Source organism: Grampus griseus, assembly GCF_964374135.1.
Source record: "Grampus griseus genome assembly, chromosome: 20".
In the NCBI taxonomy this organism is placed as follows: Eukaryota; Metazoa; Chordata; class Mammalia; order Artiodactyla; family Delphinidae; genus Grampus; species Grampus griseus.
The window spans coordinates 17,223,375-17,362,125 of record NC_139014.1 but is presented as its reverse complement, the minus strand read 5'-3'; the positions used below and the strand labels follow the sequence as shown (position 1 = coordinate 17,362,125).

At 52.9% G+C, this 138,751-nt stretch overlaps 6 protein-coding genes across 13 annotated transcripts; 4 read left to right on the top strand and 2 right to left on the bottom strand.

Moving 5' to 3' along the window:
• Window positions 1–20,764: 20,764 nt before the first annotated feature.
• On the bottom strand, window positions 20,765–37,423 carry DCAKD (dephospho-CoA kinase domain containing). Its single transcript, XM_082680117.1, has 5 exons — window positions 37,309–37,423; window positions 28,144–28,336; window positions 27,576–27,779; window positions 24,217–24,304; window positions 20,765–21,196 (listed from the first exon to the last, which is right to left on the bottom strand). Exons 2-5 carry the CDS (start codon window positions 28,253–28,255, stop codon window positions 20,905–20,907), a joined length of 696 nt encoding a protein of 231 aa, XP_082536243.1. The 5' UTR covers window positions 28,256–28,336; window positions 37,309–37,423; the 3' UTR covers window positions 20,765–20,904.
• A 4,442-nt stretch (window positions 37,424–41,865) lies between these two features.
• On the top strand, window positions 41,866–75,550 carry NMT1 (N-myristoyltransferase 1). Its single transcript, XM_082680085.1, has 12 exons — window positions 41,866–42,006; window positions 53,565–53,673; window positions 56,136–56,280; window positions 62,181–62,299; window positions 62,861–62,952; window positions 63,856–63,972; window positions 64,773–64,943; window positions 65,965–66,073; window positions 69,356–69,526; window positions 70,125–70,292; window positions 71,302–71,439; window positions 72,185–75,550. The coding sequence occupies exons 1-12, from the start codon at window positions 41,876–41,878 to the stop codon at window positions 72,203–72,205; spliced, it is 1,491 nt and encodes a 496-aa protein (XP_082536211.1). The 5' UTR covers window positions 41,866–41,875; the 3' UTR covers window positions 72,206–75,550.
• A 2,543-nt stretch (window positions 75,551–78,093) lies between these two features.
• On the bottom strand, window positions 78,094–96,471 carry PLCD3 (phospholipase C delta 3; the record flags this gene model as incomplete). The annotated part of the gene is made up of 15 exons (XM_082680122.1): window positions 78,094–78,305; window positions 78,448–78,597; window positions 78,688–78,823; window positions 78,977–79,143; window positions 79,771–79,887; window positions 80,729–80,879; window positions 81,022–81,165; window positions 82,293–82,445; window positions 83,279–83,423; window positions 83,595–83,796; window positions 84,263–84,491; window positions 85,477–85,606; window positions 85,942–86,170; window positions 86,269–86,430; window positions 96,321–96,471. The coding sequence occupies 15 exons, from the start codon at window positions 96,469–96,471 to the stop codon at window positions 78,217–78,219; spliced, it is 2,355 nt and encodes a 784-aa protein (XP_082536248.1). The 3' UTR covers window positions 78,094–78,216.
• Window positions 96,472–98,169: 1,698 nt separating this feature from the next.
• On the top strand, window positions 98,170–104,438 carry ACBD4 (acyl-CoA binding domain containing 4). 7 transcript variants are annotated; one of them, XM_082680103.1, is made up of 10 exons: window positions 98,170–98,248; window positions 98,643–98,772; window positions 99,030–99,150; window positions 99,222–99,306; window positions 99,587–99,707; window positions 99,930–100,016; window positions 100,338–100,408; window positions 100,502–100,577; window positions 101,297–101,436; window positions 103,828–104,438. In XM_082680103.1, the coding sequence occupies exons 2-10, from the start codon at window positions 98,685–98,687 to the stop codon at window positions 103,933–103,935; spliced, it is 897 nt and encodes a 298-aa protein (XP_082536229.1). In that variant the 5' UTR covers window positions 98,170–98,248; window positions 98,643–98,684; the 3' UTR covers window positions 103,936–104,438. The 7 variants fall into 7 exon arrangements, with proteins under 7 accessions (XP_082536229.1, XP_082536228.1, XP_082536227.1 ...); XM_082680102.1 differs by having other exon boundaries at window positions 100,499–100,577; XM_082680101.1 differs by having other exon boundaries at window positions 99,207–99,306.
• A 4,057-nt stretch (window positions 104,439–108,495) lies between these two features.
• Window positions 108,496–110,620, top strand: HEXIM1 (HEXIM P-TEFb complex subunit 1). Its single transcript, XM_082680097.1, has one exon. It carries the CDS (start codon window positions 109,192–109,194, stop codon window positions 110,233–110,235), a length of 1,044 nt encoding a protein of 347 aa, XP_082536223.1. The 5' UTR covers window positions 108,496–109,191; the 3' UTR covers window positions 110,236–110,620.
• A 7,152-nt stretch (window positions 110,621–117,772) lies between these two features.
• HEXIM2 (HEXIM P-TEFb complex subunit 2) lies at window positions 117,773–122,218 on the top strand. Of its 2 annotated transcripts, none has more exons than XM_082680116.1 (3): window positions 117,773–117,855; window positions 118,667–118,778; window positions 121,226–122,218. In XM_082680116.1, the coding sequence occupies exon 3, from the start codon at window positions 121,304–121,306 to the stop codon at window positions 122,012–122,014; it is 711 nt and encodes a 236-aa protein (XP_082536242.1). In that variant the 5' UTR covers window positions 117,773–117,855; window positions 118,667–118,778; window positions 121,226–121,303; the 3' UTR covers window positions 122,015–122,218. The 2 variants fall into 2 exon arrangements, with proteins under 2 accessions (XP_082536242.1, XP_082536241.1); XM_082680115.1 differs by having other exon boundaries at window positions 117,798–117,945.
• The last annotated feature ends 16,533 nt before the right edge of the window (window positions 122,219–138,751 follow it).

Sequence of the window (138,751 nt, the reverse complement as noted above, 5' to 3'; positions counted from 1 at the left end):
ATTGCACAGGACATGGATTTCCAGAGGGTTGATGGAAAGGGCACTCCAGGAAGAGGGAACCGCCTGTGCAGACATGGAGGGGAAGGTGGGGGCCTGGGGGGAACATGGAACCAGCTCTGAGACGCCTCGAGTGCAGGCGAAACAGAAGGGGGTGATTGGGGGACATCCTGAATACTCTTTCAAGGCATGAATGTTATTTTTTCTCTCTCTCTCTTTCTTCCTTCCTTCCTTCCTTCCTTCCTTCCTTCCTTCCTTCCTCTCTCTCTTTCTTTCTTCCTTTCAGCTGCACCATGCAGCTTGTGGCCCAATCAGGGACAGAACGTGGGCCATGGCAGTGAAAGCCTGGAATCCTAACCATTAGGCCGCCAGGGAACTCCCTGAATGTTATTTTCTGATCCCCAAGTCAGAGCATTTGGTGTGACTGGCTGCGTGTGCTTAAGCAAGGTCTGACGAGGCAGCATGTTTGAAATACGGGTCATTTTGGAAAAACAGGCATTTTGGGCTGTGGAATGCTTTTTTTCACTCTTTTTCCAGGTGCAGGTCATACCAGTTAGATTCTGGGGCCTATCTTCCAGGACCCTGCATCCCCAGGGGCAGACAGAAGTGGAGGTACCACTCCGCCAGGAACACAGTCAAGGTCCTGGTACCTCCGAGGCACGGGGGTCCGGGGGTCCTGCCTCCTGGCTTGGCCCGCCTACCCTAGGTCGAGCTGCCCTTTCCACTTCTCTAGTTAAAACCCAATCCCATTCCTGCTGGTGCCAGGGCTCCCCCTAAACAGGACAGAAATCAATTTGTAGATCTCCTCCTGCCGGCCCCCAAACCCAGCCGGTCCTGACCAAGTTCAGCCCTGCCCCTCTCTTTGGTCAGATGGACTGGCGCTGTGCCCAGCCACATGGAGCCTGGCAACTGGTGGGGGGATGGGGATGGGGTGGGAGATGGGAGTGGCTCACTGTCTGGAGGCCCCCGAGGGAGTCAGAGCTGATTGCCTACCTGAGTAAACTCCTGAGAATCTAGAGGAAATAAGGACAAAGCAAAGCATCGGCCAGCCCGGGAATCTGTATTTTTAACCCCCTCCAAGGGATTCAGATGGGGCTGGTCCAGGTATTGCTGGGAAGTTAACAGCATTGGCCGTTGTCACTCTCCCTTCCACCTGCTAGCTGTGTGGCCTCGCTGACCTTCTCTGTGTCTCAGCGTCCTCATCTGTAAAATGAGGTCAATAATAGCTCCAGCCTCCTAGGGTTATCCAGAGGATTAACAGAGAAAATGCAGGCACAGGGCTTAACTCAAAGCCCAGCACTTAACAGGCGTTCAGTAAATGATTGATGATCACAGCAAGCAAGTCTGAGGGCTCCGAGCACCAGCACACTGGCCTTCCTTGGGGATCCCTGAGTGGGTAAGCCTGGTACCTGCCCCGGAGCAGAGTACCCATGCCCCCTCCCACCACACTGAAGGCCCACTCCCAGTCCCTGGGTGGTGGGTGGGAGAGGGAGTGTGCAGAGGTGGACTTGACCTCTAGCTATGGAAAGAAAAACAACTTTGACTCCCCTGGGGGTTCCTGACCCACTAAGCAGGGCGCTGCTTTAGGAAGCTTTAAAGATGTTTCCTATTGAAGGGGTTAGGGAGGGGACCCAACGGGAGACTAGACACTCGCAGGTGGTCAGTTCCTAAGGTTACAGAGAAAGCCACGGGGAGCCTGGGATGTGGGGCTGGGGGAGGGGCAGTAAAGCAGAGGAAAGCTGGACGCTTCCTTCCTGTGGAGGCAGGTAATCAATTCTCGAACCACAGCCCTTTCTCTTGCTCAGAGGGGCCCGGGGTACCCACTACTCAGCTGCCATTACCTCGAGAGACACAGGATATGATAGTTACAGGTGCAGATTTTAGCTCAGCTCACCTGGTTTCTTTTTTCAACTTTATGGAAGCATCATTTACGTACAATAAAATGCCCACATTTGAAGTGTTCAATGTGATGAGCTTTGACAAATGTATGTGCACATATAACCACCACTGCAATCAGGATATAGAACATTTTCATCATCCCCGAAAGCTCCCTCGTGCCCCTTCCCAGCTGATCCGCACCCTCCCTCCGGCCCCAGGCAACTACTGATCTGCTTCCTGTCACAATAGATTAGATTTGTGTTTCCTAGAGTTTCATATAAATGGAATTACGTAATATGTGCTCCTGGTAGCTGGCCGCTTTTCACTTTTCATAATGTCCATGAGATTCATCCATGTTGTTTTGCCTGTAGTTTATAGCTTTTTATTGCTGAATACCATCCCACTGTACAAATATGTGACAATTTGGCCACTTGTTGATGGACATTAGTGTTGTTTCCAGGTTCGGGCTGTTGTGAATTAAGCTGCTCTGAACTTGTGTGTACAAGTCTGTGTGTGAACAGATGTTTTGTTTCTTGGGTAAATAGCTAAGAGTGGAATGACTGGGTCCTACAGTAATTGCATGTTTCACCTTTTAAGAAACGGATCCACTGTTTGCTTAAGTAGTTGGACCGTCATACATTTCTACTCTTGGGAGTTCCAGTCACTCTACAACCTCACCAACATGTAGCACGGTTAGTCTTCTAATGGGTGTGTAGTGGTATTTGTTGCGGTTTTAATTTGCATTTCCGTGATGATGAGTGAGGTTGAACATCTTTTTCATGTGCATATTGGCCATTCTGTATCTTCTTTTTTTTTTCTTTTTGCGGTACGCGGGCCTCTCACTGTTGTGGCCTCTCCCGTTGCGGAGCACAGGCTCCAGACACGCAGGCTCAGCGGCCATGGCTCACGGGCCCAGCCGCTCCGTGGTATCTGGGATCTTCCCGGACCGGGGCACGAACCCGTGTCCCCTGCATCGGCAGGCAGACTCTCAACCACTGTGCCACCAGGGAAGCCCTGTATCTTCTTTTAACCATTTAAAAATTAGATTGTTTGTGGGGAATTCCCTGGCGGTCCAGTGGTTAGGACCGGGTGCTTTCACTCGCGGGGCCCGGGTTCCATCCCTGCTTGGGGAACTGAGATCCTGTGTGCCTCGTGGCACGGCCAAAAAGAAAAAAAAAAAAATTAGATAGTTTGTCTTCTTATTATTGAGTTGTGAGCATTCTCCGGATACGTGTCCTTTGTCAGATACATGTATTGCAAATATTTTCTCCCAAGCTGTGACTTGCCTGATTATTTTCTTAGCTGTCTACATCTTGATTCTGCTAGTTCCATGTGTGCAATATTGAGCAAGTAACTTAATCTTTCTGACCCTTCGTTTTCTCATCAGTAAAATGGGGATAACAGGATGTATGGTACAGACGTGTTGTGACATTTATCTCAGTTCATGTGTGCGTAGTGCCAGAACCCAGAGGAGGTCCTCGGCTCCTCGTGGCTTTACTGATGGCCTCTCCTTCACCTCTCCTGGATCTGGCCCCGATGGGACGATCTCTTTTCTGTCCATCTGACTCCTGAAGATGCCCCTGGCAGCCAAGGCAGGGGTGGGATGAGGGCAGGATGATTTGTGTCATCAACCTGTGTGAAGCTGGGCCTCCATCCATCCTGGTTGTTGCCCAGATACATAGAGTTGGGGTCCACAGGGCTCTGGGCCCAGGGGTCCACCATCCTGGAGCTTCAGAGAGAGGGAAAATGTCTCTGGGAACCCACAGCTCCTACCCATAATTGCTCGTGCACATCCCCAATCCCTTAGTCACCGAATCCACGTGCACGCATGCATGCAACCCCATTGCACTCCATCTGATACCTGCACCGACTCAGACACACCAAGAGTGAAAGGCAGTGATCGCCTACTCCCAGCTCCCACCGCCACTGGTCGGCAGTGGAGGGCTCACTGGCCAGACCATGTATAATTCACAGGTTTGGCTCAAAATAGTTCTATTCGGGCCCAGCCTCTTGGCTGGGAGGGTAGGAGTGGCAGGGGTGGAGACAATGACGTGGGGGAAGAGTCTGCTCCTGCTCTGGGTGCCTGGGCAGCCTGTAGGGCTACCTTCCCAAGTTGAGGGGGCCCCTTTTCTCCCTTCCCCGTTCGCATCCCCAAATCCTCCAACCTGGGGAGACAGGGTCCCCTGAGGGCCAGCGGAGAGCTGCACTGCCCATGTCGGGTCATCACACCTGCTGGGGCCTGGAGTCCCCACCTGCCTGTCTCCAGCCCCCGACACTTCCCCAGGGCCCGCGGTGACAGGGACGCTGCTTAGTTCTTAGGCATCTTTGTCCCAGGTCTCCTGTCTTCACTGCACCAATCAATCCGTTGATAAGTCCACAAATATTTACTGAGCCCTCAAGTAGGCAAGGCTGGGCCTAGGACATTGGAGGCACACGTGCTGTGCACAGAGAGGCTCACCACTTGCTGAGAAGGTAGGACATTCGCAGAAAGAACAAGGACCGGCCAGGCAGGGACAGGCCACCAGGGGCAGGGACAGGGACTACAGGAAGGTGACCAGCTGAAGGCCGTCATGACTTGAAGCAGGCCTCCTGGATGAAGGGTCAGATTCGGGGAGATGGTTCGAGCTGGATGAGGGGACTAGAAGGTACAAGGCTGCTTGGAAGGTAATAAGAAGACTGGCGGATGGAACCGGGGTCATGTGAGGACGTCATGGGACTGGCCTGGTGTGTCCTTCACCCTTCCATAGCTCAGCGAGGACAGGGACCACACCATACACAATCCCGTGGAATTTGTGCCCAAGGTCCTGTCACATGTAACCACTTTGCTTGGAGTCAGCCTACTTGGGTTCAAATCCTGACATGGCTACTTTACTGCTCCATGACCTTGGGCAAGTGGCATAACTGTGCTTGTTTCCTCACCTGCGACATGGGGGTAATAACAGTCCCTACCTCTTGGCCTTGCTGAAGAGAGAAATCAGAGACGCACAGATGGCGCTCAGCCTAGCGGCCATCCCCACTCTTTCATCTACCGTGATTTCCCCACCTGTGCAGAGAGACAGCGGTACAGAGTGCCTCCAGGACCCAGAGAGCTGACCAGGAGAGGGCGCTACTGCCCAAGGGTAAAGAGGTAGTGCTGCCAGATAGAAAGCAAGAGGGCTTCCTGGCAGAGGAGGCCTTTGTGCTATGATTTGATTAGAGGCGCCTGACTCCAGAAAACCTCTAGGCAAAGGGGACACGTGGGCCCAGTGCTCTGGGGGCCACTTTCTCCGTGGGACACGACACTCCCCATGGTGCCGTGGGAGGTCTATGGGGCTTCGCTTTCGCTTTGCTGTGTTTTCTCCCTGAAGAAAGTCAGTGTGTACTTTGGCCCTAGGTTCCGGAGGGCTCTCTCTCTCCTCCGCACATAGGTCTCCATCCATCTCTTGGGACCTCTGGCTCCGTCTCTCCATCACTCTCTGCCTCTGCCTCTCTGAGTCTCGCTAATTTTGTCTTTCCTCCTGTCTCCCCCTCCCTCCCTCCCTTGTTCCAAGTCTCTCTCAGGTTCTGATTCCATCTTCCCTACCTCTCCTCTGCTCTCCCGTCTCTCCAGGGACTCCCCCCAAACTCCACACTCTTTTCCTGGAACTGGAGGCAGCTGGGGAGTGGGGAGGGGGGGTGCCTGCCTCCGAGGGGTCCACCCCAGGGCCGGCTATATCGATTAGGGCTTTCTTCAGGGGGAGGGAGACATCAGTGAGTCCGCGACAAGACTCGCCAGCGCTGCTAATATTAGCCCAGGAAGGCAGCTCACTGATGGATTAGGAGAAATTAAGAATTCAGATTCTGTAATTTGAATTGAAGGCCGCTGCTTGCTGACAGCTCATACTTCCCCAGAAATTAATGAGTGAAGGAGGGACGGCAGTGCCGATTTTCCTCTTTGACGATATAATTTTCCCCTGTGATCTGCGCCTCTGAAACCCCATCCCTAAGCAGGCACTCTCCAGGAAGGTGGGGTCCTGTTTGTCTCAGATCCTATTCCCAAATCCTCTTGCATCCCAGAAGTTCCCTGGAACCGGCCCCCTAATTCCCGACAGAGCCCTGGGCTTCTGCCTGCTGGTGTTCTCAGCGAGGGGCCAGCCCAGGGAATGCCAGAAGGACAGGCTGTGAGGCACAGGCAGACCTTGCTTCCTGTCCCTCCTGACCGTGTGCGCTGCCGGCCAGGATCCTAGCCTGTACAATGGAGATCATACGTGCACCCCACCCCAGGGGGTGTTGTGAGGCACAAGATGCGAACAGGAACACGAAGGTTACCTTCTTTCCCTCCCTGCCTCTTCTCCCTGTGCATCTCAGCTGTGTGGTTCTTCAGAAAGCCCGCCAACCTCCCCACGGCCAAACCGGGCCCAGACCCGTTTCCTGCGGGAAGTCCACCTGGCTTCGCCCTATTGAGACTGATGGCTTCTAAGTGCTTGAGGCCTTCTTTCTTCACCGTCTTTTCTGTGAAGTCTCAAAGTTTCAGGTTATTCTGGGAAGGGGTGTGTCCTGTCTCCCAGAAGGTTGTCAGCTTCCCCCTGACAGAACTGGTCCCGTGCCCGGCACCCAGTAGGCGCTTAACAACTGGTGTATGAGTTTAACCAGCGCTTTCTATTCCCTTTGCACCTGCCTCACTGTCCCTCCACCCATGCCCACCAAGTGCCCGGTAAACCCTTGGTGATGACCGGCAGATGTTGAGGTCCACCAGGGCCCGGCCAGTCCTCCCTGCAGGCCCAGTGTCCACGTCTTGGGGGCGAGGTGTGTGTGTGGGGCACATTCACTCCTGCTGCGAGTAGCTCCCCAGAGCACAGTCTCCAAAATGGCAGCTTGTAAGCAATTTTTAAAAAGTGATGGACTTCCCTGGTGGCGCAGTGGTTAAGAATCCGCCTGCCAAGGCAGGGGACACGGGTTCGAGCCCTGGTCCAGGAAGATCCCACATGCCGCGGAGCAACTAAGCCTGTGCGCCACAACTACTGAGGCTGCGCTCTAGAGCCCGTGAGCCACAACAACTGAGCCCTGTGCTACAACTCTGAATCCCGCATGCCTAGAGCCCACGCTCCGCAACAAGAGAAGCCACTGCAATGAGAAGCCCGCGCACTGCAACGAAGAGTAGCCCCCGCTCGCCGCAACTAGATAAAGCCTGCGTGCAGCAACAAAGACCCGATGCAGCCAAAAATAAATAAAATAAATTTATTAAAAAAAAAAGTGATGACATGGTGTTTGTTAAGGTAACAGGTAAGTCTTTAGAGGGAGTCCTGAGAAAGCCAGGCCTCGAGACACACGGAGATGGAGTCCGAGGTGGACCATCCCTTGTCCCTCCTCCAGACCCCTCAACCTCTGGGGCACACCCGCCCCTGCCCTTCTGCCCCAACTCCAGGCTTAGTCTCCCCACCTGGCACCTGGCTGAGCGCTGGCTCAGGGATGAGGCGGAACCTCCTCAGCTGCCAGGCAGAAGGGCCCTGCAAGGCTTGGAGCCCACACGTCTCCACGGAACCGGCCACCGAGGATCTAGGGTTGGACTTCCCCAGCCTCACAGAGGACACGCAGGGAATGAGCTGAAACGGCTTCCTTCAGAGCTGGGAGGGACCTTAGGAGTCACCTAGGACCAACTCTCTCTTTGACAGCTGGGGAAACTGAGGCTCAGAAAGTCTCGACTATCTAATAGGGAGAAAACTGGCTGAGTGATCCCTGGAGCAGGTAATCCCAAATCCCTCTAGAAGGCTCTGCTGGGTTCTGGAAAAGCAGACGTTCTTCCCAATTCTGCTTCCTCAGGGCTAAACTTGTTTGAGCAAAAGTTTACCCCTGGGTGGGCTGGAGCTGAAGGCAGAGAAAGGAGATTGGCAGAAAAGCAGTTTTCCAAGTGACTGACGGGGTGCTCTGGGCAGGAAACACGGCTGCTGGATCCTGTCTGCTCCCCCAACCTGCTTGCCTGGGAAATGCCCCTTACCAGCACCACCACCAACGTTTTCTTTCCTGCCGAGGCTAACCCTGGATGCAGCCTGAACGTCAGGGAGAGGGTGAGGGTCTGGGGAGTGGCTGGGAAGCATGTACCACCATGCAAAGTTCCGGGGCCGGCAGGCGCCGCCTGACACTCCGAGGCTGCTGCCACTCCCGCGCCTGCCCTCGCATGGACCCTCCGGTGCCCAAATCGCCTTTTCCCAGATCCAATTCAAACGTTGTTTGGAGCAAGGTTGAAATAATCACATAATCATTTTCTCCTGTGAAGTTACTGGCTGAAGCCCGATTTGAAAGCTGATCTGGTAATTGAACCTGAGGAGTGGCAATAGCAGAGGCGCTGGGGTGGGAGGGGCTCTTCCTGGGGATCAGACCACCCCTCCCACTGCAGCAGTAGGGGCATCACGAACCCCACTCCTGTTGCCCGTCACCATCTCACTCACTTCCTCTGGTCACAATGTCTCTTGAGGTCGCAGGGCTCCCAGCCCACATCAGGAGGACAGCAGGTCCAGAGATTATGTCATCAGACTTTCTCAGTTCACAGGCCTAAATGGGGAGGCCAACGTCTACCAAGGGGTCCAACAAAGCTAGGACTCCAACCAGGTCTTACTCTCCAGCTAGCGCTCTGTCTCCACTCTAGTTTCCTGTCTCCCCTGAAGGAGCCCCAATACCCCAGAGCTACACTCTCCCCACCCTCTCCTGCCCTGCCCACCCCCATCTTGCATGAGTCCCTGGGTCAGTCCCACCATATTCTCCCTGCAGAGGGGAGGGGAAGGCCTTACCTGCTCGCTCTCTGGTCTAATGGACCATGCACACAGCTGATTCCCTGCGCACCCACAGCTGAAACGCCCACACTGGGCTGCCTTGCCCTGTCCCTCCCAGCACGAGGCTGAGGCCGGGGATCAGAATATCTGCCACTTGTCGCGGTTCATTCATTTCTTCCTTCTTTCCTTCCTTCTCTGAATGTTCATTTGTTCTTGCTGCACGTGAAACCCTGAACAGGATGCGGGGATGATCAAGGATTGACACGGCAGCAACTGCCCTCATGGCCCAAGGGCAGATATGAACAAATTAACAACTATAACACGATAGGAGGGCCCTTACCTGCAGCTGGAGAGATGGGGCGGGGCGGGGGCGGGGCTTCCTGGACGAAGAGCCCGCTAAGCCGAGGCGTCAAAGCTGAGAGGAGTGTTTTCCCGAGATGGACGCAATGGCCGGGACACAAGCAAAGAAAACAGGTGTCACCTTGGGCAAGCTGAGGTCTCAGTTTCCTCATTTCTAGAATGGACTCCTTGCTCTGCCTCTCAGGATTCTGGACGTACTTTGTGAGATGGAAAATTCCATTCCACTGATTATTGTCGTTAATGGAGGGCACTGGTCCCCCAGCGCAGACGAGGGGATAGAGTCTGGGGGAGGTGTGAATCAATGGTCAGGGCTGGTGGGAGAGGACGGCGGGGCAGGGAACTGGAATTCAGGACTTGCTCCGGGGAGCCCTTGTGGTTATTTGGTATCGGGAGTCAGCTGAGCGGGGGCAGGGAAGAAAGTGCCTTGACCGCGTGGCTGGGAGTTGGGGTGGGAGAAACCTCGGAGTTGGCGGCTGCTGGGAGGGCTAAGCCTGGCTCCTATGGTCAGGGTCCAGCTTCCACAAGACTAGTACCTGCTGGGCCTCGGGCACTCCAGGCCCAGGGAGTCAAAGTGAGACTCTGGGCGGGGCGGGGTGGGGGGAGGGGAGGGTGATGTCTAGTCCCCTTCCTGCACCTCTCAGCCAATCAATACCTGCCCTGCTTCCCTGCCTTCGGCAGGGTTGGTGCTAGCTGTGTCATTCTGGAACTGACTGGCTGGCCCGGAGAGCCCACAGAACGCCCCTCCCCCATGAGGGCTCAGGAGGAGACCTAGCCCTGGGCAAGGTTTGTGCTTCCCTTATCAGTGGCACCAACCACTGAGCTTCCTGCCCCCTGGGCCCTCCTAAGCCCATGCCTGTGGCCCCCCCGCGCCCTTCCTGGCACGGCTGGCCTCCCGGTCAGCAGCTGCAGGGGTGAGTCACAGATCTCATTAGAGCTTAATTAATCAATTGAGTTAATCAGACAGCTGAGATGCACTGTGGTTGCAGATGGGAGCGGGAGAGAAAGAGCCAGAGCATGAAGGGCCGGGTCAGGCGAGCTGGACTGGCAGGGCCGGGGCTGGCAGCGGAGCCTGGCGGGTGGCGCTGGCCAAGTCCGCACCTGAGTCCCAGGGAAGGAGGATCAATGGGCTCAGCAAAGGCCCAGGATGGGCCGCTCTGAAACGTGCCATTTGCTGGGTGCCAGAGACAGCACCTGGGGAAAGAGAAAGCAGGACTCTTTCACCCCAGCTTCCTCTCTCATTTTTTATCTTGTCACGTGTGTCTCTGAAAGCTTTGAAATCCTTATTTGAATGGAATGGGAAAAGGAAAGAAAGAAAAACAGAAAGACAAAAAAGGTAGGTCCTCACATTCCCAGAGATCCCAGTCTGATGAGGGAGGCCAGATGTCTCCTGGGAACACAGACAGAGATCAGGACTCAGAGATAGAGAGACACACGTCTCTCCAGTCGAGCCACTCAGGCTCTGGACATCTGGACTTGGGGGGATGGGGAGGGGCCAGAGGGATCAGAGCCAAGGGCTGGCAGGAGTCCAGGAAGAATATTGGGAGGGGAGCATCTGAGCAGAGTTTACACTGTGATTTGCAAAATGATGTTTCATCTATTTTTTCTCACATCTGACCTTGGTATTACCTGGTGCTGGGGGAAGGTGAGCAGGACGGGAAGGGTGGTGGTGGGAGACGGATTCAGAGAGGATTCACAGACACCCCCTCCCCTTAGGCCCTGCCTGCCAGGGGCTTACAGTTTCCACTGGGCGACAAGCTAAGTGCCGTCTCTGGTGACCCAGAGTCTGAGGCCGTGAGAGATAAGGGTTCAGGGCCTGGGCCATGCAAGGGACTGTGGGAGACGGACTAGAGGAAGGCAGGCACTTCTGATGAGGTTGAGGAAGGCTTCACAGAGGAGGCAGCATGTGAGCCAGGTCCTGCAGGCCTTGGAATTCCAATAAGTAGGAGGGGGTGTGGAGAGGAAGGGTGTCGCAGGAGGAGAAAATGGCCGGGGCAAAGGCAAGGAGAGTGGACTGAGTGCAGCAGGTTAGCTGACCCCACAAGCTGGGCTGAAGACAAGGCTCCTGCTTGTGGCGGGAAGAGAGGGCTCTATGCTAGGGGGGCTCTTTGAATGCCAAACCCAGGGGTCCACAGTTGAATTTGGTAGGCACTGGGAATCACTGCCAGTCTCTAACTGGAAAGAATGGGCTTACAGCATTTTTTGGAGACAGTATGTCTGTGGGGGCAGCCCTGTGCGGGATGGAACCAAGATGGAAGAGACCTGAAACAGGAAGAGAGAAAGTGTGTGGGGGGGGGGGGGAGGGGCTATGTGTGTACATGTGTGTACGTGTGGTCATGTATATACATATTTGCATGTATATGTGAGTGTGTGTGTGTGTCTAGAGCAGTGGTTCTTACTCTTAGGAGTCATAGATCTCTTTAAGCCTTGACGAAAGCTTAGACCCTTAGCTTAGAAAAATGCACGGACTCAAAATTTTGACTTCAGTGATGGGGACAGGAGGCGTGTTCACGGATCTCCTGAAGCCCATTTGCTGGACCTCCTAGGGTTCAGATCACCTTAAAATCCCAACTCTCCTGTTTCGTTGCAGAGTCTGCAAAAAGCTGTAACTGAAGGCTCACCACGGTCTTGGTCCTGGGCAGCCTGGAGCCTCTCCCCATATCCTTCCTCTGGCAAGACAATTCTGCAGCCAGGACAGGGAGGACCAGTGGGTAATAGGGGCTTCGGGGCCACTTGGGCACAGGATCAGCCAGCCCGGGTGTGAGAGCTCCAGGCTGCCGGGTGCCCTTCCCTGGTTCCCAGCATCAGCAAAAAATGTCTGGCTAGACCCAGGAGAGCTGCCTCCCTGCCAGCACTGAACGCCCTTTGAGTTGCCCTGAAGTAGCCCTGTTCACTCCTTTTCACAAATCCTAGTGCTGAGAGCAGCTGAGAAGCGGGACCCAGGTGTCCTGGCCCCCAAGAAGGGAGCTCCAGCAAAGCTGTTTCTGGGTTTGCTGTGTCACTCCTGGGGAATCACACCCTTCCTGGGCCTCTGCTCCTGCCCTCTTCCTGCGGCGGAAGCCAGCCTCCCCCAGGAGTAGGGTGGCCCCAGCAGACCCTGAGAACACACCCAGCAAAAGCCACCCAGGATGGGACGACCTTGGAAGGGGCTCCCCTGCCCTCCCTCCTCATTTTCTCTTTCCGTCGCCCATGCTCACGGCTTCGGAAGCATACATTCTTTGTGTAAGAAGCCTTTCTACCCCTGTTGAAATGGTGTTGATCATGATCATGCCCTTTTGATCGACAGTGGAGCTCAGAGAGGGTCTGTGCCTCAGATCCCACAGCCAGGAAGCAAAAGCTCCAGGAATGAAAAGAGTGTCCAAGTCCAGCTGGCAGGCTCTTCCCTCCACACCAGGCTGCTCCAAGGCCTGGGGGATGCCAGGGGGGGATGCCCCGCCCCACCTCCCTAGGCCACTCACTCCTCCCAGCCCCCACTGAAGCCACTCTCCCCTCCCCATGCTCTGGAAAGCTCCTGCTAGAAACATCCCCCTGACAACTGCATTAAGACTAATACCCCTTGGGACTTCCCTGGTGGCGCAGTGGTTAAGAATCCTCCTGCCAATGCAGGGGACACGGGTTCAATCCCTGGTCTGGGAAGATCCCACATGCCTAGGAGCAACTAAGCCCCGTGCGCCACAACTACTGAGCCTTCAAGCCACAACTACTGAAGCCCGCGCACCTGGAGCCCGTGTTCCACAATGAGAAGCCCGCGCACCGCAACAAAGAGTAGCCCCCACTCGCTGCAACTAGAGAAAGCCCACGTGCAGCAACGAAGACCCAATGCAGCCAAAAAATAAAAATAAAAAGTCTAATGCCTCTTGGTCCTCCACTGAAGCCAGAGTCTGACATTAGACTCTGGCCTATGATTCCCCCATCAAAGCTGGTGCATTTGCCCTGTCGTTAACAGTGGGCTCCTTTGTACCTGCTGCCACTCACATAAGCGCTCCAGCACATGAGAAGCAATGGCCACGCCTCCTGGGACGCACCCACTGTCCCTCCCACTCGCGATCTTCCCCTTGCCCTCCCCACCTGGCTTCCACCCCTTCTGCCACCTCCTTGGAGATGAGCATATTCAATGAGGCTCTGCTGGGGGAACTGTTTCTTTAATTTACGCCCCCCGCCCCACGTCTGTCCCTGGAATGTGATAAAAATACCCAGCATTGATTTTTTTCTTCCCCTTCTGCCGGGGATAATGTTTACCCAGGTGTCAATCAGGAGAAGAATTTGGCTTCCTAATTTCTCTTCTCCTCCCTGGGGGCCGTGCGTCTCCCAGCCTCACATGGACACTGAGCTGGAATCAAGGTTACTAATAATCCCCCAGCACACACAGACACCGAGAGCACATATATTAAAGTCACATATTGATTTATGTTTTCGGGTCCCTCTGCCTTGCTGCCCAGCCTCAGCCTTTCTCTCTGCCAAGGAGAAAAAAGAATTACACAGCTCTATTTATCGCCAAGATGTTTAGTGCAAAGAGCACTGTGTCCGAAGGTAATTCCCACCCCACACCCTCTTTGGGGGTCTTTTTAAAAAATAGTGTGGCATTGCCTATCCATAAGCATTTACCTTTTGTTGTTCATTCTTTAACTTTTCCCTGAAGGAAGCAGTGAGACATTTGAGGTAGACTGTCAGATGGACTTCCTGACGTGACAAATGATGGCTGCCACCGCCACGGAGGTGGTAGGGTTGTCTTGCCAGCGGAGATAATCTTGTGGCAGGTGTGCGAAATGGATGGGTAGGATGTGTGTGGACAGTGGGGCAATGGATTCAGTAACTTCTAGAAGTCACCCACCAGTCCAAAAGGCACCTTGTGATTAGTGGCTCACAAGTTATGGTCCCATTTAACAGCTGGGAAATTCAATAAGGTGAGGAGTGAGTTTACTTCCCAAGGCTTCAGGCTTGCCTTCCATCTGGACCCTGAGTTTGATGGGAAAAAACTTTCCTCCAGGCATGGGTGACTCCTGCCCTGAGGTGACTCCTGCCCTGGGGGCATAAGTCTCTGGCTGGGGGGAGGTGGAGGCGGGAAGGAGGACAGACAGTCTGGAGATTCTGATTCTTTAATGTGAGATGGGGTAAGGAAGGGCTCTCAGAGCCCTAAGCCTGGCAACCAGAGCCTCCCGCCACACCTCCCCTCCCACCCAGAGTGCGAGTCGCTCCTTTTGGTGGGGCAGCCATTTAAAAATGCCAAACTGGGCTTCCCTGGTGGCGCAGTGGTTGAGAGTCTGCCTGCCGATGCAGGGGACACGGGTTCGTGCCCCAGTCCGGGAAGATCCTACGTGTCGCGGAGCGGCTGGGCCCGTGAGCCATGGCCGCTGAGCCTGCGCATCCGGAGCCTGTGCTCCGCAATGGGAGAGGTCACAACAGTGAGAGGCCCGCGTAACCGGGGAAAAAAAAAAAAAAAAAAAAAGCCAAACCATTTGACTCCAGTTCCCCCAAGGAAGCTCTTGGAATGGAAGCAGTGCTGAGCGTGGGAACTCACATGGACTCAGCACCACTCTGTCCATGTCTGTCGGCGAGTTTCCTTCCCTCTCATATAAATACATCATCTCCTTTATTCTTCACAAATACTCTGGGAGGGAGAGGGTGTCAGCCCCATTTTACACATTGGAAAATGGAGGTTAAAGAATTTGCGCAGGGTCACAGAGCAGGGAAAAGGCAAGCCTCGACTACAGCCCAATTCCTGATTCCTCCACTGAGCTCACCTGGGCCCCTGCCATGGGCGCAGCCTCCTGATAGCCACTGGTGACCTTCAGATCCCTCCAGCCTCCTTCCCCGGCCCAGCCTTGAGGGCATGGCTCACCTCCAGGCCCAGCTGACTCTCCATCCTTGGTACTGGAGAAGCAGTTCCTCTTCTGATTGTGCCCAGATGTACCTAGGCTGGAGGTCAAAATATTCCGTGATGGAGGCTGACCCAGGTGCCCCCTCCCGCCCGGCTTCTGCCAGGGACTCTGGGGGGCTGGCTGCCCCCTGCCTTCCCTTTGCTGGTCTCCAGGATCTTGGCTGAAGTGCTTACAAACCCAGTGTCCCTCATTTCATTCTGGAAGTTATTTTACCCCTCTCGCAGGGCTGAGAAGTAAAGCCACGATATGCCAGCCCAGGGCAGGGCAGGGTCCCTCTGCCGTGTTAACCCCATAACCCTGCAACGTGAATGTTGAGCCCCATAGTACAGATGGGGAAACCGAGGCTCAGGGAGCATAAGCAACTTCTCCTAGGTCATCCAGAGGATAAGTGGAGATACTAGGGTTGGGTCAAGTCCACGTGACCCGAAGTCCTTGCTCTGGAGCTCCCTCTTTATCTCACTGCTCCTCCCGGGCTGTCCCCATCTGACAGGCTGGATGACGGCCGGGGCGGGCGTGTGGGGGGTAGACAGCACAGGGCGCGGCGGGAGTCAGCAACGAGGACCCTCCCAGGGAACTTTTCCCATTGAAAGTCTGTTCCCCTCGCGGCCACGGGTGATGTAGGGCTGGAGCTGATGAGAAGTGTGCGGCGGAATGGAGGCGGGCGGCGCGGGCGGCCGGGGCTGGGGCAACGCATTGAAATTCCGCGGGGCGCGGGGGGCGGCGCAGGCCCTGACACGGGTCGGGTAATTGATCTGGAGGTGCCAATTTGCAGCAACTAAATATTTGGTTTCTGCCTCTGCCCGCTTCGCACTCTGCTCAAACTTCAATTAAAAGCGAAAAGCGAGGGGGTGGGGGGCTGCACGCCCGGGTCTTCGCGGCCCGATCAATGGCGCGGAGCCTGCGGGCTGCGGAGAGCGGCGCGCCGGCCGCGGGGCACCGTGGACGAGGGCGGGCCGGGCGCCCTCTTCCGTATCGCCGAGCACCGGGCAGCGGGCCGCCCGCGAGAGGCAGCGCCCGAGGGAGGGCCCGCGAAAGCGGCTCCACCAGCCTGGAGCCGCGGCTAGGTCTCAGCCTCGCAGAGCCGAAGCCGCCCGCTTTGTGCTAAACAGGGCCAGGCCTGACAGCCCCATTGCGGACGTCCAAGCCTGTGTCCTCGGGCAGGGATCCCGGGGAAGGAGGGGCCCCGGGTCGCTGACCCCCTCTCCCCATGCACCCACCACTTTGAGGCCGACCTTGGCAGTCAAGAGCATTTGCTCAGCCTCTTTCCTGAGAGCCGCTGGGTGCCTGGGGGCACTGGGCGCAGAGGTCTGTCTCCTCTCTGGTGTCTGCCCACCTGTGTACCCTTGGGTTGGCCAAAGCGCCAGGGGTAAATCCAACCCAAGCCCCTCCAAGGGTGGGGGTCTGAAGGAGACAGGGCAAGATGCTGAGAAATTGGGGAGGGGTCCTGGGGAGGTGGCTACAGCCTGGAGCAGGGAAAGGGATCACTGGGTCACAGCTGCTTCATATCGGGGTTCCAGATAAACACAGTACCCTGTTAAAATTGCTGTATTGTTAATTAAACAGGTGTAATCAGCAAAAAAAAAAAAAAAAAAAGAAAAAAAGAAAAAAAATCCCCTGCATTAGCAGGTGAATTCTTAACCACTGCGTCACCAGGGAAGTCACTGTGTGCAGTTAGTCCCTGTGGAAATTCCTGTCTGTCAAGGATCTTTCACTACTTTGGGGGAGAGACTCCAGCACTGGTAAAGGGAGCTAATCATTGGTGCTGGGAAGCAGGGGGACCTCAGGGTCTGTTGGGTGGGGCAGCCTGGAAGTAGTTAAGGCAGTTCTGGTAAAGATATGATGAGGCTTGTGGATGAGGGTGGGGGTGACAAACAGGCATCCAGGTCAGAATGGAAGGTGGGGGTAGATTCAGATGGATGGAAAGTGAGGGAGTGGGGATTGGGATCTTTTCATCTGAGTGAAGGTTTCTTAAGGGCCAGAGCTGGGAAGTAAGGCAGAGGGGCTGGGAAGGTAAGTGAGGAAGCCCTTGTCCCCTCCCACATATCTGTGCCCCACCTTCTGGGGTGGAAGGATGCTACCAGACTTACCCCTTCACCAAGTGAGGCTGCTGCTGGAGCACGCAGCTGCAGGCTGCAGCCCCTTTCCTCCCCTCCTCCTCTTTAAGCCCCTTCTCCCTGTCCCCCCAGGATTCCCTTGGTCTGCGGCTGGGTGTGGAAGCAGGGTCCTGCCCGTGTGGGCCCCAGCTTCCAGGTACTCAGATGGCCCTGCAGGATCCTCTGGACCAGGGAGGCCTGGGTACCAACCCCATTCCCAAACACAGGGCTCTGGGGGAGGTTGGTCTCACCATCCCCCCTTTCCACCCCCTTCTACTCCAAGCAGAGGCCTCACCTCCTGGGCCCTCCTCATCAGCCATCAGTCCCATTCTCTCTCTTTGTGGCTTGGGCCATGTTTGAGGATGAGGAAGAACCCCTGCTGGGCCACCACCAGAAACCTCCCCATCTACCCCTGCTCTCCCACCCCAGGCCCTCCCTGGGGCTGCAGCAGGCCCCACGAAAAGCCAGAGCCCCTTCCCAGCCTGCAAGCTGGGTGCTTGCTCCCTCACATTCCCTCCCTCCCTCCCTCCCTCCCTCCCTCTCCCTGGGCCCTGAGCTGTGGAGAAGAATGATTTCCTGTAATTGGCCAGCAATCCGGCTGCCCGACTTGTTCTATCGACATGCTGGTTAGCTGGAAATTGTATTGGAATCTGAGCGATGGGGAGGGGAAGGTGGGGAGCAAAGGGAGGAGGCTCTTTGGGCCCCAGCTGGGTGCAGCCTCAGCTCTGCGGGTGGGACAGAGGAGCCACCAGCCACATCTCCCCTTCCCAGGGAAGGAGCAGGAGAGCAGCCCACAGAGCCTCAGCATCTCCTGCACTTTGCTCCTTTTCATCTGCCGTCTCTGGGGTCTCCCCTGGCCACCCCCTGTGGCCCCGAGGCCTCGGGTCATCACTGCCACCCTACTGCCTCTCCTGCTCCTGGGACTGGTTCCTCCTGACCTGGAGTGCCTTTGTGACAGCAGCCCTGGCTGTCCCTCTCCCATCCAATTTCTAGCCATGGTGGCCTGTTATGGAGTGTCCCAAACCTTCCCCTGCCCCTCCCTTCACCCTCCCAAGGACAGAGAGAGACTGAACATCTGAAGAAGAGTTGACAATAACTCCTAGCTAAAGACCAGAGGCGTCATTAATGGGGACAGTGCAGGTAGTGGGAGGGGCATTGTACTGGGAGTCCAGAGCGTGGGATTATGCCTATTGGTTACTTGGGCCCCCGCGGCTCAACCTCTGAGGCTCCTGCACGCCTTCTCAGAGTTGAGGGACTTCAAGGAGATAGCTGCGGGATGTGCTTTGGAATCTGTAAGGCTCTGCTAAGTACCCTATGGCCAGCCTGGGCCTGGGGATGGGGATGGTTTTAGGGGCCCGCCTGTCCCCTTCATCCCCCCCGCCGCCGGGAGGCCGGTACGCCTGCAGCCCTCGCTGGCGTCTTTACTGCTCCGCGCCGGGGCGGTGAGGCCCAGAGTGGGTGAACGGAGGGCAGGGCCCGAGCGCGCGGTTGCACGGTGGGAGGCCTGGGGAGCGTGCCGGTCGCCCTCGTACGGGATGGAATGGGGACACATCCGTCCGCCCGGCGGCGCCAGCAAAGAGGACGCAGCGAGCCGCACGGCTTGTTAATTAGCGCCCGGGCCGGGGCCTAGCGCCCGCGCCTCCGCGGCTGGCGGGGGGATCTGACGCCGCCGCGGCACCGTAGGAGAGGCGGAAACGCCACCGGGAGAAAGTTAGTAACCGCTCGGCGAGCACCTGCCGCCGAGGCCCGACCCCAACCTGGGTGGGTGCTGCCACCTGCCGGCCGGAGGGGAGACCGCCCGGCCGGTCGCGGGGCCGGGGCTCCCGGGGTCCTGGCTCCTGCTGTATCCAAGGGGCTCCCGAGCGACCTAGACATGAAGCGACGCCCCAGGGGAAGTAGGATTCTTGTAAGGCCGTCTTGGGCCACCAAGCCTGGGAAAGGGAGGCCGTGGGGAGGGAGGCAAGAGGAGGTGAGTGGGAGCTGTAGGAGGACCTGGGCAAGGGGAGGACGGGATGGCATTTTCTCCACACCTTAACAGGCTGGCCATCCTCTGACATTCTGGCATCCAACTCAGTAGACTAGGTCCGGGAGGAAAATAACTCTGGAACTCTATAGTTTGCAAAGGGCTTTCGCTGTTCTCTGACATAAGCATCATGAAGTCAAGAGGTCACGTAAGTAGGAGACAAAGCCCAGTGGGCCAGAGCGATGCCAGGTCTGCTGCCCCTTCCAGGCAGGCCCAGGGACACAGCAGGCAGAGCTCTGAAGCCTGGCTCTGACACGAATAAGATCATCCCTCTGGGCCTGGAATCAGAATAATCCATGCTATGTTACCTCCGGGTGTCACACATCCAGCAGCAGCTGGCATGCCACGCCTTCAGGAAGCACCGTCTTCTCAGTGACCAGGGTCACAGGGCACTGGGAGGAGTCCGTACCTGTCCTCCCTTACCCGCTCTTGCCAGGTCTCAAACCGGAGAAGCGGCTGCCCTCTGCCATTCTCATCCTGCCCTGGCCCTCACCCCACAGCCTGACACCACCTTACCAGCCCTTTGCCCCTCACGGGTTTGCAGTGAGTTAATGAGCTGCTCTGAAGTATGAGCAGCTCTGGGAAAGGGGGCACTGAGTATGGCCACCACAGCAATCGCATTTGTCACACTCATTTCTGGTCTTAATAGGCTGCTGGCCGCAGGATCAACACATCAGCAGGTCTGCCGGCTCTGGCAAGGGGAAGCTGATGTCTACATTGGTCTAATTGGGTTGGGGAAGGAAGATGGAGTATGTGGGTGTGAGGCTGCCCCAGCACCTCCACCCACCTCCCACACAGGTACATCTGGACCTGGCTGGAATCCTCCTGGGGCCCCAGAAGAAGTCAGAAGGCAACTGTACCTTCTGGGCCCAGGGAAGTGAGGAGCACAGGTCTTAGTGTGGGAGGAGGCCAAGTCTAACCCCAATGGTACCAGCCAAGTCTGGGAACCTCGGTCAGTCGGTGATGCTGGGGGAACAATGGCAGCACAGGGCATTTCAGATCAACACACTTTATTCAGCACCAATGGCAAGTCAGGCTCTGCACCAGGAACACGGATGAATAAGACACAGTTCCTGCCCTCAAAGGGCTTACAGTCTAGTAGGAGAGACTAACCAGTTTTTGGCTGATTATTATACTGTGGATTCAGGTAAAATGTGGGGCAGGGGGTATCCCAGAGCACCTAACCCAGCCTGGGGCTTCAGACGGTACCTGAGCTGGAAGGTAGCCAGTTGTAGGGGAAAAAAAAGGTTTTCCAGATTGAGGAGCAGCAAGGTGAAGGCAAAGAGGCCAGAAACAGCCTGGTGCACCGCGTGCAGCCTAGCAAGAGCTCAGGGAGGTAGAGTGGTAGGAGGCGGGGAGCAGGGTGCGGAGAGTGCTAGGGAAATGCCACGGTGGGACAGTGGGTCATCCCAGAAGAGGCCTGGCCTCTGCCTCACTACAGCATCACGACAAGGGGATTGTTACTGCCTCCTGGCCAAGGGCCAAGGGCTTCAATCTACAGGGGAATCCTGCTTGAAGGCAGCCCTTGGTTTAAACTGATTTTCCATGGTCCACACAGGGGGTTTTGGCCGTGACGGGGCACGTGCTAGGAAAGGGTTCAAGCCCAGGGACCCTCCCAGCTTTAAACACTGGTGACAGCCACTGCAGGTGCTCCTCACCCCCGCCCACAAGAAAGTTACAAGAGTCTACCACTGTTGCTTCCACAGCCCGTGATGGTCACTGTTCCAGAGGGAGGGGCGCTGGGGGAGGTGGGAAGGAGCATCTGCTGACAGAGGGCTGCTTCTCTGCCTTGGACAGGATGTGCTCCGAGGAAGGGTCGGCCCAGTGCAGGGCTCCAGCCCAGATCCAGAGTGTGTGTGCTGAGGGGTTGGGAGGAAACCGGATGCATTCATTACCTGGTTTCAGCCTCTGAGGAGATGGAGACCCAGGAATTCCTGCCTTGCAGGGTCCCGCTAGGGGGAAGGCAGGAGGTAGTGGGTGAGCAGGTAGAGGAGACTGGCGATGCCGGCCAGCCCCGTGAGGACCCCGAGCCGCAGTGGCAGGTACTCCAGGGAGCGCTCCAGCTCGGCGTGCAGGAGGACCACCTGGCGTTTGGTGACGCCCCACTCGCCCGAGTTGTCTAGAACGTGGCGGGCCATGCGGGCCTTGTCCTTCAGGGGCAGCTGGGCCTTGATCCGGGCCTCTGCGTCATCACGGTTCAGGTTGTTCCGCTGCATCAGCCGGGCCAGCTGCGTGTCTCGGTCACTAGGGACCGGGCAGAAGGGCTGCTCAGACATCCCAGGTCCCGGCCTCCCTCCCAATGGTGCGTGACGGGGGTGGACAGCCCTGGAAGCTCCTGGGCTCCCCCACCACACCCCACTCTTTGTGAGCACCCTGGTAGCACTGTGGGCTACCTGAGCCCCTCCCCCCACCACACCCCACTCTTTGTGAGCACCCTAGTAGCACTGTGGGCTACCTGAGCCCCTTAGTGTGAATGTGGAGGGAAAAGGGGCAGCTGCTGTTTCCTGCCACCAGGCCCGAGACTCCCAGTTTTAAGATGGGAGGATTTGATCGCCTGGAATCGGCTACATCCTGCATCCCTGGATGGATGAACTTTACTGAAAGACCTGTGTCTGCAAACTAAGCACTTCCTTCAGCTCCCCTGGGGGCCTGGCCCTGCGGCATCAAAAGCAGCTTCCCGGTCCACCACAAAGAGCCCTCTCCTTGTCTCCCCACACCTAGTCCTGCACATTCAGAGCAAAAGGACTGGGCTGAGACGGTGGCCACTGGGCTTGATGCCACCGATGAAGTGGGATGCACAGAGCCCAAGAGGAGCAAGGACTTGAGAACTGGGTCCCCTCGGTCCTTGGGACAGGACTGAGCACTGCACAGTAAGCCAGGCAACGCCCAGTCTCCCAACGCCACAGGAAATACAAAGGATGCCTCGCGCGCGCTCTGATGTTACCGCCTGGGTCCTTCCTCGGCAGACGCCCTGTCCTGCTTTTGGCTACACAGGAACTGCCCAGCTGTCCTCTGGAATGGGGTCATCTCTGTGAATGCCTAAGCCCTCAATAGGAACAAGGCGGGAAAGGGCCGCAGCAGCTGGTTTCTGCCATCTGGGGTCTCTCTGCTTTGCCACTAGGCCTGAATTTTCCCAGTTATAAGATGGGAGGATTTGATGACTACAGTTCAGTCCCCTCCTACTTGTGGCCTAGACCCAAGGGCCTCCTGGGATGTGAAGACAGGCTTTCCAAGGACAGACATAACTGAACACTAGCCAATCCCAACGCCATTCAGAACTGAACGTGGCAGGAAGTCATTTCTGGCTGACTGATCAGGGAAGACCCTGCAGAAGGATGGCATTTGCACTAGCCTTGGAAAGTAGGTAGGACTGCTGATTATTTCCTTTGTTAGGAGGACAGCATACTGTCAAGGTCATGGGGCCAATCCCTGCCTGGCTAAGAACAAGGACTATAGCCAACCCTAGTCAGGGACACTGCAGATCTGTGGCTGGGAAGGTCTGGGTGAGAGAATGGAGATGGCCTGGGGCCACCAGTGAGCGCACACCCTTCAGACGGTGAGGCCGTGACCGGGGGCCTCCTGGGGTGTGAAGGCAGAACTCTCTGACAGCCCTTCCTGGAGCTCAGGGATAGTCCCAGATGGTTAAAAGACTGACGTTGTTTGTGGTAAGGGAACTTTTGCCCAAACATTTATCCCACAATTGGCAAGCTCCTTGAAAAAGTGAATAATCACATTTTGGTATAATCACACTTTGGTAAACGCCCATATTATTTCAAATGCCAATTAAAGGAGTCCATGAGGGGGTCCTTATTTTTGTAAAGCGTGGATCCCTTTTATGAAAAGCAAATAATCACTCATTCATCTCTTGGGCATCTCTCAAGAGCCATACAACCACATGTGGTAAAAGTGGGGCATGTATGGTACCCGAGACCCTGGGAAAGGCTGCTCTGGCTGGTGAGTGGGGCTGGAGGATCTCCTGGGGAGCAGGCAGAATCTACAAAGCTGCAATTATGTGCCAGGAGCCACAGCTATCTCTGCTCTTAGCAAAAGGAAAGCATAGGATGAGGAAGGTGGCAGGGAAAGCGTGGAGTCACCTGGTGACTGCAGACGCAACCAGCCCGTCTTGTTTACTCACCTACACTCTAATAAGACTTTTTTTTTTGAATCCCTTGGTACAAAGTTTCAATTGTATTAAAATTCCAAGGCAAAGAGAACTCTGTCCTCCTGGAGTTGGCTTGGCCTCAGTTGACAGTACTTCACAAACAGAGAACAAAGAACCCAGAGAGGCTGCAGGATTACAGGGCGAGACACGGGCCAGTGGGGGAGCGAAGAGGATGCCTGAGTCCCTGCACCAGGCTCAGCAGATTCAGGCTGCCTTTAAATGCCAACCCACAGCGGGGCGCTGGGGCAGAGGGCAGGGTGATGCTTAGGGCACTGAGCGCTCCAGGCCCCGCCTCCAGTGTGCTCGGAGACTCCCCCACCATTAGTCTCTTGAGAGCAACCCTGTGCCCAAAGTACCTGCAGAGCCAAGTGTCCACCTCTGTGTCTGCTGTACTTATGGGTGGCATCCAGGAAGTTTCTGGAAGGCAGACACACCCTGAAGCCTCATCTGCACTCTCACTCCGCTGGGACTACGACTCATTTTCTCTGACAGCTTGATCCTCCTCTGTTTGCCAAACCTGGATTCTGGTTTGCTTCATGTCCTGGGGGACATGAACAAAGCTCCTTCCTTAGCTGGGTTCTGACAACTCCTTCTCGGCAACTTTCTTTTCATAGATTTTGCCGATGGGTGACCCTGGACAAATTCTGTAACTCCCTGCCTTGAGTTTTCTATAACTCAGAAATATCAACTCCTGTCCTGACTACCTTATGTTGAGAGGTAAACTGAGGGAAGTAATAAATGTTTGGAAAGTTGAGAAGTGCTGCAGGAGGGAAAAGGGAACCAATGAATAAGAACACGGTCGCCCAGGGGAGGGCCCGGCATCTGGGCTGAAGTGCCTCCAAGAGCCAGCAGGGGGAGCCCTTCCCAAGCACTAGAGAGACCTGGGGACCATCACTCCCCCACATCTACTCCCAGGCACATCTGGGTCAGGCACAGAGGTCAGTTTCTACAGGCTCTGGGCCCTGCTCCCCCAAACCTCTGGGCCTCCTGGCCACCCTGTGGGGAAAGGGCAAAATGCAGGGGGCCATTTTGCAGGTACACGCCTTCCCCCAGGGGTCCTCCTTTCCAGCCTCGGTCAGGCCAGGCCGTGCCACACACTCACCAGTATACCACCACCGTGTGCTTCATGTACTTGAGCAGCTTCTTGGTCTCAAACAGCAGGGGGATATCCAGAATCACGTAGCGGTATCCTGGGGGGAGGCCAGGAAACCCACAAGTTCAATTCTGCAAGCACACACAGGACTATGTGCTCAGTGTGGGAACAGAGTCCAAGCCACCGCCCCCTACCATCAGGAGCTGCCCGGCAGAGGGGGAGACCTTCCGAGGAGAGGCATAACCCGAATGCTAGCCAGTTCCAACGCCATTCAGAACACAAAGCTGCAGAAAGTCATTTTGGGGTGGATGATCCAAGAAGACCTTACAGAAGGGATGGCATCTGTATTGGCCTTGAAAAGCGGGTAGGACTTCTGATACTTGAAACTGAGCAGGTGGAGGTGAGGGTTCCGGGAAGGGGAAGAGCTCTGGCGGAAGTGGAGGCCTCGAGCAGAGTGAGGCGAAGCTGACAAGGTGGTCGGGGCAGTCACAAAGGGCTGAGTTCACTTGATCTTCAACCCAAAGAGTTGTTATTTCTGAACAGGGAGATGACACAGCCAGAGCTGTAGGAGACTGGAGAGAGTTTCCAGGAATAAGTGGGCCTATTCTGCCCTACTTCACCCACTTTTCCTCAAAAAAAGAGAAAAAAAAATGATAGGTTCTCCACCAGGAGCCAGGTCCTGCACGGCGCTCTCTGCCAACTCTCCACGAGAAACTCCCATGGGGTGGTGGCCGCAGCAGCCCCAGAGGGAAAGAGGCTGCTTCTCGGCGTCAGAGGCCGCCTCCAGCCAAGGATTACAGGTACGACTCTGGGGGGTGGGAGCGGTTATGACTCATACTACAGAAGTAACTCCCGTGGGGTAAAAGGCACCGACTAGCCCTCCCACTGCAAGCCAAGGCCGGCCAAGTGGGTGCAACCTCACCCACTGTGTGCGGGCATGTCCCTGGGCTACTCGCCCAGGAACACCTGGGGCTCCTAGTTCTCTTTAGGCAAGTGACCGCTGTGTAAGTGTGGAAGAGCTGGCAGGGATCCAGGAGCAGTGAGAAGCGTGTGTGTGTGTGTGTGTGTGTGTGTGTGTGTGTGTGTGTGTGTGTGTGTGTGTGTGTGTGTGTGTGTGTGTGTGTGTGTGTGTGTCATGAGATGGGCTCAGATGACACGCCTTGGTTTGTCGCCACCACTGTCTCCCTTTGGGCCCCTTACCAAACCTCACCTGTGTGAATGAGTGAACAGATGGCCCGCTTCACAGGAAGACGGTAAGGATTACATGAGCAAATGCCTGTAAACCCCTCAGCAGCCCCTCACCCAGACCCTCACTCACTGCTCCACAGATGATGGCTGGCTGTTATTACTACAGCTCCCTGGAGGAAGGAGGCTGGCAGTGCTGGCTCCCCAACTCCTGTCCAGCCCAGAACAGGGGCCGAGACCAGGTCCTCACTGGGCCTCTTACCTCCCTTTTCTGCTCCACTCCCGTCCCTTCCTCTCCCTGCACTGTCCTTTCTCCTCGGCCCCTCTCGGGAGCTCGCAGACAGCTCTATGCTTCGCTGGCAAAGGGCTATTCAGCTGTCACATCCCTCCTGCTTGATAAGCTCTGCAAACCACCCTGACTCTATTAAGACATCCGTCTGCCTACGCGGAGACCTCCCAACAGCTGGTGATCTTATCTGACGTTTGATTATACCAACTCTGACAGTTGTATTTGTTATACTCATCAGGGGAAAACTGGGACTGTGGAAGCCACAGCTGTCGTCCCCATTTTTCACCTTATCGAGCTGAAAAGAGCTTTCTGGCTTTTATTTAAGTGGTGGTGGCTGGGGAGAGGGGAAGTTGGGTGGATGACACAGCGGGAGAACTTTGGAGCGGGTGACATTATCCGATGCTTAATTTCAGAAGGGGAGAGCCACTGCTGCCTCAAAGCCCTGCAGATAGATGTACTCGCGCCTGGCCTGGGAGCGAACGCGAAAGGGCAGGAATGAAAGGCAGAAGGTCTCGCTCCCGGCGGGGGTGGGCAGTCACGGGAGGGGTCTTGGCACAGATACAAGAGGCAGGACAAAGGTAGCAAGAGTCCTGAGACTGCCCTTGAGGGAGGAGGGAGGAGGCCTGTGGCAAGGTACTGAGATGGGGAGCAAAAGCTGGTCCAGCAGGGAGGATGCTGGGAGCCAGCTCCTGCCTGGCCAGAGCTGGGGGGCGGGGAAGGGAGGGTCAACATGAAGGATGTCTGTCAAGTCATCCCTTTCCTTCTGGAGGGAGGTACTGGCCAGAGGGGACAGCAGTGGGGAGAGGGTCCCCACTCTGTACATGAGAACTTGACGCATGGGAGAATTTGGCCATGATCACAGTGCAAAAGCCCGAAGAAAAGCAAGATGCCTCCCCCATACCCTCCAGGAAGCAAAGTCTCAGCCTCGTGACTGACGGGAGACAATCAGCCAGGCCTTCAACCCGGAGCCTGGGCTGGAGGCTCCAGGGCCCAGCGGCTGACAGGCCGCTCTGTAGGGGCCCTGGGCCAGCCTCTCGCCTGATCCTAAACCATTGCTCTCAGCTCTCCCCCTTCTCCTGGGGACTGACCCCATCCTGGACAGTAAAGATCAGGTCACCCCTGCCCAACGCCATCCTGAAGAACCGTGCTTGGACTGTAGCGTACGGCTTGGGAAAGGCTGCCACAGACCCCTGCTTTTCAAACACTCTCCCCTTCCTTCAGTCCTGTTGCATCACTTGGCCATCCCTGAGCACGCCAGGCTAGCTCTCTCCACTGAGGCCCAGCCCCCAAGGATCATCCTCCACTTAGAACCCACCCCCGCCGGCCCTGGCCATCCCGGAGCCTCCCCACCTTACACTCTGCAAACTTACTTTCCCAGGCGGCTCAACCAGCACCAAAGCTGACTGACTACGGTTTACATTGTCGTGGTGTTTGACAGTCACAGCGTAGACTTTTAGTCTCCCTAAGAACTTGCCCGGGTTGGCATTATTAGCCTTACTATGCAGAGGAGGAAACAGGCGCGGGGGCGGGGGTGCACTCCACAGTCACACCGCTGGAAACCGTGAGGGCCAGGACTTAAACTCAGGTCTTATGACTCCATTATTCGCCAGCTACTATGACTCCCACCCTATTAGAAAAATCAGCTTCCTGGGGTTCATGGCTCAAAAGCCTCAAGTGTCTCTTCTCATTAAACTGTCAGCCCCCTTAAGAGCTGAGGGACATCACTTCTCTCTGGGGCTGGTACAGGGCTGCACGGAGGACGCCAACGAGCAGAGTGAACTCAACAGCCTGGATGATAACCAGCTCCTCCCCCCGCTCCCACCCCCACCCCCGCCAACCTTTCTGCAGGGGAGAAAGGCCTGGGCCCCACCCCGTCCCAGGCCCCGGGTCTTACCCCGGAGGAAGAACTTGAAGGTCTCCTTCATCATTTCCTTGCAGATCTCGGGGTGGGTGATGGAGTTGAGCAGGTGCCGCCGGTCGGGCTGGTTAAAGATCAGGTCCCCCAGGACCTTTCGATCGATGTCGCCATTCTCCAGCAAGACCTCAGTGCCGAAGGCCTCCACGATACGCCGGTGGGCAGGGTACCCTGGCTGGACGACTGTGGCATGAAGAGGAGGCTGGGTCACTCGCTGGAGCCTCCAGCCCAGCCAGGGGACTCTGAGCAACCAGAGGCAAAATGATGGCGGAACCCAGGGGTTCTTCTTTCAGTTGCAGCAAAAACAAGATGAGGGGAGGGAAAGCAGAGAGGAGAGCAGAGTGCACAGAATCCCTGGTGTTGGTCATAGGGTGAGGGGAGCTGGAGGGAAGAGTGGGAGTGGGGCAGTAGGGGGCAGGAGACCAGGGCTGATGGGAAGGCCCCCCCCCTCCTCTGAGGGCTTGAAGAGCCTTATAAAAAGGTGAGGCCTCATGGAAGGAAGGGAGCCCAGGGCATCTGCTGTGTACAACCCGCCCCCCCAACTCACCATGCCGGGCAATGACGTCCACATCAATCACCGCACAACCCAGCTGCTGGAACACCTGGATCACCGAGCTCTTGCCTGAGGCAATGCCCCCTGTCAGGCCCACCAGGAACATCTTCCTAGGAAAGAGGGAGGTCACCGGAGGCCAAGCTCCCCGGTTGAGATGGTCCCGCACAGGAAAGCTGGAAGGACCTGCCTGTGGCACAGAGCAGGCCTAGTCAGTGTGGAGCCAAATGGCTGGGGGACAGCAAGGCAAAGGCGGGGGAGCAAGACACAGCTGGCCAGGCAGAGCCTCCCCTGAGCTCGGGAGGCTCAGGGTCCACCCGAGACAGAAAACTCTTTCAGGAGAGGCCTCCGGTGCTTTTAAAGACACTCATGAAGAAGGCAAACTAACACTATAAATTTAGCAATCAAAACGCTGAGCAGGCAGAGCAAGGTCGGGTGCTATTAAGCAAAGAGAGCTTTCTGGAGGCTGCCGTACCCCACTGCAGGCAAGCTCCCATAGGAAAGGGACACCTGTCCCTCTGGGGTGAACCCAAGGCGCTCTCCAGATGGCCCCAGCCTCCGCTTTCTAGTCTGGGACACTGAGGCTCACGGGGAGGAAATGGCCTGCCTGCCACACCCTAGCACCGGCACCGGGAGGCCTGGTGACTGGTGTACACTGAGAGTAATAATCCCTCCTTCTCATCTAAGAAGCAGCCCAGGTGGGGAGCTCAGCGAGAGGCAGTGGCTGAGTGGCCACTAAGCCTGAGGTTTAGAGAAGTGTGGATCATGCCAAGAAGGAACGAGGGAAGGAAAACAGGCTTGGTGGGGAGGTAGCCTTCAGCCTGGCGTGGTGATCTGCGGTTCTCAGACTGAGCAGTTGCAGTACAGCACAGAGGCTAGGAGCACAGACCCTTCAAATCCAGTTGCTCCACCTGCATGCTGTGCAACCCGGGGCAAGTCACTTGCCTCTCTCAACCTCAGTTTTCTTCATCCATAAAATGGGGGTAAAATGCAGATGACAGAACCTGCCTCCTAAGGCTGTTGTGCAGACTGACCGAGAAAACACATCTACAGCCCTTGGTGCACTGCCACTGACGTGGTAAATGCCCTGGAAAGGAGGTGAGGGTGCTGGTGCAGGACGGATGCTCTGAGTCAGTCATACTGCAAGGCATGGAAAGAAAAAAAAGACTTTCATGAAGTCAGGTCCCCATTCCTGCAGCCTCAGACGATCTCACAGTAGATTTTAAGCCGTGTTGCATTTTCAGTAAACATGGTTACCATGTCCTGGACTCTGTTCCCAAACTGGGAGAAATTAAATCAAAGGCCAGGTCTCTCCCATCCTTCCTTCAGCATCAAAGGAAGGATGTCCAGGACCCTGAAACCTGTCCTAGGACTTTTTTTTTTTTGGTTAAACAGCAGATTTACTGTCCTAATTACAGTTTGCTTGAGCTTATACTGAAATGAGTCTGCTTCCCCTGAGGACACACTAAACGACAGGGGGAGGCAGCCGCTCGGGTGTGGGCTGAGTGGGTGGGTGGCTTGGGGCAGCAGGGGACCAACCTAGATGTTTAAATCTGCCCGCGCTCATTCTCACCCAGGGAAGCCAGCGAGGAGAGAGGAAAATATCCACCAGAATCATCATCCACATGGAGAGATCTAACTAAATTATTAAACCGTTTACAAGGCATTTCTCTACAATCTCTCTGAGACTGGAGTTGCCCCCAGGTAGGTCTCCCTCCAGCTTACATAAGAGGAATTAAGGACAGGGTTCACTTGCGGGGGAAAAAAAAAATTCATCCACTCAGCTGAAGCTTTTTAAACTTTTTTTAATTAAAAAATTAAAAAAATTTTTTTTGGCTGGGCCGCACGACTTGTGGGATCTTAGTTCCCTGACCAGGGATTGAACCTAGGCCCTCAGCAGTGAGATCGTGGAGTCTTATCCACTGGACCACCAGGGAATTCCTTATTTATTTATTTTTGGTGAAGTTTTGAAATGGGATATTTAGCACCAGCGTTTTAAATCCAAACTCTGTCCTGTTGTCCCTAAAGCACTGGGTCCTCTTCTGCGGAAGACCCATCTTGAAAACAGGCCGCAGCTGAGGGAAGGGGCAAGGGCTGGTTCTCCACAAGGCCCTGACCCCTCATCGATGAAAGCAAGCCACTGTCACCTGGTCACCCAGGTTTGCCGAGTTGGGTAAGGGGGCCTGTAAGACCATGTGGCCGAACAGACCTCACCTCCTTCCTGTACACAGGACCAGGATCCGCCTCGAGACCTACTGAGTCAGATCTTGGTGTTGGGGGCTGGAGGTACCCAGGCAGTTCTGCTGTGCAACAGGGCTTGGGATGGACTCTTTGTTTACGATGGTAAAGACTGAGGACCAGAGAAGAAGGGACTTGCCCAGGACCACAACTAAAAGCAGAGCCTGGATGGAATTCAGGGCTCCTAACTCCAAGTCTAGACCCCTGCCTTAATGTACCCCGGGAATGGAAACTTAATTTACATTTAGATTAAGACAAAATAAGGATGGCACATCCGTCTGTAGGCAAATCAATTTGGGGCCAAAGAAAAATTATTTCTTGATGATCACACTGGTGTTTTCCCTCTGCAGAATAGGGGGCCGGATCTTATGGACAACCACCAGGGCACAGAGATAAATTCCAGGCTCAATTCTGCCCCAGCCTCCTTGGGTAACCCAGTGAAGAGCTTCCCTTCTTGGGGCCCTGGATGACCATCTGTAGAAACAGACGAACAGCTGCTTGGCCTCTGCCAGGAAGGCCGAGGGGATGGAGGAGCACATGCCCAGGGAAGCTGTGGGCCCCTGGCTTAAAGGGGCTGGACAAATAACAGCTGTTCCCATTTGACAAGCCCCTCCATAGCTCACTCCTTCATGAACCGCTGAACGAGTTCCTCTGGGCTTTGCAGCAACCAAAGGAAAACACAGGTCTTGCCCCACAGGAAAATTCTGAGAGACAGACAGTAACAAATGGAACCAACCAATAACAGAGCACTGACAGGTGAGCGAGAGCGATCACGTGGTACTCACCCTGGGCCTGGGGAGGGTGGGGGATGGGTCTGCCCAAGAGGCGCACTGACCGAGAGCCCACTGTCCCCTTAAGGCTCAGCAAGGAGGTAACGAAGGTTTAGGTTCCCAGCTGCCTCAAAGTCAGGCACCCAGATCCACGCAGACCTGTCCCGTAGCTCCTCTGCAGGCACCTACCAGAAGAGTGACCACCTTTGATATCCTCTTCTTGATCTGGCTCAAAAACCATCAAAAAGCTCACGATAAGTGTGGCGGTGCTGAGTGGGGGAGGGCATCAAGAGTGACGGGGGTCATTGTTTTAAACGAGGGACCAAAGCAGTCACTCTGAGTGAGGACCTGAAAGCAGCGAGGAAGCAGGCCACCTCTCTCGGTGCAGCCTCGTCCACCCCCCAAACCCAAATCAGGCCTCTGACATCTCTCACCACTTCATTTCCTCTCCTTCCCTTGTGCCCACTGTGCTTTGTACTTTTGTGTGACTACGTGTTAGATAAAATAAGCTCCACAAGGTCACAAGCTGTGTCTAGTTTGGACCCTTCTGTCTCTAGCATCTAGCCCGGTGTCTAGTGACTGTCAGTCGCTCACCAGGTGAGTGATATTGGTCACGTTATTTAAGCTTTCTTTGACTTAGTTTCTTCACCTGTAAAATGGAGCTAAGGACACCTACTCTGGGTTGCCATGAAGAGTAAATGTGTTAATACGTGCAAAGCACTTAGAACAGTACTTAGCACACAAGGAACCCTCAACCAATGTTCCCTTCTTGTTCTGACAGTGTTCGATAACTATGCGTAGAATGAATGACTGAATGACTCCAGAAGCAGGAAAGGGAATGGGAAATACTTGGGGGTCACATTCTCCCCTCAGTGGCAAAGGGGAGGTTCCCAGCCTGCTCCTCTTTCCATAAGAACATGCTGCTCACTGCCAGTAAATCCCTCCAGGAGAAAAGTACAAACGAACAAAACACCCAATGGGTTCAAGCAGAATAAGGAACTGAGGGACTTCCCTGGTGCTCCAGTGATTAAGAATCTGCCTTCCAGTGCAGGGGATGTGGGTTTGATCCCTGGTCAGGGAACTAAGATCCCACATGGCACGCCACAACTAGAGAGAAGCCTGCGTGCTGCAACTAAGACCCGATGCAGCCAAAAATAAATAAATAAATAAATAAATAATGTGGGTTTTTTAACAAAAAAGAATAAGGAACTGATATGTGAATGGACACACTTTCTTTCCTCCCTCGGGAGAGCTCGGGACTTGGGTTGGAGGCGAGTTCCCTTGTTTTGCATCTCCCAGTCAACAGCCCCACACCGGCCTGCCCAGCCAGGGCCCGCTCCCTCATGAACTTCCAGCCTCTTTCCTCCTCCTTCTGCAGCCTCTCAGGATTTCACCCTGGGCATGTCTGACCAGCCACACGCTTCTCCTCTGAATTGCTTTCCAAAGGGGATGTATCCACGTTGCTCCAATGATCAATATAATCATTCATGAAAACGAGTTGTTCCCTGCCTTGGGACCCAATTATTTTCTTGTGGAAGCAGTGGTTGCAAAAATATATTGTTTTCCAATTAACTGATAAGTGCTATTTTTATCTACAGTTTCCTGGCTCCTGATCTTTCATTATCGGTGAGAGGCTGCTGTTCAAACCTGGGTCCAAGTTCTCTTCTCTTCATCTTCTGGGCCTATTAAGTCACCACCTCCTTCTCCAGGCTGCCAATGACCTGGAGGGAGGCCCCAGAGCAGGTGCTGGCGGTCAGCCTCCCTCTCCCTCGGCCCTCACCAACACCAAGGGAAGGGAGGGAGGGAGGGAGGGAGGGAGCAGGTCTTTCTTCTACAGCCCTCTCCAGGCACACACCATCACTCCAGGGAGCTTTCATGGGTGGACAGGGAGGTCGTTTGGACTGGACTACAACACTGGTGTTGATGCAGAAAAAAGGATCACGGGGAATGCCAAATCTCAGGGTCTGTGAACGCAGCCACGTGGCCTAGGGCAATTTACTTCAGAGCTGTGGGCTTCTATTTCCTTGCATATAAAACGGGATTAATAATGACTACTCACGGGGGTTTCGTCAGGACTGAATGAGGTACCATATGCCCCCATCACCTCATCTTCCCCAACTCAACGTGTGACACGTCGGTGACTGCTGTCTACTCCCTTTCCCTGAAGGGCACCTCCGTCCTTTCAGCTGCTCAGGCCAAAACCCTCGGCACCCTCCTGGCTCCTCTCTCACAATCTTCATCCAACTTACCCGCGCCCCCTGCCAGCTCTACCTTCCAGCTTCACCACCTAGACAGACACGCCCGCCACCCCCCCACAGCCCCGCCAACCCCACCCACCGTCTTGCTCCTGGATTACTGCAGCAGCCTCCCAGTGATCTGCTGCCACCTTTGCTCCCCGACAGTCTGTTCGTCATAACAGCAGCTAGTGTGGTTGGATAGTGTCATCCCTCTGCCAAAACCCTCCAAGGTCCCCGTCTCACTTCAAGCCCAGTCCTTAGAGTCCCGTAGGGGCCTCCTGACAGACACAGCTCCATTCTCTCCAGGCACCCACCACTCCCCCCCTTGAATGAGACCCTCCAGCCACCCTGACTGCCTTGCTGCTCCTTGACCGTGCTGAGCACTCCCACCTCGGGCCTGTGGACACGCTGTTCCCTCCACACACAAGGTCCTTTCCCCCAAGGGTCTCACGGCTCACCCCCTTCTCCGCTCAGTTGTCACCCTATCAGAGACTGCCCTGAACATGTAAAATAGCGCCGTTTCCCTCGTGTTTCACTTTTCTTCACTGCACTTATCACCCCTCAAATATTATGTCTATGTGATTATTTATTGTAATCTTCCTCTCTCCCTAGAATCTGAGCACTATTGAATTCAAGGTGCTTAAAACAGGGCCCGACGAGCAGCAGGGCCTCAGACAATATCGGCTGAATACTGTACCTAAAGCTCACAGCAAAATGTCCAGCTCTTGGGTCAGCAGGAACTCAACAGTAACTATTTTAAAATAAGAACATGTCTGTTCCAGAAAACGTACTGTGACCATCACAAAACCTCTTCCACATCACTTCCCACCCTCACATTCCTGGGCTGAGATATCTTGGGCTCACAAATGAGGAAACCGAGGCAAGGAGTGCCTAGGAAGCTGAGTGTCCCAGCAGGCAGGGACTGGAGTGTAAGAGCTGCCATCCACCGTCTGAGCTGCTCCCTGTGTGCCTGGACGTCGTGGATCCCATCTGATCAGCACCATGACCCAAAGAAGTCAGTTCTTACTTATTCCCATTCTAAAGGTGAGGAAATGGAAGGTAAAAGAAGTTAGGTATTTGCCCACCGTAGTTCCAAGTGGTCTTCGTACTGGAGGAGGCACGAAGATTTTCCAAGGGACACAAAAACATGGTTTAAGAGGAATAAATTTCAACTCAGTTTGCCAAGTGTCTCCCTATGAGAACAGATCACACTTGGAACATGCTGCGGGCTATCTTTTCCCAGGTTCCCAGAAAGGTGTAACTACCCACCCATGCCAAATTTTACTAAGGTGCATTGTTCCACGGTGCAAAATACCCCTGGCACCCCAAAGGGGTAATTCAAAATATAAGTATTCATGCCAAGAATGTGATTGTTTATAGTGACCACGTAACAAATTCTCCTGCTGAGTCCGGTGCTTTCTAAACCTTTGCCTTCAGTAAAGTTAAAGGAGGACCTAAAAGAACTGTCAGCTGACAAGTCATTAGTAATTGACATCACGGTGATTTTTTGGCCCATAACTCAAAAGATGTTCAAAGAGTTGAGTATTACTGCCACAACGAAATGTCTTCAACTCCTCTGTATTTATTTACAAGAACCAACTTTTTCAATGCTTACGGGCATGAGAGAAAAAAAAGCTCTGCTCTTTCTAGCAAATATACATGGATACGTATATGAATTTTTTAAAAAGTTCCATTTGGCTTATTAAGAGAAGCATTTTAAATAAAACTTATGTTTAACAATGATCAAAACTAGTTGTTGTGGTCAATTGGGTATTTTACAATTTTTGAACTCAATCCAAAAGAAAATGTTTAATATTATGACAATACAATTTTCAAGTGTTTTAATTTTTGTACGTATTTTTGTTGCAGAGAAGTAGGACAACAAACCAAAGACTTCGAGCATAAAATCGATTTTACTAGAAAAAAATTCTGTGGAGGAAATATAGTGGAAATACGAGTTCAAGGAGGAAAAAGGAACAATGTAAAATTTCAACCGTTAAATAAAAATTGGTGGAATTCCCTGGTGGCGCAGTGGTTAAGAATCTGCCTGACAATGCAAGGGACACAGGTTCAAGCCCTGGCCCAGGAAGATCCCACATGCCGCGGAGCAACTAAGCCCCGTGTGCCACAACTACTGAGCCTGCTCTCTAGAGCCTGCGAGCCACAACTACTGAGCCCACGTGCCACAACTACTGAAGCCTGCGCGCCTAGAGCCCGTGCTCCGCAACAAGAGAAGCCATGACAATGAGAAGCCCACGAACCGCAACGAAGAGTAGCCCTGGCTCACGACAACTAGAGAAAGCCCGCGCACAGCAACAAAGACCTAACACAGCCAAAAATAAATAAATAAATTAATTTAAAAAAAAAAAAGAATCCACCTACCCATGCAGGGGACACGGGTTCAAGCCCTGGTCCCTGGTCCGGGAAGATCCCACATGCCGCGGAGCAAGCTCGTGCGCCACAACTACTGAGCCCAAGCGCCACAACTACTGAGGCTGAGCTCTAGAGCCCATGAGCCACAACTACTGAAGTGCGCGCACCACGATGAGAAGCCCGCGCACTGCAATGAAGAGTACCCCCCCTCTCGCCACAACTAGAGAAAGCCCCCCGTGCAGCAACGAAGAGCCAACGCAGCCAAAAGTAAATAAATAAATAAGTAAATTTATATATTAAAAAAAACCCTATATATAAAAAAAAACTGGTTCATGTATTCTTTTCAAAGGATGAGGGAAATCAAATCACTGCAGATTTAAGTGCCTAATGTAACAGTTTTATTTTTTAAATGTCCATATTTACAATTAACCAAAAATCATATCCTTTGAAACTTTCAGAGAAAAATTTTTGCAATCTAAAAATGGGAGAGTGGGTAGTTTTCAAAACAAAGCTAAGCTCACTGCTACTGCTGGCCTGCCTTCAGCCCTAAAGGCACAGGTACTAAGTGAGGTTCTGAACCCTTTAACCAGATTACCCAGGAGGACACATTCAGACCTTGCTCGAAAGACAGAAGAGGATCTGGTGGGAATTTAGGGCTCGAAGGAAGAACCACTCCAACTGGCCTGTCCACTTTCTATCATCAACCAGATCTCTAGCATTTCATCGTGTCCCCAGGCCTGTCTGCACCCTGCCAAATCCATCTGATTCATTTAGGCAAAATCTGCACAGCTGGCCCCCAAAGAAACCATATGTAAAGGCTTCCACTTCCTCAACTTTAAAACTAGGACTTAACGTCAAAGTTCATTCGGGTGACAATTTCTGCATAACTGGGAGAGAAACATCTTTGAAATCTTCGTAAACAAACTCAGCTCCAGAGGCGCCAAAGCCTCCGTTTGCGAAGCTGGGAGGCGGAGAAAAGCAGGGGGTCAGGCTGCCCTCTTCATCAATGCATAAGTGGGAACTCCATGCCTCCAATTCTTCACATGAGCAGAGTCGGAAAGGTACCCAAGATCACACAACTATAAGTGGCAGACGCTGGCTTCAAAAATCAAAGTTATATCTGACCACAAAGGTCTGAAGTGCAGTAGCTTTGGACTGAACCAGAGTTTGAATTCAATTTCCACCGCCTTCTAGCTGTAAACCTTCCTTGGTTTCCACAGCTGTAAAACAGGGAAAACATCACCTTACTTAGTAGGGCTGCTGTCAAGGCAATGAGCCATGGAGGTAAAATAGTATGTGCTCAATAAACTGTAACCAAGGCTTGAAAGAAAGGCGCGTACTCTACGCTACACCACGCAGCACAACTGGTGCGCCCAGAGCCCGGCACCAGGACACAATACCTCCGGGGTGGACCCAGCTCTCCGGGGTGGCCTGATCGCCCAAGAGAGCAATGCAACCCCGGGAGCCGCCGCCGGGAGCCGCCGCCCGGCCCGCCCCTCCCCGGGCCCGGCAGCTCCCACTTGCCCGTGCGGCGCTCTACGTACCCGGGGCCTCTGACCCGGCCTCGGAAGCCGCGTTTCGCCCAGTCCCACAGACGTTCACTGGGTGGCTCCCGGAGGGCAGACGAGGCCTCAGGAGCGCGCGCACGCGGACCGGACGTCCGGCCAGCGGAAGGGGGCGGGACCGGGGAGGCGGGGCGGGACCGGGGACAGGAAAATCGGGAAAACGCGCAGCCCTAGAGCGCTGGGCCGCTGGGGACAGCAGGGTTACTCCTCTCTCCGAGCCAAAGCCTTTCCAAGCTGGGGGAGAAAATCCGGAGAGTCCTAGCTTCGAATTCAGGACTGGCCATCACTAGCTGTGCAGCCTCTAAGCACATTGTACCTGCCAGATCTTAAGAGCACTCTGTAGGCATTAATTATCTCATTGAATCCTCACAGTCCTTGAGGCAGATACCGTCATCCCCATTTTACACAAAAGGAAACTGACATTTAAAGGTTAATCCGTTTGCCCTCTCTTAAAATGTACGTTGGCCGCAGAGCTCATTATGTCCATACAAGCCTAGTAAGTCACTTTACCTCTCACTCTCTCTCCTCAATCAAAGTGCAAATAATCGCTACTGTGCTGCTTGTTGAAAGAATTGGAAATACATAAAAGCATCTAATGGTGCCTCACATATAGTAGGTGGTCCTTAATTAACTCCTACTCTACCTCCTTTCCCTCTCCCTTAACTGTACTTCTGCTTTCCGCTTCCTTTAAGGTAGGAATCTTGTCTATCTTCACCACTAGTATCCTCAGTGCCTAGAACAGTGCCCATCATAGTAGGGATCCAATACACTGAAGGATGAAGTAATCCAACATCTTTCTCTGATCCCTCCAGTCCCTGAAACCTTTCTCCTTGATATCAACAGCACTGGCTGACATCACCCAATAAATAGGATTGCATCTCATGATCAAAGGGACCATTTGGTCCAAACACCTGTCTAGATCATCTCTGCTACCTCTACTTGCACATGTCCAGAGTCAGCAAACTCACTGTCTTTCGAGACACCTTCATGCTATCTTTGAAGTCCAGTCCTGGCAGTTAGAAAGTTTTTCCTTAGGTAATATCTCTCCTAATTCTAATCCATGGGGTCATACTAAAACATTTCTAATTCCTATTCCATAGCGCCAGATCAAATGGCCCAGTTCCCTTCCTGGACCAAACAACTTTCAGATAACCTCGATTTGTGGTTCTCCACCTTTTCCCTACTCCTGACACATCAGAGGGGTACTCAGACTCCCATCAGTAACCATGGCTGGCCATGGCAGTGATAGGAATAGGAAGATGCCTGCCTCTCCCCCAAGGTATAAAGCTCTTCCTGGGGTACATTGTTAGGAAACCCCTGCAAGATGATCCTGCTTTTCCCGGATTCTGCCTTACAGTATTGTGAGCTACTGATGTACAAGTGGGGGCTCTGTTTTCTAAGTAAGCATCCTTGTGGTCCAATCTGCCAACAGCAGATGCCTCTCTGCTCTGGGATGATCTGGGAAGAAAGGCTGAAGGGCTGCTGCAGGGGCTTCAACCCAAGAACCTCCTCTGAACTGAAGCTCCACCTTTGCAGTTTTTTTTTTTTTTTTGGCGGTACGCGGTCTCTCACTGTTGTGGCCTCTCCCGTTGCGGAGCACAGGCTCCAGACGCGCAGGCTCAGCAGCCATGGCTCAAGGGCCTAGCTGCTCCGCGGCATGTGGGATCTTCCCGGACTGGGGCACGAACCCACGTCCCCTGCATCGGCAGGCGGACTCTCAACCACTGTGCCACCAGGGGAGCCCCCAACTTCGCAGTTTTGAGGTGTTGCCATCAAGGGCTTTTTTGGCTCAAACACATATCCTCTGTTATTCGGGATGGCAATAATAAACTTTGAGCTGGCTCTGGCTGCTTACACAATCTCACTTCATCCTGACAATGACCTGCATCTCAGTCACCCCTGTGTCCTTAGCATCTAGCGTAGTGGCTGGACTACAGAGTTGCATCAAGTTGTGTTTGGTGAACAACCTTATGAGTCCAATAGAGATGACTCCTTTGACTCCTGGGTCTTTGACTCGCTTCTTAAAACTAAACTTACTTTCCATATGTTTATTTTAAATAAATATTAATATGCAATTAAATTTATACCATCCCTCACAAATATCATTAATATTTATCCTTTATTAAACAGCTTAAGAAAACTTTCCCAGCTGGGAGATAAAGTCCAAACTCTGAAGATAAGCCTGAAACTTAAGGCCTTCTGTAACCTGGCCCCTGATCACCTCTCCAGACATATGTCTCACCATATGTCTCACCATATGTTCCCCCCCTGGGAAAGGCAAAGGAGGAAGGCAATTTAGTTACTACACCAGACTTTGTGTTAAAACACCAGGTTCAAGTCCAAACTCATCCTAGGTAGCAGTGAAACTTTGGACAAATCATTGCACTTCTTGTTTTCTGACTGTAAAACAGGAATAAAACCAGCCCTGCTGGGGCTTCCCTGGTGGTGCAGTGGTTAAGAATCCACCTGCCAATGCAGGGGACGGGTTCGAGACCTGGTCCAGGAAGATCCCACATGCCACGGAGCACCTAAGCCCGTGCGCCAAAACTACTGAGTCTGCACTCTAGAGCCCTTTTGGTCACAACAGTCACATTGCCTGCCTACCTCCCAGAAAGGCTCTCCACTGAGCAAAAACTGCTCAGTTTGCAGTGAAATACAATGCAGAGTGTCTTACTTAAGCTTCGAATTGCAAGAATGGCAGGGGCCACAGACACCAGCACCATCATCCTCTACAATCACTCTTCATCAGTCATGTTTCATTAGCCTTTGTTTAACCTCTACGAATCTGTGGGAAAAGAAAATATAGGGCTGGGAATTAGAATAACAGAAGTGGGTTCTGACCCAAGGTCTGCAACTAGGTATCACTGTGATTTTTTTGTTTTTTGCAAGCACGATTTTCTTCAAGTTTCCTTCACAAAGTCGCATGAGGTATAATAGGTGAAACACTTAGAAAAGTTAAATCCATCTGACACATGTAAGGCTTTATTATTATCTCTGACCTCCTCCCTTTGCCTTCACTGCATATAAGGCATCGCAGCAGTCTTGGCCCTGGAGAGATGAGTGTGGGTAACAGCTCTCAGCCTGAGTGGGTGTCTTTGCCTCCCAAAGTTAAATATAAATGATTGGGGGCTATCTGCTGCTTTGGATCATATTTACTTCTGCTCTTGCCACTGATATAAAAACCAAAAGTTAACTATATTTAGCTGTTTTATTTGTTTTGTTTCCCTGAGTCAGATGGGAACTATTTCTTCCTACTCTATTCCTCTTCCCACGTTGAGAGTTTCCCAAAGGCAAAGATTATTTCCCTTTTTGGCCATTGGAGCTCTCTGATGATAAGAATTTGTCCTTCCCTCACCACCCACCATAACCCAACCTGAATGGGAAATCTCTAGGAATGCGACCCTTGTCTCTGGGCTTTGCTTCAAGAATCAGGTGCGATTATTCAGTCACAGGAGTGAGACCCAAGGGAGTGGACCACTCAGTCAAGGGTAAAAATAGCTTAAGATGTCAAAATTACCTTCTAATAACTGATTTCCTTGGGTAGATGTATCAGACAATGGGACTTTTGTGGTGGTGAAAAATTCAGAGGGCCTAAGATCCATATTTGTACACTGATTTTGCCACTTATTAGCTATGTGATTGTGCAATTTACCAACCAATCTGGGCCACATTTCTTGTCTGTGAATAACGGGAACAGTGCCCACATTCTAGGCTTGTTGACAGGATTAAATGAGATGTACTAAAAGCCTTACCACAGAGCCTGGCATGTAAATGCTCATTAAGATTAATTGTGAAGGGTTGCTGCGGAGAATGAAAGGGACTGTGGGTGTGGAAGAGCTTAAGTATCTTCCGGCCAATTAAGCAGCAAGGCCTGACAGAGCAGTCAGATGTCCTTGCTGAGGATCACTGTTCCGCACATCACAATTCACCGCCTCTCAAGAGGCCTCGAGCTACCAACGACCAGGGGCTGCCCAGAGTCCCGAGTGAGGAAACGCGACCAGGAGCCAACCTGGCTTCTTGCAGTAAGGGCTCTTCAAGAAGGCCCTATGCATTTGGGCTCCCAGTGCGGCACTGCCGCGGGCTTCAAGGCCTCTTACTTACCCGGGAATGGTAACAGTCCTTAACGGCAGCCAATAACGGCTCACCTGCGGCCCAGACACTAGCAAGGGCGGGATGAGGTCAAACCTTGGATTTTGGAGCCCACGCCCCAAACCCTAGACCTGCATTGAACTACAATTCCCAGCATGCCACGCGGCCGCCCGGGTGGCAGAGCGTGGGCCTCGCCAACCTTGGGCCGTTCTTTCTTCCCGCGCGGCCGAACTCCCAGAACTTCCGGGTAGTGCTGTCTTCCCACCCACGACAGCCTCCCCTCTTGATTTCTGGGTATTGTAGTCCATCTTGTTCCGGTTTCCTGGGAATGACCCTCTCCTAGCTACGGATACCTTCGCCACAAAAACTACAAAACCCAGAGTGTCGCGCGAGTTCCCCTCGTCCAATAGGAACCCCCCATGTAGTGAGGCGCGGAGGCCGGCTCTCGCAACTCAAGATGGCGGACGAGAGTGATACAGCAGTGAAGCCGCCGGTACCTCCGCTGCCGCAGATGATGGAAGGGAACGGAAACGGCCATGAGCATTGCAGCGATTGCGAGAACGAGGAGGACAACAGCTACAACCGGGGGTAACAAGATCCTCGGAGTCCAATTCCTATCCAGTCCCCCACAACCTGGGTCTCTGGGGTGCGGGGAAGTCATCGGGAGCTTAGTGTATCCCCACCCCCACCTTCTTATTGGCTGAGACATTGGAATCCTGCCTGGCGATTCGTTGCTGTCTTTGTCATTTATCAGGGGTGGGTGGTTAGTATATTAAGACCCAGAGACATTCAATACTTTTATTATATAAAAGTTCTTCTGTGTAATGTTCCACTCGTGTGGCTCAGGCGCGTCCGAGGAAAAGAGCATGTTGGACGATGGTCTTCAGTGGCACAACACAGGTCAATCTAACAGTGCAGTTCGAAAGGAACGTTTCTTATAAGGTGTGTGAACAACGTGATTAGCAGTAAACGAATAATAAAACGTTTCACTGCAGTTCACCTTCAATGAGGAAATTCATCAGGCTATACCAACCATAATTATGTTGTAAAATATCACTACTAGAGAATCCCAGGATATAAACTCACCTTATAAACCCTGCGTAATTACTGTATGATAATGTTTGGATGTATACCGTGTCTGTTCCTCCAAATAATCCATAAGTTTCCTGAACAGCACATAATTAGGTCTTCCAGTATCTTTGCTCTGTTAACTTTGCGAAGTAGCCTGGCGCTTCTAGAAATTGAGTGATGGTGCTTCCTTGGACAGTGTTTGGAAGTGGGTTTAATACTGCATCTCCTGTACTTGAGGGTCTTGCCTACTGGTAACCGTTCCTCGGGTAGAATAAATGCATCAGGCGTTTGAGTGTTGAGCTTTCAAATCAGTGTTCAGTCTTGCAAGCCACACCCTATCATTTCTCTTTCTCCATATTGTTAACAGTGGCTGGCGCTGACGCTTGCTCTCCCTGTCTATATTTACATATGTGTTTTCTAACCGAAAGTCATGAGAGGCTGTTTTGGATGTATAACTTTGGCTGAGTCTTTGGTAGTCTGATTTTCATAGCCATCCTGTCGTTTGCTGTATCGGTTGGTGGTAGTTCTGGAGGAAAAAGTAGAAGGTTGAGACCTTTGGATAAACTTTAAAGAGAAATTCTGCTACCTTAAGGCAGCGGGAGAACAAAGGATTATTTAAGTGGTTTATAAGTGGCTTGTGATGAAATCTTAGGTTAAAAGATCTAGCTTTATGTTCTTCAATCAGCTTTAAAAACCACAAGAAGAATGTAGGGGAAAAGGAAGCTTATCAAATTTGGTTTTTATAGGACTGTGTTCTTTTGCACACAGATCTCATGTAATGAACGCCTTGTTTGGAAGTGTGAGATTCCTGAGAAAGGAAGAGCTGAGAAAGAGGAAGTAGGAACAGGAAGGAGGGAAAGTGCAGCCCTTCTGAGTAGAGATTCCAGTCATGTGAGAGTTCTTGAATTTGAAATTCGTTTCAGAAGTGAAAGTATGGCTTCATCTTTGCTGTGTGTGTAGTTGCTTTTAGTTTTCAATGCTAAACTGTCGCCTTAACCAGTGTCTGTAGCTCGTTAATTGGTTTATAGTCTATGAATCACTTTGCAAGACTGTTTGACGGAAAGTTCTGTGTTTTATTTAAAGTACAACAAAGTGGTAACCTAAAAAAAAACCTTTGGAGGTGTGTTGTTGTTGTACATGGTTATGGTCTGGGTGAACAAATTCAGTTTTTTAGCAACCCGAATCTAGATATCTGTATAAATAAGTTTGGAGGTGGCAGGTGAAAAACAGAGGACCCAGCCTGGAGGACAGGGTCTAGTTCTGACACTTAGAATCTGGGATGGAGTCAACATTTTTCCATCAGTTGTCAGAGGAGACAGTTTTGGGAAGAAGCTGTGTGGTATGATGGGAAAAGCATAGACTTTGGAATCATTCAAACCTGAGTTCAAAGCCTGGTTCTGACACTTAATAGTCCTGTGACCTTGGGAAAGTTAGTTAGCCTCCAGTTGTAAAGATTAAATGACATAATATCTGAAGCAGCCTTCCCCTTTCCTTTTATTCTTCAAATCTTCCCTGTTCTCCTTCCCCCAGCTTGCCCCCCCATCACATACTATATTTTTTTTGTAGCTTTTATCATGACAGTAGTTAAATAACATTCATGTCCAGTCCATGTTTTACCTACTGTGAGGTCTCAGCACAGGGATCCTGTCTTTGAGATGCCTGGCAGTTAGTGGGTGTTAATGAGTGTTTGCTGGATGAATGAATGACAAATGTTGAAGTTCGTAGCCCAGTGTTACTGGAGCTTCATTTCTCCTCACTGAGGGGAAGGAAGGATGTCATATTTTCTTACACGTACACTTCCTTTTCGCAAATAAGTCTCGTAAGCCTTACTACAGTTTTAGTGAAATAATCCACAGATATCAAGGATCCTTCAATTTTTCGTGGTAGTTTTCCACTGTTTTTTGGCTTCTTGAAATTTTTCTTGCCTTTACTTAATATTAGTTTAAATGTTTTCAAAAGTGATAAAAGAATTGAAGGGGAATATCTCCTTTTCATGCTAACAGTTCTAAAAGACAGTATGCAATAAAAGTTAATGATAGTTCAAACTAACCCTGGTTCTCTTGGGCCTTTCAGGATGGGCTCAGTGCTTTACACTAATGAAGTGAAATGCGTTCATGTACTGGAATAATAGGAAATACAGTTCTGCTAGTTCTTACATCCCTTCTTTGTGTAGAAGTTTAGTTCTTGATTTTTTTAGTCATGTGTTTCTTCCATAATTAAATATTTGGTGAGTATAAATTTTATGTATACATATAAGCATACATGTGCACATGTGTACACATATAGTATATAGGTGTGTGTGTGTGTATGTATCTGCCTGCAGTTTTTCTATCTGCTATTTTTTTTTTAAATCCACTCAACAGAGGAAAGAAAGAGGGGTAGCGTTCCACCCCTCCCCCCTCCCCAGTAACTTGCCTGGCATAAGTTACCGTGAGCAATTGAGTGGAGAGTCAGACTAAGATCATCTTTATGCTGTATCTCCCTGCAGGTCATGATTCACCTATGGGTTTAATTTGCTTGTTTGGTTTTTCCCCTTTTTAAAATTAAAAAAAAATTTTTTTTTTATTGGAGTATAATTGCTTTAAGTGTTGTGTTAGTTTCTGCTTCTTGTTTGTTTTTAGTGAGAAACTTATCGCTAAAGAATAAATCTTATCAGCTGGCAGTAGATTTTAATTGTGCGATAACAAACAAGTAAAGTTTATCTGGGTGTTTTGGAAAGGGAAAACTTTTAGACTATTTTGTTTGTAGGATTCGTTCCTAGAATTTATTCTGCAGTGTCATCGATAGCACTGAGATGCTGGGAAGCCATGGATCAAGAATGCTTTGATAAGGGATGTCTGTTTCCCATTCTGTTCTCTTACTCCATGGGGACAGGTTAATATGGGTTCTTAAAAGTTTTCTTCACTTCCTAATCATGAGATGTTATCCTTTATGAAGAAACTTAAGAGAAAAGAAAGGTCTTTTTGAATGGAATTCCATAAAGCTATCCTTACTTGCTTCTGTTTTATTCTTCAGATTCTCCAAGAGTGGCTCTTTCCACATTTATTTGACGGCTTATAGCTGTATCTGGCTCTTAGAAGAAGAAATCTTTTTAGTTCCTTTTTCTTAATTTCTCTCTTCAGCTTTTGGTTTTTCAAAACTAGATCAAAGCAGAAATGAAAAGAGAGACCTCATCACTGATATCAAATAAGTGTTCTAATTTTATTTCCCAATTAAGTGGCAATTAAAAAGAAACTAATCAAGAGCTGCTTCAGAGAGAAGGGACTGGAGAGCAGAAGAAATGAAAAGTAAATGAGAGCCTATTTCAGGGAGACTGCTGTTCATGGCAAACCAGTTTTGCTGATTTTTCACATTGTTTAATGTGCTCGCTCTAAAATTTCCCAGCTTTACTAAGTCTGCCATTAACCCTTTCCCCGCAGAGTCCATAAGTTTTGGGACCATAAATTTAGTAACTTTAGGAGGATGCTGCTTTAGCTCTTCCTTTTAACCTTTTATCTGAAATCTCTGCCCTGCAAGCCTCTCTTCCAGTTCCCCAAGGACGGCGCTCTTGTGATTGTTGCATTTAAGGCACACAAACACTATGTTCTCTCTTGAGAGCACAAAACAAAACGAAACTAATATTCTTCAACAGGGTCGGTACTTGCTTCAGAATGTTTTCTACTGCTGCTTTCTTCGAGAGGGAGCTAAGGAGGATTCACTGTTGTTAAGTGTTCAATAAATGTTCTCTGTTGCTAGCATTACTATGTGCTGGGCACTGTGCTAAGCCCTTTACATGGATTATCTCATGTAGACTTCCCTTATAAAGACTGATTTAGCTTTTGTAATGAGGCTTGGGATTTGCAAATCCACCTCTCCCTTTGACACCCAGGAGGATCCACTCTGAACTTGCTGGATTTCTTTTCCCTCCTACATTGACTCCTTCCTCCTCACTCTGCCAGCAGTGTGAGTCCTGTCTTTGGATGCATTCAATAACCCACGGACTTTCCCAAACTAGGGAGCCCGTTGGCGATGGAGGTGACTGGCCCCTTTAAACCGTCCTTGATAGACTGATATCTTTTTCAGAGTTCATTCCAGTGTGTGAAATGGCTGCCAGCATTGAGTCACTGCTCTGAAAATTACTGAAAATGGTCTCTGAACCGCATTTGACTTGACCTAGGAGTTGCCAGGTTACAGTCTAGCTCACCAAACCAACCCAGAGTATGTAGAATTTACATTTCTGTCTCATTCCCACTGTAAACTACTTAGTGTATCAGAGCTTTTGTGACCCGTAAAAACCAATTTTCCTTCATGACAGGAATTGGCTTGTGCACGCTCAACATTCTGGCTAACCATCCCCGGGAGGGCAGAGGGTGGCAGTAAAAGCAGTAATCCTTGCCACAAACTGCTGTTCTTTTCACAGGCCTCCTGGGTACCTTGATGGCAGTAGTAGAGTGTTTTTATTTTTACAGTAATTTAGGACTCACTAGCAGCTTTTTATAAGAATAACTGATTGGTGGGAGTTTGCAAAGTTTGGGGGATTGCATTAAGGGATCCTGCAGTCTCAGCACGAGGACCGGCAGCTGATACAGGTTCATGCCATGTAGTTTCTATCTGGGCCCCCTTGTAAATGCCATTGCATTCACCTGGCTTTGGGCCTTCTGAATACTGTACCGATAGGATTGCTGGTAAATCATACCTCATGAATAAATTGATTTGCAGAAGGGGAGTTCCCTGGCGGTCCAGTGGTTAGGACTTGGTGCTTTCACTGCTGTGACCCCGGGTTCAGTCCCTGGTCCAGGAACTAAGATCCTGCAAGCCACTGGCATGGCCAAAAAAATTTGATTTGCAGAAGGATTTCCTGATGTCTACAAGTAGAATCAAAAAGATGTTAGAGGCTAGGATTTATTAAGTTTCTCTGGAAATTTTGAATTTTAGCCTAAAAAGTTAACTTCCAGATTTTAGGGGTAGAAAACAGGTAACCAAAAGTCGTGAATTTTATTTTCTGAACTCTTTTTTTCTTTTGATCTCATAATTAAAAGTAAACCATGGGGCTTCCCTGGTGGCGCAGTGGTTGAGAGTCAGCCTGCCGATTCAGGGGACACGGGTTCGTGCCCCGATCCGGGAAGATCCCACATGCCGCGGAGCGGCTGGGCCCGTGAGCCATGGCCGCTGAGCTTGCGTGTCCGGAGCCTGTGCTCCACAACGGGAGAGGCCACAACAGTGAGAGGCCCGCGTACCACAAACAAACAAACAAAAAACTAAACCATGGTCTGTGTTTAAGACATTGGAACCGTTTGAAGTCGTTAAAGTGGAGCTTTTTTGTTTTAACTCTTATAGAAATAGAACAGTTCCTAAGGAGGGAGAAGACAATGAATAAGAAAGTTGATAATTTAATAATAAATTTGATAATTTAAAATCTCAAACAGTGGCTCAAAAGAGCACAGCATCGCCTGTGCTTTCATAGAATGTTAACACAGCTGTCCTATGGAAACATTGCTAAAGATGTTTTGCTGACCCTCTTTTGGGTTCTAGCTTTTCAGGGTTTTATTTTAGTCTGTTATGCCTGGAAGGCATCAGTCAGGCACATATTTGTTGAACTGTCAACTGTGTGCTCAGCATAACTAGGGATGCTGTGGGAAACAGCTGTGAAAGATATGGTCCCTATACCAGGAAAATTTTTATCTCATTGAGAAGCCAGGCAGCAACACATTATATATATAAAGTATTAAATTGTGTGGGAGATCATAATCTTAAAACAGATGGACATCAATGAGAATGAGAGCTGGAGGAGTCAGGGAGGCTTTCTGGATAAAACACGGCTCCCTCTCCTCATTGCCTTTACTGTCTGCTCCTGTGATACGCAAGAATTTGTTTTAGGGCTTTCGAAGGTTCTCAGATAAATTCTCACAGGGAATGAGACTTCAGTGTTTGGGGAGGAATGGGCCAAGTGGTTAGATTGGTGACTTGTCCCTGGGTACTTGTTGGTTAGTTGATGCCTCGCGTCCCTGGGCCTTGGTTTCCTCTTCTGTAAACAACAGGTTAAGCCAGATGGCCCTGAGATTCCTTCCAGCTCTGGTGGTTTAGCTCCCAGGAAAACAACTTCTGTCCCTCAGCCACGCACCTTTGAGTGGATTTTGTTATCAGTCGGATTAAGAGGAGGCCTGTGTCATGGACCTGCGCTGCTGCTGTTATCTGGAGGTTGGCAGCTCGAGCTGCTCTCTGTCAGCTTGCCCTTCCCTCCCACCAGCACACACTCTGGTGCTGCATTCTATTTCTAGAAATAAGTACTGAAGTTCATTTTCCATCTCCTCCCCCAGCCCTGACTTTATTTTATTATTTATTTATTTACATTTTATTTTTGGCAGCGTTGCGTCTTCATCGCTGCACACAGGCTTTCTCTAGTTGTGGCGAGCGGGGGGCTGCTGTTCGTTGCAGTGCGCAGGCTTCTCATCGCGGTGGCTTCTCTTGTTGCAGAGCACGGGCTCTAGGCGCGCAGGCTTCAGTAGTTGTGGCATGCAGGCTCAGTAGTTGTGGCTCGCGGGCTCTAGAGCGCAGGCTCAGTAGTTGTGGCACACGGGCTTAGTTACTCTGCGGCATGTGGGATCTTCCTGGACCAGGGCTCGAACCCGTGTCCCTGCACTGGCAGGCAGATTCTTAACCAGTGCGCCACCAGGGAAGTCCCCAGCCCTGACTTTATACCAGAGCATCCATAGGATTTCTTATATGTTTGAACTTAGAATATTTTGACCTTCATTTAAAAATGACATTTCTTGATTACTTTACTTCTCTGTTCCTGGTTTGTCATTCTGCTCATTCATCCCATATTCACTAGGTTGGTCGTTAGCGACTTGAGTTGATCAACTTTAGAATGTACATTTCAAAATTTTTATGTGAATTCCCATCTCCCTTTCCACTGCAGGCAACCCCCCCCCAAAAAAGGGGGCAAGTTTCACTAATTCTCTGCTCATTATTTTGGAACCAAATGAACCGAAGTTAGACTTTGATTTGCTGTATTCCAAGGTTTTGGCCAGTCCCTTTGAAGTATGTTAAGGTGACTGGCAGGTTTAGAGAGATCTCTGAGAGATTTCTGTTTTAATTTGCAGAGTCCCAGCATGCCCAGGGATACTCACCCAGTGGGTATGGACTCCAGGTCCCTTTAAAAATGAAGCCAAATTCTTTTGAGAAGGACCAGCCTAGCTTCCATGGGGTCGTTTGGTTTGGTTCTTCCCAAATCCAGATTGAAGCCATCCTGTGAAATGGTATTGGCTTCCTAAAGACCTGCTCTCAAGGCCTCTGAGCTTGGTTTCTTACGGATAATTAAAGGTATTATAATCACCTGGAGAGCTAGCCCTACTGTGCTCCTTGGAAGTCTCTTCTCCGAGTCAGTTGTTTTCCTGTTTGGGTTGTTGACTGTCAAACCATGTTGAGCTCATAGTGTTCGCATGAATATGGCTCAATACCTGGTAGCTCAGTGACAGTGACTTTTTTTAAACTTTCCTTTGTTCTTCAGGTGTCTCCGTATTCTTGATGTACAAATTGAGACAGGATCGTTGCTCAGTAGCTGCATGTGCAAATTCAAGCCAATCCAAGGAAAATGAAAGTAGCTCTTTGGTTTTAGTTTGGGTCTTGGAGTTTGCTGGGCACTTTTATTAATAATGCATAAAACAGAACAAGAGTTCTACCCAGAGTCTGTCCACAAAAATGGGGTCCAGAAAGAGATGGCTACACGGAAGTGGCTCCACTGAATTGCAAGAGCAAAGGCAGGAAGGGAGTTTTTAGCGATTTTGCCTATTTGTGAAGATGTCTACAGTCGGAGGAAGTAATTTCTTCTATTTTCCTTATGTGAAATTGTGTTTAGTAAGTATTCAGTTGTTAATATGCAGCAGTTCTTCACTTTAACCTTTCTGATTCTTTTTTCCGTAAAAACAGTTCTTATGGTAATTCATATACAGGGACCAGATAATTCATTCCATAAGCTGAAATGAATAAGGACTTATAAATTGTATCAACAGTGGAATGCTGCTTTGTCTCCTACCATCAACCAGCTTTTTGTTTTTTTAAATTTATTTATTTTTGGCTGCTTTGGGTCTTCATTGCTGTGCACAGGCTTTCTCTAGTTGTGGTGAGTGGGGGCTACTCTTCGTTGTGGTGCGTGGGCTTCTCATTGCGGTGGCTTCTCTTGTTGTGGAGCACGGGCTCTAGGCATGCAGGCTTCAGTAGTTGCAGCACGCAGGCTCAGTAGTTGTGGCACACGGGCTTAGTTGCTTTGTGGCATGTGAGATCTTTCTAGACCAGGGATCGAACCCGTGTCCCCTGTATTGGCAGGTGGATTCTTAACCACTGAGCCACCACGGAAGTCCCCATCAACCAGCTTTTAAACCTTATAATGCTGCATACAATCCGGAGACTGAAGTGAGACTGTCTCTTGAATCAGAAAACCACACAGGCTTGTCATAGGCTGCGAACAGCCCTGTGCATAATAACAAAATTGAGATAATAAGAGGAAAGCTTTATCTTCAGTCTGTAAATGGCTTTATGGTTCCTATTCTTTGCCATGGCCTTGGGGGTTTTGCTGAGCATCTGGTTTTAAGGTGTTTACCTTATTCCCCCTCTGAATGTTATCGGTCTTCCTTCCGTGTTTTGCCTTGTGTGTCCCATTAATATGGTATCTAGGAGGTGCACTTGCATCTGGATGTCAGAACCTTACACTTCGACTAAAGTCAGGACCTTACTTGCTCTCCCTGACTTTAGTCTTTCTGCAACAGGGGCCTGGTGAGAGGCCTGGCCCCACGGGTGCAGGCACAGTTATTCCCGAGCAGGGGAAGTAAGGGTGGATGAGCTAGATGGGAACTGAATGTGATGGGCCGAGGGGAAAGTGGGGCTTGATACCTTCCAGAATAAGAAGCTGCTGTCACTGTAGGCTTTCAGGCGTGGGAGGGACTCATGGAAAGCCATTTTCCCAGAGGTGAGTCCCACTGCTATGTAGAGTTTAGGAGGAGGCAGAGAAGTTGTGATGTCAGGGAGATCCAGGAAAGGCTGGAGATAACTTTAGTCCAAGTGCAAGGTTGTGAAGTCTGGATGCAAGCACTCCTAACCAGACTAGGACAAGAGAAATCTGAGGACATTCTGCAACGGGAAATAGCAGCACGTTGCCTTCTCCCTATACAGTACCACGTGCTATGAGATGATAATTAATATTCATAATAACTCCAAGGCACTTTAAGACCATGAAGCCTTTCTGAATTATAAAATAAAGCTTAAATGATACTTACCATATGGTATGCAAAATGTATTTTATACTGTTTGAATTCTTTGAAAAATTGATTATCTAGACTGTACAGCTAAAATAAAACCCTGCACTTAGCTGATTCTGCAGATTAGGGTTCACTGTACCCTTGTGTTTGACTCCTAATTTAGACTTTTTAATGGAAGATTTCAAGGGAGGATGGCAGAGTAATAGTCCGGCATTACTCCCAGTCTGACAATGCCCAAATCAATTTAGACATGGCAAAAACCAACTACAACAGTAAATTAGGGGGCTTCCCTGGTGGCGCAGTGGTTAAGAATCTGCCTGCCAATGCGGGGGACACGGATTCAAGCCCTGGTCCAGGAAGATCTCACATGCCGCAGAGCAACTAATCCCGTGCGCCACAACTACTGAGCCTGTGCTCTAGAGCCCATGCGCCACAACTACTGAGCCTGCCCTCTAGAGCTGTGAGCCACAACTACTGAAGCCCGTGCACCTAGAGCCCGTGCTCTGCAACAAGAGAAGCCACCGCAATGAGAAGCACGCGCACCTCAATGAAGAGTAGCCCCCACTGGCCACAACTAGAGAAAGCCCACACGTAGCAATGGAGACCCAACACAGCCATAAGTACATACATACATACATACATTAATCTATTAAAAAACCAGTAATTAGGAAAGCAGCCTGCAAGCTGAACCTTAAAATTCATCAATAAAATGAAGGAAACCCAGAATCAAAACTATTATCCTAAAATCAACAGGAATTGGGAAAAAACATTTGGGAGCAAATGAATGGAAAATTTTAGCAAAACACAGTATAATATATGATTTGTGTCTCAAAAATATTGGGAAACAATACAGAAAACGATAATGAAAGCCTGTAGGAAACTGTTAAATGTGGCTAAGAAACTGTTTTTGCTGCCTTCATTGGGTGACTCATGCAGAGGGAAAGCAGCATGAGAAATCCCCATTACTGTGGTTCACAGGCACACACGTTTCATGTAAATCTCCTCTTAGCAGGGGTGGCTGGGTGTTCATTGCTGTTGTTTTCCCAAGATTCCTAGTGCCGTGTTTTGCTGGTGGTGATCACCCAGTCTGAGCCGGCTGGTGGTGGTTCTCAGTCCTACAGGCCTGATTTAGGCATTTCTCATGAGCGTTTGACTATTTTGGACACAGATCACAGCCACATTAAACTACCTTTTTCCTTGTTCCTTCGTCCCTTTCCAGTACTGCTTTGTGCTTTAGGTCCAGATGGGGCAACTCAGAAAACCTAATGCGTCAGGAGGGTGGGAGCAGAAGCGAGGGAGAGTTTCCAGAAGACCACTTTGGGCTGTCATCCCTTTAAATTCCAGGCTCTAAGGAAGTGTTGGTGGTATGAATGCCCTGTTAACAATTATCATTTGCCTTTGCTGCCAGCAACCTGGCAATCTAAAGAAAATAACCATTGGAATTCCCTGACTGTCCAGTGGTTGGGACTCCACGCTGTCACTGTTGTGGGCCCGGGTTTGATCCCTGCGGGGAACTAGGATCCCGCAAGCCACGTGGTGCGGCCAAAAATGAAAGAAAATAAACCGCATAAAATAAAAGCAAGAACAGAAAAGGTCCTTTCAAACAAATAGGCCATCCTTTGCACATTGCTCCCTCCCTGGGCTCTGGTGGGAGTGGAGAGGAGAGCTGTGTCTGCGAGTGTCCTCCAAGTGCCCCTTCTGGGCCCTGGACTCTCTGGTCTGCTTCTGAAGCCAACGGGCTTGATTAAGGAGGGTCTGGCTCTACAGAAAGCTCTTTGTCAGTGTAGCTCAAAACAGATGATTTTTTAAAAACCCTGCATCAGTATTTACTTTGTCTTACAGTGGTTTGAGTCCAGCCAATGACACTGGAGCCAAAAAGAAGAAAAAGAAACAAAAAAAGAAGAAAGAGAAAGGCAGTGAGACAGATTCAGCCCAGGATCAGCCTGTGAAGGTAACAAGGAGTCTCTGTTTTCTGGTGACAGAGTCGCTTTTTCAGATGAGAGGGTGTTGGGGTAAATGTATAGGAACAGTGTGGATTGACAGTCCCCACTGGTATTACTTCGAGAGGGAGGAGTTGGATCCCTCTGCTGCCCTCTGCTGCCCTCGACCTAGGTGATGAAACTGCTATCCTACCTTAAAAGGCACAGCACGTTAGACATTGACTCCCAAGCCTGGTGCCCCCTCAGAATTTATAGGTGCATACCTGCATGGGGTGTTGTGCCGCGTGCCACAGAACGATTCCCTTGTGACCGCCCCTGTGGCCTAGAGCAGTGGTTCTCGGCCTTTTCTGTCTTCAGTCCCCACCACTATGAGAATGAAAGGCCTGTTCCTATTAAGGCGGACCTTTATATATTGCAAGCATTCTGTTGATGCTACAGTTATTGTAATGAGAACTGAGACTCCCACAGAGCCCATTTCTGAGTTCCATAGTTGAGAACCATTGGCCTAGAGCTTACCTCTGAGACTGACACACCGACACAAAACCCAGAAGTATGGGTAAGGATTGTTTTGTTTCTTAAATAAAGCCACATTAAAAAAAGAAAAGCTTTTATTTCAGGTAAGTGCTGTCCTCTTCCAAGTAGGCCCTGGAGGAAGCTCGAAACATACCCATAATTCTTTCAGAATTGCCTCAGTTTACAGGCCTCATGAGAAGTCCAGTCTCATCATTCCAGTGTACCCACCCCTTGCTTCTTGCCTCCAAAGTCATACTCCAACTTGAATCTCCTACCTTATTGAGATATGGCTTCAAGTCATTTTTTTGATATTTTCAATACCAAACCCACTGTGAAAAAAAAAATCCTACCGTTATTGACCACCATGCTGGCCAGCTAGGTTCTTGCCAGGCACATGGTTTAAATTAACCCCAACCTTCAATTTCTCTACAGGGTAGGTGGGGGTCTTCCCATTTTAAAGACGAGAGGAGGTGGTTTACCCAGGTCTTTCAGTCAGGAATCCTAGCCCAAGCCCATGCTTTGGCTTTAGGGATTCTTGTTGGTTTCTTTGTCTGGGGGTGGATGTTTGGATGACTCCAGGGTGGTTTGAACTGAAACCTTTATCAAAATGGTTCACTTTGAGATTAGAAAATCTCAACAAAACACCATTTGTATAGCCGTTCTGTTTTTCTCTTTATGAGAGTGTTGGAATACATAGTAAAGAAATTAGAAAAAAACATAGCAAGAGGAAGAAAATGAAAATCATTTCCAGTTCTACCTCCCAGGAATAAGCAATGTAAATATATTGGTTTATATTCTCTCTTTCCTTCACAATTTAGAAGAAAAAAAGATGTCGGAAAGTAGAAGTGTTAGAAGTTATGGGTATTTGTATAATCTTAAGTTGGACATAAGATCCAGAAGCCATAAAAGAAAAAGTGACAAATTTCAAACTTCTCTGTAAAAGTCAAGAGGTAAACAACAAACTGGGCAAATACTTGCAATACATGAATCAGTAAATTTAAGAGAATGAAATGAGTAGGCCATTCACAAAGAAAAAAATCAAGGTTTTTATATGAAAAGATGGTTAAATTTGAAATGAAAATTAAAGCAACATTTTTTTTCCCCTAGATTGGCAGAGATTAAGATTTGGTAAATCTGATGATGAGGGTCTTGAGAAACACACACCCATACACTGTTCACTGGGTTGATTGATATTCTCTTTTTAGAGAGTAAGTTGACAATATATATAATCTCAAACATGCATCTCCTTTTACCCAGCAAGCCTCCTTTCTTAGACTTTATCCTGTAGAAATACGTATTCAGTGAGCAAAAATAGATATAGAAGAAAGTTCATTGCAGCATTGTCTGTAAAACTGAAGACCAGAATCACCAAAATGCCATTGGTAGGGGGTTGGCCAGATATATTGTAGTCTGTGCACGCAGGGGACTCAGTTGTTGGAATGGGCAGGTCCATGTGACTGCGTGGAATGGTCTCTAAGACATAGTGTTTGAAGAAGAACAGTCAGTAAAATAATACTGTACGATCCAATTTGAGTCTTTGAAAATTGTGTGTGTGTTTGGAACTTGCATGCAAAAAAGTCTGAAATTATATTTGCCTCTTCTCACCCTACCTCCCAAATTTAAGACTGTTGATGACAAGGATTATATTTGAGGGATGGGACTGTTGGGTTTTTTATCTTCTGTGTGTTTTTACATTTCTGCATTGTTTGAAATTTTACGCTAAGCCACGTTTTGCCGTCAACCACCGTAAGACTAAGAAGAGGAGAAACCCTGTAGGAAGCACCTCCCTATCATACTGCTCGTCGTCGACCACTCCTTCTCCACTTGTACTTCAACAGCTGATCTCTCAGGAACCACACCGCTTCTTTGAGTTGTACCCCCTTAACTCTTGGACTTGAATGAATCAAAAGTGTTTATTAATATAATGGGCCTTTTCTCTCCCCAACTTTGTCTTGTTCAGATGAACTCTTTGCCAGCAGAGAGGATCCAGGAAATACAGAAGGCCATTGAACTCTTTTCAGTAGGTCAGGGACCTGCGAAAACCATGGAGGAGGCTAGCAAGCGAAGCTACCAGTTCTGGGACACGCAGCCCGTCCCCAAACTGGGTATGTATTCGCTTTCTTCCCCAGGCGAAGGCAAAGGCAAAGGCAAGGGCAGGGGCGAGGGATGTGCCTCAGCCATGCTGAGGGTTCTGTGCTGGATTTGTGAGGGAGGACGAGAGAGTTCTGTTGTTCCTTGGTGGTGGTTTTTAGAGGATAGTCTTTACAGTGCAGTTCAGAAAAGGCTGTTGTCCAGGGACCTTATCATTTCACAGTAACACATATTGAGAACAAGTAATGGTCCTTGTAGTGCATCATCATCCAGTATAAATCTACAAAGAAAAACAGGGCGTTGGCACATGGTGAGTGGGGATGTGCGCTCATGGACCTGTCTTCCCACATAGGTTTTATGGGGAGACTTGTTTATCTGGGCAGTGTTTAATCTGGAGTGGGCCAGTCCCCAGCCTCTTCCCCTTGTCTCTCAGACAGTGCGTGCTTCATAGATGCAAAATAATTTGACATTTTGCTTCCCAGTGATAGTTTAATTCCACCTGGAATACCGTATGCAGGTTTGGTCGGCACCTCTTTGAAAAGCTATGATGAACTCTCAAAGGAGTGGGGCAGGCAGAAAATAAAAGGATTCTGGAAGAGACTGGTCGTAGCAGAGTTAGAGATGCTTGCTGAGACTGAGCCACAGCTCACCTTGACGGCTGACTTCAGAGGGTGTTACTGACAGAACGTTTTTGCAGTGGGTTGCATCATGCCCCTAGACCCATTGATAGCCCAGTTCCTATTTTCTGTGTGACTGGGAAAGTAGGTATGTTGAGAAAAACGTGTGTTAACAACAAACATGAGTGACCTTCAGGCTGTCCATGTTACTGCTCCCCTCCAGTGACACAGTGAGGTTTGACAGTGTGTTTGGTGGGGAAGAGCGGGGTGAGGGCAGAATGAAAGCCTGGTGAGGGGAGAGGGGCAGCTGTGCCCAAGGAGAGTCGTCTACTCCAGAGTGTGCCCCTCCGGCCAGCAGGATGGACGTTGCTTAAGAGCTTGTAGAAATGCAGAATCTCGAGCCCCAGACCTGCAGAATCAGAACGTGCAGGGGATTTGTGTCCACTCTGCAAGTTTGAGAAGCTCTGCTCTGGAGCAGATGCAGTTTGTAGACAGCTTAGTCCCAATCCAGAAGCAAGCTGAGACGTGCCCCCCAGAGGGTGCAAAGCAAGGCAGTGCCTGGATGGTTGTGAGTCGTGAATCAGCAGCAGGCACTGTTCTAGAACCCTGCCCTCACCCATCCACCAGGTCTGTTGAGCTGTCCCGGTCAGCCAGGTCCCAGGCCACTGGCTAAGCCCTCCAACAAGGCTTTGGGTCACAGCAATACTATTCTTAGGGTATTACAGGTAACGGGCCCCGGCGACCACTCCCCCACGAAGCAGCAGGAAGAATCGAGAGCCACACGCTCCACCTCTGAGTGAATTGCACGAAGAGGCATCCGGGGTGGGGGGCTGCTGTGCACCTTGGCTGTTTTCAGATGGGGTCTTGGTTTGGTTTTATTTTTCATTAAGAATTTGCAAATGGGTGACTTTGCTCCATTCTTCATAGACGTGGAACCTGGTGAAGAGGCCAGTTGGGATTAATGGGCTTCTCTTCTGCTTTAGCTCATTTACTCTTTGATGTTTGCCTCAGTTTCTCCACCTGTATGTAGACAGTACTCCCGTTTTGTTCTCAGAAAGCTCGTGACAAAGCCACACTATTGCTCACAGGGACCTAGATGGCCTCGGGAAGGTGGAATGGGGCTGTTTTGTTTCTCCTCGATGTGCCTTCTGGGCAGTGTGTGGTGTGGGGCTCTGGGGAAGAGTGATCACTCCAAGCTTCTGGCCAGTCTGCCTTTCAGGTCCGCGGTCAGTCAGGTCCAAATAAAGGATTCCTTTGTGTCTGTGAGTCAGCACATAGAAAGTACCACATTATAGGCATCAGTTGGTCCGCGTGGCTGAGGTGTCACCCCAGTTCTGCTTCTGACTGTCCTTAGGGTAGAGTGATTTACAGCTTCTTGCTTTAATTTTTTCCACTTAACTGGGGGCTAATAATTGTGAGACTCAAGCATATCAAGTGTACTGTGTTTGCAGCACTCCCCAACTTGTGGTGAGAGTTAGATTGCATTTCACTCAAAAGACTTAGAATTCTTTAGGAGTTTAAAATCATCTGGGACTTCCCTGGTGGCGCAGTGGTTAAGAATCCTCCTGCCAATGCAGGGAACACGGGTTCAAGCCCTGGTCCGGGAAGATCCCACATGCCGCGGAGCAGCTAAGCCCGTGTGCCACAACTACTGAGCCTGTGCTCCGGAGCTCATGAGCCACAACTACTGAGCCCGCGTGCCACAGCTACTGAAGCCTGTGTGCCTAGAGCCCATGCTCCGCAGCAAGAGAAGCCACCGCAATGAGAAGCCTGCGCACTGCAACGAAGAGTAGCCCCTGCTCTCTGCAACTGGAGAATGCCTGCACGTAGCAACGAAGACCCAACGCAGCCACAGATAAATAAATAAATGTATTTTTTTAAAAAAAATCATCCTAAGTTCACCATTGTAAGGCCTGTAAACAGCCAGTGTCTTCAGCTGTATAACAATTCTTTGTGCTCCCAGATCAACTTTTGATCTCCCTTTTCAGACCATGTCCTTCTCCTTTTTCAGTCACCCCTTTTCCTGCGCTAGTCGGGGGGTGGTGAGGAATCCTTTTACTTTGCCTGACCTTAGTGGGGTGGAATCTGGCCACTGTTAGATTAGTTTAAAAAGTAACTCTCCCGAAGAAAGGGAGAAGGCGGACGCGTACTTGGTTGCCCCGGGCCCTGAGAGAGAAGCTTCCCCACTTTGTCCCTTGTCCTGCTCGTTAGGCTTAAGGTCTCCCAGATCTCACATTCTTTTCTCCCAAGTCCTTCACAGGTGCACCGTGGCGCTTGGTTTTGGATCTCGGTGTCGGAAGGCAAAGAGAGCATTTGCGGGTAGAGTGTACAGAAAGAAACCTGTTGAAGGTCCAGGGTTTTCTTTCAGAGTTCCCAGTGTCCTCCTCAGCTGCTCGCTGGCTCATGGTGGCCTAGGGACAGTTGGCTGCATTCCTGCCGTGCTCTGCAGAGCAGCCCCCACCGACTCAGCCAGAGGCGCTCAGGAGCCATTGGAAGGTGGCAGGCAGGAGCCCCGGGCCGCTCTCAGCCTTACTGGCGCCCCGGGCCGCGAGTCCGCTCAGAGTGCTGCTTTTCGCGGTGTTTGCTCTGACTGCCTCGCCAGCTATGTCTCGCAGATGGCGCACAGCCTTGAGATAACCTGTGAGAGCTGGTTTGTCAACACGTAGATGAAGACTTACCAATTGAATATTGTATAAAAGTTCACTCAGTGATGTCACCTGGCGAGCACTTATTGAGTGCTCTTCGTAAAATTCAAATCTCAGGATGCCACTCCTCCCTCCCCTCCCCCTTAAAGACCCGTTCAGGATGTCCCACAGCCTTGAGGATGAAGTCCAGCCTCGGTAGTAGCTCGCAGGGTCCTCCACGATCGGTCCCCGCTCTCCTCTTCAGCCCCCTCTCCTAGTTTCCTTCCTTCCCCCCGCTTCATCTCCAGGCCTTGACTGTGCTGTTCCCTCAGTGTACCCACCCTCCCTGCCCCACCCAGTCCACTCCTGCCTAATTCCTAATTATCCTTGAGATCACATCTTTCGATATTTCTTCTGAGAGGTCTTTCCTGACCCCTCCCCCTCCTACCATACTTCATTGTCGTGGACTCTCATTATACTGAGTGACAGGTGCCTGCTTGCTTGTGTCTTTGGTACCCGTGATGATGAGGACCTACGTCCATTTCATTCGCCAGCTCCTGCCAGAGCTGGAGCATTCTAGGATTCTGTGACCACATGGTGAAGGCGCAAATGGCAATGCTTGGTGCATGCAGGACCTAGTAACCAGCCTAAATGAAGTGATTTGGCCTTGAGACTGTGGTCACGTAGTGGCAAAGGCCACCAGTGTCTTGTCCATGAAATCATTTAGGGGGAAAAAATTGATAAAAAAGTTCTGAAGTTTAAAAATGTCTTTTGGAGGGCTTCCCTGGTGGTGCAGTGGTTAAGAATCCACCTGCCCATGCAGGGGACGTGGGTTCGAACCCTGGTCCAGGGAGATCCCACACGCCGCGAAGCAACCTAAGCCTGTGCGCCACAGCTGCTGAGCTTGTGCTGTAGATCCCACGAGCCACAACTGCTGAGCCCACGTGCCACAACTACTGAAGCCCGCGCACCTAGAGCCTGTGCTCTGCAACAAGAGAAGCCACTGCAACGAGAAGCCCACGCACCGCAACGAAGAGTAGCCCCTGCTCGCCGCAACTAGAGAAAGCTCGCGTGCAGCAATGAAGACCCAACACTACCATAGATAGATAAGTGAAAACGTCTTTTGCAAAGGGTATAAGTTCAAAACAAGATAGGGAAAATTGATTAGCACCTAGACTAGAGTAGAAATCCTTGGTACCTTCCAAGGGTCCAGCCCTTGGCTTGGTAGGCTCAAAAAGTTATACGTGGCAGGGAATTGAAAGTGGATTGACTTATATTAAACCAAGTCACAAGGGCTGCTTTATGAATTAATCAAAAGGCCAATTTCTAAACCAGGGAAAAAATATATAACCGCTTTCCCAAGGAAACGTATTTGGGAGCAGCTTATAAATAAGAGTTAGCTGGATTCTTCCCTGCTGTGTCCCCATTGTTGCCTGTACTTTGCAATTTGTGACCCTTAGCACGTTGGTAATGACTCATTTCTTAAATATTTCCCCAGAAGATGGTGTATCTTGTGAGGCCAGGGACCTTGTCTTTTCTCAGCTCTGTCCTGGTACGCCATGTCTGACTGGTGTTCAGTAAATGTGCTGGGCGAGAGTTAGACGGTCAGTCCTGATGGTGTTGTGCTCAGCTCACGGCTGGATGCAGCCGTTTCCACTACACCTGCCCCACAGATCCGTCACTGGGAGGGTCCACAGCTTCCTGTTACGCGTTAGAATGGTGTGTTTGGGCCAGGAGTCCGAATGTCAGTAAAAGCATGAACTGAGTGCCTAGAGCCTTGTGCTGGGAGCCGTGTACTGAGTGGTCCCCTGAAAAGACTGTTTTCAAAATGTACTAAACATTTCATTCTTCTAAGTTGTGAACATGAATGAGCTCTGAATTGTAGAATCTGCCAGGGCCAAATAATTCCAGGGGCCAAAGTTAAGTGGCTGATTTGTCTGAGTTTATCAGATAGGTCTGATTTGGCAGGGGTTGGGAATCAGGGCTCTGTCTTCTCAGTACCCCCCTCACTTCTTATGTACTCCACAGGGGAAGGGTGTCCGTCCCGGGTGGAGATGTCCCATCGGAGGGTAACTTCCCAGCAGCGTGGTGTAGACTCAGTGATTCAGCCTGAAGGCGCTCACAGGGCTCTGTAAACACCGAGGGCTTGAGCTGGCAGCAGCAGTTAACTGGCCCACGTTGTTCAAAGCCAAGGCTGGCGGGACCCATAGTGAGCCTGGCGCCTGGACGCCATTGTCTAGCTCAGGAATAGGCCCAGTACGTTGTTGTTGCTGTTGACACAAAAGCGGCCTTGTTGCAACTCCTTACAAATCCATCCAGGTCGATGGGCCTGGGCCAGGGCCATGACAGCACTCTACACCAACCAGGAGGCAGGGAGCCAAACTAGTCAAGATAAATGTTTGTCATTCAGGAACCAAAGGGAGATTTAAAAGAATGTCCAAGAAACCAACCACCTTGGATCCCGCTGATTGTTCTTAAGCTTGGCCATGAATTGGCCCTCAGCTAGGGGCCAAGGGCAGCTGGAGAGATGGTCTGCAGTTGCCAGGAACAGAGTGTCCTTGAGATGGAGGGCTCCTAGGGATAGGAGGAATTTGCTGAGGTCAGTCTTTGAGCTGAGCCCCTTCCTTCCCTAGGAAGCCGAGGGTGAGGCTTATGGCTGTGCTCTTCTTCCAGGGGAAGTCGTGAACACACATGGTCCCGTGGAACCTGACAAAGACAGCATCCGCCAGGAGCCCTACACGCTGCCCCAGGACTTCGCCTGGGATGCCTTGGACCTGGGGGACCGTGGTGTGGTGAGTAGGCCTGGGTGGGCCAGGAGTGTGGACCAGCTGCCACTTTCACTAACAGGCCTGCAGTCACATCGAGACGGCTTCTACTCAGGCCTTCCTCAAGGGCTGTCTTAAGAGCTGAGCCAAGCAGGTCTGAGCAGAGCCCCCATCTGTTGCCCCTGGGGCCTGTCCACGACTCCACATAAATAGCTCTTGGCTTCTCTGGCAGGTTGAGAGTTAACCCCTGCCACTCCCCGAGGCAGATACCTTTCCTTCATGCTTTCATTTTTCTTGTTCATCCATTTATTCAGTCCCTTGTCTTAACGATGGAGTGGTTGGTTAGTTGGATGACATTCTTGGTCTGCCCCTTCATGTACTTAAGTCTGCCACTCTACCCTTGGTGGCTCAGTTTCCTATTAAGCACTAGGGTACTTGTTCCAGGAGTCCCTGCCATGAAAAGGATTTGGGAGATGAAACATAATTTTTGGTAGTTTGCCTTGTCCTGAAAGGCTTGGAGCCCCAGGGTACTGGAGTTCGTCCCCACCCCTGGCAGAATACCTCTAAGGCAGCTCCTCCTCTCTGCAGCTGAAAGAACTCTACACCCTCCTGAATGAGAATTATGTGGAAGATGATGACAACATGTTCCGATTTGATTATTCTCCCGAATTTCTTTTGTGGTGAGTTGTAAGGGCTTTCTTATTAAGGTTCCAGAGCCAGGCATAGAGCAGAACAACGACAGGGCACCAGATTTTTCATCCCTGCTAAGAGCCATCCTTTTAATGACAAATTAGTATGCGATTTTTGAGTTTCTGCATCTGAAGGAGACTTGCTTCTCGTGGAGCTTAGAATCAAAACCTTATTTAAGACAGAATGACTGGGTGAGGGATTCCTTTATGGAATTGGTACCCAGAAGAAAAGATCGTCTACTGTATAGTGACTTTATGTAAGAAGGGAGGGAGGGATGAGACCTGCTAAGATTTAAAAGAAAAGAGGTCGTTTTCTATCCATGTCCTGAGCATGCTCAGTAGTATGAAAATGAGCTCGCCTGGCTGGGCCACCCACCCTCCCGGGCCTCGTTTAATATCCGGGAAGGTAGAGGCATGAGGCCAGCACGGTGGGGGCCTGCCTGAAATGGGAGGGAAAGGAAGACTGGCCAAGTGGAAAGAGAGGAGGTGATGGTGCTTTGGGGAGGTGGAGCCCAGAGCTCCAGAGGCTCCACAGCCAGCTCCCGACCATGGGACCCACTGGACTCAAAGCCAGGGAGGCCGGTGCTCCGGCTCGGGCTGTCAGAGTAAGTGAGCACAAAGAAACCGGATCAGGATGAAATCTTCACTGTGACAGCCCTGGGTTGGATGAGCAAGTAGGCCAAGTGGACTGAGCAGAAAGAGCGAGTTGTGGCTCCATCCCATTGGTGTCCAGGAGGGTTTGGCCCTAAAGAGAATTAGGAGAATTGAGCTGTTCACCCCCACTCAGGGAGGTGGTAGCACGAGCTTAGAACCAGACTCGGCGGCAGAGCCCAGACAGTCCCCCAAGGCCACTGGCGAGCAGCACCACGGCTACAGCCCCCGTCTCTCCTCTAGGGCTCTCCGGCCGCCTGGCTGGCTCCCCCAGTGGCATTGTGGGGTTCGAGTGGTCTCGAGTCGGAAACTGGTTGGGTTCATCAGCGCCATCCCGGCAAACATCCATATCTATGACACGTAAGCACCAGCGCCACTCCTACCCCCCGCATCCTCACCATCCTGCTTGGTCTGGGAAGGTGGGGGGGAAACACGCACATACTTTCCGTAGAAGAAAGAGGGAAGTTCCCACGAAGGGAGGGAACTTGGGTCATGGGAAGAAATTCATCATAGGAACCACCTGTCTGGCTCTGAATTGTTGCTGGTGCTCTTGTCTGTGACCTGGGCTGGAAGGAGTCCACCCTGAGGGCCGGTGCACTCCCTGACCAGCAGTTCAGCATTTGCATTTGTGCCACTCACGGATTGACACACTCAAGCCGCCGCTTCAGAAGTGGCGGGTGTGACTCACCACCACACGGTCACGGGGCCTTCAAGCTCTGCTCTTTGCTTTCCCTGGAAATGTCAGAACCATCTACCACAGCCTTCTGGGCTTAGAGGCTGTGGGTTCTTGGGGGAGTCAGAACCCCTGCAATCCTAGAATAACCCTTGACTTACTCTGTGGGGTTCCTGACGGCTAAAGGTGGGACCCCGCCAGCCTACTATTGGGGCTTCACCAGGGAGATGCTGTGGTGCCTTAAATAAAGGAGTTTGCTTGAGTCCCACTTACCTTTGGAGGCAGAGTCCTTAGAGAGTGGGCCCCTTGCCTGGTGCAGCAGAGCAGGGCAGTGGGAGGGCGTCCGAGTCCCGACTGCTGAGTGCAGGCAGAGGCAGAACACAAGCCTGTGCTGAGGGCCCCGGTCTCTGCAGGGCGCTCCATGTGCTGGACAGGATTACCTTGCCTGTTAAAAGCCTTGTCCCTGGGTTTTTTCCTTCCTCTTCAGAGAGAAGAAGATGGTAGAGATCAACTTCTTGTGTGTCCACAAGAAGCTGCGTTCCAAGAGGGTGGCTCCAGTCCTGATCCGTGAGATAACCCGGCGGGTGCACCTGGAGGGCATCTTCCAAGCTGTTTACACTGCTGGGGTCGTATTACCAAAGCCTGTTGGCACCTGCAGGTAAAAAAATCTCTTCTTTGCAAGGTCCTAGAAACGGCGACATGCCTGCTCTAGTTTGAGGAGCTTGTGTCACTGTGAGTCACAGTTCTGCCCCTCCGCGTGTGCCCTAGAGCGTCTCCTGCTCTGGTGTCTGATGAGGTGGGCGGTGGTCCCCACAGGAGCCGGGTGGGAGGCTGTAGGAACAGCAGTGTGCACAGAGTGTGCCCTGCCCAAAGGGGTTAGGCTTTCTTAGGTCCCCCCGATTCCTTCCATTTGGAAATGGTGGGGGTCACTCTGCTGGGGTTTTGTTCTCGTTTTTAAGGATGAGGCCAAATCTGGATCTTTATGGTAAATGTCCTAAAGCTTTAAATGCTTGGCTCAATTTTGTTTTGAATAGTATGTGGGCCGAAAGAGCATCCCTGTGTGCACCAAGCACAGCCTCTGCCTTCGAAAGTTCTTTGAAACAATTGAATATTCTGCCTTAAGAACTTCAAAAGTGAAAACACCAGACAAATGCTGGAAAGGAGGAGGCAGAGGCTAAACATTCAGAGAACTAAAAGTCTTTTCCATTGACTTGATTCCAGGAGTGGTGATCGCTGTTCCCAGACAAATACTGTTACAGAGGAGTGGCTTGTGAACTTGACAAAGAAAATATAGGAAGCGCTGTGGCCACTCTGCACTCACTGTGGGGAGGTTGGCCATCTGGGGCGACGCCACTGGCTCAAGTGGGGCCCGACGGGTCTCTTACGCCACCTGCCGGCCATCTTGAGATCCCTGTGCAATTGTCCTTTTTTTTTTTTAATATTTATTTATTTGGTTGTGCTGGTTCTTAGTTGCGGCACGTGGGCTCCTTAGTTGCGGCATGCGAACTGTTAGTTGCGGCGTGCATGTGGGATCTAGTTCCCTGACCAGGGATCAAACCCAGGCCCCCTGCATTGGGAGCACGGAGTCTTAACCACTGTGCCACCAGGGAAGTTCCGCTGTTGTCCTTTTAATGAGACTTGCCATAGTCCTCTGAGGACAGGACATTGTGTCCCCACAGGTACTGGCATCGGTCCCTAAACCCACGGAAGCTGATTGAAGTGAAGTTCTCCCACTTGAGCAGAAATATGACCATGCAACGCACCATGAAGCTCTACCGACTTCCAGAGGCCAGTGGTGCTTCGGGGCCCTGGGCAGTGGCAGAGGGGAGGCCAAGGAGAGCCTCGCCCTCAGCAGGAAAGGAGCGGGGCCTGGGGGGGGGTGGAGGGGGCTCTTACCAGAAAAGCAACTCAACCCGTAGTTTCCGGGTTCCTAGCCTTTCCATCCTGTCGTTCTGTTATCTGTAGCAAGGTTTTTATTTTAGTTGGACTTCCTCTGTTCTCCTGAGCCTACACCTGGGCTAGTTTCTCTGCCATCTGTTGGCAGACTCAGAGAACACCTATTCCGTGTAATTTTAGCCTAAGTGAAGCATAATGGAGAGAGGAATCCACTCACTGGTACGCAGCACATCCCAGGACCCAGCGGAAATGAGCCACAGAGCATCTGCTGCTCCCTCTGCCGAGTCAGGTGGAGGAGAGGTGGCTTGAGGTTGTGAGGGGAGCCCAGATTTCCAGTCCCAATCCTCCCGCCCAGATTTTGCTGCCGAAGGACTAGGCAGCCTGCAGTGAGCTGGTTTTCTCCTCTGGGCCTCGGTTTGCCTAGTTTGCCAGTGAGACAGACGCTCCTTGTTCTCCTGTTGTGCCTGTCTTCAGGAGCCTAATGGATCTTAAAATCCCTTCTCTTCCCTCAGAGCTCTTCCGGGCAGTGTCAGCACAGTTATTGGATGCCTGCTGATCAGAGGGCTGCCCGCCTGGACTCATCAGCCACCAAACTGGATTAATCGCCCTGGGATTGGGCTGATCCACCCCTGGATTGGGGTCATTAGTGCCCTGCTTTGAGAGCCCGCTGCAGCATAGTTAGGCACTGCCCAGGAAACCAGCTTAGGGAGCCATGATGAGTGTCCCCTTGGGCCACTGGAGAGTGTTCTTAAAGTGTAGCAGCTGGAAGAATGTCTTTGGATCTCCCCGCCTGTGGGTGAGAACCCCAGCATGGCTGCTTTTTCAGTCCAGGATTTGAGGTGTCATTTGGGGAGCTACCATGTAGAAACAAGGTCACTAAGTGTTCCCTAGAGACATCAGGATTAGCAAGGAATTATGGCAGCTAGAGGTCCTGGAACTGCAGTTTTAAATTTATTTATTTACTTATTTATTTTTGGCTGCTTTGGGTCTTTGTTGCTGTGCTCAGGCTTTCTTTAGTTGTGGCCAGCTGGGGCTACTGTTCGTTGCAGTGCGCGGGCTTCTCATTGCAGTGGCTTCTCCTGTTGCGGAGCACGGGCTCTAGGTGCACAGGCTTCAGTAGTTGTGGTGCCAGGGCTCAGTAGTTGTGGCGCATGGGCTTAGTTGCTCCGTGGCATGTGGGATCTTTCTGGACCAGGGCTTGAACTCATGTCCCCTGCATTGGCAGGCGGATTCTTAACCACTGTGCCACCAGGGAAGTCCCCTGGAACTGCAGGGTTTTTTTGGGGGTTTTTTTGCGGTATGCGGGCCTCTCACTGTTGTGGCCTCTCCCGTTGTGGAGCACAGGCTCCGGACGCTCAGGCTCAGCGGCCATGGCTCACGTGCCTAGCCGCTCCGCGGCATGTGGGATCTTCCCGGACCGGGGCACGAACCCATGTCCCCTGCATTGGCAGGTGGACTCTCAACCACTGCACCACCAGGGAAGCCCGGAACTGCAGTTTTAAAAGCAATTCCTGTCCCCAATAAAGATGTTAAAAAAAAAAAAAAAGCAGCAATTCCTGTACACCTGAAACTAACACAACATTGTTAATCAACTATACTCTGATATAAAATTTAAAAAAAAAGAAGAAGAAGCAATTCCTGCATTAGGAAGCAGTTGTGTCAGGCAGTGACTGAGGTATATAAACTAACTCTACCCTGATTTCAGACTCGGCTGACCCCACCTTTGTGTATTAAGCCTTTGGGAATGTTCCCTCAGCCCCAGTATTTACTCCAGAGCATCACATGGGTTCATTCCACTGAAGCATTTTCTAAGGAGAAGCAGCTGTGGGGTGGGATTCTGGCATGAGATTAAATCCTGAGAGTTCTGTGCTTTTCTTCTGAATTTTACTTGCAGCAGTGTCCTGCCAGGGGCAGTACTGGGGTAGTGGTGTCCAAGTGGATAGGCAAGGCGGGCATCCAGTGTAGGCTCTACCAGGCCCGGGCTTCCATGGTGCCTGTGGCTGGGAGGCTGTCTGTGAAGTGCTCTAAGTCTATAGGAGAGTGAGCAGTGTAGGAAGAGATGAGCTGCAGTTCAGTGGGAAAAGGTTGTGAGGCTCGGAGGAGAGGGGCCAAGAAAGGCTTTACTGAGGCCCAGGAGTAGCACCGGCCTGGGCCTACCCCAGCACATCCATGGGGTGGTCAGGGTTTCTCCACCATGGCACCATTGACATTTTGGGTTGGGTAATTCTTTTTTTTTTTTAATAAATAAATAAATTTATTTATTTATTTTTGGCTGCATTGGGTTTTCGTTGCTGCATGCGGGCTTTCTTTAGTTGCAGCGAGCAGGGGCTACTCTTCATTGCGGTGTGCAGGCTTCTCATTGCGGTGGCTTCTCTTGTTGTGGCGCACGGGCTCTAGGTGTGTGGGCTTCAGTAGTTGTGGCTCACGGGCTCCAGAGCGCAGGCTCAGTAGTCGTGGCGCACGGGCTCAGCTGCTTTGCAGCATGTGGGATCTTCCCGCACCAGGGCTCGAACCCGTGTCCCCTGCATTGGTAGGCGGATTCTTAACCACTGCGCCACCAGGGAAGTCCCTGGGTTGGGTAATTCTTCATCACGGAGACCGTCCTGTGCGTTGTAGGATGTTTAGCAGCATCCCTGGCTTCTACCCACTAGATGCCATCGCACCCCTCCCTCTAGTTGTGACAACCAAAAATGTCTCTGAATATTGTCAGATGTCCCCTGGGGACAAAATTGCTCCTGCTGAGAGCCACTGGGCTAGAGAGACAGAAGATCACAGCCAGAACAGCCACTGGTCCCGAGGGTGGAAGGTTTTGTGTTCTGTGTTAGGGAGTTTGGAACAGGGAGGGGTGTGACGGGCTGTGTTTTCTTAGGAAGCCGGCCTGGGCCATGTGGATAAGAGATTGACGCAGCCTTAGTCAAGGATGGCAGCCTTAACCACGAGGGAAAGGGCCAAAGACACTGCAGGGGCAGGACTTGTGCCGGAGTGGATGTGGACAGTGGGTGAGAGGGAGCTGCCTGGGATAACTGAGGAGTCTCTCTCGAGGGCCTGGGTGGATAGACTCAGGGTCGGGGTAGGAAGGGAGACAGTGTGAGGTTTTTGGTTCATGTAGGACTTGAGAGGGAGCCAAGGTGCTCATGGTCAGCACACCTGATGCTCTCTGGTTCTTTCTTCCAGACTCCCAAGACAGCTGGGCTGCGACCAATGGAAAAAAAGGACATTGCAGTAGTGCACAAGCTCCTCACCCAGTACCTGAAGCAGTTTCACCTCACGCCAGTCATGAGCCAAGAGGAGGTGGAACACTGGTTCTACCCCCAGGAGAATATCATCGACACTTTTGTGGTGGAGGTGAGTGGGGAGGGGTGTTCTGGGCCTCTGCCCCGTTGGCGGGGAGGCGTCCTTCCTAAGTGGCTGGAGTCCCCAGCCTCCGTGACTGAAGAGCGATTGATGGGAGTGTTGGCACCCTAGACTTCCTTGACCATCCGTGCTTGGTCCCCACTAAAGACAGGAAGTTGTAGCTTGCGTTGGCTAAGATGAGCCGTTCCTCTCCCCCTCCCCCACCCCCACTGGTGACTCCCAGTAGAGAGAGCTGAGCCCCTCTTGGTCAGGTGAGCCTTCAACTCCCTGCCTGTCCCCGCTTGGTCTGGTGCCGGCCAGGTGTGCTGGGTCCTGGGAGCTGTGAGAAGGCCCTGGCACCACAGGCGGGGAAGGATCATGGCAGGTTCAGCCCATAGCTCCCCCTGGATTTTCCTTCCAGTTCTGTCCTCAAGTTCCCCCGGCCATGTGTTTTCTCCTCCGTGCATATCCTGTTTCAGTTTCCACCCATTCATCTAGAGCGGCAGAGCTGCCTGAGGGTGGTGGAGTGCAGTAGAAAACATTTTATTCCCAGGTTGCAGGAACCCTGTGCCCATGTGACACTGCCTTCTTCCTATTGTCTGCCCTTCAGAATGCAAACGGTGAGGTGACCGATTTCCTGAGCTTTTATACACTTCCGTCCACCATCATGAATCACCCGACCCACAAGAGTCTAAAGGCTGCTTATTCTTTCTACAACGTTCACACCCAGACCCCTCTTCTAGACCTCATGAGCGACGCCCTCGTTCTCGCCAAAATGGTAAGCAGCAGATCAGAGGGAAGGGTCCGTGGGGCGGTGGTGAGCACGGCTCGCAGGTAGCTGCCCACAGGCTGGGAGCTTTGAGGCCTCCTCCCCCTCGTGCTCCACCAGCCTAGCACTTTTCAGCCAGCAGCTCAAAACTAGGAGGGAGCAAGGAGCGCCCACACTAAGTGAAGGCATTGAACTCCTTCTGATTTATTTCAGTGAGTTTCGTTCTCACGGTAGGCACTGCCAAGGAGCCTGAATAGCCAGGCCTGCTCGGGGAGTAGAGGTGTTCTCCTTACGACCTCCCCAGGGTGGGAATGGGGAGATCGGTGTCTGTTGCGGTGAGTCATTGGAGCGGCTGACAGTAGAGCATGGGGGGAGGGGCCCGGGCTTCTCTTACACTGGAGAGGTCTCCAGGCAGTCCTGCCCCATGGGTTCTGCCTGCGCCTGGCCCAGCCCACTGTGCGCCAGCTGAACAATGACAGGCCAGTCGCTGCCTGGGAGAGCTTCTGATCAAGCTGGTGAGATTTAGGAAGTGTCTGTTGCAGCCTCAAAGCAGCGTATCAAACGTCGTAAAATCCCTCGGTGCACAGAGGCCTCGGAGTTGGAATGTCAGGGAGTGAGGGAGCAGTGCAAATGCCCAGTGGCTCATGGGAGTCAGCTTTTCAGAGGAAAAGGTTCAGGGCTTGGTCTCCAGAGAGGGCTGTGGAAATTACGAGAGTGTTTCAGGGAAGTGTAACAAGGAACAGTGGGAGCGGTGGCCTGGACACTGAGTACACAAGTGTGTACTGAGGCGCACGCCGAGGAGAGGCCGGGCAGGGTGCTCAGAGCATCATAAGAACCACCCCCAGGGAGCGGGGTGCTGGCCGCAGTCTGGATGTAACATGGAAGCAGCAGGAGCTTCTGAAGGAAGATTGCTCCCCTGGCCGCCTGTGGATGGTTTTGATATGATAGAAAAGGGCAGGAAGGTGAGGTAGCTTTCACCTGTCTTCACCTGTTCTTGTCTCTCCCTGCTGCCATGCAGAAAGGGTTTGACGTATTCAATGCACTGGATCTCATGGAGAACAAAACCTTCCTGGAGAAGCTCAAGTTTGGCATAGGGGACGGCAACCTACAGTATTACCTTTACAATTGGAAGTGCCCCAGCATGGGGGCAGAGAAGGTACGTACGCGCTAGGTGCCGCCTCCCACCGAGCTCCCTCGCGGTCAGGCCCACGGCTGGGCCTGTGTGGGTCAGGGAATTGGCGTCTCCAACGGAACCAGGACCTCGGGTCTGGGATCCAGCATCAGTCTGGACCCTTGAAAAGTCCCTCCCTCTGGTGACCAGACTAGGAGGGTCCGTATTCTCCTTTCAGCAGCTGATGTGAGGGTGGCGGAGGGCATGGGCCCTAGAGCCGCGCAGAAGCAGGAAGGTAGTCTCCAGCCTCTCCTCCCACCCGGTGAGCTGCCGCATCCAACTGGGGGCAGGGCTTCAGGACCGTCTCAGGACACTGTGCGAGTCGCGTGCCCCCAGTCAGGCAGGAAGGGAGAGTCTGAGGCCCTGAGGGGGTTTTCCTCTGCTGGGCTGCTGCCCTTATCCCAGTGTGGCCCTCCCTCCCCCGCCAGCTCCAAAAGGTGGCTCAGGGCCATGGGGGTAGCTGGCGTTTACGGGATGACTGACAGGTGAGGGCACCCTTGTGCCCAGTAGTCCTCAGGCTGCCGCAGCTGCTTTCATTAAAAGATCTGGTGTATAAAGCATCAGAGGAGGTTGGGTGAGAGCCCCGGGCTCGCTGTGAGCCTGCTCACTGAGCACGGTGGCGCTCTGCGGGCTCTACCAGTCATTGGGACTGCAGGACTGGGCGGGGGAGTGGGAGAGGCTTTGGACAGCTGTCACCTCAACTCTGCCTCTCCCCCCTTGGCTCTCCTAGGTTGGGCTGGTGTTACAGTAACCAGTTGCCAGTGAGATTCTGGATAAAGCCACTGAGAATTCAAACCAGGAAATGGAGCCCCACCACTTGTTGGTCCAGTTTTCACAAACGTGAGAATCCCTGGCAAAGGGACCAGAACTGAACTGGTTTTACAAACCGCCACTGAACTTGATGATTGTATTGCAATGGCGTAGGCTGCGTGATGTCACCTCTGGCCGTGTCTCTGGTCTCCCTGTTTTCCAATTAATCACATCATTATGCAGCCATGGTCAAGGGAATGTAACTGCTGAAAACTAGCTCGTGATTGGCATATTATGGAATTAACGGGTGAATAATAAAAGTATATATATATTATATATATATATATAAATATTTTAAATATCTTTCATGTTCCAAATGTACAAGGATGTTTGGTCTCTAATGAAAAACTGAATCCAGATCATTCCTCAAAATTAGAATCTCAGGCCAGTGCCAGACAAACACGTTGGTGCAGTGAATTGTTTCCTTCTGAAAGCAGGCATTGACTCTTCTTGGGGGAGCAGGAGAAAGAGGATGTGGGGAATATTATCCAGTTCCCCTCTGAATCAGCTGGAATACTGGCTTCGAGAAGGCGGGCTGGGGTGGAAGGGCTGTGCAAGCTTTGGGGAGAGCTCGGCTCTCTTAGAACGGCAGGTGGAGTCCTGGCTGGGGCTGACTCAACTCGGAGCTTTTCCTGCAGGGGCCGCGCCTTTTCTGCATCCTGAACCTGGGCAGCGGGGATGAGCTGTGGAAGCGGGTTTCATGAATCAAGTCCCTCTTGCAATCCTCTTGGCCTGCTCCCTGTAGGAAGTCATCCTGCCAACTGAGTTTTAAATCAGGGCTCATTAGCCAGCTGTTGCCAACCGTATGTTACGGGGATCAGTCCCCTGTGAGATGATGTTTTTCCACTGCCTGGGGTGACTGGCAGTTTGAAGGGGACCTTTGACCTCCTTGTAGCATCTGGATCGTTGTGGAGACCACATCAGTGCAAATCCTGCTTAGCTCATCTTAGAGCAAAGAGCCAGGAGGACCCTGATGCCCCCAGGGTGGTTGGGCAAGGATGGCGTGGGGCCGACGATACCCAGACCTCCAGCCACCAGCCCTTGGCCTGTGCCTTCCAACCCATTAGCCATCTCTCATGCTCCTTTCCGAGACACACAGCCTGCGAGTAGCGGCAAGGAGTGGTGGCTAGACGCTGATCTGGACTTGGCGACAGAAATGATTTCCTGTTGTCGTTGTCTGAGTCTGATTTTCACTGATGGTGTTTTGTGGATTTTTGTGGTGGTGGTGATGGTTGCTGATGCTGCTGGTGGCCCCCGGAATAATGGAGCTTCTGGTCGCACGGCTGTCGTGTAGGCATCCCTCAGTTGTGCTCAGCCCAGTGGCTTGGGGAGGATCGGGCTGTGAACTGTCGGCAGCAACCCATGTCCAGGCTTGTATGTAAGTTTTGCTCTAGGAGGAGGTAAATGGTGTGGGGTGGGGTGCTTCCACCTGGCTGCTTTCACCTCTCAGCTACTTGTAGAGGGGAGGAAGCCTTAGCTCGCAGGCCTGTAGGGCCGTGTTGCAGGCTGTGGGTTTTGGTGAGCTATGCCAGAGGCTGATTCTGCAGGGTCCCCAGAGCTGGAGGGAATCGTGTGCCTGGGATGGGGCTGTTCTGCCCCTGCACACGCAGGGGTGCTGCCAGCTTCCCGCAGATGGCTGCTGGAGCCAGCAACTCCACTGATTGGCTTTTCATCAGAGGCCTCTAGGGGCCTCCCTTCTCCTTGTCGTCCCCGTGCTGCAAACTGCAGGCACTGATCATGGCTGACCTTTGACTCCTTGACTCCGAGATGCCCAGACCAAAGAAGCTGCTGTTCTTAGCAAGGTGTGCACTGCATTCCACGGACGGTGGGAGTCGGAGAGGCAGGGCTCGCCCCACAGCCATCGGACACACCCCAAGGCCCAGAGCAGCCCGCCCTGTGCAGGCTTCTAAGGATGTCAAAGAACAGAGTGCCCAACTCTCCTACCTTGGGCAGGACCTGGAACTTGGAAAAGCTCCCTGTCACAGGCTTGGTCAGCTCGGGGCCAGGTCCCAGCCCGAGCTGCCTCTGAAATTTGAGGTGCACGACAGCGCCGGGAGTGAGCTTTGCCTTGGTGACTGAAGTCACGGAATGGAAACTGTGAGGCCCGTGCCTGTTCTGGAAGAAACAGATTTCCTGGAGAGGCCCCAGTGTCTCCCTCCAAAACCCTGCGACTGCTCCTTGGACTCTGCCGTTGTCTCCTGGTAGGGACCCTGCCGCCTTCAGCGCCGCCGCCGCCCAGGTCTGCGGGAGTCGGCTCGGTGGTTGCTGTTAGTCTCCTTTTTGCCCAAACAGCCCCTGGGTTCTTCACGCGACTGTTCCAGGACTTCAGGTCAGAGAGCTCAGAGAGAACCAGTGCTGGGGGTTTGGGGCCTTGCAGGATGGTGGACCCGTGGCTGGCTTGAACCCAACGAGGGAAAGGCCCGGGGCTCCATACTCATCCGTGGGGACCTGCCTTGGGCAGCTCCTCTTGGTGGGCTTCCCGGGTGTGGCCCTTAACCTCTGCCTCCAGCGCTGGGCTCTCGGACTCCATGTTCCAGGTGTTCACTCCTGCCTTTGGATTGACTCTGCATTTGACCCCTGACCCTGTGGCACATTCCCACGGCCTCCTCACTCTGTAAGGAGAGAGCTGGGGAGAAAGGAGGCCTCAGCTCTGGACTGAGGTCAACTACATAGGGCTCGTTTCCCCCACGCGTGCCCACTTCCGAAGATGCGGACATCTGGTTTGAAGGCCGGCCCACACCAAGCCACTTCAACACCTCGGTTTATGGAAAATTTCAGGCCTTGCTGCAGCTCCCTTCTAACTGCCGTCACATACTTGCTGAAGCCCGGGGTGGGTGTCTTGAATTCTTTGTCCAAAGATGGCCCAAAGGCCTGGATAGCTTCACAGAGCTGCAGCCAGGGAGAGGGTGGTGGCAGGCCGGGGTGGGGTGTGGGGCAGGAGCGTATTTCTGGCCGGTGCCTCCTCACCCAGGGGCAGCCTTCCTGAGGCCTGGCCCGCCTGCCCCAGAACCAGAGGAGAGCTGGGGCTGTGGTTTACCTCTGCAAGGTGACGGCAGGCCTGCAAACAGACCGTCCCTAGGGACGCCGTGGGGGAAATTTCACTCAATTCAGTGCAAAAATATTGACTGCCGGCCGGCAGGGTGCCACATCGGGGAGCAGGGAAGTGGGAAGCTTCACCTTTCTGTCTTGGCTTTTCTCCAGGCTGTGGGAGGGCATCCGTTTCCGGGGTGGGGGGAGAAATGCCAAATGCATTGTTGTTCTGCTTGGTACATCTCACTTGTTTCTAATAAAGGAAGCAGCTGAACAAAACCCTCCCGCCCTCCTGTATTCCTCTGGTCAGCAGGTGGCCGTGGAACCGATGCAGCCCCCGGCCTGGGCTGGAGCCCTCTCGCTCTGCAGGGAAGGCCCTCGTGACCACAGCACCGGGCAACTTCTGAACACCTTCCTTTGACGAGGCTGCCCTTTCAGGGCCAGCTTGGCTCTTTGCCCCTAACCTCTCCCACCCGCCAGCAAGGAGCCGGTACTGACTCAGGTTCCTCTGTGTAAGAGGAGCAACCAGGCTCAGCGCCAGCACCCTCGGTCTGGGTCAGCGTGGCTCCTCTGACGGAGGGCGCAGGCACCGCCCCTCCCCCTTGTCCAGATGTCACACCTCCCCTTGCAGGCCAGGGGCCGGGTGGTTCTGTTGAGACACTGGGGGTGCTTTTAATGCTGCAGGCCGGCAGGTCCCACTGAACCAGAAAGGTTCCCAGGAAGGGCCTGAGAAACCGCATCTAGACTTCCTGTGTGTCGTGTGTGTCCCCCCGCCCACCCCCTCTTCTCTTCCTCTGGACCTTTTCATCCATTCCCCGCATGGCTGGTGCTTCCGAGCCCCTTCCCGGGGAACCTGGGCCCTGAGCGGCACCCTGAGAGGACACAGGATCTGCCCCTGGGATCATCCGTGAGGCCTTGTCCCAGTCCTCCTAGACCCCCACCTTACGTCTCTCCCCAGCCCCAGACCAGCTGACTCCAGCTCCTGACAGCGGGCCTGCGGGCCTTCGCTCCCGTCTTAGGTTTGGGCTGGGAGAACACAGCCCTGTGGGTGGTCTCCACCCAGGGGTCTCCAGAATTACGAGCTGTGTTTCTTCTTTGCCCCCAGCTCCCATAATCATCAGTTCCTGTCAGCTTTTTTGCCTTAAAGACTCTCGCCCTTTGAAGGCCATCTTCCCAGCCTTTGGGCTCTTCTCCTAGCAGTAAACCCTTCCTCTGCTGCACCACGCCAGAGACGAGAAGCAGGACGGGGGGCTCAGCTGGGGCGCCCGGGTTCACCTGACAGGAGCCCCAGCCCAGGCCCTGCGGGGACCGCACAACTCTCAGTTGCCCTTCATATGCCAACACTGGACCTGGCCTCACCGTGCCCCCAACCGTGGGGCTGCAGTTTGGCCGCCTGCCTCTCCTGACAGCCGTGAGTGTTGTGTACCAAGGCCGCCCAGCCCATTCCTTCACGGTTCCTGGACAGGGGGGCATCTGGGCCCCTTCAGAGTCTGATTGTCTTCTTTCAGACACACTAATTCCTCAGAACCAAACGCCCCTCTTGGTGTAAACCGAGAGCAGGGTGAGGCTGTCACTTCCTGCATCAGGCAGGAAGGTGGAGACAGCCCAGCCCTGGGTTCTATGGGAGCAGCTTCCAGCCCCAGCCCAGCCCAGCCCCTGCCCCAGCCCACCCTCCGGGAACTGCCGTCAAGCTCAGCCCTTGTTCAGGGTTGGTGCTGTTGCCTGAGGGAACCCCAGATGCCAGGGCTCCACATTTAATCCCAGAAAGTCACCTTTCTGATAGGTCTCCTCTGGATTCTGCCTTCTGGTGTCTGGGCACCTCTCCCAGCATCTCTAGGGGGGCCTGGGGCGGCCCGCTGCTTTCCAGGCCTTTGTCTAGAAGGCTGGTTGGCTGGTGGAAGGAGAGTTCCAGGTCTCTGGGATTCGTCTGCTGAGCAGACAGGGGCCTCGAACCCAGCTGAGCCTGGAAAGGGGGACTCTGTCTGGAGTCCCTCAGAGGCCTGTCCCCGCCCCCTTGAGGGCCACAACAATCCTGCTCTGGCAGAAGCCCACCTACCTGCCCCGCTCCCCGTCCAAGGCCCCTGGTGTACGTGCTGTGGGGGTGGCTTTGTGAACTGCTGTCCTCACAGTCTTGTGATGCTGGCAGCAGCTCTGAGCCAAGAGGAAGGGTCAGGGCTATTTTGAGCTGCGGCAGCTCCTCCAGCACCCCTGGCTGTCTTAGACAGGGGAGCCCAGATGCAGCAAGAGGCCCAGGGGACGCTCCCTCTGCCCCGTCCCTCCTCTTAGGCCTGTGGGTGTGGCCTCAGAGGTGCTCAGGGCGTGGCAGTGGTAAAGTAAACTTGCTTCTTTATTTTGTTCTGCTGTCCTCTCCAGGGCTCTTCTAAGACAAGTTAAAAATCTCCTCCTAGGTTTACCCAGGGCTGAGCCTCCCTCTCCCTGCTTGCTTTAACAAGGGAGTGGCGCTCAGGTTCCAGAGCTGGAGGGAGGAGCCCAGAAAGCCTGGAGGGGGAAGGAGGGCCTTACGGGGTGGCTAACGCCTGGGGAGGGGGCAAGGGGGTGGCTGGGCTCCTTGTGGGAAGGAGGCTGGGACGGGGCAGAGAGTGGCTGAGGGCTTACATGTCCTGCTCCCCAAGTCTCCTGGCAGCAACGGTCCTGGCTCTTCAGAAGCCACGACGACCAGGTGGGCTGAGCACCTGAGGAGCTGGGGGCATCTCACAGCCCAGGGAAAAGATCAACTGCCTGTTCTTCAGGAGGGGCTGAGGCGGCCCTCAGCACCCAGTTGAGAACAGAGCCTGGCAGGCAGGCTAAGTGGGAGGCTGGAGGGCTGGCCCTCCGTCACCCCTCCTCTCCAGAGGAGGAGAGGGCCTCCGCTGACGGATGCAGACTGGCACCTGCAGAACCCAGGGTGGCTCAGCTGTGCCGTCAGGAGCGCTGGATGCAGATGTGGACAAAGAGGGTGGCTGGTGACAGTGAGGCCCCGTCCTTGGAAAGCAGGTGGATGTGGCGGTATCCTGCCGGGAGGGTAGCCCGGTGTCAGCTTCTCTGCCCACCGCCCTGCGGGGCCAGGCTCTCAGAGGGAGTGGGCAGCCCGGGTGAACAGGGTCTTGGAGGCCCGGCCCCCCTTCTCTTTCCACCCCCGTCAACCCCACCAACCTTGCTTCAGGCTGCTGAGAGGCAGTGTAAACTGGCCCACAAAGTCATTGGGGGACGTGGCGTCATAATCTTCTACCACGAACCGGACCAGCACCAGCTCCGGAGCCCGCAGCTGGAACTGCAGGGTCTGTCCCCAGCGGGGGTTGAAGCCTAGGGCGCAGGCCTGACCGTCAAGAGCCCGCCCTGCACCTGCCCCGCTCCCCGCTATCTGCCCCCAGCTCGCCCCAGCAGGGCCCCCACCGTTGTTGAGCACGTAGTTGGTCTCCTTGCAAGCACAGTCTGCGGGCACCCCGTGGATCTCAATGCGCACCAGCGGGTCCACGATGGAGTTTGGCTTCTCGGCATTCAGCTTGGGCAGCTGCTGCGCGGTCAGCACCTGCGCGGGAGCGAGGGGAGCTGCAGCCTGGCCCTCCTGCTCAGGACCTGGAGGCAGACCGCCCTCCCGCGAGCTGTCCCCAGGCCTCTGCTATCCTCAGGCTGGCACCCCGCAGACAGGGACCCCAGGCAGGGTGTGGTCCAGGCTGCTGACCTGGATGGTGAAAGTCGTTCTGGGGGGTCCAGGACACTCAGGGTCAAAGGTTGTGTCAGGCTGCCGCAGACAGGCAGGTTTCAGGACATAGCCGCACTGCCCATTGATAAGGAAGCGCCCGGCATTGAGGTCCATCTCATAACCTGGCGTCTGGAAGTTCAGGGCCACTGTGGACACAGCGGGGGCAGGGCAGGGGCTCTCAGCGGCCCTCTCTTCACTGCTCAGTTTCAAGAGTCTCACTGCCCTCCCCACCGGACACACCTCATGGGACGAGGACTCAGCTCTCTCTAGAGAGGGCCCAGGGTCCCACTGCCTGGATAGTGATATCCCACCCCTACCATGGCTGGGGGGTTTCACGGCAGCCTCCACAGCTGGAGCCGGAGGGTGGGGCTGGAGCCGGGCCAGAGGCAGGATCCAAGGAAGCCCCATGTTTCCCTCCCTGCCCCCAAGGGGACCAGGCTCCTCTCCTTCGGCTCTGCTCAGCCTCCCTCCAGAACACACGCTCGTCAGCGTTGCTTAGTGGGGACTGCCGGGCTGTGCGTGTGTGTGTATGAGGGGCACGTGGGAGCGGAGGTTTTGAATTTCCACCTGCATGAAAAGTTTTGAGATTGTGCACTGGCTCGTTTACACAAACGAGCCTGCTTTGTGTTTCCCCACCTTCCTTGTTGATCAGTCTTTTAATCACTGGATCTATAGGACTCATTTCTCCACCTTCTGGAAAGCTGTGCGGCCTCATCACCGCTGGGGCCGCCGTGGCCCCCTGCCCACCCCCTCTCCCCGGCGCTCCCACTCACCCAGCTGACAGCCCGAGTTCCACATCTCCTGGGGGTTGTAGTTGGCGGAGTTCATCCGCAGCCCCAGTGGGTAGACACGGGTCAGTTGGCAGGCATTGTGCCTGATGAAGCTGTTCCCTGAGCGAGAGTTGGGGCAGGACTGTGACAGCCCCTGGGCTGTGGCTCACCGGGTGCCAGGGCCTGTCCCCTCCCCTCCCCCACCTCCAGAGACAAGCTGGGAACAGAGGCTGAACTCCCATCCCCAGCTCCCCCGCCCCGGCTCCTTGTTCTCTCTGATGAGGGGACGGGGGTCCTCACAAGGAGGCTGCTGAAGTCCAGAGAGGGGCAGGGACCCCCCCCCGCTCCCGCCGCCTGACACTGCCTCCCACCCCAAGTCCCCACGTTCCCAACTTGGTGGGTGGAGCACTTGGCCCCAGGCTGGCATCCCCTGTCTTTCATGGCTCATCCCACAAGCACTCCTCCAGCCACGCCTCTGGTTCCAGGAACCCTTCCTGTACCTCAAGCCTCCAGGCCTTGGGCCAACCTGCTCCTCCTGTCTGAAGTCCCCTCCCCCTCTTCACCTGGCTGCTTCCGCCTCATCCTTCAGTCAGGTGTCTTCTCAGCCACCACTTGCTCGGGAACCCTTCTCTGGTCTCACCCCCTCCTGCTGGGCTTCCCCAGCCTCCGTCATGCCTGTCCTGCCCGACTGATCACCCGGCACCGTAATTGTCCATCTGTGTCTGGCCCCACCACTAGGCTGTGAGCTGGTGAAGGCAGACAGCAGCCTCCCCCTTCCCTGTGCCCTTTTCCCTCTACGTACGCCTGGCCGGGTGCCGGGCATGCGCTGGGCACTCATTCCCTGAGCCCCTCTTTTCACTGCCCCCGAAGCCCTTTCGCACTCCTTTCCAGATCAACTTTAGCACCTACCACCCACCAGGAGCCTGCAGGTCCCCCAGAGGCCCGACGTCCCGGCTCCTACCTGCCTCTCGGATGAGCTTCTTGGCCTTGCGCTCGCTGAGGGAGCTGACCTGGCAGGGCTGGGGCGGGGCTGGGGCAGGGCGCAGGGTCCGCAGGCGGCTGGCACAGCAGTACACGGCCAGGGCCGACAGCTCCGGGGAGATCTGCTTGGCCTGGGAGACGAGCCTCAGCGGGGGTCTGCCCGCTCCAGACCCCTGGTCCTCCCACCTTCCTTCCCTCTGCCACCTGCCCCCAAGCTCCACAGTGGCCTCAAGCCCCTGCCCAGCCCGGGCTGGCCCAGCCAGGCCCACTCACCCGCCGCCTCTGCTCTGGGGCCCCCGCCTCCTCTTCTTCGTCCTCGTCTTCGTTGTCCTCCTCCCGGTCTGACAGAATTCGACCGTCCTCATTCCGAGCAGCTGGCAGCCTCTTCCCCTTCACCAGGACCCGGCCTTTCAGCTGCTGTAGAGACCAACACGGAAAAATTAAGCCCTTTTGCCCCTGTGTCGGCTGGTCAGTCTATCACTCAGCCACCACTGTGTGAGGGGCTGGCCCAGGGTGGCGAGCAGCGAAGGAGACACAGATGAGTGATGTTTCTAATAGGAAGAAACCTATGAGGGAAACAGCCCCATCCACAGGGGACTGGCTAATGGGGTCCCTCTAAGCATCAGCATCCTACACAGCAGCCAGTAAAATGAATGAGGCGGCTCAGGGTTGAAAGAGACGGTGCTCTCTTCAAAAAAGATCTCGTGAAAGAAGCGCATGTAGAATATGTGTTCACGTGATCTTCGTGCACCATTTGAAAGAGAAGATAGCTCTGTACATAGCTATATATGTGCGTGGGAAAGTTCTGGAAGGATACACAAGACACTGCTGAAGATGCTCACTTCTCCAGAAATAGGACGGGGGGCGCGTGAGTGCAGGAAAATCCGTGTTCCATTGTGTATGCTTTTCTGCGGCTCCATTTTTTCTTTTACCATATGTATGTTATTTTCATACCGACAAAAAAATCACACACAAAGGTGAACCTACATTCCTTGCATAATTTGGGATTGGAAGGAGGAGGAGAGTTTTCTCAAAGAGCCCCAAAAGGATGAGTGTCCTGAAGGGGCAGATGAAATGCTCTGGGGGTTGGGAGGAAAGGAGGAAGGACCACTTCTGGCCAGAGAGCTGAGGAAGTTGTTAAGGCCACAGGAAGAGGCCCTTTACGCTGAGCTAGAGCTCTAAGCAGGTGGCGCTTGGCGAGCACAGATGGCTAGGAAGGGAGCTTCAGATGGAAGAGACAGTGTCAACCAAGGCCTTTGAGATGGGAATGGCCGAGCCTGCAGGACTCCGTGGGCAGAAGGCAGAGCGGGGAGGTCAGGGCCAGGTCGTAGAGGGCCTTCGATGCCAGGTGACAGGGTGGGGTGTGTCTAGTCAAAATGGAAGGCAGACAAGTGGCAAGACCACAGGGTGGCAGATGTCAGATGAACGGAGAAGCGGAGGAAGGTTAAGACAGAGAGAGGGGAGGGGGCCTGAACAAGGGAGGTGGATGTGGACCTCGGAGCCAGACCCTCCCCCCACCCAGGCTGGGGGTCCGGGAGCATCACCTCTGGGGACGGCAGCTCTTCAGGGTTCTGGGAGTCCAGCAGCTGCGTCACCAGCATGTCCCCTAGGATGGTGTGGAGGTGACGGGCCATGGCAGCCTGCTGCTCCAGCCCACAGTGGTTCTCGAGGGACAGGATGACGGGGTACGGAGACAGCTGTGGGAGGGAAGGGCAGCAGCTCAGTCACTCACCCCTCCCCCACCAGGACCCCTGCTATGCCCGGCCCCCAACCCCTTTCAGGCCAGGCAGGCAAAGGCAGGGCTCTGCAGAACCCACTCTGGGGGAGACTGAGTGCGTGGATATGGGACACACTGGGGTCAGTGTGCACGTGGAGGGGCAGAGGTCAGATCTGGGGCCTCGGGGAAGGGGTGGAATGTCTGGGGAGCTGAGGGTGGCTGCAGGAATGTTTTTCTTTTACAAATGTTCTTTATCTGTTAATGACACTGACCATGTCGTTTAGGTTGCACACTTTTGGTCCCAGCCCATCATTTGCTGACGGTAAGGTTTGTATAGCTCGACAGAAGTTGCAATTTTATGTAGGTGCAACACTGAGCCTCTCTTTCACGATTTTCTCTTTGCGAGTCACGATTAAAAGGTCCTTCCCTACCCACAAGGTTTTCTTCTGGAAATTTTACGATTTTAATACATTTACTAAATATAAGGGTGGGAGAAGGGAGCCTCTCACCCAGCTTTATTCTACCCCATTGGGCAGTTGTCCCAGCAGGACTTGGTGAAAGTGAGTCCCTGGGCAGGGGTTTCTTTTGTTTCGGGGGGTTTTTTGTTTTGGGGTTTTTTTGGCCGTGCCACGCGCGGCATGCAGGATCTTAGTTCCCTGACCAGGGGTCGAACCCGTGCCCCCTACAGTGGAAGCACAGAATCTTAACCACTGGACCACCAGGGAAGTCCCAGGGGTTTCTTCTGGAAGGACCGAGACCAGCTGATGTCATGGGGAAGGCTCTGGGGCTGGGCGTGGGAGTCCCAGGGCTCACCGTGAAGGCATGGTCACGCACTGCCTGGATCACGTCTCGGAAGAGGATCTTGGAGGTGAGGGTGTGGCCATGGTAGATGACCGGCTCCCCTCCTGGCCCCTCCCAGCAGTCAAGCTCCACACAGCGGCATCCCTGGGCAAAGGCTCTGCGGACAGATGGATGGATGGGCAAGGTGTCATATGGGTGGCACAGAGCAGGGCGATGGACAGGCCCCCAGGTAGGCCCCAGGAAGCCCATGGCGGGAGCTGAGCCCCATGTCCATCCCCAAACTGGCTCCCAGACATGTTCACTCCCACCATCCCCCCCACTATGGTACCTAACATAGGCCTCGGTGCTGCTGGGCCCACCGATCTGAGAGTCGGTCAGGTAGGTGTTATGGGAGGAGGAGATGAAGTAGTGGGCCAGGGGCTGGTTCATGTCCTGGAACACACACGTGTGGGCCGGGTTCAGGGCAGCCCCCTCAGGCGACAACAGGTACATCATGAAGCCATCCAGAGTCATCAGCTCGTGCTGCTTGGCTGAAGGAATGGGCAGAAGAGAGCATCACGGGGGACCCCTTTGTCTGGCCCTAAAATGCCTCAAAGCTCACTCAACTTAGTAATAGTGAGCACCTGTCTACTGACTGGACTCCACGTAAGTTACGCCTTTTTTTTTTTTTTTTGGCCACACCTCGCAGCTTGCGGGATCTGTTTCCCGACCAGGGATTGAACCCGGGCCACGGCAGTGAAAGGCTGGAATCCTAACCAGTAGGCCACCAGGGGACTCCCAAGTTATGCCATTTAATTTCAACCCAACCCTGTGAGGACGGTACATTACTATGCCATTTTACAGATGTGGCAGCTGAGTCTCAGAGAGGCAAGGTAACCTGCCCAAGATGGTGCCCACAGCCTGTAATAGCTGAGCCCACTTAGCTGGGAACCCGGACCTGTCAGATGCCGAGCCCTGGGCCGTGTTGGCCCCAGCCCCATCTGTCAGACCCCTCACCTGTCTCGTTGAGCTCATAGGTGTGGATGAGCTGCTGGGCGTGGGCCAGTGTGGCGTCATCCTCACCCTGGTCCTCCAGGAACTCCAGCAGCTCGGGGGTGCTCAACACCCGGTCCTCGCCCGAGTACCGATGGAAGATCTCCTCCAGCTCGGGGCGTTTCAGCAGCCGTCGCAGAAACTCCTCAATCTCAGGCCCCTCCAGCCACTCATTGTTGGAGCGGTCACACTCCTGGAGAACAGGAGGGAGAGATTCAGAGGAGGAGGACACCCTGGGAGAGTTGGCCTGCGCTGACACGCCCGTCATCCACCACGTCTGGGAAGGAGGCACTGTCCGCAGTTTCACAGGTGGAGAAATTGAAAGCTAGCCAGGCTCCGGGTCTCACTCAGACTCACACAGCTGCTAAATCACAGGGCTGGGATTCTAAGAAAGGACTCGGGTTCATTGCCTGTTCCTCTGCCCCACGACCTACTCCAAGAATCAAGATGTGGGAGGAGACACTGTGAGCCCCGGGCAGGGCTGAGCCCCGGGCAGGGCTGAGCCCCGGTGCCAGAATCCCCCCTCCCGTGTGTATACGCTACCGTTCTCAGCCTCACACGTTCACACCCAGGGGCAGTGAGCAACACATAACAGAATTCACGTGGCGCTATCGGCCCAGGTGCACTGGTGCCGTGGCCCCTTCTGTCTTTTGGGGTCACAGTCAACATCCACACAGGTGTCTCCACGTGATCCAACTGGGCCACGGATGCACAGCCCACCTCCGTGGGCCCCGTCTGTGCTCCCACATGTGGGGTGTACATGGTCACGTGTGGAGGTGCCACACATGCCACAGTGGAGGGGGGTGCGCTCCTGTGTGTACCCGTGAGCCTGAGGTCCTCCCTACCTGGGCTCTGCCTGAGGGTGAGGAAAGGAGCTCTGGGCCAGCACTCCCATCCTGGCCCAGTGGCTTCACTGGGTTGAAAGTGTACCTAGGCCCAGATGTGGCCTTTCTGCAGAGAGAGGCCACTCTCCACAAAAGCTGGCGGGTGGGAAGGGGGAGGGAACTGGTGGCTCAGATGGCTGGGGGAAGGCAGAGAGCAGGTGGGAAGGGGGAGGGAACTGGTGGCTCAGATGGCTGGGGGAAGGCAGAGGGCAGGTGGGAAGGGGGAGGGAACTGATGACCCAGATGGCTGGGGGAGGGCAGAGAGCAGAGGCCAGAATGGTGGCAGATGCCCACCTTGAAGAGGCCGTAGGCGTACATGTCGTTCATGTCCACGTTGACCATGCGGAGCAGGTTCTTGATCTCCTTGAAGCTCATCTTACTGTCCTGGTTGGAGTCCGCTCGATGCAGATAGAAGTGGATCCAGGTGTGGGTGCTCAAGAAATACTAGAGACAGGCTGGGCCCAGCCCCCTGCTGACAGGTAACTGACAGGTATGGCATACCCCCACCCCCGCCCTGGGGGCTCCCAGGTTTGGGGGCTGTGGTTTCCCCTCAGCCTGTGGACCCCCTGAGTGCCCCAGCCGCACGTCCTCCACGGGAACGGGCTCCCCGTCACCACCCTCGGTTCTTAAGACAAGGGGCTCTATCTCAAACCGCGGGTCCCTAAGGGCGGAGCCACGCCTCCCCTGGGCCTGAGGGTCCTCCCGGCACACGGCCGGCCCCCCTCCCCGCGCGGTCCGCTGCCTTCCCCGGGAGGATATTGGTCGAGGCGCTCGCGCTGGCTCATGGCATCGAGGCGCGCGCGCAGCTTGGCCAGACCGCGCACCCAGCGCTGCGCCTCCTCGGCCGTGGGCGCCGCCAGGTCCAAGTTCTTGCGACGCCCCTTGAAGGCGATGGTTAGGCAGCGCGCCGGCTCGAAGGCGCCCCCGAAGCGCCGCAGGCCCTCGGACTGGTGGCCCTCGCGGACGGCCTCGATGTGCTGCACGAAGACTGCGGAGAGGGACGGGACGCGCGCGGCCGGGTCAGGGCGGCGGGGCCGGGCCTCCACTGTCCCCAGCCTGCCCGCGCCCGCCCGGGCCCCAGCTCACAGATGTGCTGCGAAGGCGCGCGCGGGATGCGCCGCTGGAACCACACGCTCAGGCCGTCCTCCTGCAGCCGGTACAGCCGCTCCTTTTGCCATGTCCGCGAGCGGATCTTGCAGAGCCGGGAGCCCCGCAGCATGGCGCGCACGTCCTCGTCCTCCGTCAGGCCTGCGGGGGCGGGAGGGGATGGGCATCCTGGCTGGCCCTGCTTGCAGGTTCCCTCCACCCTCCTCCCAGCAGGGAGGTGCGGCCTCCTCCGCAAGCCTCTGTAAACTCTCCCAGGCGGCTCTTCCTCTCCCTGTAACAGGCCCCAATACCGGCTTTGGCTGTAGGCTCTTTGGCCCCAAGGCCTGTGCTTGGTGTGTCCCACCCAGGCCACCCTGGGAGGGGTGCCAGTAACAGGCCTGCCCTCCCCCGTGTCAAGCAGCCTCGTCTGGAGGCCCTCAGAGCAGAGCCCAAGGCGGCGCCTGGGACTCAGGCCTCGCTAAAGTTCACTCTTTCTGCCACTCCCCTCCATCACGGCCTCCAGCCTTCAAGCCTGGAATCTGCCATCAACAGCCTTTTCCCTTGACACGAAAACCTGACCATCAAGAGGGTAGTCTCACTATCTAACCTAAATCTTACCTGCTGCAACCCAAGCTCCTCACCTCTGCTTTCCCGAAGACAAGGGAGGACAGCAGAGGTCACTCTGGCTCCACGGTCTCAGACCAAGCATGCCAGGCCCAGTCCTGCCTTGGCCAGCCTGGGGCTGATCTCCAGATGCCCTGGTGGGGCCCAGCTGAAAGCATGATCTCCTGTGACACTTGGTATCCCCCTTGCCCAGCCACTGTCACAACCCCGTGTAACCCCTGAGCCCACATGTGCTCTCCGGTCACAGCGTCCATCCTTCTTAATAAGACAAAATGCTTACAAAGTACCTACTACATGCCAGACCCCACTCACGCGTTAACACACGAGAAAACAAGTGCACAGATGCTTCAGCCACTTGCCAGAATTCCATGGCTGGGGAGTGGCAGAAGCAGGCTTCAGACCCTGGAGGTCAGGCTCCAGCACCTTCGCCCTTGGCCACTACACTGACCCCTCTGCTCCTTCTATCCTCCTCCCTCCCCCAACTCCCTGCAACCACCCTGGGCTTGAGGACCTAGGAAAGAGCAGGGTCCGAGGAGTCAAATACCAGCTCTGTCACTCCCCAGTTACACGGCCTTGGTGGCACTACCCTGTGACAGCTCTAAGCCTCATGTTCGCCATTCATAAAATGGAGACCACAATAGTAGCTGCTACAAAATCCAAAATTCAGTCAAGATGCTGCCCATCCTGGTAGGGCCACACCCTGCTCAGATCTTCCTCAGCAGGGGTCAGAACCAAAGGTTTATGAGCCAGGGGACAACAGAACGTGTGGAAACCAGACAAACTGTAGGGTCCACACCCTTCGGAAGGACGGAGGCAGCCAGGAGTGGATGAAGGCCCAGAGTTCCCAGGGAACCGAATCTGGATTTATATGTGACGCCTCCAGATTTTTCAATGTTGGCAATTAAATCAAATTGAAACAAAAAACCCCCAAACACCACTGTTTGGGCCAAAAGAAACAAGACAGTGGGCCTCTCTTCCTCCCTTTATTTTAACAAGCTCCCAATACTGGGTTTGGCTTTAGGCTTTGTGGCCCCAAGGACTCTGCTTGCCCAGCTGCAAACCCTGACCTGAGGAATCAAGTCTAAATTCCTGGGGCTTCCTCTCACTCTCTCTAGGAGCCTTTGTAGGATCGTTCTCCCATCTCTTCCTCAGACTGGGGTCCTTCAAGGACCACCTCCTCCAGGAAGTCTTTCCTGATTTGTCCTCAAATAGGAGTTCTCCTTCCCTGACCACCAGCAACACTTTTTACTTTAATTAAATCACCCCACCTAAACTGTAATTTCAGTGGACCTTAATAAGCCCAAGCGCTGGGATATCCACACCTCAGTGCTTGTCCCAGAGCCAGGCTTGCAGCCAGTGTTTTCTGAAAGGGGAGGCAGATGGACAGACAGCTGGGGACTAAGTGTATTCTAGCCCCAGCCCTGAGCCATCTGTCCAGATGTCAGGGCAGCAGCCTTGTGGGTCAGGGTTTCTCAACTCCGGCTGTGCATCAGAATCACCTGGTGGAGGTTGCAAAACCCATGACCCAGAGATTCTCATCCAGCAGGTACAGGTTGGGGGTTGGACATCTGTATGTTTAAAAAGCTACCTTATGGAAAAAAAAAAAAGCTACCTTATGACTTTGAGAGTGACTATAATGGAGAATCATGGACTCAGGGGCAGGAGGAGAAACCTGCCATCCTTAAGAGGCTATGGTCCCCCTTGGGGCCAATTTGTGACCCTAATGGCTCCAAGGGGTCTCTCAGGGTTTAGACTGTGGCCTTCTGGAAGGGTCAATGCCCACTCAGTGCCACCTAGCCAGGAAGGGGAGGTGGAACCCTCCTTCTTCCAGGTAAAGAGCTGGAACTTGGCATGGGCCAGGCCAAGAGACTCACCAGACCCTCAGGCCCCTATCCCCACAGGTTCCCCACATCCAGGCAACCTCTGCATTCTCTCATCCTGAGGAACAACAGAGTGGGGGGCAGGGCATTCAGGGGCACCTGCAGCGCCATCAGGGCTGAGCCCGCCCCTCCACCACCCCCTCAGCTATGGGAAAGGGGACTCCTCATCCCCATGACAGCCAGGCCCTGCAGCTGCACCCACCTCCCCTGACTGGGCCAGCCCTGTGATGCCAAGGCCAGAGGTTGGGGGGGGAGGTGGAGGAGGGGGGCTGGTGCATGACTAAGGCTGGAAATGGAGGTGAGTCACTGAAGGCCTCTTTTGTCCAGAGCCTGCTGCAAACAGGACATGGAGAAAGGCAGCCTGAGCTCCCGACCAGCACCCCACCGGGACAGGTTCCCACGCTGAGGAGGCCCCTACTCCTGGCTCTCACCCCCAGCTCCCCAGGAGCCTGCTGGGGGAAGAGGTGACATTCCATTCTGCCCACCCAACCAGCACAGGCCCCCCGGATCACACTGCCCCTTGGACCACACTGTCCTCCAACCACACTGCCAGAGGAAAAGCCACACAGAACGAGGGTGAAGTGCCCGGCTGGGCCAGGTGCCGAGTCCCTGGGTGGGTGCCTCTATTTCTCTACTGCTTGAGCTTCTGAACCCTAGGGTAGTGAGGGGGCTGAGCTGTCAGATGGGAGGGGCAGGACCAAGGGAGGTAAGGGCGTGAGGTCAGGAAGCAGGCCCAGGCCCTGGGCAGTGATACTGAGAGGGGCCTGGCCCTCTGCCTAGCCACCCAGTAAACATTTATCGGTCCCACCAGATCCAAACCCACAGATGTTTCCTCGACCTCATTCCTACCTGCTTGGAGCAGGAGTGCAAGCTGCCTGCCTCCCGTGGTTTCCATGGATTCTCTATCTATCCATCTCTGCCTTGAACCTGGAGCTGGGCTGGGCCAGCACCATGGCCACCTCAACCGAGCAGGTGGGGGAACAATCACGAAATAACAGTAGTAAAAATGAGGACAAACAGTACCAAAAGGTGGAAACAACCCAAGCGTCCATCAACAAATGAATGAATAAGCAAAATGTGGTCTATGCATACAGTGGGTTATTATTCAGCCATAAAGAGGAGTGAAATCTGATCTCTGTTACAACACGGATGAACCGTGAAAACATTATGCGGGCTTCCCTGGTGGCGCAGTGGTTGCGAGTCCGCCTGCCGATGCAGGGGACGTGGGTTCGTGCCCCGGTCCGGAAGGATCCCACATGCCGCGGAGCGGCTGGGCCCGTGAGCCATGGCCGCTGAGCCTGCGTGTCCAGAGCCTGTGCTCCGCAACGGGAGAGGCCACAACAGTGAGAGGCCCGCGTACCGCAAAAAAAAAAAAAAAAAAAAAAGATGAAAACATTATGCTAAGGGAAATAAGCCAGACCCAGAAGGACAAATGATGTACGATTCCATTTACATGAGATACTAGAACAGTCAAATTCACAGAAACAGATTTTATATCACTTATACCTCAATTTAAAAAAACTCAGAGACAGAAAGTAAATTAGAGGTTACCGGGGGCTGGGGAAAGGGAAGAATGGTGACTTATGTCCTAATGGTTACAGAGTTTCTGTTTAGGGTGATGGAAAAGTTTTAGAAATAGCACAATATTGTGAATGTAATTAATGCCACTGAATTACCCACTTCAGAATGGTGTACATGGCCAATTTTATGTTATATATATTTTACCACAATTTTTAAAAATTAAGGGACTTTGCTGGCGGTGCAGTGGTTAAGACTCCGTGCTTTCAATGCAGGGGGCACAGGTTCGATCCCTGGTGGAGGAACTAAGATCCTGCATGCCACACAGCACAGCCAAAGAATAAGAATAATGATAATGTAATATGCCAGAAACTGCTGTACACTTTACATGGCCGAATGGTATGGGATGTGAATTCATTCTCAATAAAGCTGTTGAAGAGGCACAGAGCAGCTAACGAACTTGTCCAGGGTCACAGGGCAGCTGGGGTGCGTTCAGAGTTGGGGGGCCTCACCCAAAGGGCTCTGTGTGACTGAAGGAGCACACAGGGCTCTCTGTCTGGGGCCCGCCCACAGAAGGCGCACAGTAAATGATAACAAAGAAGGAAACCAAGGCAGTGCCGGGGGTGGGGGGTGGGCAAGGACCCGGGTATTCTGCTCCATCCCTGCTCCTCAGTCCCATGGCTTGCAGCTGGGCCCCTCTCCCGCCCCGTGTCATCAGCTGGGGCCCAGACACCTTCCCTGAGCCGCTTATCTCAGCCCCCAGAGAGGGGCCAGGAGGTGGTGAGGAACGGGCAGCCCCACAGTTTCCCAGTAACCACCTGCAGCCTGGGCGGGTTGGGCTGTGTGTGGTCTGGGGCCAAGGCTGCGGGCAGGAATCTGCCTCACTGGCAGAGCTGCAAGGGGCTGTGGGGAGGCCAAGTTTATCCCTGGCCCTTCAATCCCACCTTTCTCACAGGTGGGCCACTGATGATCAGAGAGGACTCGCTGTGTATGCTAAAAACAGTGTGGGTGGCCCAAGGCAGGGGTGGATGCAGGGGCCATGTAGGGGGTGGGCAGAGGCCAGAGTGGGCTGGTGGCAGGGGTGGGAGTGCTGTGTGGTCACGGGGCGTGTATGCAGAGCAGGGTGTGTAAGGAGTGAAGGTGTGTGTAGGGTGGTGTGTGCACATCAGGTGTGTGTGTGTGTGTGTGTGTGTATGGGGTTGGTGGGTGGGAGGTGGTCAGCTTGGCATGGAAACTAAGGTGTGTGTGTGTGTGTGTGTGTGTGTGTGTGTGTGTGTGTGTATGGGGTTGGTGGGTGGGAGGTGGTCAGCTTGGCATGGAAACTAAGGTGTGTGTGTGTGTGTGTGTGCGCCAGTGCACACTCAGGAAGGGCCCACGGGACTCCAGTAGGAATGTGAGACATGCAGGGAACAGCGACAGCCGACAGCTTCATGCCAACGGGGGGAGGGGAGGAAGAGCAGCTTTTCCCGGTGACTGAGGCCATGAGGCTCTGGGAGGGGACAGGCAAGGGCAAGGGGTCTCAAACTCCTTCCCACCGGAATCCTCAAGCCAGCAGGTAGCCTCAGCACCTCGGGTACCAAACGCGTCCCCCTCGCCCTGACTGGCTGCCACACCCAAGGCTAGAGCCTAGCGGAGCTCCGTGCCAGAATCCATAACATTCCTTGAAGCATCAACAAAGTCAAGAAAGGCAGGCGGTGCTTCCCCTGCTCTGGGTGGACGTAGTGCGATAAAGGTGGCAACACTCTTCTCCGCAGGGCCAGACCAGGCGTGAAGCCTGTTTGGGGGCTGAGATCGTGGAGCGGGGCTCCTCAGAGCTGAGGAAGGAGGAGAGGTGAGGGGGGCCAGGATGCAGGGCAGAGCCAGCCCCCCAGCCCTGCCTGGCACACGCCGGCGCGACCAGGAGGGCTGCCCACCCCTCCCACCACCCAGGCCAGGCACCTCCCCAGACCGGGGGCTGCTCTGAAGACCGCCCCACCTGCCAACCTCGCCCCTGGCAGCCCCACTCACTCTGCAGGAGATGCCCTGGGCAGGCCATCGGGAGAGCCCGCTTTCCCTGCGGCACTTGGCGGTGTGTGCCGACGGGGGAGGGAAGGCAACAGATTCTGCCCACTTAGTGCTCTGCTCACAGGAGGATTAGCGGCAGGGTGGAGCATCGGGGCACAGGGACAGTTCCAGGCTCTGGGGAGATAGGGCTGCCAGACAAAATTCAGGATGCCCAGTTAAATGTGAATTTCAGATGAACAAAAAATAATAATATTTTAGTATCAAATATTTACATAATTTGGGACATACTGATATATATTTTTTGGCAGCCCTATGAGGACACCCCTGGCAGCTGGCAGAACCACTATGGGAGAGGGGTGTAGCAGGCCCCTCCCCACCAGGCTTAAATCACTCATTCATTCATTGTGTTAGGAGCTTGGACACTGGGCCAGACTTCCTGGGTTCAAATCCTCTCTTAGCTACTTCCCAGCTTGGAATACGGGGCAAGTTACTGAACCTCTCTGAACCTCAGTTTCCTCACTTGTAAAATGAGGCTAATGGTCCCACCTACCTCATAAGGTTGTGACATTAAACGAGCTAATACAAGAAAAGCGCTCGCACAGTGTTATAAAGGTGGTAATTAGTATTCATTAATTCCAGCAATAATGAGCTCTCATTGAGGGCTTCCCTGGTGGCGCAGTGGTTAAGAATCTGCCTGCCAATGCAGGGGACATGGGTTTGAGCCCTGGTCTGGGAAGATCCCACATGCCGCGGAGCAACTAGGCCCGTGAGCCACAACTACTGAGCCTGCGCGTCTGGAGCCTGTGCTCCCAACAAGAGAGGCCGCGATAGTGAGAGGCCCGCGCACCGCGATGAAGAGTGGCCCCCCCTCGCCGCAACTGGAGAAAGCCCTCGCACAGAAATGAAGACCCAACACAGCCAAAAATAAATAAATAAATTAATTAATTAAAAAGAAAAAAAAGAAAAGAAACGCTGTTTCTTATTAAAAAGAGCCCTCATTGAAAACGATGGCTTTGATGGCAGACAGACGCTGCCTCTTAACCGCATGGCCTTGGGCCGGTGACTTCACCCCCTCCACCTCAAGTTTCTTATCTGTGAGGACAGTGACAGCACCTTCCCCTGGGGTGCCCGAGGATTAAGTAGGATCTGGGCTACTGCGAGCTCAGCCCTGCCCTGGTGCTCACTGGGCTCCTCTTCTAGCTCTTCAACTGTTCCCTGGCTTCCCTGGCGCAGGCCAGGCCAGCAGCCCAGCCTGGGGGCGGGAGATGGGAGCAGAGTGGACCCTAGGCTCCACAAATGACTCCCACTCAATGCGGGGGCTGCTGTCCGTCCCCCCTCATCTCGGTTTCCCCCAGTATGGCCCCCCTTTCTTTTCCTTGGGCCCCTCTTCACCTTTGACTCTGAGCCACTCCCTGCTCTAGTCTCTTGACCTGATCGGAAAGAAAATCTGTCCTCTGTTAGACTAAGGGGTGTGGCAAAGGCGGTGACAGGACACAGCCCTCAGGGTCATTTCAGGAGAGGCAGCAGCTGCAGGGGTCATCGTGGAAGCTACCTGGCTGGTAGACCTAGGACTGGGCCTTTATGGCCAGGGCAGTTGGGCCCCAGGACAGCTGGGTTTCACCTCCACCTCCACCTGGACTCAGTGAGGCCTGGGGAAGGGACATTCCCCACAGACTTGACATTCCTCTCTCTGAAGGCAGTCACTCAACAGGACGGTGCCGCAGTCAGCGGGGAGGGAGGGTGGTGCAGATGGCATTCTGACACCCACATAGTTCCCAAGAGTGTCACTGTCACGGGGTGCCCGGAGCTCCCGTTCAACGTTACTCAGCCAAAGGGGAATGAGTCTTGGGCTCAGCTGTAATTATTTGTCTACAAGTGGCTCCTGGCACTAGACTGTTCATTCCCCCAGGGCAAGGTGCTGTGTCCTCCATCTCTGTAGCCCCAGCCCTGACACTGCGCTCTGGCATGCGGACGGGGCTTAGCAAAAACGTATGGAATGAGGAGGCAGGCAGGTGTGCGGGAGCATCACCTCAGCCCTCCCAGGGTACCCATAACCCCCGCAGGCAGCTGACTCCTGGGGCTGCTTCTCTGGCCCAACACCAGCCCTTGACTATCTCAGCAGCACCTCAACTCCCCATGGCCATCGACCTCTCCCCAAACCACCACTGCCCCTTAGACCACAGGATGATGACGCTGCCACCCATTAGAGACACCTTCCAGATCCCACCAACTGCCAAGTCCAGCCCGGTGCATCTCCCTGTAGTTCTGGAATCCATCTCGGCTGTACCGGCCCACTTCTGAGCTCCCCGTCCCCCCCGCACACACATAGCTTGCCCAGCTGACGCCTCAACCTCCCTCCTGTGGGTCTCCTTGTTTCACCCCTGCCTTCGTCCAACCCACCCCTACTCTACACAATTCCTGCCTCTCTCCTCCGGCCTGAGACCTTTCCCGGGCTCCTGTCACCCTCCAGAGAAAGTCCATAACCTTATAAGCAGGGGCCTTGAGGACCCAGCCTCCACCTGCCTCTCCCCTTCTGCCTCACTCTAGTCTCCCTCCAGCTCCAGGGTGCAGCCAGGGCTCGCCAGCATCTTGGTCCTTCCTTCACAGCCTTATTTCTTTGCTTCATTGTCTGACATCCTTGCTGGTACTTCAGCTCTCTGAGGGCCAGGACTGTGTCTGCCTTGTTCGTTGCTGAATCCCCAGGGCAGAGCATAATATAGGCACTCAATAAATGTTTGTGGAATGCATGTGTGATTGATGAAAGGTAGGGCAGAGACCTCGTCTTCTGTCTCCATAAGGAGAGTGCCAGGCACGGCGCTCAGAACACAGCACTCAATAAATTCAGGTCAAATGAATGAGAGGAGGCAGAAGTAAGAACAGGGGGGTGGGGCTTCCCTGGTGGCGCGGTGGTTGAGCATCCGCCTGCTGATGCTGGGGACACGGGTTTGAGCCCTGGTCTGGGAAAATCCCACATGCCGTGGATCCGTGCACTACAACTACTGAGCCTGCGCTCTAGAGCCCACGAGCCACAACTACTGAAGCCTCTGCGCCTAAAGCCCATGCTCTGCAACAAGAGGAGCCACTGCAATGAGAAGCCCGTGCACCTCAACAAAGAGAAGCTCCCCTTGCCGCAGCTAGAGGAAGCCTGTGCACAGCAACGAAGACCCAATGCAGCCAAAAATAAATAAATAAAATAAATTTTAAAATTTAAAAATCTTAAAAAAAAGAACAAGGGGTGGAGGACAGTGGTAAAGAGAAGGTAAGACCAGCTATCGGGACCTCTGATTTTTGCTCCAAGATTCACACAGGTCTTCGGGCAGCCCTGCCCTCTGTTCCCTCAGCCCCACTTCATTAACTATTCTACCGACCACAGTTCTACTACACCACTTCACTTTTACAGTATTTTACATTGTATAAAATGTAAAATTCTCACACATAAACCCCCTCGTTCAAGCCCTCAACCCCCCAGTCAGTCCCACTTTGCCCTGGTTCTGAGACGGGGCCAGGGGCAGTGTGGGGTACATACCAACTTTTGCCCTCTATTAGCTGTGTGGTCATAGACAAATTCCTGACTTTCTCTGAGTCAGTTTCCTCATCTGTGAAATGGGGATTATACCACCTGCCTCTCAGGAAGGTGAAGAAAATTGAAGGGCACCACATCTGTAACCACCCAGTGCTGGCCAGTGTCTGGGAGATGCTTGATAAACCATAGTTACTTTCCTTTCCCCCACTGACTTCCCTCAAATCTGAGAAGGCAACTCTGGCTTTCTGACCCGAAGGTAGGGCGCCTCCTGGTGGAAAACAAAAGCCATCTGGGAGCCTCGCTCGGACCCCAGGACCTCGGGTGACCCCAGGTGCGACCTCCCCTCCCCCGCTGGAACGGTGCTGGTCTTCCATCCCTCGCCGGACTCCCCACAGCCCCATTGGGAAGCCCACCAACGGCTCGCCGGAACACCCCAACCCTCCCAGGCTGCGCCCCCGGGGCCCGTCCGCACCCACCCCGAGCCGCCCCAGCCGCTCACTGACCCATCTTCTTCAGCGCCCGCAGCCCGGGCCTCTTGTTGCCGCCGTCCTGGGGTGCGGGCGGGGACGGGAGCGCGACGGGCGCTGCGACCTGGGCCGGCACCGGGGGCTCCTCGCGCCGCCGATGGCGGCTCCTCCAGCGGCCGCACAGCATGGTCGCGGGGCCGGGGCCGGGCCCGGGGTCTGTGCGCGGTGTCGAGCGAAGAAACTTACCGGCGCCGTGAGGGAGTCGGGAGGAGGAGGTGTCGGGAGGAGGGAAAGAGGGAGGGACGAGGGTTAGGGAAGGAGGGACCCGGAGGGAGAGGGCGGGGCCAAGGATGGCGTGGGGAGGTGCGAGGGGGCGGCGAAGGGGGCGGTGACCCAGGCGGGGAACCGTGCCCTAGAGGAAGTGTGGGGAGGGGGCCTGACCCGCGACCCCGAGTCTCCGCGTTAGGCCCCTGCTCCTGAGTCCGCCTCCCCATTCTCCGAGCGGTCCTGGGATCCCGGCCCTATCGGAGTCCTGAGCCCCCATGGTGCTGGGGGGAGGCATCGGAGGCAGCGACGGCCGCCCTCTGGCACAGACACCCTCTCCTTTCCCCGGACCCTGACTCAGTGTGGACTCAGGACCCCTCTCCACCCTCCTCCTCCCCGTCCCGCCTGAGGGCTCAGAAGGAAGCCAGACAGGGGATAGGGTCCGCGAGCCGGATCGTCCTGGGCCTAGGGTCCGCGGGCCCGGAAAGTCCCGGGAGCTTAGCCGGGCGGCAGGGCAGCCCGAACCGGAGGAGTGGGGGGTGGGGGGGAGTGGGAACTGACTGGAGGTGGGGAGGGAGGAAGGCTCTGGCCATGACGTCATAGGATTAACCCTCTCCTCGCCCGGCTAGTTGCCGTCCCCAAAGGGGTAGAAGACTCCAAGCTGACTGGTCTGGAGAGGATGGGGTGGCGCGAAGCCTGGAGACCCCGGCAGAATCTGTGGTTGGAGGCTTGGACAGGTTGGCACCCCCGCCGGGCCTTTGATCGTCCTCGGACGGCCACCGCACGCTGCGTAGATGTCCTTGGCATCAACTTGTGGATGAGCGTCGAGTGCGGGTTCCGGTGACCGTGTCATGCGTACACTTACTACATAAGAAACCACCTGCGTATTTGTGCGCGAGGGGTGGGATATGTGCGTCTTCTGCAGCAAGTGCCCTGGGTCGGGGGTGGAGGGCTGGGTGCACACCGCCACTCGGCGGCGGCCGGGAGTGTGTCATCCCAAAGATAAAGCTTAGTTTCTCAGGACCTAGATTTGCCACCTACTGCTCTACTCCATTTTCAGATATCCCGGACTCAGAGATTCCGTCCGTGCTGGCTGGCGTCTCCACACCTCTCTGGATATTCTTTCTAAATATTTAGTCTTCTCCTCTGTACTTTTGATCCTGCAATTCCTTCCTCCAGAAATGACCTTCCTCATTCTTCTCCTGGCTTACTCTTAAGGCTTCCAAAACTCAGCTCCAGTGTCCCTCCTTTAGAACCCCTGACCTCAGAACATGATTCCCCCTTTTATCCCCAGCGCCTGTTACGTGTCTGGAGAGCTGAGTTGCGTGGCTCGAATCTGGGGGACCTGGGTTCAGCTGACTAGCGGGTTTCCGCCAGAGGGGGCGCAAGAGACAGCGTCATTTCACGGTGTCCACCAGGGGACGCTTCCGCCTGCCTCTGGCGATCCAGGGTTGAGGAACCAACCCGCGGATTTGCCCCGCCTGATTGGGAGAGGCACGGCTAAACTATTTGCATAATCTCGAAAGGGCCGCGTTGAGTGGTCGAGGTGTAGAAGAAATCTGAAACGGGCTCTCTCATTGGCTTCAATTTTCCCCCTTGCTCCGCGACCCCATCCGGGCCAGACCCGGCCAGGAGGTCAATCGGAAGCTTCCGGCTAGTGGCGAGCGGGAACCCAGGTGTCCGGGCAGTGGGCGCTGAGGGTGAGTGTCGGGCGGCCGGGCAGCTGAGCCGGGGTATGGGGGGCCGGGGTGGGAGGATGTTTGCCCCGCCCTGTCTCCTCTCGGCTTGCGGGTTCTCCTGTCTAGGAGTTGGAGATGTGCATCTAGAGAGGCACTTGCCACCTGTCTCTCCACCCACACACCGAGGTCCTCTCCACCCATCCTGGCCGCACCCACGCTGCCTTGGGGTAGGAAAAGGTGTCTCCTCAGTCGCAGCTTCTGACCTCCCAGGGTGTCTCACTCAGGCCTCTAAAGAGCTTAGTTTGCTCCTGGAAAATGGACCAGTGACTTACAGAGGCGTGTGCCAGGGAGGAGTTGGGGCGGGGGGCAGGTGGGGCTGGCTGGAGCCTGCTCACACACAGGTTTGTTCTTGCAGAGTCGCTCAAAAGTAGGGCCCCAAGGCTCAGAGCAGCTGGGTATGGGTACCGAAAATGAAAATCCAGAGCCGGACTGCCAGAAACAGTTCCAGGCCGCAGTAAGCGTCATTCAGAACCTGCCTAAGAACGGTGAGGGCATGGGGACCCGCATTTGGGGGTCAAGACGACTGGGGTCCGCCTCCCAGGAGGCTTTGATCCTGGCAGTTTTTACAGACAAGTCCCTGCCTGAGTTGTCCTGGGGGTCCCCTCTGCCACCTGCCCCTGTCCAGCTGCCCTGGTGGGACCCCTCGCCATCTCTGCCCTCCCCAAGGGTGGTTCTCCCCTCACCTCCATCCTCTTGGAGCTGGGAGTGATGCTTTCTCCCCCACTTCCCAACCCCTGCCCAGGCTCTTACCGCCCCTCCTATAAAGAGATGCTGCGATTCTACAGCTACTACAAGCAGGCTACCATGGGGCCCTGCCTGGTCCCCCAGCCTGGGTTCTGGGACCCTATTGGACGTTATAAATGGTGAGCTCCCCATCGGCTGGGCAAACAAGCCTCAGCTGTCAACCAGCATTTCACAGCCTTCTGTCCCCCAGGGATGCCTGGAACAGCCTGGGCAAGATGAGCAGGGAGCAGGCCATGTCCGCCTACGTCACTGAGATGAAGCTGGTGGCCCAGAGGGTAGGGAGAGGCTGCAGACTCCTCTCTGTGACCAAGCTCTCAGCCAGGTGGCCTGCCCCCCACCCTTCCAGTCTGACCCCCATTATGTTTCCTGCACGTTGATACCCCTATGGGAATTAACCACCTTCATGCTGTTCCCCCACCCCTGCCTGTCTCTGGTTCCTGACTGGGCACAAGGGGGAGAGGTATGACAGGGCAGAAGCAGGGTGGAGGCGGCCCAGCTCAAGGGGGCAGTGGTGGGAGGGGCCAGCCCTTCCCCATTAGACCCCCTCCTGCACAGGTGATCGACACGGTGCCCCTGGGCGAGGTGGCAGAGGACATGTTTGGTTACTTCGAGCCCCTGTACCAGGTGATCCCTGACATGCCGAGGCCCCCGGAGACCTTCCTGAAAAGGGTCACAGGTCAGGCCCCCAGGCTGGGAGCTCCACTAGTGCTGACTGAACTGTCTCGGGGGGCTGCTCAGTTGGAGGGGAGCCTGGGGGCAGAGGGCTCTAGGTGATGTCCCTGTAAGGACCGCAACCAGTGCCCCTGATGGGGTGGGTCTCAGGCAGAGTCCATGGCTAATTGGGGAGCAGGGGCCTGATGTCTTCCCAGCCCCACCTCTGGGTGTTGTGTCTCCGCAGGTTGGAAAGAGCAGGTGCTGAATGGAGATGCTGAGCCTGCCCCAGAGCCTCCCTGCCTTCCCAAGGAACCCGCACCCCCAAGCCCAGGTCAGTGCCTGGGCAGGAGGGGCAGAGGGCAAAACCCAGGCCGGAGGTGGGGGGGACCTCCAGGCAGGGTGGAGGGTAGCAGGTTAGGTGCCACGCTGTGCCTATCACGCCTCGTGCCCAGACACTGAGACCGCCTGCGTTCCCAGAGGCCAGGGGCAGGTTCTGGGATTCCTGATCCAGAGCCCCACTCAGGGAGCCATCTGTGCCTCTTGTGGCAGTATCTCTAGTGTGCCCTGGACAGATGCCTCTGCCTAGATGCACCCCCCTCCCCTCCCTCCGTGGCCCCCCTCTTGTCACTAACCCTACTCATCCCCTTCTCAGAGTCCCAGCCACCCAGGGACCAGGACTCTGAGGTTTTCTGTGATTCCATGGAGCAGCTGGAGCCTGAGCTGGTGAGACCCACTCCCATTGCCTCCCCTTCCCTACCCCACTGGGCCTTAGCTGCTCCCACCACCCCCCTTGGACTTTGTGACTCTTCTCAGCAGGTTGGGGCAGAGCAGAGGGGTGCCCTGGGAGGAGAGCTCAACACCAGAAACAGCACCGAGTCTCCTGCAAAGAAAGGTGAGCCCCTGACTGACCCTTCACCCCCTTTGGCCGTTCCCATGGTTCTGGTGCCCTGGGCCTTCCCCTGGCTGCCCTCGTGGGAAGAGGTGAAATCCAACACTAGGCACTGGAGAGAGTGCCTAGCCTCTGCCCAGGAAGGGTTAAAGCCAGACACTGGCCTGGATGGGCAAACTCACTGCCCGGCCTCCTCTCCGAGGGCCGCCAGGAGTCTGTACTCTTGGCTGGCACTGAGGAAGGGCAGCTGGGGTAGAATTCCTAGACCAGCTCTCTCACCTATACCTACGTGGTCTTGAGAGTCATCCTCTCTCTCTGGGTCTCCCATTTGGGACTCTCTTAGGACAATGAGTTCTGCCCTGTCCCTTTCTAGAACTTCCAGTGTGCCACATCCCATAAGGGCACTTTCATAAATATTATCTCCTTTATTCCTCAGAGCGAGCAGCCCTGTGAGGGAGATGACATAATTTTCAGTTGACCAACGAGGCTTAGAGAAGTTACTGACTTGCCCAAAGTCACACAGCTAAGCGGTAGTCCTGCTGGGATTCAAACCCCTGGCAGCCCATTACTCAGCCACATGGATGGGCTTCACAAGACTCACACTTGGTACAAGGGATCGCACTCTACTCTTATTCTCCCTGGACCTGCCCCAGCCTGCCACCACCCTGCCCCTAGCTGAGGTGCCTCCTGAGTCCCCTTCCCTGTGTGTCTGTGCACTGCAGGGAGATTGGAAAGCACCCTGCTGGGGCCCCAGGAATTGGACACATGGCTGGTGGGGACGGTTCGGGCGCTGCAGGAGAGCATGCGGGACGTCCAGGGGAGACTGCAGAGCCTGGAGAGCATGCCTGTCCCCCGCAAGCAGGTGAGCCCTGTCCGAAGGCCCAGGGCAAGGCTGGGGCAGCACTTTGAGGGTCTCTTTTCTGGACTCCTCATCCAGCCACTTCTGTCTTTGTCCCCACGTCTCTGCCTGCTCACACCTCTGCCTTCTCCAGAGAATGTTGTGGCTCGTGGCGCAGGCAAGGAAGTCAGGGGGTCTGTAGTAATGCTTCCAGCCTGGAACTGGGAGAGGCCCTCCTTTCCTGCTCTTATCTCCCTCTGCCTGAAGAGTAACTGAGGACAGATGGAATTCCAGCAGTTGGAGGGGCCAGAATGTGTCTGCTCTTTGCATTGGGGCTGGGGGGGTGTGTCCCTATTGCCCCTCAGTCAGGACTTCTGTTCCCAGATTTATTGTCTCGCCCTACCCAGATTCAGCCCTTGCATCGCTCACTCCCTTCTCTCAACTTCTAGGTCTGCTTACCCTTTACACCTCTGCTTCTGCAAAATAAATCACAGCGGCCATTTCTGGAACCCCAGCTGTGTGCCAAACACATTACCTGCATTATCTCATTTTATCCTCAAAACAAACCAGTGAAATAGGTTTTCTTTTCATTTCCCTTTTACTGATGAGGAAACTACAGCTCTGAGATGTTAAGTAACTTACCTGAGGGTACACAGCCTGAGAGCTGCTTTGAGGATTAGATGACATAATGCATGTAGGTGCTTCCGCAGTGCCCGGGGGGGGGACTTCTCATATGGGGTTCATTGTTAGTATTAACGTTAAGTAATGGAGCTGGGAGTGGCCCTAGGTCTGTCTCCCACCAAAGCTGGCATCCACCACTCACTATGAGTGAGTCTGTTCTTGCGAAGCCTGGAGTGGTGGGGGCAGGGGACGGCTGAGTTCCTGGATGCGGGGGAATCACTCACGTGACTCTTCACCCCCTTGGCACAGTGGGTGTCAGCCAGGTTGGCAGGAATTCCCTCAGATCCACAGCGGCTAACCTTTCAACACTCACCCCCCAGGGTTTCATTTATTGTTTACCTTTTACTAATTTTATATGCTGAAGATTTTAAAGGTTTCCACCCTGAGATACTTGGATTTGCATCTCTAAAAATAGGACATTCTACTACCTAGCAAAAACAAAATTTTATCACACACAGTAATTCCTTCATATCATCAAATACACAATCTACATTCAAATCCCCTTTTCCACCTTCCCTGTCTGTCCAGGCCAGGAGCCTCTGTTCTTAAGACTCTGTTAGTCTAGACTAGTCCCTCTTCCCTGCTACTGACTTGCGGATGAGACTGGATAGTGGTCCTGTAGAATGTTCCACTCTTGTGGTCTGTCTGATGACAGCCTCCTGGCTAGTTTACATGACCAGATTACATCAGAAGTGATGTTCTTTCTTTACATCAAGGGACACATATTTGGATGTCCTACCGTGAATGATTTTAGTGTGGACCACTAGCAGGGATGAAGGGGTGACAGTCTGTTCCCACCACTTGCAGCCAGGGAATGTCCAGTTCCCCATCAAGCCCATTTGACATACAGCTTTTGACAATTGATAGATACTCCTTGCCTGGATCAATAATTTATTTACTGGTTACAAAAAACAATGTTGACTTTTAAATTCTATTATTCCTTTAACATTTATTAGCTGTCATTTTTCTGTAGAGTTTCCCTGATCATCTAGGATTTCCCTGAAATACAGTGCCTTATGGAAGGCAGAATAAGTGCTTAATTCTTTCTCTTTAATTATCTATTTTTAGAGTAAGGAGTTGATTTAACAGCCACCTCAGTGGTGATAAATTTCCCCTTTCTCTTTGAGTATCATCATGAACTCATGGATTTTAAAGACTCAGTATTTCAGTCAACTGCAATCATCATTCTTTTTGATGCCCAGGCTGTCACAACTTTGGTGGGACCCTTTCAAGCTGGGTCCTATGTTCTGGTAATTTGACCTCATTAATCTTTAAAAGCTTCCTTGCTTCCTGGTACAAGACGTCTCACATTCAATTCTACCTTCCCTGCTCCAGACCTAAAATCTGCCACTTCTCCATTCAGCAGAGAATGGTATTTAGAAACTAAAATCTGAGCACCCAGGGTCCTCATTTGAAATATGTGGCATGTCCTTTACAATATGGGGTCTTCGGGCCACACCAACAGGGTCACTGCTTTGTGGCCCAGAGGAGACGCCTCGAAGCCAGTCTCTCCACTCAGCAGCCTCTCCAGCCTTCAGCCTTCTCGGCACCTTGGAGGAGGATATGGGAGGGAGTTAGGGCTCAACGTGTCAGGGACAAACTGGGAGCCCCAGTCCTCAGACTGGGGAGAGGGAGGCAGAAGCTCCCACCTGAGCTCTGCAAGCAGGTTGCGAAGGAGGGCCCAGCCTGTGCTGAGGCCCGGGCTGGCTCCTGACTCTCTCCCCTTGGCGGCAGAGGCCAAGGCCCGGCACTGGGCTCTCTGTTCCCACGCTGCTCTTCTTCCTCCTGTGGCCCTTCATCGTCCAGTGGCTCTTCCGACAGTTTCGGACCCAGAAGAGGTGACTCTCAATGGAGGAGTCTCTGCAGCCAACGGAGGAGACTTTGAGCCTTCCTAGAGTTTAGGAGAACGGCGTTAAACCCCGCTCCCACCCCCTTCCTGCCCCAATTAGTGTTTGCCTTGGCACCTCTCCCCTAATGGGGAGCCGGATAGGACTCCACTCTTACTGCAGCTCCACAGAACTCCCCTCCTCTCACCCCCAACCACCTCAGGCTCCCTGAGGAGGCTGCACGTGTGGTGCACGTCCCCAGTTCAGGGTTGGCGGCTGATTCTGGGGCGGAGCTGCCGGGTCTCAGCCTCTGCCCTCCCCAGCCTCTGGGTCACCTGACTCCTTTCCCACCCTAGCCTCTCCCCGAGGAGGCTCAGCTCGTGGGCAAGTTGGGACTTGGGCCGGAGCCTGGAAGAATGATTGGCTGGGAGGCCTGACCGAGCTGGGGAAAGGCGGAGAGAGCTAACCCCGGGGGAGGGGAGTCTGCTCCGTTTTCCTGGCCGCCCTACCCCCACATATACTCAGGACGTCTTCACTAAACATTAACTTACAAAAGAGTGTTTCACTAAATAAAATAAAACCTTCATCTTCTGCCGTCTGGGCTGCCACGGATTGAGGCGGGAAGCGGGTCCGGGGCGCGCGAGCCTCAAGTCCCTTCCCTGCCCCTTCCCCCGCTGCCCGTGGACGGCCCCGAGAGGCCAGCGGGCGGCGTCCCAGAAGCATTTCCCAGCTACCCGGGCTAGTGGAGGCACCAGCCCAGGGTCTGGAACGGAGGCGGAGGAGATGCGCCGTGGTGGGGGCGGGGCCAGGGCCGCGGCCCCGCCCCCCGCCCCGTCGTGGCCGGGGGGAGGGAACCGGCGAGCTAGGGGTGGCGGGAGGAGAGGAGTGCGGCGGGGCCCGGGCACAGGCTCCGTCCACGCCCGAAGGGGAGGGCGGCTACTCCCTGCTCCGCGCGCCAGGCGTAGGGTCGGGGCCGACATCCCGGCCCCAGAGGTGCTCACTGCCCCCTTCCCCCTCCTCAGCTGCTCGCTCCCCGTTCCCCCTCCCGGTGACCTCTGCGCTCGGGCTTTCCCAGGGAACTTTCTGGAAGGCCAAGGCCGGCGGGAGCTTCGTTCCCGCCCCTCCCAGAGGAGTGGGGGCGGGGCCCTGCGCGGGAGCCCCGGTCGGGGTGGGCCCAGTGCCGGAGCGTGCAGAGACCTCCGGGGGTCGCTGGCTGCTGCAGACTGCTGGGGCTCCGAAATTTTGAGTTAACCCGTGTGTTAAGGATGGACAACTGGAGGGCAGTGGAAGAGGGACCAAATTGATGCTGCGGATGCAGGAGTCGGGCGGAAGCCAGCTCCACCAGTTGCACATACTAGCTGTGTGACCTGGGCAAGATTCTTAACTGCTCTGAGCCTGGGTTGCTTTGTGAGATAACGATGAAGATCTCTTCATCATAAGGCACTCCAGGGGTTTAAGTGACCAGGACAGGGGCTTCCCTGGTGGCACAGTGGTTAAGAATCCGCCTGCCAATGCAGGGGACAGAGGTTCGAGCCCTGGCGCGCCACAACTACTGAAGCCCGCGCGCCTAGAGCCCATGCTCTGCAATAACAGAAGACACTGCAATAAGCCCGCGCACCGCAACGAAGAGTAGCCCCTGCTTGCCACAACCAGAGAAAGCCCGCGCACATCCAACAAAGATCCAACGCAGCCAAAAATAAAAATAAAAAAATTTAAAAAATTAAAAATAAATGACCAGGACCTGTAAATGCCTAGCAAAGAGTTAAACCTCAGCTAATATCAAGGTGCGTGGCCTCCTTTCATAGAATTCTAGAGTTACGAAATATCAGTCTGGCCACCCCTCCCCTAATAGGGCAAATGAGTCCATACAGCTGAGCCCTGTCCAGTAGACTGAGGTTGGGCTCAGTTTACCTTCCAAATCCCCTGGTTGAGGGTACCCAGGAGTCCTCAGGCGTCTGAAAATGGAACAATTTGGAAGTCTCTGACTCTCGGTCGAGTTCTCTGCAAAGACTCTTTTCCTCGGGGAGCTCCCAGTGTGAGGGGCAGCTCTTGCTCCCGGGAAGCCTCCTGTGTGACTGATGAAGCAGCACAGAGGAGGGGCAGGCTTTTCAGATAGACCTGAGTTCTTGGAAGCCCAGGGAAAACAGGCTAGGATGTTCAACCTCAAAACACCTGGATGTGCCTCAGGGTCACTCTTGCTTGCCTCTCCCTCTGGGCATACCCATCACCACTTCCCCACAGAACCACTCCTGAGTCCCCAGACAAGACCTGTCTTGGGATGAGATGCTTGCTCTTCATAGAATGCCCTACTTCATGCTACTCTGCCTGAAAATGCTTCGTCTTTCAGAGACAGCCAAGAAGTCACCTCCTGCATGAAACCTGTCCACAATTCTCAACTCCTAAGCAACTTGGCTCACAAGCTCCTACCAGGAGTTTCTTCACTTGCTTACTGTGGTTTGATGGCCTCGCTACACAGTACCTGAGTAGCAAGGATGACATTTTATTCACCATTGTGCCCTTCTATTTGCTAAGTGAAGAAGGGCCTGGGGTACTTCCCTGGTGGTCCAGTGGTTAAGACTCCCCGCTTCCACTGCAGGGGGCCAGGTTCGTTCCCTGGTTGGGGAACTGAGATCCCTTATGCTGTGTGGTGCAGCCAGAAAAAAAAAAAAAAAAAAAGGTTGGGGGAGAGGGTAAAAAAGGAGAGAGAGAAAAAAGAAATAAGGACCTGAATTAGGCTGAAGTTGTTGGAGATGAAAAGGAACCAAATCTAGCGTTCTTAAGAAAAAAAAGGAATTCTGTGTTTGTGACAGAAAGAAAAATGGCACGGGGTCACACACAAAGACCTTCGCTTTAGCTGAAATTGCCACTCAATTGTCATGTGACCTTGGACAAGTCAATTTCTGAGATTTCTTATCTCTAAAATGGAGACAATAATCCCTACCTTGCCTAACTCACTGGGCTGTTGTGGTGGGGCAAATGGTTCTGTGTGTAAAAGAACGTTGTGCGGTGGAAAGCCGTTGCAATGTAATACACGGCAGCTGAGGAAGAAATAGTAAGAACAGTAAGAATAGAACGGGTCACTGTGCGTATGGCAAGTGGGAGAAACTGAGATTTCGGGGTGATTTTAGGCCTAAGTGAATTGGGCGGAGGGTTTGGGCTACTCCCGGCCCCTGTCCTTTGGGCGGGAGCTTGGAATCTGGAGAATTTTCACAAGGAGACTATGTCGCCGCCCCCCTCCACTCCGCCATGAATCTGTCCCACAGTTCTGGGCCAGAATCCCCCTGCCTCCATTTCTGGGCAAGGCTTCCTCCTTGCGGAAGCCTCTGGCTCTGCTTCCCTCCCGGTATTGCCCAGCGCCCACTGACAAGGAAGAGCCTCTGTGGCTGATTCCCCCTTCTCTCTCGACTAGCCAGGCTCGATTATTTCAACTCAGCATTAACTTCGAACCCCTCCCCCAACAAAGAGGCTCAGCAGCAGCCCTGGACTCTCCTGTCCGGGCTCAGGAAAATGTCCTGGTCGGTTCCCAACTGAAGAGACCAAGACGGCCCCAGAAGACCATTTTCTTCGATAGAAGCTGAGGCCCGGAGAGGGGGAGGAGGGGGCGAGGCCTTACAGGCCGGGTCTCGGGGGAGCCCAGGGCGCACACCCGGTGCTTCCCGGCCCAGGCGAGAGCCTCGGTCACGGCCCACCATTTTGCACTGGCCCCTGGGGCGGCGGTGGCCCAGAAGGACTACGCTGGGGCTGGGACTCGGCCACTTTCGGCCAAGGGTCCCGAGACCAGTCCGAAGGCGGACATCAACCGGGACTCGAACCTGCTTTCTCATTTTCCGAGGCCTAGTCCGAGGTTGCTGCCCTAACGCAGTCACACTGTCCCTTTAAGGCGGCACTTTTTATTCTTCATTTGTTTACTTCTTCATGCGCTTTTTTAAACAAAAATGTGTTCACAATATCCTTCCGCAAACGTCAATCCCAGTCACTAACCACACACCTTAAAGACATTCCTATAATTTTAAGAATCGAGAATTATTAGCCATGGGCCAATATCTCTCTTTACAGAATTAAATCCTCGTTTACACTTTAGGGACTACTTTTTAGGAGTAAACCATTCTTGCTTTAGCTAACAAGTGTTTATGACCTTCAGAACCTTTCCGCTGAGGACAGAATACAATAGTAGCCTTTAGGACGCACCTTTTCATAAAAATATTCTGTGCGGGCCCTCATAGGCCATCGAATCTTCTCGTATTCCTGAAGCAGAATGGTATGGTCCAGAACCCGCCCCATCTTCTCTGCGATCGGCCTTCCTTCCTCGGCGAGACATGTGCCTCTTGACCAATGGGCGCTCACGTTTCTCTAGCGAGGGATAAACGATGGAAGGAGGTGGCCTGGAAGACGCCTCCGACGCGCCCTGGGATTGGCTACGTCGCACGGCGCGAGAGGACGGCGGGCCTGAAAGATGGGAACTACGACTCCCAGCTTCCTGCGATGGGGACCCCGTTACGCATGCGCATGGGCGGGGCGGACCGTCTTCTATATAAAAGGGGCGCAGAGGGCTGGGAGGCAGCAGTTGGAAGTTGGCAGGTGGAGAGGCAGGTTGGGAGGGGAAGTTGGGGGAGGAGGCGGAAGAGGAGCTGTCGGAGGGGGGAGGAGGGAGGGAGGAAAAAGAGGAGGAGGCGGAGGAGAACTGAGCTGAGCAGAGCATCGAGCCAAAGGGGAGATGAGTTTGTCTGTCCTCGGCTGAGGCTCCGGCCGGGCCTAGGGAAGTGGGAGCACGGGTTGGAGCGACACCCGTGGAAGTGGGAGGAGGAGGCTCTGGGACTTTAACCCCTTGTGGGCTCTGCGGCAGGGGATTTAACCCTTTGTGGATCCGGCCCCTCGGAGTCAGCGTCATCGGGTAGTTTTAACCCCTTCGGGGCTGGGTTTAGCCCGTTGGATTTAACCTAATCTCCTTGCCCACCAACTCCTTGATCGCGGGGGCGCTCTGCGGGGAGGCTTGAGGCCCACCCCCCCCTGCACAACACCTACTGTTCCTGCTGCTGCACCCCCTTGGACCCGCTAGCCGGCCGCGCTGTGGGCCCTTAACCCTTTACTGACTTGAGCGCCCCCAAATTGCAACTGGAGTTTGCTGACAGAAGGACTGGCTGAAGGCATCACTGCAGGAATTACAGACCGAAGAGGACTGTGCTGGACATTTTTGAAAGAAAAGAAAACCCTTTTTTCCTTAAGGACTTACAGCCAAAATTCTTCAAACTCCGAGAAGAGGATTCTATTAGCAATGGCCGAGCCACTCTTGTCAGAGTATCAGCACCAGCCTCAAACTAGCAACTGTACAGGTGCTGCTGCTGTCCATGAAGAGCCGAACTCTGATCGCCCCCCAGGCGCGGAGGAGCGGGTGCCCGAGGAGGACAGTAGGTGGCAATCGAGAGCGTCCCCCCAGTCGGGTGGCTCTCCGGGGCTGGGCGGGGAAGGGAGCCTGGAGCTCCAGCCGCCTCCCGTGCAGACCCAGGTCTGCCCAGAATCCAGCTGTCCGGAAGCGGGTGAGAAGGGCCAGAATGGGGACGACTTGTCCGCTGGCGGTTCCCCCCAGCCGGCGGCGGGAGGGGAACAGAGGCCGAAGGCCAACAAGTTGGGAGCTTCTACCGCAGGGGGCGAGGAGGCGTGGGGACAGCAGCAGAGACAGCTGGGCAAGAAAAAACATAGGAGACGCCCCTCGAAGAAGAAGCGGCATTGGAAACCGTACTACACGCTGACCTGGGAGGAGAAGAAAAAGTTCGATGAGAAACAGAGCCTGCGAGCTTCGAGGATTCGAGCCGAGATGTTCGCCAAGGGCCAGCCAGTGGCTCCCTATAACACCACGCAGTTCCTCATGGATGATCACGACCAGGAGGAGCCGGATCTTAAAACCGGCCTCTATCCCAAACGGGCCGCTGCCAAATCTGACGACACCAGCGATGAGGACTTTATGGAAGAAGCGGGCGAGGAGGATGGGGGCAGCGACGGGATGGGAGGAGACGGCAGCGAGTTTCTGCAGCGGGACTTCTCGGAGACCTACGAGCGGTACCACGCGGAGAGCCTGCAGAACATGAGCAAGCAGGAGCTCATCAAAGAGTACCTGGAGCTGGAGAAGTGCCTCTCGCGTATGGAGGACGAGAATAACCGGCTGCGGCTGGAAAGCAAGCGGCTGGGCGGCGACGACGCGCGGGTCCGGGAGCTGGAGCTGGAGCTAGACCGGCTGCGCGCCGAGAACCTCCAGCTGCTGACGGAGAACGAACTGCACCGGCAGCAGGAGCGAGCACCGCTGTCCAAGTTTGGAGACTAGACTGAAACTTTTGGGGGGGGAGGGGGGCAAAGGGGACTTTTTACAGTGACGGAATGTAACATTATATACATGTGTATATAAGACAGTGGACCTTTTTATGACACATAATCAGAAAAGAAATCCCCCCTGGCTTTGGTTGGTTTGGTAAATTTAGCTATGATGTAGCTTGTGTGCTTTCTCCTGTTCTTTAATTATGTGAAACTGAAGGGTTGCTTTTCTTGTTTTCCTTTTTAGGAGTTTTTTTCTTTTTTAATGTGTAATTTGACCAAGTTATAAAGCATTTTTCTGTTAAAAATCCCCTCCTTAAATGGAGCTATAAGGTGGCCAAATCTGAGAACCATTCAATTCATTCTGGTTATAATAAATTTAATATTTGTAAATGTAATGTGGCTTCAGTGTGATTTCTAGAGCTAATTCAGAATAGTACTGACTTATGTGATTGCGTTTTGGGGGGGGTAAAGGAATCATCTAATTTGTCCATTTTCAAAAAACAATCTTTAATGGGAGAATTTTCAATTTGCCCAGTTTTCCCTTGAATGGGTTTTAGTGTGCTACAATATACAGTTCCGGCAAAATACAAAGATTTAATTATCTTCAGTACTTAAGTGTGCTTGTTTTCTAGTGCCTTGGTTTTCTTTCTTGATGCTGGAGAAATAAACCAGTGTTGGGTGTTTGGGGAGTAGAAAGTAACTACAATCAGCAGCTTAAAATTTTAATTCTGCTTCTCAATAGCCGTTCAAAAGTCTATTAACAAAAACGTGAGCCTAATTTGGCAGTTTGTCAGGTTCGACAACTGACAGCCTCATTTCATTCCTACAAGTGTGGTTTTAGTCATTCCCCTCTCCTCCCAATAAGGCTGGAAGTTGTTCTTGGATGCCTGGAAAAGGCTCTTCGTAAACCTCTTGCTTTCTTAGTGCAAGCAATGGTTGGACAGACTTGTGAGGCAGCTCTTTATGTTAAAATATTCAGAGGTAGAGAATATTATATTTATAGAGGAAATGGCCATTTGGGGCATTCCAAGGACTTAACCCTAATTGTCCAATACTTAGGTGCTCCCTATACCAAAAAAAAAAAAAAAAAGGAATAGAAGCTGTCCACCTTTCCATGAGAGTCAAACTAAAATTAGAAATGCCCCCTCACGGCAAACCAAATGTAAAGCTTCTGGTTAAGGAGCTAAATTAAGTCCTTAGGGGCCAAGTGGGAACCATGCACCTTCCCTATACAGCCGCTATTCTCCTCAATCTCCTAAACTACTGATAGCTGCTTAGTCCTTGAGTAGTTCTGCTCTTGAAAATGCAGGGAGGCCCTGAGAATTAATTTCTGCCCCCAAATCAAAATAGTAAGAAATTGTAAGATTGTTCCCTCCTGTCACCATGATTAACCCAGCCCATGTTTACCTGCCCTGTGTCAGTGTTTCCCTAGAGCAACTGCATTGTTCAAATCACTAGCACAGGGGTTCCTTCACATGGGGCCTTAGAAACCATAGGGGGCCTTGGGCTCCATGAACCCCATGCAATTTTATGTAGACTTGTATTATGTGTACATTTTTCTGGGGCGAGGGTTCGAGAGAACATGAAGTTATCAAACTCCCTGAAGGTTAAGAACCCTTGGGAAAAAACCTCCCATTGGGAAGCTTGCTTCTGCAGCTAAATGAAGTAGTGGAGGTGGTGGGTATGTCAAGAGTGAAATGCACCTTATGATGCATGAGAAGCAACACAAATCCATGAATCAAGGGAAATTATGGCAGTTAAGCCTGACTCAGGGCCTTCAAAGCTGGACTGAGCTGGCCCTATTCTGGCAGATGGTCCACTGGAGACGATGTATGATCAGCTTTTCCTTTGGCCTAAAAATTACATTAAAAGTCTATTTTGAAATAGTTTTTGTGTTTTTAATTTTCCTTCTGCCATGACGTCATGCAGCAGTCCCAGAAGCAGCAACACTGCCCTCTGCCTTTACAGTGCACAGCAGAAGCCTCATTTTGACTGAACTATATAGGATGCAGCAGTGATGACCTCTGATTTCAGAAACTCTTCTTACTTAACAAGATGGATTTAAATATAACCATCTTGTTTCCCCGACTATTAGTCTTAGAAAGACTCTTAGTGCATTTATCATCAGGAAAAAAGTGTAAGTTTTAGGAGACATTCAATCCAGTCTTAAAAATATATATAAATATTTAGCTTTAAGTAACTGTCATAAATTACTTTGATTTACCTTGAGATATGCAACTTTGTCTGAAGTTTGCTTTCAAAGGCACCGACATTTTACTGCATTTATTGCATTTATGCTCTTAGAATGATGAGATTTGTGCAAAATTTCAGTTTTCTATCACCACTTTCTACATTGAAACACCTAACATATTGCTCTAAGGGCAGAGAGAAAAGACTCTGAACTACCTATACTAACAGGATCATGACAACTGATCCTCAAGTCCACTCTAGCCTTTCACTAAAGGCTTTTCTGCTAAACATTGTAAATGAGCTGCTCCAAAGATCATGCTTACACATTAGCAATTTCAGTTCTCTTTCTTATACTGGGGCCTGGATATCCAGCCAGGGCAAAGCACTTCCCAAATTTTGGAGACAGCTGGCTGGACTGCTTAATCCTCCTCTGAGTAAGGAAAACTTTTCTTGGGCCAGCCTATAACCTAAAGTGACCCTCAAGAGACAGAGCCCTTTAGATTTCAGTTTGCAGGGGAACAAGCCAAGGAGCTCCAGATTGGTTTAGTTCTGAAAAATGGACTAGGTATCTAAAGAGAGGAAACATTATAAAATTAGACCAGACTAGGAGTCAAAAACCAGGTTCCTAGTTATACCTTTGACAAATACTAGCGGTACAACCCTGGACGCATCTCTTATTAAACTCTCTAAGCCTAATTCTTCATCAGCAAAATGGGGCCGTGCCTACTTCACATAACTGCTGTTAAGGATTAAAGGAGACAGCATGAAAATAGGCTATCCAAAAGTAAGGTACCATTGGTATCATTATTGGTTCTTTTTAAGACCAGAGCAGTTGCCCATTTGATCAGTATTTTAATTTTCACTTTGTTCAGAGTAAAATAAAAATCCTTTGCTTGGGGAAATATAAATAAATATACTTTAACCCAGTGACTTCAAAAGTGAGAGAAATCAAAGAGGGAATCTACAGAAATAAACAAAATCCACAACTAAATAGTCTACCTTCAGAAAACCAATGTTTAGTCAAATATTAGGTAATGTACTACAGGTGTCCCCCTGCCCACTTACACCACCAGAAAGGAAACAAATATTCACAACAGTGTGACAGAAAAGCTGGCTAGAGTTAAATAGCACTGTACTTGTACCTAAGTACACCTGAGTTTGTGAGTTCTTTTAAATGATTTTTCACATTTCTCAAGCAAGATTATTGGAATAAAATTCCACTATCCTTTCTCGTGTAAAGTGTAAATGGTTGTTGCTAGAAATAAAAACTAATTTTTAAAAGAAAATGTCAAATTCAGGCCCTGAAGAGTGGGATCTGCTTACCAAAGGGTAATAGTCATACTCTGTAAGTAAGACAAAATATATGGTCTAGGTGGCAAAGATTCACGATTTGGCCAATTTCTGCCACTTGTCCTTGAATGCTGGAAAGCATACAACCTCATTTCATTTCTTGTTGAAAAAACAAAGGCTGGTTTCAGACAGATCAATAACACAGCTCTCACAAATCCTCCTGAATGAAGTTTTTCTTGGGCTTTACTTAGAGGCAGTCCAATTATGACAAATGATGTAACATGGGTAACAGCAGGAATAATCCTAGTAGTTTACTAACAAACTTCTGCACACCAACAAAATTCTTTCAAATGGTTGAGCTGGTACCAGGAACTGTTGGTAAGCCTCCTGAAACAGCTAGTGTGATTCTTTCCCTCAATACAGCACCAAGAGCAGTTACATCTGGCTTAGAATTTTCCAAAAAGAGCAAAAATTCAGAAGCGTATTGTAAACCCTCATCTGAAGGCATATTCTATTTGATACATCCACTGACTGTGTGTGAAGTGTTAAAAAGCCCTGGATCTACGGTGATCAAAAAGGATATTCCTGAAGGAAAATGTAGGAATTGTAGAGTGTTCCATGCACAAGAATTTGAGAAAATGACAGCATCACTGCTCTCGTAAACTACCGAGTAGAATTTGTCCTAAACTCCAGAGCGTCAGAGAAGATCTGAAGTTCTGAAGTTGGCTTTAAGCACGCAATTCTGCATACCTGGATACCTCCAGGACAACTTTCAGTCAAAGGCAGAAGACCAACCAGAGGATGGAGGGGAATGTCTAGGAGGTTAGTTCTACCCTCCTCTCTGGGTCTTACTAAAAGTGCATTTAAAAGAGCAAACATTTGAATTTAAAAAGAGAAAAGACAAAGAGGATGGTGAGGGCTAAACAAAGTAAAAAACTAACTGGAAATCAAATAGTTCAGAAGCAAGTATCTTCATCCTGAAGAGGAGGACTGCTGCAAAGAACTACTCCTACCTCTGTCAATGAATGCTGCTCACGCATAGCCACTACTCCCAGGAGGTGGCCATCAGGCAGACGTAAAACATCCAGGACTTGCGGTAACAACTGCTTGGTACCCTGAGACTGACCCTCGTTCAACCTATTTGGATGGCCCATGGCAACCAAGGCCACACTTTGGTAAGGTAGGCCTCCCAAATGCCCTAAATAACCTTTGAAGCAGAAGTCCTAAAGTTTCCAAGTAACGAAGTTAGAGCAAGTAAATGTTTACATGGCCACTGAAGAGTAGTTACTCAAGGTATTTATGAGGGAGGCTGCATTGATACCATTTTCAAATTAGGAAACTGAGGCATATAGGGTTTGTCATAAACCACAGAGCAACTCATCTGAAAGAGGAGAGCTGAGGAGGAAGTTGAAGGTCTAGTCGAAAGTTAGACAACAATAGACTCAGCAGCAAAACGGCCAGTTTGGCCTCATCTTCAGGATTTGGCCTCTAGCCAAGCCAACCAAATCTGTGGTAGCACACACAGAAATAGAACCTGGGAGTTCCTAACTTCCAGTGCTGTGTTTTGCTCAGTAGATAACCAAGGGACCATTAAATGAACTGATTTTACTCCCAACTTCTCTTATCAAGGAAAGGAAAAGCTTATGGGTCAACCTTAAATATGATAAACTTTCATCTTTAAAAACAAGTACCAAATTTCTGCACCTGGTACAGTAGTATTCTCCACTTAGTAGCTTCCAAAGGTTTAACTATAGATTACTTCACAATGGAGGATAAATCACAGTCTGAGATCCTCCGCCATTAAATTCTTGACAGAGGAACCACAAAGATAGTCTTTAAAGCCCCTTTCAGCTGTAACTATTTAACTCCTACCAAGTTAGTGTCAGCTTTTCCTAACTGGCATATTCTCTTGATCTGAACAACAGTGTGAAGTGAACATGACATAAGCCAAGTCAACCCACAGCATCAATCAAGTGTCCTGAAGCTTTATTTAGGATAAGTGGTTCAAATTTTAGATTAACCTGAGTCAAAGGTGATCGTATTTTTGCAATCCAGTTCTAAGACTTTCTCTGAGAACATATGGGGGGCAAAGGGAGAAAACAGTTAAAGCTATGGAACTGTCACTCTTACAACTTAAAAAAAAAAAATCACTTTATTAATAGGAGGAACAGGGCTTCAGTTCTGAAGAAACTTTGCTATTAAGGCCAAATGCTTCGGAACGATTTGACCATCTGTAATCAGCAATGAGACGCATCACAAGGTACCCTCTAAGATAAAGCTCACCGCCCAGTCACTCTCCTAATTCCGAGTCTACCTAGGCATAATTTCAACTGACCTTTTAGCAACATTAAGCTACCCCTGACCTATGAATCTCTCTGAATTTAGATTTCAAGCAGTAAGAAACAAAATGGTTTCATCTGCAATTCAAGAAAAGAATTTCACATCAAACTTCAATCCTTAAGAAGCTGCTACAGCTATACGGTTGAGTGTTTATTTTCTCAAAGTAGGTTTCCCCTGCTCCCCCAAACGCCACATATATGAAGTAGCTCAAAATTGCAATTTCTATTTTGGTGGCCATCTGGGATCCACAGAAGTGACTTTCAATTACTTGTTATTTCAAAATAGAGATTCCCTAGTAACAATGCACCAGTGGCAAAATACTCCCCCATTTTGTTTCGTCTGTGGGAGAAAAGTTCTTTAAACTGGAAAGAATTTGTAGCCTTATAAAGACTACGTTGGACTTAGTTCGTTTTTTCCTTTAGGAGGGCGGCCATCTCCAAAAGTTTTGGTAAAAGTTATGGCTCAGATTTCAAAATGCAAACAGATGTTCCTGAAGCATCCGAAATGGGCCACTCTATGTTTATTCCCAGAACCGTGGCGACTCCAAGTTGTTTTGTGTCCCAACTCTGCAAAGGGCAAAAGCGCAAACCCCTTTGGTGTAAACTTTCAAGAGACGTGGAACAGCACACTTTTGGAGTTTCCCAAAGCGGCTGGCGACGTGCGAGGTCAGGTCGTTCAGAGAATCGGGGCTGGACAGGAGAGATCTCGAGGGCAAGAGCGCTCAGAGATTTCCACGTGCCCCGATCTAGCTGGTCCCTGGGGAGAATTAGTGGTTGCTACAGTAGGAAGGCTGTTCCTGATCACAGACCTGGCCGCGGGATGGCCTTGGTGTACGGGGGGAGATGGTGGGTGCACCTGGCTCTCTGCCCTCGGAGCCTCCAGCTGACTGCCACGCCAGAGGAACGCGCAGTCGGAGCTGCGACCTCCACCCGCCCCCGCGGCGCCCATCGAAGTGGGGGTTCCCGCTACGCCGGGCCTCGCCGCTATACCCAGGCCGCATGGGGGTGGGGAAAGAACTTAGCGGAGCTCGGCATCGGGATCTGCGCCCCCGTGGAAAGAGCAAAGGAGAGTCATTTCACCCGGTCTCTACTCAGCTGGGGTCTCGGGAAATACGCGGTAATTACCCAAGAACCCCGCCCTCTGTGAGAGGCGAGGCTGCGGGGCTGCCGGGATGGTTTGAGGACCGGGCCCGGCCAGAGAGACTCCAACCTTCACCCCCCCGGCGGTCCCCGGTCCCACCCCCCGCCGTCTCCCGGCGCCGCCACTTCAGGCAGCCCACTCGGCCCGGCCTCTCCCCGCGCCCGGACCACCCCCCATGGGGTGCTCTCACTGCGCAGCGAGTCCCTCCGCTGCCTCCTCCCAGCCCAAAATGGCGGCGGCGGCCACCGATCCTTCTCGTCGCCTTCCTCTAGGGCCGAGGATCCCTCCGCGTCCAAGCCCCTCCCCTCTCAGCCGGATCTGTTTTCTGCCCAGTAAAGATTAACGCCATCAATGAACTCTTTAATTGAGCTCGGAGGGGCGGTTGGATTGTGCTTCCGCACAGCTAATCGTTGACGAAAAAGGGAATATTGGCAGGCGAGTGGACCAATCAAAGGGGCATCGGAGAGCGCGGGACGCCATTCGCGCAAGGGTAGATGGGTTTTAGAGTTTTCTGTGTGTCTGTTGAAATTACAGGATCTTGATCCGCCTTCCCTAGCTAGAAGAACTACAATCCCCAGCAGGCACCGCGCTGCCAGGACGGGGTGGGGGGCCTTCCCCCAACCTCAGTGCCTGAGCGGCTTGACCAGAGCTGCAGCAACTGCAGCAAGAGGTAGGGCTGAGCCGTTGGGAATTGCAGACAGGCGGTCGCACAGAAAGACACACAGATGTAGTCCTGTGCATAGCCCCTGACAGCAAATAGGTCAGTTCCGCCTTTGCAAAATCTCCTTCCCGGATCATTTCCCCTCTTCCAAGGAATCCTTCCTTATCCCTGTTGGGTTTCCCTCCCAGCTGCCTGTAGTGCGAAGACTTCTTACCCTTTCCTCCGTTTCCCATCCTGAGAAGAAGGAGGGAGGCAGGCCAGGCCCTGTAGGTGAAAAGGCCTCAGCCCCAGGCTGGGCCCAGTCGTGTGTTTTGAGGTGATGACTTCTGGAGCCCAGCCTGGGGAGGAGGTGGGGGCCTGCAGTCAAGGTTGGGGCCGCTGGAGGCAGTGGGGAAAGGACTCCTCCTCGGGCTTGTCGGAGCCACCGACCCACTCCACTCCCAGCCTGTCCAGGTCATTGCTGTGTCTTCGCCTCCCCAGGCAGTCTTTTCCCCTCTTTGGTTGCTGGGGGAACAAAGCTTAGGCCTAGCTTCCTAACTGCCAGCCTGCCTCAGTGAGTTTCAGGAGAAGAGTATAGGATGTAAGCCCTGGCCTGGGGCCTGAGGAACAGGACTGGGGAGATGGCCCCTTAATCTCCATTTGACCCCTTGCTGGCGTTAGGTGTGAAAACCAGGCTGGAGGCGGCCCTTCATTTGAAAATGAGGGTGTGCAGGTCTGGTGCTACAAAATGGCTGCCGCTGACTTGGTAAAAATTTGCTGGGTAGCCAGAGTCTTCCTGAAAATTCTCCCTCGGGACTTAGATTTCTATTATTTAAAGCAGGTGTCACTAGTTAAAAGGCATCTGCTGAAAGATTTGGAACAGAAGAAGGTGGCTACTCCAAACCAGACCAACTGTTAACACAGAGTCACCAGCAGCCCTGGAGGAGGCCAAGGTAAGCCCCATTCTCCCAACCACCTGAGTGCCCTGCGCATGGGCCCTGCCAACTGGGATCCCGGCTTCTTGTCTTAGATGTGTTAGTGGATTTGGAAAACCAGTATTTTTAAATGAGTCCCCACTACGCGCTGAGCAATATGGCAGATTTAATTCTGCGCTATCTCATGAAATCCTAGTAGCCATTCAGGGTAGAAATTACTATTTCCATTTCAAAGAAGCTGATGTTCTGAGAGCTGACATGCCTTTTCTAGAATCATGCAGCCAGCAAGCAGAAGACCCAGGGTTTAAACTTAGCGTCTTAAACACTGCCTTGCATTTTGTCTAGGCTGTGAACCAAGTCTGAAGCAGGGGGAAGAGTTTGAGCCATCGGTTCATAATTTAGGATGGAGGTTAGGGGGTAGGAAATCACCCAGGAGAGAGGGGAGAGACAGATTGTATCAGAGAACATCTAATGCATGCCCTCAGAGAACGTCACCTTCTGATCTGGCAACAGGAGCCCAAACCCTCCCACCCTATGCTCTCTCTCACCGGCCCCCACCTTGCCCATTCTTCTCCCCTAGTCCACAGCTCCCTGTAGGTAAGAAGGGAACTCTAGTCCTCTGATCCACCCTACCTAGCTACTTCCAGTAAATTTTCCAGATTTATTTAATTTGGAGTTCATGGCATGTCAGGGCCTGAAGGTTCAGAGAGGGCAGATGACTCACCCGGGATCACACAGCTTATCTGCAATAGTGGTGATGGTGGAAAGGGGACAAGCCTTCAGGAGGGAGACAGCATGTGGGGCTGAGGGGCAGGGCTGGCTTGGGTGGGGGGCTGGGAACGGGTGAATGACTGTGCGCACCGAAGCAAGCCCCCTTGCCTCGGACTTCCAGTGGCCTTGCCTCTTCCTGGGTGGGGCAGAAGGTCTTCTCAGTTGGCCCAAGACACTGGTGGTGACAAGGCCTGTCACTCTTGATTGTATTGTTACTTTATGACATTCTCCCCGCAGGTAAAGTAACAATACAACACAACAAACAACACACACGTACACACACTCCAACGTACCCCATCCCAAATTATGAAGAGAACTTTGGGGTCTCCAAAACGCACGTTAACACACCTCCAGCTCTTAAACAGGGCTGCGTGCACCCCCCAGTACACCCCCTACACGCGTGTAGACTCTTAAACAGGGCTGCATGCACCCCCCAGTACACTCCCTACACTCGTGTAGACCCATGCTCAGATGTCTCTGAACCGTGTTGAACATTATAAAACACTGTGCCAGTGGTGGTGGTTATTATTAGAATTCACCAAACCACAAACTTCCAGCAACTCATTCTCCTCCCCCAGACTCAGTACTTCCACCCTCACCACGGCAGAGATAAACAGATGCCCTGAACACACGCACGCTTGACAGAATCCTTTCCGCCTCTTAGATAAGGTGTAGAATTCTCTGGGCTACAGACTGGAGATTGGTCCTTCCTCTCCCTAGTGCTTTCCTGCCCCTCATGTAGAAGAGTGATACCACCTTGCCTGGAATAAATACACTCCATTCACCCTAGAATGACAGAAGCGAGAGTGTCATGTTCCAATATCTTTTGGATCCCCCCCCCCACTTCTGGGCTTATGTCATTTAACATATATTTATTGAACACTCACCTTGGGCCATGCTTAGCGACACAGTGGTGAGCTGAACAGACACGACACATTCTTCTAGGAGAAAGACAAGCGGTAAATGGTAATGTGCTAAATGCTAAGTGGGACATTAACTGTCACATGACAGGGAGTCACCGGGAAGGGGAATGGGGGCTACTTAGATAGGGTGGTCAGGGAGGGCCTCTCTGAAGAGCTGACATCGGAACTTAACCCTAAAGGATGAAAAAGAATCAGTTATGCAAGTAGCTGGAAGCAGGATTGGCAACATGATTTGTGGGGTCAGTGCAAAGGGCTCTTGATTCAAAAATTACTAAGAAGTTCAAGACAATGACAGCAGAGCATTAAGCAAGGCGTGGGGCTTTTCTGAATGGGGGGCTCTGGGGGACTGTACAGGCCACTTGCAAGGAAACCAGCTCTGTCTGAAAGATAAGCTTTCTAGAAAGAGGGAAGAGCAAGCGCCGTTTGGGCTTCTGATCAACCAATAATATATCAGGAGCCGCTTCCCATCCCATTTCAAAGAGTATTTATTGAATGTCTGCTCTGTGCCAGGTGCTGTTTCAGGCATTGAAATTACAGAGTGAAATACACAGGCAAGATTCTGGCTCTCACCATGAGTTTGCTTGGGGAGGGTTGGGGGACAGACAGCAGATAGGTAAGCCCAGAGACAGACAAATGGTTGTAGAAGGTGCGAGGCTAGAGAGGGACCAAGTGAGCTGGGTGTAGGCAGGTCGGCTTCAGGCTGGATGAACAGAAGATTGTACCATGGGACGGGCCATCTGTGATCTGTCCTCCATTTTCCTCTCTCTTTAGACCTCTCGTGTTCCTGGGAGCCCCAAAACATCCCCCGAGCCTCATGACCCTGGAGGTTCCCTGCCCCTGACACCCCGGATGGAGAGCCACTCAGAGGAGGAAGATCCTCCCGGCAGTGGCCTAGGCTGGAACGGTAGGGGTCCCCGGGCCCAGAGCCCAGGGCGCTGCTCAGTGGAGGCCGTACTGGCACGGAAGAAGCACCGCCGGCGGCCTTCAAAGCGCAAGCGGCACTGGCGGCCCTACCTGGAGCTGAGCTGGGCCGAGAAGCAACAGCGGGATGAGAGGCAGAGCCAGCGGGCCTCCCGGGTCCGAGAGGAGATGTTCGCCAAAGGCCAGCCCGTGGCGCCCTACAATACCACCCAGTTCCTGATGAACGACAGAGACCCCGAGGAGCCCAACCTGGATGTGCCCCAAGGGGCCTCCCACCCAGGCTCCAGTGGGGAGAGTGAGGCCGGGGACAGCGACTCGAGGGGCCGAGCCCATGGGGAGTTCCAGCAGAGGGATTTCTCCGAGGCCTATGAGCGCTACCACACTGAGAGCCTGCAGGGCCGTAGCAAGCAGGAGCTGGTGCGCGACTACCTGGATCTGGAGCGGCGGCTGTCGCAGGCCGAGGAGGAGACGAGGAGGCTGCAGCAGCTGCGGGGCTGCACCAGCCAGCAGCCCTGTCGCCAGGTGGAGGAGCTGGCCGCCGAGGTAGAGAGGCTCCGGACGGAGAACCAGCGGCTTCGGCAGGAGAATGAGATGTGGAACCGAGAAGGTGGCCGCCGTGGTGGGGAGCGGGGCACCTAGGGGTGCCCCCCCATCCAGGCTGACCCAAGGAGAAGGTCCCGTTTTGTACACACTCAGGCCAGCCGAGTCTCAAGGAGGCAGGTCTCAGCACCTCTGCGCCCCCTGAGAACAGCTAATTTAGGTTCCGGCTTCCATCTTGTCATTTCCACAGTTTGTTCTTTGATGTCATCTTATTTTTCACAAAGGAATTAAATGATTTTGGTGAGATCACTTGGGAGTGGCTAGCATTGATTTCACTAGGGCTGCTCTGAGAATCAAAGCACTTCCATCGCAGAGAGGCCTGGGGCTGCCCCCAGCCTGGGAGGACAGCAGACCCCTGCATCGGGGGCTTCTCAGCGTCTCCAGAGTGCCTGAAATCTGCTCCACGTATCTGGGCGCCATCAGACTGCTCTGAAGGTTTTAGAGAGGGGAAGGCAGAGGCGGGAGGGGTCTCAGTCAGGAGTCACCAGGTTCAGCCAGAGCCTGACTTAAGATGCAAGATCGCTGTGAGGACCTGGGAACTCCCCCGGGAGGGGAGAGGGCTAGGCCCAAGTACAGGGGTTTCTTCAGGGTTTGTTCCCAGGCTCCCTGTATTTTCCCTGTCCTCCCCACAGTGTAGATGGCTGGGCTGGACAAGGTCTGGGTGCCTTGTGTCTCTCTGTGCTTGACAGCCTCCCATCACCCAGCTGGGGGTTGGGCAGGAGGTTAGGTTTGCCCCCTGACCTCCTAGAAGAGCGCTTACAAGTAAGCGCTCAAGGGGACTTTTCTCCTGATGGAAAATAAGCCCAAGGCTGGATGGACAGGGGATCGATCCTTAGCAGAGCCGGAGGCTTGGCTTTCGGGGTGCCATCCTGCTGCTTTTAGCCTAATCACCTGTGTGGTTAATTCCCTCTGAGGTGAGCCCCTCACCTGTCTGTCTGATAGAGAGCTGAGTCAGCCCGGATATGCCACCAACCCACCAGCAGTCTTGGGCTCTGAAGCGAGCTCACACGCCCCTCACACGCAGACCCACCTCTCCCCAGACACCTTGTCTCTTGTTCTTGTGCTGCGGAGTGTCAGGCTGCGGTGGTGGAGGGGAAGTTAGTCAACTCACCAGTGAGCCTGTATTGGCTCTGCCACCGTGCACAGGGAGGGGCAGAGGCCTGGCGGGCCCGGCCTAACCTCGGTTCCAGGAGAGCTCATCTTGACAGGCCACACTGGGCGAGAGAAGGGCTCAGGCCTGGGAGCCGCTGGGATGGAAATGTTGAAAAATCCTGTGTGTTGCCAGGACAACTTTCATTTCTGCCCTGTCACACCCAGACCTCTCCAGCGTCTTCTACAGCGAAGTAAGGCCAGAACGGATCCTAGGAAGGGATGGGTTTTAAGAGAGCAAAATCTCCCATCTTTGGGGTCTCCCCCCACCCAACCCTGGCTGGGAGTCCTAGCCCCCTCCCCTTTGATCCCACACACCTCTGTCAGGAAGGGCTAGAGGAAAGATTGTCCCCACTTTGCAGATGGAAAACCCAAGGCTCAGAGAGGAAGCGGCTTTTGGATTCCAGGAAAGCTGGCCCTAGGCCGGCCTTCCCCTGTGGGGTGCTAGCCAGGGACCTGAAGGCCCCTGGGCAGGGTGCAGGCAGCCTCCCAGCTGCTGCATTCCTCAGCGTGGAGCTGGAGGGAGAGGGGAGGGCCAGGGCCAGGACAAGGTTGTTTACCCGGAGGCGCGCGCGTGCGTGCGTGCGTGCGTGCGTGCGTGTGTGTGTGTGTGTGTGTAAAAGTAACTAGGAGGGGAGAGGAGATTCCAGAGGGCTGCCGGAGTGTGGGGGAGGGCTGTGGGTGCAGCGTCGAGGGAGAGGGTGCTGGAGGTGTATCCCTGAGCAGGCAGGAGCTGCACACGGGGGAGGGGAGAGGTGAGGAGCTTGGCCTTTCTTGGTCAAGGAGCTGAGGAGCCTGGAAAGAGAAAAGCTGCTGCAACCCCAACAGACAGACAGACAGACACACACACACACACACAATGGCTGAAGGGCTCTGGGTCAGGGTCACACTGAGGTGGGTTCATTTTCCCAAGGCTGGTGGGGCCCAGGATGGGGCAAGAAAACAGAGGAGCAAAACAAAAACAAAACCAGAGGAGAAGGGTGTGGGATGGGAGAGTGTCAGGAGGGGCCGAGAGGGATCAGTGAAGAGTCAGTGTCACCTCCTTCCCCCCACCTGGGTCCCTGACCTCAGTACCCAGAACCCAGGGTAGAGCTGGGGTGACTCGGGGATCGGCACTGGGGAGGGCCAGCTCAGCCCCGGTGGCCAGATGTGGGTTCTTTTTGCTTTTCCCTCTCGAGCTGCCTGGTCCTGGGACCCCACCTCAGTGAGGAAGCTCCAGTTTACAGCCTTCACCACCCTATCTGCTGGGGAAACCGGGCTTAGACACACTCCCTTTTTTTCCCCAGGCCTTTCCAGAGCAGATGCTCAGTGCCTCATTCCCTCATGGCCATTTGCTTTCCAGGACCATCTCGGTCAGCTGGGCCGGGGGAGGGAGGCCCAGAGAGGCAGGTAGTTCCCAGGAGGGATTTCGTACCCTGGTCTGGGATCCTCCTTTCTTCCCCACCCCAGGTGGACACCCCTGTGTCCAGTGGACAGTCCCTGCCTGCAGTGGGGTCAGAGAATGAGAGGTGATGGGGTGCACAGAGCAGCTGAGGCGGCGGGAGGAGCTGCCAGGACGTGGGGAAGGGGGTCTGAGGTGAAGTAGTTCGGTATGAGTGAAGAGGGTGGCCAGTTCCCATTGCGCCCCGTTGGGCGCGGGCAAGGATGGCACTGGCCCTTTAAGTGGGGATGCCAGTCAAGGCCCTCCCCCAGCCAACCCAATTCGAGGGCACACTGAGCATGTGCAGGAGCTGTGGGAGCCGGAGGGGAGGGAAGTGGCTGGAGAGATTCCGGAGGGAGCACCTCTCCCCCCCCTTACTTCCTGTAGCTGCCCCCTCTCTCCTTCCTGGGTCTGACAAAGGAGCCCACGGTGCTCAGCCAATCCCTTCCCCCCCATCCCAGACCCCCGGTGGGTGCTGTCCTCTGGGGGCTCTGGGGCCTGCAAGGGGGTGACAGGTGGCCCCTCAGCCCTGGGAGGTCTCCGCAGCCCCCCTGCTGCCCGGAGGTGGCACCCACACGCAGCTCAGTGCCGTCCTCACTTCCCCGCTGTGGGAGGGTGGTGGGTGCTCTTCCTGCTGCTTAATGTGTTCGATTTCATTCCATTGGTGCCAGGATTTCTAAAGGAACTGCCTACCTTGATGATGCTCTGCTCTGAAAATTAAAAGCATTTAAGAAGATGAGGTCCCTGCCCCCACCCCCGGGAGCATCCAGTCTAAAGTCTGAGAGGAAGCAAACGGCTCGCAGGCTAAAAGCGCCTGCCCCGCTCCCCCTCCTGGTTCTCCCTCCTTCCTCTAAAGGGCAGGGGCTCCCAAGTTCATGGGATCAAACTCTGCTTCCTCAACCAGCTGCATCCTCCAGGCCACCCTCCCCTGCAGCCTAGGAAACCGCCCCCCTCAAGCCTTTCCCCCACCTCCAACTCCCCTGTTTCTGCAACGACGTCCTCCTTCCTCCCTCACATCAGGCTCTCCTTCCCTTCCCCCTTTGGCACTTGCCCACTCTTCTTCCTGTAATCTCTTATCTACAGGTACCCTTTTTTCTTTTTTTTCTTTCTTTATTTTTTTGCCGTGCCCCAGCGGCTTGCGGGATCTTAGTTCCCCCGACCAGGGATCGAACCCGCGCCCCTGGCCGTGAAAGCGCAGAGTCCTGACCACTGGACGGCCAGGGAATTCCCCAGGTACCCTTATTTTCAATTGAGGTGAAATTCACGTAACATAAAATCAACCATTTTAAAGTGAACAATTCAGTGGCGTTTAGTACCTTCACAATGGGTACAACTGCCACCTCCGTCTAGTTCCAAACATTATCAACCCAAAAGGAAGCGCCGTCCCCATTTCTGCCCAGGCAGCCATCAACCTGCGTCTGTCTGTATGGTTTTACTTATTCTGGGTATTCCGGTGGTAGAGACAAGAGGGAAAGACTCGTCTTCTGGGGCCTGTATACCGAAAAGCACAGATTCCCTGAGGGCCTTCTGTGAAGGGAGTGCTGGACCAGGAGTCCCGAGCCCTGTGATCCATCCCAGTTCTGCTTCTAACTCAGGAGCCTCCCCTCCCCTGTTCAACGGGGCTGGGGGGGCTTCAGGCCAGGATCCTGGGCCCTCCAAGGGCTTACCCCTGGCTGGGAGCTTCTGTCTGGGATTGTGATGCCGGGCCTGAAAAATCTTCCTCTTTGGGCTTCCCTGGTGGCGCAGTTGTTGAGAGTCCGCCTGCCGATGCAGGGAACGCGGGTTCGTGCCCTGGCCCGGGAAGATCCCACCTGCTGCGGAGCGGCTGGGCCTGTGGGCCGTGGCCGCTGAGCTTGCGCGTCCGGAGCCTGTGCTCTGCGGCGGGAGAGGCCACAACGGTGAGGCGCCCGCGTACCGCAAAAAAAAAAAAAAAAAAACCTTCCTCTTTAATACTCTTGGCTCCTTGCTGCCGGGTCCAGGCACTGAAGGTGGCCCCAGGAGACTGTGTGATTAGTACCGTGGGGTTTGGGGTCAGAGGCATGAGATGAGGAAACTTCGGCTCAGAGAGGTTGAGAAACTTGCCCAAGGTCCCACAACTCCTGCTTCACTGGGGTAGCAGCTGGTGCTATCTGATTGTATTCGAGCTCTTGACCACTGTGTTCTCCTGTCTTCAAAGAGATGAAGGAAGTTAAGGGCTTAGCAAAGCGCCAGCCGTGTGGGAAGTGCTCTCAACTGGAAGCAGCCATACATTTTACTACTTTGCGGAGCCTTGCATAGCCCTGAAGTGAATAGCTCCATTCCAAGGTGGTTCTTGGGAGCTCCCCTCACCCCCCCTTACCTTATCTTTGTCCTCCACTGGCCTCCTTAGGAGGACAGCTTCTGTGGGGACTGAGGGACTGCCTGCACCCTGAGCCTTTAAGGCAGGTGGGAGTGAGAAAGCGTGGCTCCCCTCTCCCCTAGAGAAGGAGATGTTATTGCTGCTTTCAGCAGAGCTCAGTTCACCCATTTCTCCATGGCTGAACGTCCACCCCTGCCCCGCAAACAAAAAGGACTTTGTGGACCCACGGGAGGGAGGGGACTGCATAGGCCTGGCCTGGCAGCGGACAGACTGAACAGCTGGCTCCCCAGTTGGCCACTGTGTCCAGGCTGCCTGTGGGCATGGACATTCCAGAGACCACCTGCCCCAGAGATCCTCCCGGGACCCCATCCAAGATGGAAACGCCCAGATCAGCCCCCTGGGCACCTGCTGTCTCCTGCCTCAGGACAACCAGGATGGGCCCCCTCCCCTGCCCCATCCCTACCCCACTCCAGTGGCTCTGAGAGGAAGTTCCCAAGGAGACTAAGTTGTGAGGAGACGTGATGAGCGTGTCCAGAGCCTACCGCGGCCACAGCCCAAGGTTACACGGAGAAGGAAGGGAAAGGGGTCTTTGGGGGTCTATAGTCTGTCCTGGCTCCTGATCCTTCCAGCACCCTCCTTGGGGTTCTCCTTAGGCCCACACACACCCAGTCAGCCATTCAGACTCCTTTACCATAGTGTGAGGACTTGGACACAGGGAAGCTGCCGGATTTCTCACAGCCGTGCCCGGAACCAAGCCCTGTGGCTGCCCAACTGGCCAGCATCCTCTCTTACTGTTGTGCCCTCAAGCCCCACTGTCCTCTCTGGCTAGACTTCCCTTCCTTGGCTTCTCCGTCCCAGCCTCAGCCATTTCCCTCTTGGGCCTTTGATAAACAGGATCTTTTCCTCTGGGCCCCTCGTCCAACTGTCCTCACTTGTAATCCACATCAGCTGTGTTTGTAGCCACAGGCAACACCCCTCCCTGGATTCACCCCACTTCCAGGATCCTTCTCAGCTCCCCTTCCTCAGCTGCCTCTCCCCCCTCCTCCCCTGGGCTTCAGATGCTAGACGCCTTTTTTTAACCTTCCGCATGAATTCCCCAAATCTTAACACTATTGAAAAAGTCTTTTCATCACGATTTGAAATTCCATGCTTGTCAAAAACTACCTTCACAAATGCATTTGTGAGTTTTCTATTCCACTAATTTTAAATCTATCTCATTTATTGATAAACTAATCACATTAAAAAATTCTTATCGCTACTTAATACGCTTTAATATCTGATAGCTCTATTGTCTCTCCTTACCCTTCTTTTACTAAAGATTCCTGGATATTCTTAGATTTAAAATTTTTCTAGAGTACATTTAAAAGCAGTATGTCCAGATACCCTCCCCAAAGCATATCTTTATGTATCTATATATAAAGATATAGATAGATATGCAGATATAGACACAGATATAGGTATCGTGGAAGGAAGCATGTGAGAGAGTTCTAGATGTTACCTAGTTCAATATCCTGTCTTTAGGCTGAATTAAATATCTTTCTAAATCTGTGACTCTTTCTTACATTTTTTTTTTTTTAATAAATTCATTTATTTATTTATTTTTGGCTGCTTTGGGTCTTTGTTGCTGCACGTGGGGGCTACTCTTCATTGTGGTGCACAGGCTTCTCATTGCGGTGGCTTCTCTTGTTGCAGAGCCCGGGCTCTAGGTGCATGGGCTTCAGTAGTTGTGGCTCACGGGCTCAGTAGTCGTGGGTCGTGGACTCTAGAGTGCGGGCTCAGTAGTTGTGGCACATGGGCTTAGTTGCTCCACGGCACATGGGATCTTCCCGGATCAGGGCTGGAATCTGTGTCCCCTGCATTGGCAGGTGGATTCTTAACAACTGTGCCACCAGGGAAGTCCCTCTCTTATGTTCTTTAACCTTTTTTTTTGGCCGCACCACGTGGTTTGCAGGATCTTAGATCCCAGGATCCCATCAAACTTCTCCCCCTGCAGTGGAAGCTCTGTGCCTTAACCACTGGACCCCCCAGGGAACTCCCAGTCATTGGAATTTTAAAGGCTTGGTGCTGGGGTGGGGTGTGGGCGTAAAGTACAGGTTCAGCCAGGGCTGAGAACTAGAGTTCTAAGAGTTCCGAATGTTCTCTCTGCCCAGCTTGCCTTGGCCAGGTGTGTAGGTGCCTGGCATCTGTCCACATCCCTAGGAGACTCCAAGATGGCATGACCTCCAGTGGGCAGACGCCAGCAGTGAGTCAGGGTGTCAGGGTGTTTGGGGAGCCTTGAAGGGCAGACCAGGGGATGGGCAGAGCTCAGGTTAAAGAGCAAGGAGGAATTTCCACCAATCAGTGGAGGGTCCAAACTGTCCCTGGAGACTCGCAGCCTCCATCACTGGATGTGCCAGAGCTCATGAGGAAAGGCAGGAAGTGAGACCAGAAAACACGCTGAGGGCCCCTTCAGCAATCAGATTCTGAAATTCTGCCTGGCAGAGAATCATTGCCTCATGGCCACAGCGGCACAACCACTTGTGGTTTGTGTGCGATGACGATTCTGCCCCATCTGGGCGGGGGTGGGGTGGGAGCTCTGGACTGGGGATTACCCTGCCTCCTGCTACTGGCATCCGTCTGTGAGCAAGTGTTGTGTATGAGTCCGCCTGAAGTTTCAGGATCATATGCTATCCTTGCTTCCCTTTTTAGTGCCTTCTTGATTATCTCCTGTCCCATTTTTCCTTGCTTACCCAGAGCAGAGGTAGGGAGGGAGGAGGCCACTAGGAGGCTGGGCAAGGAGGGTTCTCTAGGGCCAGCTGGGCTTCTCCAGTGCAGAGGTGAAGAGCACAGACTCTGGCATGGGACTACTCAGGTTCAATTCTGCCTTATTCTGTCCACTGCTGCTCCCCACCCACTGCAGAGTAGGGGAGGCACCTTCCCCGTCACCTCTCTGGACACATACGTCCTCCTCTGCTGGTGAAGAGACGCCGTCTCTCACCAGAAGCACCATTTTTTCATCCAACAGATATTTACTGGCTGCGTTAGTCTTCTAGGGCTGCCAGAACAAAGTCATGAACTGAGTGGCTTGAGACTGTAACGTCTCACAGTTCTGGAGGTTAGCAGTCTGAAGCCAAGGTGTAGGCAGGCCGTGCTCCCTCTGAGACCTGTAGGGTAGCAGTCCCCAACGTTTCTGGCACTAGGGACTGGTTTCGTGGAAGACAGTTTTTGCATGGTCAGGGGGCATGGGTCAGGTGGTGACGCGAGCAATGAGGAGCGGCAGATGAAACTTCGCTCACCTGCCCACCCCTCACTTCCTGCTGTGCAGCCTGTTTCCTAATAGGCCTCAGACCGGTATGGGGCCGGGGGGGGTGTAGTTGGGGACCCCGGCAGGGGAAGAAGTTTCCTTGCCTCTTCTTAGGTTCTGGAGGTTTGCTGGCAATCTTTGGCATTCCTTGGCGTGTAGATGCATCTCTCTGATTCTTTGTCTTCCCTCTCTGTGTGTCTGTCTCTGTGTCCAAATTTCCCCCTTTTTTTTTTTTTTTGCGGTACGTGGGCCTCTCACCGTTGCGGCCTCTCCCGTTGCGGAGCACAGGCTCCAGACGCGCAGGCTCAGCGGCCATGGCTCATGGGCCCCGCTGCTCCGCGGCATGTGGGATCCTCCCGGACCGGGGCACAAACCCGTGTCCCCTGCATCGGCAGGCGGACTCTCAACCACTGCGCCACCAGGGAAGCCCCAAATTTCCCCCTTTTATAAGGACACTAGTCTTGTTGGATTCGAGCTCACCCTGATAACCTCATTTTAACTTGATTTACCTATGTAAAGGCCTTATTTCCAAATAAGGTTACATTTTGAGGTATTGGGGTTTGGACTTCAGCATATATTTTTTGTAGGCGGGGGACACAAGTCAGTTCATAATAGTAGGTGTCTGTGCTGTGCCAGGCACTGTGCCAGGCACTGGGGGGTAGCACAGTGATGGACACAGCTCCTGCCCTCATGGAGCTTACCTTCTCTTGTTGTCTTTTTTCCCCTACAGCTTCTTATTTATTACTAACTCTTGTTGGTGAATCACACTTGAGTGTTCAAAGCGCTTTCATTCACGTGAGTTTCTTTGGGCGATATGACGAGGTCCCCACTTCACAGATGGGGAGACTGAGTTTTGGAGTGACTTGTTCAGGGTCACGTGACTAAGCAGTAGTAATGCCAGTAATGACAATATTCAGCAATTGCTAGATTCCAACCAGTGCAAGTGTCACACACTACATCACACACTTGATCCCCTCAAGCATTTTTCAAGATGAGGAAATTGAAGTCAGTTACCCAATGTCATGGGCTGATAAGAGGTTGCACTGGGACTTAAACCCAGATGGTCCAGTTCCAGCGTCCATGCTCTTAGCCATCACCACATGGCTCACTACAGCGAGATGCAGCCTTGTGCCTTTTTCTCTGCCCTCTGCTCCGCACCAGCAGTCAAACCTGATTTCTCAATGTGCCCTCCATGCCTAGCAGAGAGCAAGTCACCTCTGCTCTTTCTTATTGAACTTCTCTAAAGCTCTTTCTCCCTTCCTGCTGTCTTCTTGTCCATCTCACTCTGGACACAGTTGCTTTTTTAAATGTTTAATTTATTACATAATATTTTAGACATAAAACAAACACCTCACCACCCAGTTAAGGAAATAGCAGTATTGCTATTATTGTTGAAGCGCCAGCAGCAATCCCTCCTCAACTGCATTCCATACCCTAAAGGGAACCAGGATCCTAGATTGACGACAGTCATTTCCACACATCTTTAGAAACACAACGTTGCTTTTGACTGACAGTAAGGGATTTTTGAGTTTGATTCTTGACAAGGAAACATAGCAGGAGGTGGGGATCAAGGTGGAGGTGTAGCTTGAACTGACTCTTTTTTTAAAAAATAAATTTATTTATTTATTTATTTTTGGCTGTGTTGGGTCTTCGTTGCTGCACGCGGGCTTTCTCTAGTTGTGGCAAGTGGGGGCTACTCTTCATCGCGGTGCGTAGGCTTCTCATTGCGGTGGCTTCTCTTGTTGCGGAGCTCGGGCTCTAGGCACGCGGGCTTCAGTAGCTGTGGTTCGCGGGCTCCAGAGCGCAGGCTCCGTAGTTGTGGTGCACGGGCTTAGTTGCTCCGTGGTATGTGGGATCTTTCTGGACCAGGGCTCGAAACTGTGTCCCCTTCACTGGCAAGCGGATTCTTTTATTTATTTATTTTTAACATCTTTATTGGAGTATAACTGCTTTACAGTGGTGTGTTAGTTTCTGCTGTATAATAAAGTGAATCAGCTATACATAAACATATATCTCCGTATCTCCTCCCTCTTGGGTCTCCCTCCCACCCTCCCTATCACACCCTTCTAGGTTGTCACAAAGCACTGAGCTGATCTCCCTAGGCTATGCGGCTGCTTCCCACCGGCTATCTATTTTACATCTGGTAGTATTTATAAGTCCATGCCACTCTCTCACTTCGTCCCAGCTTACCCTTCCCTCTCCCCGTGTCCTCAAGTCCACTCTCTACCTCTGCGTCTTTGTTCCTGTTCTGCGTCTTTATTCATGTTAGGTGGATTCTTAACCACTGTGCCACCAGGGAAGTCCCTGAACTGACTTTCTTTTGAAAATACATTCCGGGGCTTCCCTCGTGGTGCAGTGGTTGAGAATCCGCCTGCCAATGCAGACGACACGGGTTGGAGCTCGGTCTGGGAAGATCCCACATGTCGCGGAGCAACTAAGCCCGGGAGCCACAACTACTGAGCTCGCGTGCTGCAACTACTGAAGCCCATGCGCCTAAAGCCCATGCTCCGTAGCAAGAGAAGCCACTGCAATGAGAAGCCTGCGCACCACAATGAAGAGTAGCCCCCATTCGTCACAACTAGAGAAAGCCGGAGCGCAGCAACGAAGACCCAACACAGTCAAAAATAAATAAATAAATAAAATAAATAAATGTATTTTAAAAAAAGAGAATACATTCCGATGAAATATTTTAGACACAGAAAGGTATATAGGATGATAGACTGAACCTCCTCCTTAGGAAATAAAACATTAAAAAGAATCCCTAGGGTTTTCCTCCCTGATCGCATCCTCCCAGATGAACCACCCACCTGAATTTAGGGCTTATTTTGAGCTGAATCCTGGGGGAGGAGCAGGGGCTTGCAGTCAGGTGGGGGTGGGAAAGGGCATCACTATCAGAGAGAACGGCAGGGCAAAGGCTCGGAGGAAGGAGTTTGGCAAGCGGGTGTTGGGCACGATGGCAAGCTGGGTACGGGTGGGGGAGGAGGGCGTTTGGGAGGTAGCAGGCAGCCCCGCCCTCCTCAGGGACCTCACTTCTGTAATTCCCTCTGTCATTGCCCTAATTACATGGGCTCACAGTGAGCTGTTAGCTTCACTCTGAGATCCTAAGGGTAGTGACCCTCTTAGTCATCTTTGTCACCCCTGCATCTAACATGGTGGGTGGCACAAATGGGGATTTTATTAAATTTATTAATTTATTTATTTGGTGGCGCCGCACATCTCGCGAGATCTCATTTCCCCAACCAGGGATTGAACCCAGGCCACAGAAGTGAAAGCCCAAAATTCTAACCACTAGGCAACCAGGAAATTCCTTATTAATTTGTTTTCTCTCTCTTTCTCTCTTTTTTTTTTTTAGCCCACCGCCTGGCACGTGGGATCTTAATTCCCAAACCAGGGATGGAACCCGTGCTCCCTGCAGTGGAAGCACGGAGTTTGAACCACTGGACCGCCGGGGAAGTCCCCCTATTAAATTTAAATTGGTAACTGAGTGAATGAGTAACTGTTTAACTGATCGCAGCCTGCCTTGGTCGGGGGTGCTGGTGGCAAGAAGGCAGTCTGAATGGAAAGTCTGAATGAGAGTTTTGGAAGAGAATCGTCATCTTTTTCCCCATCAAGTACAGCGTGGCACTGCCTTCATCTATGTTACCAAGCAGAGACCATGCTGGAAGGCACATCAGTGAGGGGGAGACATCTGCTGTGCAGACAGGTGTGTGATGATGTGATGGATGACAAGACGGGCTTCTCCCAGCTCTGGCCGCCACCAGTGTCACTCACAACCCTTCAAAAACTGTTAGCTCTGGAGGTAAGTGAATAATCAGTCTCCCACAGGAGTAGGTAGGACCTATTTCTCTTCCTTAAAAATAACCCCCTCCCCTGTGTTCATCAGGCAGTTAAACTCTGCTGATTGCTGTAGAGGCAGCCGCTTGTTTGCATTCCTAAAAGACCCTCTCAGGGCTGGGCATGCTTCGGTGGGTTTTGAGTGGTGAGAAGTGCTTTTCTCAAGAGTCTGCATTCCACAAGGGGCCTAACAAACAGATAAAACGCATCTGCAATTAGCGGAATCTCTTCACACACAAAGAATTAATGTGCTGAAGGCTGTTTGTTTATTCTCTTGCATGCGTCAGATATGACCCACAATCCTGTTTTGGTCAAACCTTGGCTTAGAAAGCCCCCTTTTTCTGTTCCATGGAGAGATTAAATGCACTAATACAAAAAAAAAAAAAAAAAATTGAACAACCGTATAGATAAATCTTAAAAGGTTTCGGATAAACAGCAAGTTATTAAAAGATTTTGGCAGTATGATTCGCAGAAATTTAGGCCACCAGATTCTGAATTTGCAGAGTTCCGATTAATGAAGCCGTTTTGTTCCTTCTCTGTACCCTGTAATTCAGTAATTCTGTAATTCATCTCAGATACAGAGAGTGCTGAGTGAGGCTGGGGCCTGCATTATGGCTGTTCCCTCCCAGCCTCCCCGGACTTGAGGGCTGGGGAACAGTGTGTGGGGTGTGCCCTGGACTTGGGATTTGGCGTGGGGAGACCTGACATTGAACTTTGGCTCCGACGATTTTACTGGCCAAGTGATCTTTCATTCACTGACATTTGTTGAGTGCCAGGCACTAGATTGTCACCAGAAAGACAAAGATAAATAAGACACAATTCCCCCCCCCCACTTTTGTTTTCCTTTTTTAACGCTGAGGGGTACTTTTAAATATGTCAGGCAATCAGAAAAGTATAAAGGATACAGAATAATAAAATGAACACCCACGATAAGAACAACCTAGCTTCTGAAAAAAAGCTAGAAAAACATTTGAAGTCCCTTGTGCATAACTGAGTCCCCTGTCTCCCCCTAAAATGGAGCCTCTGTTCTGCATTTGGGGTTTATCATCCCCCTGCATGTCTGTTATTTGTACAACCTGGGTATGTATGCTTAAACAAAATGTAGTGTTAGGTGCTTTAAAAATTTCTATGAATCATACGACCCAAATCTTTTCATAATGTGGTCTTTGCACAAAAATGTTTTCAGATTTATTGATGGGATACAAGTAGCTCAATTCATTTGTCTCTTCTATCTTAGTGTATACTTTTTATTGAAGTATAACATTTATTCAAACAGGTGCATAACTCATTTGTACAGCTTAATGAATTTTCATAAGGTCAATACACCTGTGTAACCACACCCAATAAAGAAACAGGACACTACCAGCACCCCAGATCTCCCCAAGCCTCACTTTTAATCACCAAGGGCAACCTCTATCCTGACCTCTAACATAGACAAGTTGGCTGTTTTGGGACCTTCTGTGAAAATAAACATGCTATATGTACCTTTTCTGTGCTCGGTTTCTTCCCACCAACATTATGTCCATGAGATTTATCTATGTTGCTATGAGGAGCAGGTGATCATTTTTCATTGCTGTATAGTATTCCATTGCATGAATATCCTAAAATGCATGAATTCATTCTGCTGCTGCTGTGCATTTGGGTTGTCTCCAGTTTTGCGTGGATTATGATGAGTGCTGCTATGGAAATTATCTTACATATCTTTTAGTGCCCATGTGCACACATTCCTCTGGGGCATATATCTAGGAGTGAAAGTGCTGGGTCGTACTGTATGCATACAATTAGCTTTGACAGCAACTGCTAAATGGTTTTCCACTTCTACCAACTGAGTATGAGAGTTCCTTTGCTCCACATCCTTGGCCAACACTTCGTGTCTGCTCTTTTCATTTTAGCCATTCTGGTGGGGAAGGGCTTCTTTTTTTAAGTTAAATTTACTGTGCTAAGCACTTTCTATGCATTTTCTTATTTTACTGTCACATCAACCTCATGCGGAGGGTACTGCCATTAGCCCTGTTTTATAGATGAGAAAACTGAACTTGAAGAAATGAAGGAACTTCCTTAAGGCCACATAGTGAGGACAAGAGCAGGGCTCCCAGGTTTCACTGTCTCCCATCAAGTGGTCTGGAACCCGCTCTGGCACGGGTGGGGGGACCCAGGAAGACAACTGCAGTAACTGAGACATCATGTGAGGTGCAGGGGTCACCCCAAAGCTGAATGAGATCAACCCCACTGGGAGAGTCAGGAAGAGTCACAGTGGAGCACTGGATTGAAGTGGATCCCTGGACAAGCCAACTTAGAGTAATAGTGCCCGTCTCCAGTGGTCCTAGTGAGGATTTTTTTTTGGTTGTGAGGGCGGATTTAAAGTGCTGGCATTAGCTAAGACTCCTTGTACCTCGCACAGAGCTGGTGCTCAGTGAAGGGCTCTTGTAGGCCTTAGTGATCACACAGGATTTGGAGAACTTCACACAGTTAAATGGTCCTTCCTGCAGCCAGAGGGATGGACCAAATGACCTCTCTAGGCCCCTTTCACCCCGAGTCTGGGAGTGCCGGGGAAGAGTGGGAGTAAAGGGCCAGCTCCACCTCCCAGGCAGGGGAGACCTCTGAACGCCCACCCCAGCCCCCTCTACTGCAGAAGGGCTGTGAGAGCAACTCCCTTCCACACAGGAAAAAATAACCTCACTGGGCATCAGGGCATCTCTCCACCCGCCTCAGCACCCTGTCACCCCCTCTCCATCTCCATCCTGATCCCTGGACCCAGCAGAAGGAGCTGGAGTCTAGGAAAAACAACTCCTGGAGAAAGGCCCAGGGAGGCTGGGGGTGGGCTGACGGGGTGCACAAGTTTTGAAAGCCCTGGGGCCGCTCAATTGGGAAAAGGAGGAGGGGGAGGGGAGTGAAAGGGGGAGAAGAGGAGGAGGAGAGGGAGATGGGGCAGAGAAAAGGGGAGGATTAATTTGCTGCTCGGATTCTAGGGCCAAGGACTGAAGCCTGTTCCTGCTTATCCCCTCCCCTCCTCCACCGGGCGTCAACCAAGAGAATTGCCTTTAGGACATCCAAGGTGGGGGAGGGGGTGCGGGGAAGCTGAGGCCCCCGGAGTGGGAAGTGCAAGGATGTAGGGGGAGCAAGGGTGTGCGAGGCTGTTTACAGACCCCAGTGGGCTGGGTTCTGGAAAACACCCCACGGCTGACCCTCTCCAGGTGCCGCCTGAGCCCCTGCCAGGTTCTGCCAGCGCTGGCTCAACAGCGACACCTGCTGGCCGGGCCCCTCCCTGCGGGGCGGGGCTTCCCCTCCGCCCAGGGAGCCCAGCGGGTGAGTCACTCCTGGCTGGATTGGCGACCGAGCGCACCAGCTGTCGGATCAGAAAATGTCGCGGCCGAGGCGTGTCCCCCAGCGGCGGGCCTCGTCTCTTCGGGTCGCCGTCCCCGGCCCTAATGCTGCCCTGTACACCCAGGACACCGACCGAGGGTCCGCCCTGGGCCAGCCCAAGGTCAGCGTTGGAGCAAAAGAGCAGGATAATGGGCGCTAACCTCAGGAGGCTCCTGGTTTGGGTAGAGTTTTTTTTTGTTTTTTAAAAGTTTTTATTTGGAAAAATTTTAAGCTTACAGAAGAGCTGCAATAAGATACAAAGATCCTTCATATACGCCTTACCCAGATTCACCAGTTGTTAAAATTTTGTCCCAATTGCTCCCTCTCTTATTCTCTGTGAAATATATATTTAATATTTGTTTATTTATTCCCTGAACCGAGAGAAGTGGCAACCGTCATGCCCATTTACCTGTACATACTTTAGCGGGTATTTCCTAAGAACAAGGACATTCTCTTGCATAAGCACTCTTTTCAACTTTGGGAAACTTCAAGTTGATACAATACTTTCATCTAATTTACTGTTCATATTCCAATTTTACCAATTGATTCAATAGGGTCCTTTAGAGTATTTTTTTCCCTCTAGTGTACGATCCAAACCAGGATTATGGATTGCATACAACTGTCATGTTTCTTAAGCTTCTTTAATCTGGAACAATTCCTTATCTTTTTTCATCTTTTGTGACATTTTTTCAGAGTAGACCGCCCTGCCTTTTCTTCTTTTAATTGAGTGTTCCTCATTTGGGGTTCGTCTGCTGTTTCCTTAGGGGTAGATTCAGTCTACACACCCTGGGAGAGAATACTACGTAAGCAATATTTTATGTTCTTGAGGTGGGATTCTCCACCTTAAGGAGTTCGTGGAGCTCCTGAACCTCTAAGGATTAACCCATGAGTTATCTGTAAAAACTTGAACCAGATTTTCAACACAGGTTAAGAATGGCACCATAAATTATGTGTGTGTGTTTTCTGTCTGCTGGTGGCTGGCTTAGATTTTTTTTTGCGGTACGCGGGCCTCTTACTGCTGTGACGCCTCCCGTTGCGGAGCACAGGCTCTGGACGCGCAGGCTCAGCAGCCATGGTTCACGGGCCCAGCCGCTCCGCGGCATGTGGGATCCTCCTGGGCCGGGGCACGAACCCGTGTCCCCTGCATCGGCAGGCAGGCGGACTCTCAACCACTGCACCACCAGGGAAGCTCTGGCTTAGATTTTGACCCTCTCTTCTCCCCTCACCTCCCTCCTGCTGCCAAACTTGCCCTTGAAATTCAGAGCTCCCATGGAAAGCATTATTCTTTTTGAAGGCTACTAGGGACACCCTGATTACTCAACTCAATCGTCTTCATAGTCCTTACCCTCTTGACCTCCTCCCAGGGCTGGAATCTAATCCTCCTCCCTG

Excerpts from the sequence above, each read along its gene's own strand:
- DCAKD (XM_082680117.1), bottom strand. The coding sequence starts at position 28,255 with ATGTTCCTGGTGGGCCTGACAGGGGGCATTGCCTCAGGCAAGAGCTCG. Across the intron at positions 24,305-27,575 it reads CTTCAAGTTCTTCCTCCGGG|GATACCGCTACGTGATTCTG; the intron begins GTAAGACCCGGG and ends GCCTCCCCCCAG. Across the intron at positions 21,197-24,216 it reads CACACGGTGGTGGTATACTG|TGACCGAGACACGCAGCTGG; the intron begins GTGAGTGTGTGG and ends CCCGGTCCCTAG.
- NMT1 (XM_082680085.1), top strand. The coding sequence starts at position 41,876 with ATGGCGGACGAGAGTGATACAGCAGTGAAGCCGCCGGTACCTCCGCTG. Across the intron at positions 42,007-53,564 it reads GACAACAGCTACAACCGGGG|TGGTTTGAGTCCAGCCAATG; the intron begins GTAACAAGATCC and ends TTTGTCTTACAG. Across the intron at positions 62,953-63,855 it reads TCTCCCGAATTTCTTTTGTG|GGCTCTCCGGCCGCCTGGCT; the intron begins GTGAGTTGTAAG and ends TCTCTCCTCTAG.
- ACBD4 (XM_082680098.1), top strand. The coding sequence starts at position 98,685 with ATGGGTACCGAAAATGAAAATCCAGAGCCGGACTGCCAGAAACAGTTC. Across the intron at positions 99,708-99,929 it reads CTTCCTGAAAAGGGTCACAG|GTTGGAAAGAGCAGGTGCTG; the intron begins GTCAGGCCCCCA and ends GTGTCTCCGCAG. Across the intron at positions 100,017-100,337 it reads ACCCGCACCCCCAAGCCCAG|AGTCCCAGCCACCCAGGGAC; the intron begins GTCAGTGCCTGG and ends TCCCCTTCTCAG.
- HEXIM1 (XM_082680097.1), top strand. The coding sequence starts at position 109,192 with ATGGCCGAGCCACTCTTGTCAGAGTATCAGCACCAGCCTCAAACTAGC.
- HEXIM2 (XM_082680116.1), top strand. The coding sequence starts at position 121,304 with ATGGAGAGCCACTCAGAGGAGGAAGATCCTCCCGGCAGTGGCCTAGGC.